This window comes from Macrotis lagotis, chromosome 6, assembly GCF_037893015.1.
Source record: "Macrotis lagotis isolate mMagLag1 chromosome 6, bilby.v1.9.chrom.fasta, whole genome shotgun sequence".
In the NCBI taxonomy this organism is placed as follows: domain Eukaryota; kingdom Metazoa; phylum Chordata; class Mammalia; order Peramelemorphia; family Peramelidae; genus Macrotis; species Macrotis lagotis.
In genome coordinates, this window is record NC_133663.1 from 88699717 (window position 1) to 88843895 (window position 144179).

Consider the following 144179-nt stretch of genomic DNA (forward strand, 5'->3'; position numbering starts at 1 on the left):
TTTCATCTCTGTAAAAATGGGGAGAAGATCAAATGAGATAACATTTATAATGTACATGGCAGACCTTCCCTTTAAATATTAGTTATTTTTATTATCACACAATTCTTACATGCAATGCATATATATAAATCTCTACATACATAATACACATAAGTGTATATTTTTAAAATATTTGCTTTCCTTGAAGTACACTTTGTTTCAGTGATGTTTACTTTGAGAAAGGAAAGCGTGATCTAGAGCAATTTTCTTCTATAATGTGCATTTCATCTCACTGGGTAGAGATTTTAAAAGAGTTATATATATATATATATACATATATATATATGTATATATATATAGTGACCTAGTGACACCAATGACAAAATTATATTTCTTTCATTTTGTTGCATATGTTTATTTGCTTCTTTTATCTCATTTCTGAATTTTTTAGTCTTAATTCTTCATATATTAAAAAAGAAGTCTAGTGTTTCTTCAAAAATCTGGTTGCTAGGAAAATTTCAGTCTCTTCTTAAATAAGTAAATATTTAAGATTCTATTAATATTTGCATTTATAACTGTTTTTTAGGTTTTTGCAAGGCAAATGGGGTTAAGTGGCTTGCCCAAGGCCACACAGCTAGGTAATTATTAAGTGTCTGAGACTGGGTTTGAACCCAGGTACTCCTTACTCCAGGGTCAGTGCTTTATCCATTGTGCCACCTAGCTGCCCCATTTATAACTTATAATTCAGCAATTCAGAGGGTTTTGATTTTGCTGATTTTTTAGGTATGTCTTTAAATTTCAGGCTTACTTGTCTCAAGACAGCACATAGTTGAGGAAATCAATAATACATTCAAAGCAATATGTTTAACTCATCATTGTCTTCTTATCTAAGGCATATGATCAGAAGCCCCATAATTTGAATGAATAACCAAGCAGCTTTTCATCAACTATAGCTAATTCCTCCAAACTGAAGAAATTGAGAAAACACTTTTAAAAACTCTAAAAGAACACCAAATTATAGAAATCTACAGCACAAGTCAGACACAGTCTACATTACCCATAGTATCACATTATGAATATTTACTTTTCAAACTGTTAACTACTATTTAAGGCAGCTAATATTAAGAGAACAGAAGTTCATCAAGAACAGGAATTTTGATGCTGTAAGCTGTGGCCAGCAGTGGCAGCTCGGGCTCTGGTTCCAGCTCTGGTTCCAGCTCTGGCTCCTGCTCCAGTCTCACAAAGGGGATGGAGCACTTAATCAATAGAGTGGGAAGGGAAAGACAAGAAAAAGGCCTTTGGGGATGTCTTTGACACTGGACTCCCACCTGGCCGTGGTGATGACCACTTCAACTACTGTGATCCACTCTCCATATCAGAGCAGTAAGCTGTACCCCCGGCTACCCTGGGCCCATGTACCAAGGCTATCAACCTATGCCTGTCCAACCAGGGATGCTAGTTGAGCCTTATCCAACTCAGTACTCACCACCTTATCCTGCCCAGCCATCTGGACCTCCTGCCTACCATGAGACTCAGTTTGATGCTGGATTGCCATACCCTGTCAACCAACCTCCATACAATCCTGAATACATGGAGCCTCCAAAGACTGCCTATTGAGCAGCTTCTATATCCTATCCCCTGAAGCCCCCCCACTTTTCCTCCTCTTCCTGACTATCAATATGTGTTCAAGTATGTAGGAATGTGTATATCTGTGTTGTGTTCTCCTCTCCCAAGTAAAAGCAAGCTGGATGATGTTCTTGTAAAAAAAAAACCCAGGAATTTCTTCTTCTATTTGGTCTTTGTACCTATTTCTAGCATGTATCACAGAATCTAGTGAATAGTCCTTAATAAATGCTAAGCATTGAATTAGATTGGATTGTAATTCATTTAAAACTCTAATTGTCCAAAACTTCAAAAAAAAAACCTTCCAGATTTTTGTATTGAGTGCTGATCAGAAAGCTGAATGACTCACGTTATCTTGTTGTGTGTGTGTGTGTGTGTGTGTGTGTATTCATGTGTGTTTTTATATGTTCACCTGTGATTTCAACAGAGGAGAGGAGAGATGCATATTGGTCTGTAATTTATAGTCCTAAAGAATTGTCTGGGGTTACCAACACCCCCACAAATCCCCAGTGTGAATATAGGTTGAGTGAATGAATGAGCCAACTAAGAAAGAGAAAAGGGATAGGGAAGAGGGGTTATATGCCACACCCATGCCACATTGATCTAAAGGTTTGAATATAGAGGTTTAGTCAATCAAATTCTGGTTCAGAACCCATCCCACAAGGAAAACCTGCCTATTCTCTTCCACTGTGCTCCATAATTACTCGGGCTTCATGCCAAATAAGAATAAATATTTAATTGAAGCAATAAAACACAGTAAAATAAGATAATAGATATAGAGCCAGAAGAGTTATATAATACAACCCTCTCATTTTATACACTAGGAAATTGAGTCTCAAAAAAGAGATATAGAGATCAAAAGAGTTTTTAAACCTAGAGCCACTAATGCCAAATCTTGACTTTAAAAAAAATTCATTTTATTACATTATCAAGGAAAAACTTTGATTTCCCAATTCTTAGTTGCCTCATTCCATCCTTATCTCCCTAAGCATGAAGTGAGTGATATTTCAGTTGGACCTGAGACAAACATTTTCCAATTTGCCACATAATCAGGGTTTGGGAGTCACTTTGCCTTGACTAGAAACTTCCACTATTTTAGATTAATGCTCCTGTTCTATTCATTTGTATTGTCCCTGACCTGGCTGACCTCCACTCTCATTGTAGCTACTCCTGGTCTGAATTTTTTTTCCAGATTTATTATGTTCATACAACTCCTCAGGTAAAAGTTTGAAGGTTCTTTGTTGGATCCATAGAGCTATTTTTGTTGTTGTGGCATTGTTTCAGTCATTTCCAACTCTTCATAACCCTGCTACCCACTCAAACTATCATTCTAGGGCTCTGCTCCCCATATTCTGTAAAAGTTCTAGAAAGAGTTATTCAAATTGCTGTTTCTACTTCCTAATCACTTACTGACCCCCTGAAATCTGCATTCAGAGATTGACCATATCTCTTAGCCTTTAAGAGTCCTGGTTCCTTATCTATAAAATGAAGGGGTTGGAATAGGCAATCTCCAAGTTTCCCTGACTCTACCTACATCAAATGCTCATAGAGACTCCCTTTTATACCTCTTGGGTAATGATATGATCTGGGGATTTTTAGCGGACTGCATGCTTAATATGAGTCAACAATATAGTAAGGCAGCCAAGAAAGTTAATGAGATCCTCAACTTTGTTAAGAGAGGCATAGTATCAAAGACTAGGGAGGGGATAATCTTTTGATATTTTGTCCTGGTCAAACTCCTTCCCAAGTACTGCTTTCAGTTTTGAAAGATACATTTTAGGAAGAATACTTGATTACTGTAGACCATTCAAAGATTTTGTAACATGCAATCTGAGCATCAAGAAAAGTGAATGGAGAAGAAAATATTTAGAAAACTTGATAGATAAGATGTCATGTGAAAGAGAAATTATTTCTGTTGTTTGATGCCAAAGAGAAGGACTGAGAACTGGGGGTAGAGACTGAGGGAAAAAAAAGACATATTTAGGCTTAATGCCAAGAAAGCAAAACTATCTAATTGTGGAATGGAATGATTCAAAAGATGTTGAGTTTCCCTTCACTGGAGATCTGTGAGCAAAAACTACGTGACCATTTGTTGGATAGGTTAGAGAGAAGATTCTAGTTCATGTATGGATTAGGTCAGATAGCCTCAGAGTCTCTTCTAATTCTGACATTTTGTGAAACTATTCTCTCCAAGGTCATTGATACTGCCAAATCACAAGACTGTAGATCCTATTTTGCAATGTACCTTGTATACATATCTCATTTGATGCTCACAAAAACCCTAGGAGGTGCTATTATGATTTCCATGTTACAGATCAATAAACTGAGACTAAGTGGCTTACCTCTATGTGACATAGTTACTTAAGTGTCTAGGGAAGGATTCGAACCCAGTATGTAAAGGACCCCTAGATTTTGTGGGGCTGTTTTGAGATGATAGCTTTTTTTCCTTCAGCTTATTAAAACAGAATTTATTCATCTCCCTTCCATCAACTCTAAGCTGACAGTTTTCCCTTGAACTGCCTGTGGAAATGGAGATGAAAGTATGTACAGAAGGCCAAGATGAAGGAAGAGGAGGAGGAGGAGGAATAATGGGGAGTAGAGATGGCGCCTTCATATGGCAAATAGAATAAAGATCACTTTCAGGCAAAAGAACCTCATGGCCTCAAGCAGAGTAAAACTCAGATCAGTTTAGAAGAGCTGCTTCTTCATGAAGAGGTTCCTGGAATAACCAGGACTTAGAAATACAGACCAGATCCCAAACTTCAGGGCCAACCACTCTCACAGAGGCAGTCCCAGGGTCAATGAGTTTGGTTTCTATGTAAATATCTCTTAAGATGATGCTGGTTTGGAAGCTTCATCTGGGGATCAGTGAGATCAACAGAACTAATGCTGTCAATGTAATGCGGTCTCATCTCTTTAAACCTTTGGTAGGTTTAACACTACTTCAGGTAACAGTAGACTCATCAGTTGAAATCTGCTCCTTTTAAGGACAGGGTAAAGATAAATGGTGCAGGCTCACAATTTCAGGGGGTGAGGGGCAGAACAAAGGAGCTGTTTGCAGAACAAAGAAGACAGGAAGGTTGAGTGGTGATAACTCTTCAAACTGAAGTAAGCTTGATTACTACATAGAAAAGTCACGTGTCCAAAAACATCAAAATTATTGGACATGAAATAACATACCCCACCCCCACCATACTTAGAGTAACATTATTGATGCCCATACCCAACAGGCAACAAACTTTCTACACTTTTAGGAAAGTTATAATTGAATTTCCCTTCCATCTTACTAATTTGAAAGAAACTTTGCACTCATGATCAGAGGGATGTATTTAACATGTGATATAGTCAGTTTCTTGGAATCTTTCCTAGGAGTCTCATGAACAGTTTAGAACATACTGGAAGCTCTTGCCTTATCACCATGACCCAGATGGAATGGCAAGCTTCAGGATTCCATGACTCCCACCTTATGTTAATGTTTTCTCTGTCTCTGACACTCAACCTCAGTTCCCTATGTCCACCTCAGTCTTTGCTTAGACCTCTTGCCTTATAGAGAACACTGCAGTCTCTATGGTTGTCACTGGAGATGTGCCTACACTTTAAACTCATGCACAATTCTCAATCAACTGGGAAATTGTTCCAGATAGATAGATAGATAGATAGATAGATAGATAGATAGATATAAATGTGAGGAAATCCAGAAACTAGATGGAGTAAGTGTGGAAGGAAACATTTGGATGAATAAAAATTAAACCTGATAAAAAATTATATTATCATCAAAGTTATAGACCATTTGGAAGAGAGACACAAAGCATTATTGAAGGGGATCTCAATCATCTGAACATCCACTGGAACACTTCTCAGTCAAAAATGACACAGCTAATAAATTCTTGGCATGTCTTACTGATAAATTTGTTTTCCTTCAAGAGGTAGAAGAATCAATAAAGGTTATCTGCTTCTCTGGAACTGATTCTGATCAACAAGAAAGAAATCGTTGTTGAAGCAGAAATAATGGTAACCTTAGGGGAAATTAGTTCTCCATCTTAGAATTTGTGGTGGGAGAGTGGAACGTTAAACTGATTTTTGGAGGCAGATTTCAAAGGGTTCTGAGAAAGGATGGATAGAACAACATGCAATAAAATTGTCTAGTTGAGAGTAATCTAGTAGAGATGGAAAGCTCTTAAGAATTAAACTCCAGGGCGGCTAGGTGGCATAGTGGATAAAGCACCAGCCTTGAAGTCAGTAATACCTGGATTCAAATCCAGTCTCAGACACTTAATAATTACCTAGCTGTGTGGCCTTGGGCAAGCCACTTAACCCCATTTGCCTTGCAAAAAAACCTAAAAAAAAAAGAATTAAACTCCAATGATACAAATAATTGTGATGAGGAGAAAAATGGAGACTTTTCCAAAGAAACCTATTGTGCATTCACAAAGAACTTATAAATTGGTATAGATTTTTAATTTTTATTCTTAACTAAATTTTTTTCAATTATCAAGCTTTTATTTTTCTTTCTGTTACCTCTCCTTCCCCCAAAACAAAACTCTTATAATAAACAAGAATAGTTAAGCAAAACAAATTCCCATATTTACCACTGTCAAAAAATGTATGCTTCATTCTGCAACCTGGGTCCATCTCTCTCTCAGGAGTAAGATGCATTCTTCATTACTAGTCTCTGGAATCACTCTATGTCATTAATGAACATCTAAAAGAGAAATATTGATCATAGAGTCTGAAAGACATCTTCATCAGAAACAGATTTTGCCAGATTAATCTAATTTCAATTTTGACAGAATTACTAGCCTGAAAGGGAGGTGTTGCTATTATCCCCTTTTTACAGTTGAGGAAACTTAGGCAAAGAGAGGCTAAGTGACTTGCCCAGGATCACAAAATTAGCAAGTATCTTAAGCTGAATTTGAACTTAGGTCTTTCCTGACTCCAGATCTAGGCCTCTATTCATTGTGCTACCTAGCTGTCTCCTAATTGTTTGAATGATCAAATTCAAGGAGTATGAATGAATTGATGTATGAGCAAAACATATTTATTAAGCATTATGCTAAGCTCTGGAGACACAAGGAATTTGTATTTGAATTGGGGGAAAATACATCCCTTAGTTATTAATGTCTCATCAACTTGGAAAAGAAGTCTCTAGAGGAAAGCTCCAGGGATCTGCTTTGTGCATAGCTTTGTGCTTTCTTTAATTTTTTATTAATGACTTGGATAAAAATATAAATGGCAAAGTTATCAAATTTGAAGATAAGTTATAGCTGGAAGAGATAGCTAATGTGTTGGATGACAGTATCAAGATAAAAACCCCCAATGGGATTGAACATTGGGTCAAATATAATAATATGAATTTAAATAAGGAAAATAAAAAGTTTTCCAATTAGTCTAAAAATTAATGGATATGTGATGGGTCAGATGTGACTGGTGTTAGTTTGTTTGGAAAAAACCTGGAGGTTTAATAGTCTTCATATTCAATATGAGTCCTCATATGATATTATACTTTAAAAAAGTTGATGCAATTAAGAGAGGTATGGATGGTATCCTGAGAAATACCCAAGTGTCCAGAGCTAAGAAGGAGATAATTCCATTGAACTCTGCCCATGTCAGGTCACAATTTGATCATTTTATTCAGTTCCAGGAGCCACAATTTAGGAAGGACATTAATTGGCTAGAGAACACCCAGACAGGGACCACTAGGCCAGTCAAATGCCTCCAGAGTATGCCAAGTGAAGCCTGATGGATGGAAATGGAGATATTTAGCTAAGAGAAAAGATGATTGAAGGGGAACATAATTGAAGAACTTTCGATTTGTAAGAGCAATTAGACTTGTTCTGCTTGGCCCCAGGGGGCAAGACTAGAAATCACAAAGAAGCAAATTTCAGCATGGTATAAGGAAAACATTCTTCCTCCAGCTAGACCAAAGGGCAGAAATGCTCAAAATTTGAGGCTCAGGATTTCTTTATACCCTTAAGAATTATTGAGGACCTCAAAGAGCTTTTTCCTTATGGGTTAGAGTTATTAGAATGGAAAATAAAACATAAATTTCAAAAGTAGGGAAAAAAGAAATTTGCATAATAATTTTGTTGTATATTTGAAAGGAATAAGTAAATTTTGCATAGTAGATCTGTTGTTTCACATATAACCATCTTTTTTTCCTTTGTATTATGCTATTGAAACACTTGCTTTATTTCATAAATTAAAGTATTTGATAATGCCTTTATCGCAATCAAAAATGTTTGTTTCAATCTGCAACCTGAGTCCATCTCTGTCAGGGGTAAGATGCAGTCTTCATTACTGTTCTCTGCAATCACTATAGGTCATTAGTGAACATCTAAAAGAGAAAAATCGATCATAAAGAGTCTCCTTGGCATTGAACAAGATCACACCAACCAACCAAATGATTGGAGGCATGAGTGGCACAATTATGTTTAATAAAGTGAGGAGGTATGCTGTGCAAGGACATCCTTCTCATATGAATGTAGTTGGAAAAGGAGTGTTTTAATAACAAGTACTTCTTAATATTATTATGAAAATAGCTTTGACCTTGCAGATACCCTAAAAGAGAGCTGCTGGTGTCCATGAATCATGCTATCAAAATAGAATGGGCCCTCTCAATGGGGTAGTGGGGATTTCTTCAAAGTTGGAGAGTAAGATTGAAGGGAGCCATTGCCAGTGATCATGTACTATGTTGTGACATTGCATTCCTATGACTGGAGGACAGAGTGAGACTGATGTCTGAAAAGCTTTACTTCCATTAAATTCAATTCATTTAAAATTAAGATATCACCCTTGTGATGACATTGGTTCTCTTGGAGAACAAAGGCCATGGAATCAGGAGGACCTGAGTCCAAATCTGGCCTTAGACACTTCATATTTACTAACTGTGTGACCTTGGGCAAGTCACTCAACCCCATTGCCCCACAAAGGATGAGCAACAACAGCAAAGTTTGGATAAATATTTGTTGGTTAGGTCATAAAGGGTATTCTTGTTCAGGCATGGTATGGACTACAGCAGATGATTTCTGTGGTCTTTTTCCCTTTTGAACTTCTGTGATTCTGCTAACATCTCCAGATATTAGGTAGGTCAGTCATCCTTCCTGAAGCAACAAGATACTCTGAAGGAGAAACAGGACACAATATAGACCAGGAAATTCAAACCAGTACCACCAACTTGACCACCATTTCCCCCAAACTCTGATGAAGACAATCCAGGACCCTAATCCCAAATCTTGGGAATACCAGTCTCTCTTACCACAAGCCACAGATTTGCATCACTGAGGGGAGTAATCATTATGGAAAGGGAACTTAACTTCCTCATCACTACCACAGTGACAACTGCTGATTAAAGAGTCAGATAGGAACAGAAGCCCTGGGAGTGGTAGGATCTTCCAGACTCTGGGTTCTGCTTTGAGTCTAACACTCACAGACATCATGCAAGGAAGCACCTCTACTTGCTAACCATGATCAACTGTCAATCAGCAGTTACACATAGGGGAGGGAAAATAGCCTAGTTGAAAACTGGCCAAGCAAGGCATCCTGAGGGGCAGGCAAATCAGACCACTATTACCCACCTTGACCAGCATTTCCAATCAAATGGTGATGGAGACAGCCTAGGATCCTGAACCTAACAGTGGGAATAGACATGTTTCCAACAAAGTCACCTTAGCCATCATCTTGTGAAGCATTCTCTGTAGAGATGCAGCTTAGCAATTGCTTCTACAGATGCTACTACCATAGCTACTGAAAGTTCTTGTCACTGAAGCTCTTGGTATTATCAAATTTTCCCATATCATATATATATATATATATATATATATATATATATATATATATATATATATAATTTTATTAATGGAATGACAACTTAGAGGCATTACTATCTGCTTTGCCAATGCATCCTAAAGACCATAGGATTTTTTCATTGGACTTGCAGCTGAAACCTTTCATACATATTGCTTCCCCCCATTAGAATATATTAGAATTTTCCCCTTTCAACATGTCTTATTTGGATCTTCAGCATTTAGCATAGTACTTTGCACCTAATAAGTTCTTAATAAATGATTCATTCATTCATTCATGCTGAGCTGCTTCTACAGCTGAGTTACTAACAAATTAGATGATTTTCATTTTAACTTTGGAGAAACAGAGACAAGAAGAGGGTAAATGATCTGCCCGAGGTCAGATAGGAAGGCGTAATCGCCAAGATCCCTCATTCTAACCACAGGATTCTTCCTCCTTGGTAAGTTTATAAAAATGGGACGGTAATCTCATATGTCAGTGTGAGTTTTCCGGAATATGTGCTTCTCATATTCCAGGAGAATATGAAGAATGTTTGTGAAGGGGATATGAGAAACCTTCCTCTCAAAGGTTCTGAGACTATTCCAGGCCTTGGAGAGGCCCCAACCTTTACATGGACCCCAGTTATTTAAATTTTCTTTTGAAGAGACTGGACTGGAAATCGGAGTTGTTTCAATCTGTCCTTTCACATGGCACCTTATGACAGGAATGGGAAAGAGCATCAGGGTAGAAGATGATTCATAACAGAATCAGCTGAGGTATGTGGGCAACAAGATTGGCTTGTGGCCATGGGGACACAAATTAGCAGGCATGGAAATATGTTTTTTCCTTGAGAAAAGGTGGGTGCTAGAGGTTAGTGTTTCTGCTTGGGAAAAATCTTCATCAATTTGATCTGTCTTAGCAGCTGGCTGACATTAGACAAGATTTTCCACTGCCAAAGATCATTCTCTTTAAATCTAGTCTTAGCCTTGCTTGACATGAGGTGCTGTTTTCAGAAATTCAGGGATCACTATGTGCATTTCCATTTGGGTTCCTGTTTCTAGAGATGCCCCTGAAACTACATTCACATGGTCTAATAAGGTAGATTTAGAACAGTAAAGAAAATGAAAGGAAGTTTTAGAAAATGTAGTTTTACTCTCATTATGAACCTTCAGAATCCACAGGTAACTTTTTTTTTAAGCAAAGGAACCCATTTATCCAAATCATAGCAAAAGAGAAATCAAAGGAAAATAGATATCATACAATGCAGAATGAAGGAGTTCTCTCTCACTCTCTAATTCAGGTTCTAAGATAAGTAGATGCTGAGTCATGTCCTGCTCTGTCTGATGCCTTATCATCTTTTGGAGATGATTCTCATTTCTTCAAATAGTCTCTAAGTTTTTACTGGTACTAACCTAGCAAAAAAAATTGAATCTGAGTTGGTAATGAATTATACCTGTCCAACCCAGGGCCAACTATACCCAGAGAGTTGAACACCAGTTGATGAACTATAGAATATGTATGGAGAAAGGAGTATTACCACTAATACATCAATAATCTCTAACTTCATTGGTTTACTATGGAAAAGAAGAAAAGAGATACCTTTCTCAAATTAATGACAATTAAATTTATTTTTCTTATCCTTTTCTTCCCATTTCACCTTTCCAGCCTACTTTGCTTGTTTGTTGGATGGGGTTATCCCTACACATGGAAGGAACATTTCCCAGCATCAGGATTCCCCAGCTAGTGACAACTTTAAAAAGCAAACAAAGAAACACAATCAATTGTGTTAGTGGCTGTAGGGATTTATGGACATTTCTGTGACTCTATGGACACAGGTCCAAGGCTCAAATTGAGTGGAGCCTGAAGGAAACACAGTCTCCCTTGTTAAACAGAAAGAATGAGTTTAATATATACAGAAGGGGAGGGGGGAAAACAGACAGAAAGGAAAGGGAGTTCTCCCTGTTAAATATTTACAATTCTAGTCCTGCCCTGGCTCCTATCTTTGTGTCTTTCTGAAGGTGATGGTAGCTGAGGCAGGAGGACATATTTTCTTAATGTATTCCTCCCTCCAAACCTACCTTGCATGAGAAACTATACCAGTCACAAAAAAACTCTCAAGACTGTCCCCTATTCATGAATATTAATCAGTGAACTCCCCCTGCCATTTTAAATCTGAGACTACTACTAAGATTCCTTTTTTTTAAAACCCTTACTCAAATAGCCCCTAAGGAAAACCCTGAAAGCCCTGGGTAAACCCTCTATAGAAGCCTCCAGTGACTAGAGGCCTTCTAAGCAATGACATCTGAGACTCTGGGGTCAGAGGGCATGGCCGGAGGAGGAATCAGCTTTGTTTCCCCTATGTGTTATTGAAAGCTAAACCTTTATGGAACTTTTCTGGCTGCATTTTGGGCTATTTAACCTCAAAAAACAAAAGTTTAATTTTTTCCCCTTTCTTCTTTGGGGTTTGTCCTTTGCTGACAGTGATGACACATGCAAGCTCTTCCTTGTTCAGGGTCTGGAAATTGTTAATGCCCATCAGTCTCTATCCCATCCTGAGGAGAAGAAAAGATATGATCTTAATTAAAGGAGAGCCCAGTGAACTCTAAAGCAACACAAACATTCATAACATTCATCCACAGTCTCTCAGCTCTTTTCAAATGAGAAACAGAAGATATTTCTCACTTCCTATCTCTTCCAGAAAAGCCAGTCTTGGGAGGATGACACAGTATTAGGGCCAGGAATCAAGCTGTTTCTATCACTAACACTTGGTGTTATCATAGCAAGTCCCTACCAAACTGGCTAACAGAGAAGAAGACAGCTCTCTTCCCCAAATCCCTACTTGCAGACATCACTTAGTATTATCCTGAGAGTTAAGCCTGAGTAGTTCTGTGACATTTCATGCTGGGATCATAGTTGGTGAGAAGGATCTCAGGATATCCAATTATATTGGATTTTTTTTTTCTCCAAACACAATTCTGTTCTTGCTATAAGAAGTATAGAATAAGAGATAGATTGGCAGACTTGGAGACAGGAAGTCTTGAGTTCTGATCCTACCTTAGACATTTACTGATAGTATGATCCTGGGCAAATAATTGAACCCCTCCAGAACTCAATTTGCTCATTGGTCAACTAAGAGGATCCTTCCTTAACTCTCCATTTATTATATGACATATTTATCAATGATGTTATATAATATCATACGAATGAATATTATATATTCTTTCAGTAATATATTCCTGGTCTCATGAAAGTTAGTTTTTGAAGAACCTTTGTTGAAGGGTCTTAGGAGATTATAGTGACTGGGATTCTGGATCTTACCTTTCTTAGTTGTGAATTGGAAGTTGGGCTCATTTTTCCATATTGGGCAAGCATTTGGGCTTCAAAAAAGGAATAGAAGGTCTTGATTTAGTTTCTTTCTGGGAAGGAATCAACATTCTTGAAGTCTTCAGTCTTAAGTCTAGGCTTAATAGAAAGGTTAAGCATTGACAAGCAGCTAACTAGCCAATTCCCTATCACCTTAAGGGAGCTGAGATGGAAGAATGAAAGAACAATGGTGACCTAAAATTGGAAGTAGTTAGAAGAAAAGCAGGCTAATGTGGTATGAATCAGAGTCCCAAAGATGTAAGGAATATATCCCTAAGGTCATCTCAATCTGTTCTATACATGAAACAAATCTTGTCTAAACCATATCTCACAAATGGTCATCTCTCTTTTGTTTGAAGACTCCCAGTGATGGATAACCCATTGCCCCTAAGTAACAGAGACACAGCAGTGGACTAGAGTTTGAATCTAACTTCAGACACTTAACTGTGTGATCCTGGGCACATTACTTAATCATTTTTTGCCTCAATTTTATTATTCCCATTTTATAGAAAAGAAAACTGAGGCAAATGCAAGTTGACTTATGCAGGATCACACAACTAGGAAGTACTTGAGGTCAGATTTGTGAAGTGGAGATAATAATAGGACTAACATCTCAGGGTTCTTGTGAGGACCAATTGAGATAACATACACAAAGTGGTTCACAAATTTTAAAGTAAAAAAAGTAATGAATGCTAGCTGTTATTATGAGGCATTTAAATGGCACAATGGGTAGATCACCTGGCTTAGGGCCAGGAAGACCTGAATTCAAATTTGACCTCAAGTACTACCTAGTTGGGTAATCTTAGGTAAGGCACTTAATTGCATTTGCCTCAGTTTTCTATTCTATAAAATGAGAATAATAAAAACAACTTCCTCACAGTTGTGAAGACTTCAAAAAATAGATAAGATTTGTAAAATATTTGTAAATCACATTGCAGGTATAAATAAATGCTAGTAATTAAAAATTGAATTGTAACCCACTTCTCCCTTCAGCTACTCAGGATAGTTGGGACAGCTCTATTTGCTGAGATTTGCCGGGCATCAAGTTCGAATTGCTCTTTGCAGCTTTCATCTAGTTTTGCCCAGTTCTGCCCTCTGGAGACAAGAGGAGCCAACCTAATCTCTTTACCTCCTGACACCCCTTCAAACCCTGGAAGGCAGCTATCCCATCCCCCACTTCTCCAAGCTTCACATTCCCCACATCCTTTAGCTGAGCCCAATACATCATGATCTCAAACCCCTCCTCTGGAAGGTCTCTAGCCAATCAAAGGTTCTTCCTAAACAAGGATCACAGGACCTAATGCTATACTCCAGATGTTGTTTGAGTAGGGAAAACTATGAAGGACTGTCATCTCTCTCCTCCCAGATACTAGACCTCTATCTATGCAACTCAGGATTGGGATCCTATGGTTAACTGCCCTATATTGATGACTCACATTGAAATTGTAGTGCATCTTTTTATCATTAGGGACAAAATTGGATTTCCAGGAAGCAGTTGATCCAAGCAGAGTTCTTTACCAGTGCTTCAAGTTGGATTATGGATTTAAACATGGAAGGGACCCAAGACACCAGGGAGTCCAACCCCTTCATTTTACAAATTAAGGCCCTGGGAGGTCAGTGACTGGCTTAAGGTCACAGAGGTTCTAAAGAGCAGAACTGATCTTTGAATGGTATTCTCTAACTTTGACTCTGGCCTTCATATGCCAACTCCTTCCATCTCTGATGTCTGAAATTCACAGACAGATATGGCAGCAAGGTCCATTGCTTTGTGTGTGTGTGTGTGTGTGTGTGTGTGTGTGTGTGTGTGTGTGTGTGGTGAGGATATTCATTGGGCAAACCATTCTCTGCATATTACTTCACAGCTTTTAATTTAGTTTAATCTGCTTGGTAGCTTGATATCATCTGAGGGAATGCCTGGTATGTGTGCTTGTGTGTGTTTGTATGTGTGTGGCATTCACATTGTAAATACCATTGACTGTAAGTACCTGATTGAGGAGAACCATGGCTGTGTTTCCTGCTTTCCATCCTGCTCTTCTTTAAGCCTCCTCTTTGTGGGACTTGATTTTAGGGTTGCCATCCCATTTGGCTTTTTCAGGGTCTGGAGTTCTCCCTTCTGTTGGTTGCAGTGATTGATACTTGTCTTGTTTTCCCCTCTTCTGGTGATATAGACACTAGGCACTTTGACAAATTGGATCTGAATGTTATGCAGACCTGGGAGGTCTGAGTCTCTGGGAAGTTTTTAACATCTCCTCTTTCCCCCATGCTGAAGGAGACTAGAAGGTTTGCTATATTCACAATCCACATCTTTCTTAGTTTGAATCCTTTAGACCCCAGAAACCAAGTACAGATGTGTTATAATAGGCTCTATGTCAGACCTGCTAATTCTTTTCTGTAGTTTGGCTCTGCGGGAACTCCTTCTAGCTTCAGAGAGGCTCAAAGCCAATGTACAGTGTCTGTGAGTGATATGTGTGGTATGTATGTATGTGTGGTGTTTGTATGGGTGTGGTATTTGTGATGGTGAAGATGGGGAAGTGGGGCGGCCTACTCTTTGGAAGAGATGTGGTTCTTAGATAGACTTAGAAATGCTATTGATAATATATGTATCAAGGAAAGGGTGGTATCCTTCAATCACTTATTATTAAGCACTTACCATGTGGCAAGCACTGTGCTATGTTCTGAGGATACAAAGAAAGGCAAAAGACAGTCCCTACCCTCAAGGGGCTCATACTGGAATGTAGGACATTATATATAAATAGGTACTTATAAAAATATATATATATACACACACACATGGATATGCACTTGATATAGATAGATTTGTTACCTGTACTTCAAATTGGGATCATAGATTTAGATGCAGTTCATTTAATTCATTCTTTAATTTCACAGTTAAGGAAACTGAGGCCCCTGGGAGGTGGGGATGAAGGGGATGGGATAAATGATATGCTCAAGGTCCCAGAGGCACCAAGTACTCTTCTGACTCCATCTACATTATCTCTCTTTCTCTGTCTCTTGTAAGCAACTCAAAGATCAAGGTTTTATCAGTTCTATTATTTAAAGTAGATAATAAATTTTTATTGAGTTCAAATGAATTCTATCTTTTCAGCAGAAAGGTCATTCATTTTGTTATCAAGATCTGTCAGCTGCCAATTCAGCCAGGGGAGATGAAAAAAGTCCTGGTAAATGTCTTCTATGGAAGTTTTAGATAACAATGTGGTTACTACATTAGATCCATACTCTCATAAACACAACTACTCCCAAACACTTGAATAAGTTACCAAGAGAGATGATATAAAAATAGATTCAACAGATTAGAAAGAAGCTCCTAACTTAATCTTGAAATTCATATGCAAGTAATGAATAATTTGCTAAAATTTTGGTACATTGAGGGGGAACAGGAGGAAATTAACCTTAGCCTTTAGAGGGTTCAAGTTCACTCCAGGGCAATACTAAGACCCATCAATCAATCAAGAAGCATTTATTGAGTTCCTTCTAACAGTTTAAACATCTTAGACCTCACTGAATTGGAGAAATGTTGATCCTCTCAGCAGCTACAACCTTGATGAGGTCTCTTCTATTTTACACATAAGGAGGAAAAATGATATATCTAAAGTTCTAGGAAATAGAGTTAAGATCTCATACCCTAACAAATCTACTTGATACTTATGTTTTATGGACTTTGTCACCTAGTGTTTGAGTCACAGCTCTGCCACTAACTATATACCTTTGACCAAAGTACCTCTCTCTCTCTCTCTCTCCCTCCCCCCCCTCACCATCTTTTCTCTCTCCTTCTGTTTTTCTTTTCCCCTCACTCTTTCTTTTTCCCTTCCCTCCCTCCCCCCTCCCACTCCATTTCTTCTCTCTCTCCCCCTTTCTTCCCCTCTCCCAACCTTCTCCCCTCCCTTCCTCTTTCTCCTCCTCCTCCTCCTCCCTCCTTCCTCCTCTCCTCCTCCTCCTCCTCCTCCTCCTCCTTCTTCTTCTTCTTCTTCTTCTTCTTCTTCTTCTTCTTCTTCTTCTTCTTCTTCTTCTTCTTCTTCTTCTCTCTCTCTCTCTCTCTCTCTCTCTCTCTCTCTCTCTCTCTCTCTCTCTCTCCACACACACATACACACACACACACACACACACACTTTCAGTATCAAGGTCTTTTTTTGGCATAGAGCCTCATTATATTCTATGGAGTAGCATGAGGAAATCAAGAAAATGGATCCTATCTGCAAAGCATCTATAGGGTGAGAGTACAAAGAAGGAAGAAGGTCTCCTTTAGGTGTGGTATTAGACCTGGACAAAGAGGGAGTGTATTTCAGTTTGGAGGAATAATCTGGGAGAAGAGAAGGAAGCTAGAATGTTGTTTCTAGGCAACAGCAAGCAGGGCAGGTTAGTGGACAGGGAGCAATATGTAATAACCTGGAGAGGCAGACAGGACCCTGAGCATTTTATCCTGGTGGTGACTGGCACCCATGGTGTTTTCTGAGCAGCAAAATGATATGGTTAGAGTCAGGTTTGAGGAATAAACATTTTGGCAACTGTGTGGAATAAGACTTGGAGGGAAAAAGAGATTTGAATTAGATATAATAGGTGACAAAAAAGTCCCAGAATGATCTTTCATAAATTTTGCAATAATAATAGCTAGTTAGCATACACACATATAAAACTTTAAGGTTTATATTGATCATCTCATTAAATGTAGCAGGTGCTGTTATTATTCCTGTTTTTACAGATGAAGACACTGAGGCAGAGAGAAGTTAAGTGACTTTCCCAGGGTCACATAAGTCGGGAGGAAGAAGGAAGCAAGTCTTTCTGAAGCACCACCTACTACTGCTGTGATCCTTAGAACAACTCTGTTACTATTATCCCTATTTTACAGCTGAGGAAATTGAGGCAGAAGAAGGGTAAGTGACTTGCTTAAGCAGTAGGAGTTGAATTCAGTCCTTTCTCTTTCCAGGTCTAGTACTTTTAATCCTTGGGTCACCTGAGCACTTTTACAATTAGTTGATCTTCCAGATCCCTTCTGATTCGAAGACTTGGTTAACTCCCAAAGAGTTTATCTTTGGTTTCTTATTTCTCACAAACTAGAGGCTCCATCCAGTTTCCGTGTCACTTTTGGTAAAGGATGAACATTTGGGCAGCCTGAAGCTGGGTCAGATCATTCACCTCCACCCAGAAGCCTTCGGGACCTGGTAAACAAGCAATCTGCCTTCTCTTCCAAAACAACTACACTGTTGGATTTGGGCCCTGGGCTAGGTTTCACTCACAGCTCAAGACTTTCCAAAGGGATGGCCCAGGGATCCCTGGAATTCCCAGGGAGAGGGCCCCAGGCAGCCCCTGAATACACTCCATGGGGTGGGGGCCGAGGGGGTCTCCCTCTCAGTGAGGTCTTGTTAAAAGGCCTCAGATTGGCCTTCATTGTGTCTGATCTTTAGCCCCATGTGCATGAGAATGGCCGGCTGGCAGGTGGCCTCGGGGCTGGATATGAATAGCTGTAATTGTCCCCATGTCAAAGGGATGAGCCAGGAAACAGGAACAGGAATTAAAAGAGGGGGTGGGGGTGGGCTGCAGCCCTCAGTGAATTAGCTCTTTTCTATTGAATCCATAAGGCGACATAATGAGAAGTGTTTGCCCACGTCCAGCACATAGCCCCACATGTCTGTATGGAGGGGGACGCACCATCCTTCTCTCTCCCCCAGGGCCAGACCAGAGATGCCTGAACTCCAGCACCTGCAGACCTGTTGCATTATGGGAATTATCCAGGTTTTGCTCAACAGATGCTTTTAGGATGCTGCTGCATCCATGAGATCCAGGGTGGGGGTGGGGAAGAGAGGGGAGGCAGGTCCGAAAGATGATGGGCTAGGAGCTCAGAAATCTGACTTCTTTGCATTAGTTGCTACTAACTAAAATTAAAACTCATGACTAACTGTGTGACCCCAGGCAAATCACTTCCTTCAGTTCTCCTAGTAAAATAGAGATAATAACACCTGTCCCTCCCTGCCTCTCAGGGATGCCAGCATTAATGATATAATGTGAAAGTCTGTGAGTTCCCTGTAAGGAAGGTTACTATGTAAATCCAAGGTGTAATTATTATCTTGTAAGCACATGAATGTTTATGTTGGGCCTACCCCTTGCGCTGAAGTAGGGATGTGCCTAACCATCTACCAACCGACCAAACCAACCAACCAACCAACCAACCAATCAACCTAGTGTTGACAGCTTAGAGATAAATACAAAGGTAGGGAGAGGGAGAATATCCTTTCTGCCTTAAATTCTGGAACCAAGCCTAGAAGAGACTTGCTGAATTGAGAGGAGCTTGCTGTAATGTTTTTATTATCTTAACCACTACCTTCTGAGGGCTCTAAAAATGTATTTGAATTTGAATGGAAATACATACAAGAGCCAAGTCATCTTATATTAGTCAAGTTTTCAGGGAACTCAAGGCTTTAACCAATTCAACTTGCTAGGATCCTAACACTTCATCCCAGTTTCACTCCATCCAATATCAGTGTCCATCCCACATCAAATTCATCCATTTATTAAATTCTCCAACATCTAGGTCATTCTGTTGGAAAAGGACTGGGACTTTGTTCTAGGAATTTAGGCTGAAATGCTAACGTGAGGAGTGGGTTGGGAGTACAGGAAATTCTTTTAATTTTATATTTGGAATATTATGATCTCTTGCTCTGAAATCTCTCACCTGTGTCCATTGATGATACCAATTATAGAGAAAAAATAAATAGGAATTGTTTGCTTCCTTTTCCCCCCAGGGAAACATATTTATTCACTTCTTGGCCCATCTTGGGAAATAGGGACAAAGGGGAAAGGAAGAAAAGGAAATTTCAGTAGGTCTGTGCCAATTCAGAAATGTGGGGAGCAGAGAGATTACCCCCAAGCTTTCTCAAGCAACTGCCTCTCTGAAATTTTCCAACTTCACAGCATTACATTTAGCCAGTCTTTAGTCTTGTGTCATTATTTCTCATTGATTTCAGAATTCAATTTAAAGTAAGCTTTTTATGTTTTGAATTCAGTTCAGCAAAAGAAGGGCCTACTAAATGCAAAGATGAAAAATCATATTCTTTTTAAAAATTTAAAAAATTTTATTTTTTCCAACTATATGCAAAGATAATTTTCAACAATCCCTCTTGTAAGGTTTTGAGTTTCACATTTTTCTCCCTTCTTGCCTCCTTCTCCCTTCCCTGATAGAAAGCAATCTAGTAAATGTTATACATGTATAACTATCTTAAACATATATCCATATTAATCATGCTGTGAAAGAAGAGTTAAATCAAATGGGGGGAAAAGCATTAGAGGGAAAAACATAATATATGAGACAACTTTTAAAAATTGAAGATAGTAAGCTTTGGTCTGCATTTAAACTCCATAATTCCTTCTCTGGAGATAGATGGTATTTTTCATTATAAGTCTTGTAGAATTATCTTTGATTATTGTACTGCTGAAATGAGTGAGCCCATCATAGTTTATCATCACCCAATGTTGTTGTTAATGTGTATAATATTCTTCTGGTTCTGCTTACTTCCCTCAGCACCAGTTCATAAAAATCGTTCCAGGTTTTTCTGAAGTTCTGTCCTTCATGATTTCTTAGAGAACAATCGAGAGAAGCTTTTATATTCATTGAGGGGAGCTAGGTAAAGGTGAAATACATGTACACGAAGAGATATAATACTAGATATGGATTTGTCCAAATTGGCTCATGATTTTCATTTTTTCTAGTCCTATTATTCCTTCCTTTATATAGAGAGGCTGACTTGTCTTTTTAAAAAATCTTTAAGATAAAATTTTAATTTTACCAACACTTGTCAAAATGGAAATTTCCATATACATAGCAGAAATGGGGAAAAAAGGACCATTATAGGCAGTTTTCTTTTCTTTTAAAACAGAATAAATTCAGAGCCTGGCTCACTTACCAGTCTTTTCTTTCAGAGTTGCAACTGTATGGAGGAGGGGGGTTTCTATAGAAACCCTTCCTTTTCTCTATCCTCCCACTCAAAGTCATGGCACATCCATGCATGAACATTATATTCCCTCATGATAATCACATATTGTTGTGGTAAGTGCTACATTAAAGTTTTTTATTCTTATTGTTTCTAGTCATAGACTCTCTGACATGGATCTAAAACTACACCCAGTATAAATTAAAACCTTCTGGTACAAACCTTTGGCATAAGGTGAGGATCCAGATATCTTGCTCCTAACTCCTAACTTTTGAAAGTTTAAAGCTGTAGGTATGATCAGCAGCATCTCTCTATTCTCTACCTTCTGACTGCATTTACCTTACTCCCCAAATGTTTGTACATGAATTCAAGGTGATGTAACAGAAAAAACACTGGATTTGGAAGCAAGGGACTTGGGTTAATCAGTCAATCAATAGATATTTATTAAGCACCTACTAAATGCCAGCTAGCCCTCTGTCCTCGGGGAGCTTAAAATTTAGTGAGGTAAAAAAACAAGCTAACGAATAAGTACAGGTTAGTTATATACAGAATAAATAGTGAATAAATGAGAGAGAGGACAACACTATAATTATAAAGGGGCTCAAATTCCAACTCCAATACCCACTAATTTTATGACCTTGGTCAAATTTTTGAGCCCCAACAAAATGAGAGGGTTGGACTAGGTGATCTCCCAAGTTTCTTCTGGCTCTAAAACTGTTGACCTCATGATCTATGACCTCATCCTCCAGAACTGACATTCATAATTATGTGAAAGGGGACACCATCCATGAGGCAAATAGGAATTCACTGCCTCAAAATGAGATTCAGCTCTAGGAAGCCTTCCAGCAGGCAGGAAGCTGCTGAAATGATAGGGGATAAAACAGGAGGTGAAAAATGTGAGGATGGAGTAAAGATGTCAATGGCAATGAGGTGGAAATGAAGAAATCAGAGGGTGGCACCATGGTGGAGATCCAGAAAGAGGGGATTGCATAGTGAGAGTTTCTCAATGTCTCTAAAGGAAATGAAGGTTTTGGTAACAGCTGGCAGATATATTCTGGGGCTATTCAAGACAACCCATAATGACTGAACATCTATTATGTGCACCCACTTAGGGGGTTCCAGAGGTAAACTGTGATCCCTGCACATTCTAGTGGCCTAGAGACATAGACAGATGACATTGAACTCAATTGAGTTTTAGACTCCGAGAATTACAGAGCTAGAAATCAGTCAGTTAGACAATAAACATTTAGTAAATGCCTACTGTGTACCAGACACTGTACTGAGACTAGGGTTACAAAGAAAGGCAAAAGACAGTCCCTGCTCTCAAGAGTTCACAATCAAATGGGATAGACAATAGGTAAACAACCCTGTACAAACGAACTAAAAACAAAATAAATTGGAAATAACTAATCCAAGCAAGGTACTAGGATTAATGGAGATCCAGACATCTGGTCCAACCCCCTCATTTTCTAGATGAGAAAACTGAAACACAGAGAGGTTAGCTAGCCCACATGGATAATAAATAATTGACTGAGCTAGTATTCAAATCCAGATCAAGAATTATGTATTGCAATTTAACCATAGGTATATTTTTTACAGGACACTGGATTTGAACTGTACTCTATTCTCCATGCTACCTATGTCCATGGAAATTATACACTGAAAAAATGTTCCAAATACATCAAAATATTTAAAGTAACATTCTTTGTGGTAGCAAAGAATTGGAAACAAAGATGTGATTGTTGAAGGAATGACTAAAAAGGTTGTGGTAGGGGTGGCTAGGTGGCATAGTGGATAAAGCACTGGCCCTGGAGTCAGGAGTACCTGGGTTCAAATGCGGTCTCAGACACTTAATAATTACCTAGCTGTGTGGCCTTGGGCAAGCCACTTAACCCCATTTGCCTTGCAAAAAAAAAACCTAAAAAAAAGGCTGTGGTACAAGAACATTATAGAATATTAAAGTGTTATTAAAAAAATCAATGAACATAAAAAATTCATAAAATCTCGGGGAAGACATTAAAACTTATAAAGAGTTAGAAAGTAAAGCCAGGGAAAGAAAATAAACAATGACTGCAACAATGTAAGTGAAAAGAACAACCACAAAAAAGCAAACACTTAATTCCAGTGTTGTGTTATTATAATGACTAAGATTTTCCCTGAAGAAAGGTATTGAGATTGCATCTACCTTTTTTCTCTGAAAAAGTAGAGAACTGTGGATGTGGAATGATACATATACTACTACCTTTGGTAAATTGCTTTTTTCCTTTCCCATCTTTTTTTTATTCTTTGTTAATAAACAGCAAATTTCAGAGGGAAGGAGGGGGAGAGAATAATGGAAAATGAATGTGAAAGAAAAGCAAAAAATCACAAGAAAATGTTTTTTAAACCATCTATATTTTTCCTATAATTTCACACATGACTAATAACTGATCTGGTTATTAATTAGGTTTCCAGGTACTTCAAAATCAGGAAACCAGGATAATACCATACCAGTTTGGGATCAAAGGATCAAAGATTCAGAACTTTAAAGAGATTTTAAAGTCAAAAAGTAAAGTCCAGAGAGAAATGATTTGACCAATGTACCCCTCAACTCTAGATGAACAAATTAAGACTGATATCAACAAATCAGTCCTGTAGGAGTTTGATTGGCATAAGCCAAGTATTTCAGTGCTTGGTCAACCCTGGCTATTTACTAATGAGATCCTAGACCTGCAATGTGTCTTAATGGATCCAGATGATAAGGATCTTCTGTCTTAACCTGCCTCTTTATTCTATACTGAACTATAATGAAAATAGTCTGTTACCCTAGGATAGTACCAGGTTTGGAATACTGCCTCATATGGGCAAGTATGTCCTAGAAGAAATCCTTTGGTGGGTTTGAAAGAGTGAGGGAATGAATAAGCATTTATTAAGTACAAAGCACTGTGCTAAGTTGCTGAGAAAATCAATAAAAAAGTAAGATAGCCCTTGCTCTTAAGTTATTCACATTCTGTTGGGAAGGATAACAAATTATATGAAAAGGTCCCACAGTCCTTAGAATACAATGACAAAACAGATTTTAATTCCTTTTCTTAGGAATGAGGAATTACCTTTTCTGAATTCCTGGCCAGGATCTGCAGATGCTGATCCTGCTTTCAAAAAGCTGGGACTCACACTACCCAAATAGTGGGAAAGGGACAGAGATCACTTTATTAACTCATTAGTATGAGTTAGTAGCTTAAAATTCAGAAGAGGGAAGTTCCAGTTCTGTCTTTGCCTCCAATTTAATTATAGGAACTCTCACAAGTTAGTCTTCCTGGGTCTTAATTTTCCTAACTTAAAGATGCAGATGATAGAATAAATGATCTTTAACATCCCTTTCAACTCTGACTTTCTATGCATCTATGAAATGGTGGGAGGAAATATTGGACAGAGGTTAGGAGTGTAGGCAGACCCAGAAGGGAAGAGGAAGAAAAGAAAATGTATTGGTTTTAAATGTTTAGAGTTGAAGAAGGCAGCTAAAAAATGTAATGGGGTGAAACAGTGAGTCAGATGACAGTAGAACTAAAAATCTGAATTGATGCTTTCCTCAAATTTGATCTCACTAAGGCAAAGATTCTTCATTCAGGGAGAAATGTCAGGGGGTCCATGACCATGAAAGGTAAAAAAAAATACATCTTTATTTAAATATAATTGGTTTCCTTGGTAATTCTCTATATTTTATGCATTAAAATTATTATGAGGAGTTCAAAGTTTTCATTAGACTTTCAATGGGAACTGGCACAGAAAAGTTTCTATTCTATTCTAAGGGGCCTTTAGGGGTGGCAATGCACTTTACCATCTCCTTTAGCAAGAGGAAGCTGAGGATAACATCTCTTGCATTAGTTTTCTCCTCTTTATTTCTACTGTTTGCCCCCTTAGTACAGATATCCTTGGCAGTAAAGTTGCATAGTGGATTACACATCTGCATTATTAGTCTATGAGTGAGGAGTGGACTGAAATGGAGACACCTGAGTTAGGGAGACCAATCAGAAAGTTACTGAAATAGATTAGCTGTAGGGTGAAGGGAGCCTATGCCAGAATGGTGACAATGATAGAAGAGGTTAGGGGATGAATATGGAAGATATATGGAAGAAGGTAGAAAAATTGGATATGGGGGGGAGAGAGAGTGAAAGTGAGTGAGTGTTTTTGTGTGTGTGTGTGTGTGTGTGTGTGAGAGAGAGAGAGAGAGAGAGAGAGAGAGAGAGAAGTGTAGGTATTAAACATAATTTCCTCCCCTCTCCCCATCTCACCCTATGATTTGGGAGATTGGTGTTGTCCTTGAGAGTAGCAGAAAAGTTAAAAAGTTAGTCAAAGGGAACGTTTGGGGGGGGAAAGAAAATGAATTCGGTTACAGACATATGAGTTTGAGGTGACTTTGGGATATCCATTTTTGAGATGTCCAATAGGTAGTCATATAATCAAGATTAGAGATCAGGGCTAGATGATTGGATCTGAGAATCAGCTGCAGAGAAATAATAATTGGATTCATGGGAGCTGATGAGTTCAACAAGGAAAGCAGAATATGAGGAAAAGAGAAGAGGTCTCAGAATAGAATCTTAGTGAATACCTAATGTTAGCAAATCTAACCTAGATGAAGATCCAATAAAAGAGGAAGACATTTCCTCATTTGGAGTTCTCTACTCCACTGAAATCAATCTCAATTATGCAAATGTAGCTTGAGCACCAGTGTATATTCTCTATTCACACACCATGGAGAAGCCACAAATGACATAGTAAAGTATTTTATTAAGACAGAATAACAAGTAAGTCACATAGAAAAATAAACAGGCAGTCTTGTTATTCGTTAGTCTTTTTCACTTGTTTTTGACTCTTTGTGACCCCATTTGGAATTTTCTTAGCAAATATATTAGAAAAGAAATGATTGAATTGTTTCAGATTTGTCCAGTTCATTATGATCCTTTTTGAGGTTTTCTTGGTGAAGATCCTGGGGTGGTTTACCATTTCCTTCTCCAGTTCTTTTTACAGAAAGGAAACAGGTAAATAGAGTGAAGCTACTTCCCCAAGGTCACACAGTAGTAAAAATCTAAGAAGATAAATTTGAACTTAAGAAGATGAATCTTCCTGATTTCAGTCCTGGCACATCTCCCTGTGTACCACCTAGCTGCCCCACCCAATAAACTAAATTAATATAATTTCCTATAGGTGCTGGCAAATAAATAACAATTGCTAGGGAAACATACGAAAGTATAGGAAAATATCTTGAATGAGGTTGATGGGGTGGGGAAAGAGGCAATCCTTCCTTACCTTTTAGTTTGCTAATAGTGGCCAGCATGGAACTCTATGAATGCTTTTCTTGGACACAGTCATTTGACTCAATGACAGCATGAAGTCATTAGGATTCTTCTGAGTTTCTTAGGTTCAGGATGCTATCATAGACCCATTATGTAGGCTCTCTTCCTTCTCTCTCCAATGCCCTAGCAATCAGTTGTCCCAGACATGTAGCATTTCTATATCTTTTAGTGTCTTCTCTTTCAGTGTAATTACTGACATTCAATTCTCTTCATCTGTTCTTTCCTCCTAGCAAATAGCTCCAACATCAGTCTTGTTGCAATGCATCCATGAACACTTCCTTCCTAGAGAACTTCTCCTTCCCCTGTTTCTGTCTCCTACTATAAAGAAATGTCCCCTTGCTTAAGCACAAGTCTCCTTGGGGCTAATAGTCCTGGGGTTACCCTCAATAAAGTTATTCTCTTACCTCAGCCACTAAAGTGGTGAGGTTGAATGAGAGTCAATCACTATGATCAATGACTAATGCCTTTATTATAATAGTTATCTTGTCTAATCTGATTCCCTTACTAGTCTGGAAATTTTATGAGGACAGGGACTGATCTACACATGGCAGGCTCTTAATAATAAAAAATGATTGTTGAAATGAAATAAATGAATCAATCAACACATTTAATTAGGACTTACTATGTGACAGGCAAGGATTATACTAGGTGCTGGAGAAATAACGACAAAAATGAAGTAGTGTCTGTTCTTGGTTATATGAGTGTACAGAGAATTTATTCAAGATAGTTTTGAGAGGGATCAAGCTACAGGGATAAAAAAAAAAAAGGTTTCACGTAGAAGACTAAGTTGTGTCTTGAAGGACAAAGGGATTCTACAAGGTAAGGGACAGCCAGTATCAAGGAACAGAAAGAGACAATAAAGTTTTGGGTGTGAGAAAGAGCAAACTGATTGATTTAATTGAACCAGAGAAGAAGGTCCAGGGTGTACACCTGTGTTTTAGTGTGTGTGTGTGTGTGTGTGTGTGTGTGTGTGTGTGTGTGTGTATGTATGTAGATATTATATGAATAAGCCAGGAAAGAGAACTAGATTAGAGTGAGAATCTAGGAGAGAATCTAGGATGAAGAGGTGGTTGATTGTCAAATGAGGTAGTGAGGTCAAGAAGCATGAGATTCAAGAAAACACCATCAGATCTGACAGGAGACTGCGGATAGTGTAATAAGTTTGGATTTTGAGGATTCTGAGTGAAATCTCAATAAGTTGGATGAAAACTTGGGTATTGGACCATATTTGTCCTTTATTGTCTTTTTTCCCCTCTGACCCTTTTCCTTTCCAGAAACATTATTTCTGTAATATTCCTTTTCAGAATACTTTATCATGTACATCTTAGTTAGGGTTATTTTAGTTCAGTAACACATTATACATATGACATAAGATTGATAGTGAATTCTCATTAAAGTGGATCTTGTGCCTTCCCCAAAGGAAAGATGGGATTATGGGAAGAATTTGTACAAAAGCGATGGGGTCAAGGCAGGGCTATTGACAGGACTGGGTAATAGAGACATGTCATATAGGGACCTGCCTCAGGAAGGAGTGTAGGACAGGGCTGTGGTTATATGTTCCTCAAAATGTCATACTGAGAAAAAAATGCTAAATTCATACAATGAATGCTACATACTCCTCACACTGTTCCCTTGAAGGACAGGAGTTTGGGTAAGTGCTAGAAGAGACAGAAGCTTGGGTCTACTTTAAGATAAGCATAGGGGTCACTTTCTTTGATGGACAGTCCTGGATCTAAGCTGGCCTTTGGATCTAAGCAACATAAGAAGACACTGTCACTTTGGAAGATTAGAACAGATCTGGTTTAGACCCAAGACATTCCCAGGGTTGGGCTGGGCTAGAACTGAGAGTTCCCCCCAGTTGATTGAATAACCAACTGATTTCTCTTTGAGACTTCCAAATTGGGTGGGGAATAGAACACCATGTTCTACCTCTCTAAACCTTTCTAGGATTCTAGAATGTCTTAACTTTTCTTCATATTCTTAACCCTCCTTAGAGAGAAGAAAGCTTAAAGGCAAACACTCAGAGAGACCTGTGATAAGGTTTCAGGGGCTCTAATTTAAGGGGGGAAAAGCATTCTCAAAATGCTCCCAATGTGACTTTGTACTAAGAGGAAGAGGTGATGTACTCAGAGTTAGGTTACTACAATGACAATCTCCATTTTCTTTTGGGAAAGAGTTACTGATTACCCATGAACATTAAAGAATTTATTTTTCATTATGATCAGAATTTTAGTTCTAAACAGAATGGTCCTAGTTTAGTGCTACCTGTCTCACATGGGCAAGAACAAGAAGGTCTCTAGCAGATTGAACAGATATTCTATGAACAAACTGACCCTTTGAGAGGACTTGGAGGAGTTAACTGCCAGTAAAATCATATATTTTTCAATTTTTAAAGAATTCCACAAGATGTAGATTGGAGGAGGATTCTTCCTCCCTTTCCCTATCCTCCTCAATCCCATACTATCACAATTCTGCTTGCAATGAGAAATTATACAGGGGAGTAGGCACACAGCTGTAAATGTGAGGTATGAAAGGTGTTCAGAGGGAGTAGCACCTCTAGTGTAAGAGCTCCTGAGCCCTTTTCAGGGATGCTCATCAGTTTTGGAATCTACCTTTCACCCAACTCTCACTTTTAACACCAAGAAACTGTAGATTTATAGCTGCCACTCTTCAGTAAAACTGTCTTGTCAGATGGGCTAAACCAGGTGGAAGCTAACTGTCAAACCTCAAACTCACCAATGAATTGTGTGTTGGGGGGGTATATCCCAAATATGTGAAGACTTCCCCTAAGCAGAATGAGCAGATGAGAACAATTGCTTCCAATGGTCATGAAGGTGACTGAAGCAAGGAATGGTGGAGATTAGAGCTTGTTTAGTCATCAAAGACACCAAGGTCATACATTGCATCTTGGATCATTGTCCTGACTTTTGTCATAAGACTATGAGACTTCAGTGACTCTGGAAGAGAGAGTGAGGCTGACGAATTTGCACAATTTTGTTTCACTTAAATCTAACTCGTGAAAGTCAAGACATCACCCTATGATGTCTTCAAAAATGAAGGATGCCCAACAACATGAGGAGCTCTGTAATATTCCATTTCAGAATGCTTTATCATGTACATCTTCAGGTTATTTTAGTTCAGTAAAACATCATGCATATGGCAAGATTAAATGTGAGGTATGAAGATTTGGAAAGATCTGAGATTCTGTGGCAAGGTGGGTCTTCTGGGTGAAGTACAGAGGAAGATGCTGAAAGGAGGATTGTGGATGAGTAGGGGCAAAGCAGAGGAATAGACATATCCCATGGAATAAATCAGAGGGCAAGGCTTATGTCATGGAACTGGAGATCAGTGGCAGAGTTGAATTAAAGTCAATCAAATAAATAAGCTATAAATATAAAAGACATACAGTATCCCTCCCCCTTAAGGAGCTTACATTCTACTATATGTATACAGAACAGTGGATATAATGCATGACAAGTGACCATTAAGTAATTTTTGTTAAAAATTCTTTAATACCAAATATACAAAGAATAAATACCAATTGCTTTTTGGAGTGGGCTAGGGCAGTACACTAGGAGCTGGGGTGATCTGAAAAAAACCTGTGTAAAAGGTTGAACCCGAACTGTTCTCTGAAGCAAAGAAGTGATTTTCTGAAGTGAAGGTGAGGAGGAAAAGGACCCCAGATATGGGAATGAAGCAGGTGGACCCTTGAGTTTTGGGCCATCCAATGGTACATCTAGTGGTGGACAGCAGCTATAGGCAGCAGCAGCCAGGAAGAAACTGAGATACCATTTAAATAGTGTTCCTTTACCTTTCAAACACATTTTCCAAGGTTTTTTTTTCCCCTTCCTGTTTTTATTAAGATTAGATTTAGGGCCAAGAAGGCCCACACCCATCAATAATTTCTCTTCCATTTCTTAAGGCAGCTGCTCTTTGACTGTTTGGAAATGACTCCATTCTATGGCAGTTTTGACATTGGATATATGTAAAACAGGTTCTATCATTTGTCTTCTTCAGAATTGGGGATGAGGAGTGGTCAGACATTTGGATACCACATTAGGCAGCCATATAGTTCTAAACATAGCTGGAGGCCCTGGAAAACAAGCAGGAAAGAGGATAAATGCAGAGTGGGATGTTTTAATTTCACTTTGGGCTAACCATGGGATGTGGGAAAGGCCAGGGTCTGTTGGCTCTGTTCAGGCTGAGCCTGAGTTTGAAGCCACAGTCGCTTGTAGCCCTATTAAAACAAATGATCATGATTAGGAAAAAAGTGGAAAGGAGCCTAAATGAACCCCCACCCACCACCCACGGGAAAACATGAGAGAAACAGAAACAGATGCTCTGGGCTGGCACTTAGATTTAATTGGCCAACTGCTGTCATGCTCTACTGGTTTGTCTGGTCAGCCAGAGGGTTTGCTCTCACCCCAGGAAAATAAAAGAGCGTCTCCACACACTGATTTGTGGAGAGGACAAAATGAGACTCCAGCCGTAGGCTTTAGTACCTGGGAAACTGGCTGGCAATGGGGGCCACGGATGGGGGAAAAGGATTGCTGAATACCTTTTCCCAGCCCAAAAAGAGGTTGGTTGCTGTTGAGAAAAAAAAAGTCTGGACCCGTCTTATAGTTTACCCTGGAGAACACATGGCAGCAAGCCCAGGGCTTTCCTGGCTTCCCCCATTCCTTCCTGAGGACTCTGTGGTTCTGTCCTTCCCATTTCATCCCTTTCATTTCCTCTACCCCCTATGTCCATCTGAATACCTGGCTGCTGTCCCCTATCAGTGGACTGAATATTCAGAAATTCTAAAAAAAAAAGAGTAATTATTTAGGTAACTTTGCCAGCAGTATCAAATGGGAGCAAGATGTAGTTTGTTGAAGTGCTTAAAGAAAGTAAATTAAAGATAGCAGTAAGAGACAAGACTCATCAATTAGTCCTTGGGTAAATATAGCAATACTTTCATTTTTCTCTTTCATGTCAGGTTAAGAAAATAATGCAACTTTGGATCATCATGGACCTGTTAAGTTTCTGAAAAACCAAACAAACCATGGAAACAGATCTAGGACTCAATTCAGGAGAGAGTGGTAAATTTGTGTACTATCTGATTTGTTAAGATCAATTTTCTTTTATATGCATTCATGCTTACCTTTAGCCTCCTTATATTATTTCTGAATTTATTTTATGTTTTCCCTCATAAATAATTATCTGTGCTTCAACAGATGGTTCCGATATGGCAAGGGAAGTAGATGGGATCTTGATTGTTAAAGGCATCCTTGGTGGCAGTACTATGATAAAAGGATCAACTCCCTACAGTGAGATTTTGAGTCTAAAAAATAGATGTATTTATTGTGCCAACCAGGTCTAAGAATTTAGCAACAAGTGTGAATTTCTTGCTGCTGGCAGGAGTAAGAATTTTCTTCATGCCTATGATAATTCCATGTTAAATTCATGTCTTTAGGGAAAAGAAGTACTTTATTGCTTCTGGAAATGTTTTTTTTTTTTTTTTTTGGAATGTGGACCCTGCCAATAACTGGAATTCTTTTTAAAAGTGTAAAATTTTCCAAGTTAGACAGATGAGTGGTCTGTGAGTAACTCTTATTTTATGCTTTATTGACTATGAAATTGAAATAGCCTTTTTTTTTTCAACCTACTCAGGCTAGGTAACTACAGTATATGGGGTAAGTGGCAAATGAATGCATTTATATTATTATTATTACCTTTGTTGCTCTTATAAATGAATCCTTTGGGATATTTGTTTGCTAGGATGTGATAACACAATTACTTCTGCCCATGGGGGATTGTGGTGATGTACATAGTTGAAATTAATAGATAATCCACAGATTTCATCTTAGCTACTAATTTCAAGCTCCACCTTAAAAAAAAAAGTCAACACCAGAGCTGGTTAGTAGGAAAAAACAGTACAAATTTCACCTCCTGTCCCAGTATCAATCTAATAGAATCATTTAAAAGGTGAATTTTCTAGTAGTAAAGAAAAAGGAGACACTTGAATGGTCAGTACCTAGAGTTACCTTCCTAAATAATTGAGAGTTGGTCCTATTATTGATCCTAGGGCTACTAATATTAGAATGGTTACTGTTGGGGTTTTCATTTTCCAGGGAGTGGCAAGAAGGCAGCTGCTCTTTGGGTGAAGACCCTCTGGCAGCTTCTATCATCTCTACTGAGGGACAGGAGGAGAATGGAACAGCCTCCTGTTCAAAGCTTCCTGCTAGGATCGAGCTAACTACGCCTCAAAAAGTGCTGACACACACAGCCCGGATGCGATCAGACACATTTCTCCCATTTTCTGCTGCTCTCAGTGAAAGCTACTGGTGTTTGATGAGCAATAACAAGCTGCCCTGCTGAGAATTCCTGCCACTGCCAAGTGTTTCTGCCAAGCAAGCTGAGCCACCGCCATGTTGAAGAGGCGCCTTCGCACAGCTTGGCTCAATGAGGAGATGAGATCCCTGGAGCTGAGGGGCCACGGGGTATTTCCTGACCTTTCCATTCAGTCTAAGAACCAATCCAGATTGTGGTACATATGGGATGGCTTGTTCTCCAGCTGGTGATGACATTTTAATCTTGGGGGACGTGTTTGTAACCTGCATAATGATTGAGGACACACAGACATCAATAACAGTACTCCGTGGCTCATCCTCCCACCCAGAGAATCTTTTCTTAGAGAACATCTGAATTTTTCACTCTCACTTAGGAGACAATTGGAGTTCCCTTGAAAGCATCACTGAGGTGTGGACTATAGATCAAGACTATTACACAGAGCCAAAAAAAGCAAAAGACTTATATCAAAGCCTAGCTTCAGCTAAAAGAATTTACCTTACTTTTCTGGTGGGCCTCTGCCTTTCTTAAGGATCCACAGAACCCTGTAGACTTCATAATGCTACCTTGGGTGTGGACCTCAAAGGGAAGGGTTCTCAACTCTCCTCATCCTTCTGGTGAACCTGCATTGATCACATGACTCATAATACTCATGAAGGGAAAGAAGGATGCTTGCTTCTCTTCATTGCTATTCAATACCATTGCTATTCTTTGATTTCAGTTCACTATATATCCTATATATCCTGGCTTGATCATGGTCATTGGTTGGTGCAGGAGTTTCACTCATTTCCTTCTTAGAATGATGAGCCAAAGAAATTTATAAGATAAGTCCCCAACATGAATCTGCTCCATCTGGCAGAGAATAAGAGACCAGGGTGGGGGGGATAGTCTGTCTATGAGGTACATACATGTATAAATATCAGTTATACTGAAAGATGATTGAAATGATTCCTTCCTTCTCATATCCCTCATGCCTATTTGTTCAAGTTTTCCATGCACTTATATCATTTTAAATTATATTATAATTATTTCATATGTTTCCACAGTTTAACAGATGGTGAAATTTTTTAAGTTAGAGATATTGGGTGCCATTTTCCATCTTTGTCCCTCAAATACCTAAAATGTAAAAGATGTTAAATACATTTTTGCATTCTTTATATGTTTATATGTGTATGTACTTGCTTTTCATTTATTCATTCATCAAAATCTGCCCCTACTAAATTAACTTGGAAATAGTTTAGCTCAAACCCATCTCTGAGGTCTCCTTTCCATTCCCTCCCTTCCTTTCTGTTTTGTCAAGGAAACCTCTAAGTACCTGAAGCTTAGGACAAGTTACACCTTGAGAGCATCTCAATAATCCACACTTCTCAGGATCTGTTTTATTTACTCTACATCAGTAAGATTCATATTCAGCTACATAGACTCTACCTACTTATTGCTCTGGGATGCTTACTACTTCAGTCAGTCTCCCACACAAGAAATCCAAAAGACTTCATTGAGGTGTGTCTGCCTTTAGAACTGGAAATCCTCATTTCTGCAGAGACCAACTATATGGAACATGGAACACGGGACACTAAAAAGTATTCGATTTTAGAAGCTATTCCAGCTGCAGGCTCTCATCTTCCAACTAAAGTGTGAGACACACCCTCTCTCTCTTCCCTCCCCCACTTTTAGTGTTATTAATAGCTAGGATAATTGGTCTAATAATGATCACAGCAACAGTAATTTCTGTCACACCCACTGAAAAAGCCTGTGAGCCCATTTATAAAATGGACAAACAATTAAAGCCCTTTGGGGTAACCCCAACCTAGTCTTGGCACCTTCCTCTGGGTCCTCCTACACTTATCAGAGAGAAAAGCTGACAGGACAGAACTTTGAAGCCTTTAGAGTAGGGGAAGACCACAGTTGCACCTCTCCTGCCAAGGACCACGTTGACTGTCTCTCTGCGAACTTCACTAAAGAAGCTATGATCATCTTCCCTTCTGACTGATCCATCATTGTTACAAATGATACCATGAACAACTTGAGTTCCCTCATCTATAAAAAAGAATGATAATTACATGGACTACCTACCTTACAGGACTGAGTGCTTTGTGAACTCATAAAGCCCTATATAAACATGAGTTACATGTTAGTATCTGTCAGAACCAGCACTTGAACTCAGGGATCCAGGTCCAATACAACACTCTTTCACACCCATGTACTGTCAGAGTTAACCCTAGGATGTCACAGGATTCTAAGGAGGGAGGAGAACAGAAGAGGATCTAGAAACACTACCCAAGAGGATTAACTCAGACACTTTTGTAGAGAGAAACTGGAGACAAAATTAGGGAAAGAGGAGTAGAACCATGGCTGTTCCAACTGATATGACTTCCCTCAGTTTTCCCTGGCTAGAGGATGTTTGCCCTTCATTCTCAAAGAAGACTATGCCATCAGGAAGGTAATGCCATGACAAGCACATGAACTAGATTTGAGAGAGGGCATGCTGTGCTAAGTCACCAGCCTCACTTTTCCCTCCAGAATAATCTGAATCCAGTGGCCAGATATGAATCAGGATGACTGGATGGGAGGCAATCAGGGTCAAGTGACTTGCTCAAGATCACACAGTTAGTAAGAGACAAGTGTCTGAGGTTGAATTCGATCTCTAGTCTTCCTGACTCCAAGGCCAATGTTCTATCCACTGCACCACTTAGCTACCCTTCCCTGGCTAGAAATTGAAATATCTACCCACTAATCTTTCTTTTCTTTTCTTCCTTTCTTCATTCTTCCCCCCCTTTCTTTTTCCTCCCTTATTCTTCCTTCTCCCTCCCTTCCTTACCTTTTCTTCCTTCTTTTCCATTCTTTGTCCTTCCTTCTCACTTGCTCTTTTCTTTTCTTTCCTTCCCCTCTTCCTCTACTCTAATCCCTTCTTTCCTTCCCTCCTTCCCTCCTTCCTTCCTTCCTTCTTTCCTTCTCTCTTTCTCTTTGTCTGTCTATTTGCCTGTCTCTCTCTCTCTCTCTCTCTCTCTCTCTCTCTCTCTCTCTCTCTGTCCCAAATGTCACTTTGAAACCAATAGACCTGGAAAGAAAACAAAATTCTGGGCCACAAGAGAAGATGAATTTTACCCTGGAACTGAAAACAAATGAACTGAGGCATAAATTGAAGGGAAAAACAGGGGGAAGGAATTCCTCAAACAATATGGACTATTGAACTGGAACTGAACTCAGAAACCCAGGTCATGCATGCGACTAGCTGAAGAGCCGCAGCACATGATAGCCCGATCAGTCAGCTAACATTTATTGTTGTTAACCAGAAAGTTAAGGCGTTTCTTCCCTCTCTCCTTGTGATCCAGGCTGACACCACATGGTCTTTGGATTTCAAGCAGGGTGATTGTAGAGACATCCTGAGGCAAAGGGAAGTGTGTTGGATTTGGATGTCAAGGATCTGGACTTGGATCTTGGTTCTGTCATCTGTGTGATCTTGTTTGAATTACATCAATTCTCTGAGATTCAGCATCCTTTCTGTAAAGGGAGGGAATTGACAAGACAACCTTTAAAATCCCTTAAAGTTTTGAATTGATTATACTATTTAATTCAGAAAGCTAAGTGGTATTTGAGGGAGAGAGAGACCCAGTTCTACCTATTATTACTGTCTTCTAACCCAGTTTAAATGGAAACATTTGCAAGAAGTGGATCTGGAGGACAGTGCCCTTCCTCTTCTGAATAGGGCTGGTATGGCCTTTACTTAGCAGCCAAAGGCCTGTGGCCAATTTAGTGAAAACATATGGACTCCAATGTAATTTCGCATCATTGTTCATGTACACCACTTACAATAAAAGACAACAATAGCTTTTCCTTTTTGTTTCTCTCGGGAGTAAGGCTGAATTTTTTATTTATATCTAGAATGCACGGATCACCTTGGCCTCTGGGCATAGTCACAACAAGTGATTATATGGAGACCTATGTTTATGGACACAGGAAAATAACGAATCACAATAGCCACCCATACCTTTCCCCTACTTTGTGGTTGTTATACTTTATTCTTACTGTTCCCATTTGAGGGTGATTCCTGAGAATAAGAAGCAGGAGCAGTCTTAGATAGGGAAGGGGGGTAGTGGTAAGATGAAGCCCTATGCCAGTTATTCAGCTTCCATCAAAAAGGCTCAGGATAGGTTACCCAAGACATAAAATCCCTCTTTTGTGATCTGGATAGAGTGAAGAAATTCCAATTCCTCCTGGAAGGGTGAGTGTGGTGATGGGGGACATATACTTTTTGAAAGACTTACCCAGGTTAATTTTGAAGCTCTTGGGAAACATAACTAACTTAAGGGCTTCATTCTTAAGTAGTCACCCAACTCTACACCCACAGAAAAACACAAATTCATCCTTGGTTTGTTCAATCAGAGATTCCCATGAACAGAATCAGTTTTAGATTTCAAAAAGAGTGAAGTTAATTTGCCAGTGTGGCCCAGTCAACCTCTGCCCTGCCCAGAAGGGTTCTCTCACTATGTGTTGAAAGACTTTCTTTCCATCCAGGGGTGGGGGTGGGAGAAGTTGGAGAATGTAATTTCTTTAATGGAAAGGAAGTTCCTCTCAGGGATAGAATAAGCCTTGCCCCCTTTGCCCTCCTCCAAACCCTAAAAGACTTTCTTTTTTAGTTAAATGGATGGTAGGGTCCTAAAAGGAAGATGAAGGGGCCCTGATCATGACTTCCTATGCCACCGGCTCTGCCCTTTCCTGACCAGAGTACAAGCCAGGGCTAGAAGGTTAGGAGGGAGAACCTTGGGGAAAGATTCCTGGAGGTCTGGGATGCCAGAGCCAGAGTTCCCTGGCTACATGACCCAGGCTGCCCTTTAACCCTGAGGCGCCTGGAGTGTTTCTCCCAGGTCTCTGGGAATCATGCTTCCACTCCCCCATCCCCCAACCTCCAACCTCCCCCTTCCCTTGTTCTTCCATATGGCATGCCATTGCCTAGGTCTCAGAGCTAATCTCAAGAGGTAACAGCTTTCTGTTCCTAACCTACCAGGTTGACTTTGGTTCAGCAGCCTTGTTACAAAAGCCCATACCCAATTATTAGGGCTATTTCCCCTCTTCTATTTATCGTATGCATTCTCCTTCCTTCCTCCCTCCTCTCAGTAGCTGGCAAGGATAATTTCCTTTTCCTCTTTATAGACTTAATGACTAGCATAGTACTTGGACTTAGGAGGAGTCTGATAATCTCCTAATAATTTGTTGTATTTGAATCCCTGACTCACCCAGTCCCCCACCACGCATACTTGTGAAATACAGAGTGGATGATTGACCCAGCTCGCAAAAGAGAACAAACAGAAGGTTTGAGAACAGATTGTTCATTTTGACTCTTCTATCTTGCTTTTCCTGCTTGTTCAGAGAACTAGAAACATTGAAGTTTGTAACCTCAGGGATAAGGGGGGATGAGAACCTATAGATGAAGGAGAAACAAGTAAAAACGAAAAAGTGGAGAGAAAGGCAGAAGAATGAGTGAGCTGAGGAAGAGTAGAAAACCTAAATAATATTAAGACAGCAAAGGTCAAGAGATAAGTGGGAGCTGTGCAGGCAAAGGAGGAAAAATGAGAAAATGAGAAAAGGGATGAATTAATTTCTTGTGACCCTACTTCAAATAAACCAATCCACCCTGGTAGTGAGTGCAAGGTTCTGCCAGAATGGGGACTGACATCTACAAAACAATATTAAGCTTTCCTCCCTGAAAACTTTGGATATGGATGTTATATCTATGCAATGAATCATAAGCAAGAAAACCTGAGCAAACTCTCTTCTACAACAATAGGGAGCTGGTCCTAGAGCCTTTCTCATTTTCTTGTTTGAGATGAATTGCTCAGTGTGTCTTGGTGAAGAGTTGAAAAGAGGTCAATGTGATGCCTACAAATTTCACATGTAACTGGGGCTATCCAATGCAAGCCTAGTTCTAAGTGAATGCGCAAAGGGTTCAAAGGGATAAAGATTTGACTTAGGAGTCAAGAAGACTTGGATTTAAGTGTTACTTTGATATTACTGACTATGGCTATCACTTTACCTGTCAGGGCCTCCAAAAACTCTTTGCAGAGCAGGGGATGATAGGTTTTTAAGAGAATTTTCTCTCTGGTATTTCCTTTGTTGTTCATCGTTTTTTCAGTGCCTGATACTCTATGACTTCATTTAGGGTTTTCTTGACTCAGGTAAATCTTTCCTGTTTGTTTTTCTGTTATTTATATCCTGTTATTGTTATTCAATCATTTCAGCTGGGTCTGACTTTTCATGACTACATTTGAAGTTTTTCTTGGCAGAGATTCTAGAATGGTTTGCCATTTCCTCCTCCAGCTCATTTTACAGTTGAGAAAATTGAGGCAAACAGGTAAAGTGACTTGCCTAGGATCACCCACATAGTAAGAATCTGAGGTCAGATTTGAAATCAGAAAGATGAATCTTACTAATTCCAGGCATGTCATATTACCACCACTACCAGTGGTAAAAATAAACAAAAACAACAAAAAAACACAACAAAATCTAAGTGCACATTTTCACTCCCTATGATCACAGTGTGTATATATATATATATATATATATGTTATCCTATGTATAAATATCATATGCATGTATATGTCCACATATATGTGAATTAGATCTTGAGATCTCTTTCTATTTGTGGAATGGTACAGTCTAAGATGAATTGTTGATATACTTAAACTCCATGCTGTGATCACAGGGAGTGATGATGGAATTTTTAAAGCTAGAAGGAATCTTAGAGAACAGTTAGTTCAATCTTTTTACAGACAAGGAAATGTGTGATTAGCCCCAAACACCCAGTTAGAAAGTAACGGAGATGAGAATTCAATCTAAAGTCTGCTATCTCTAAATCCAATGCTCTTCCTGACTAATCAGTTTTCCAGGCAGACATACAAATATGCACAAAATTCATATATGGATAAGCATTGCATACAAAAATAAAGATATGTGCATATTTATATGTATATTATATTGTATATCTATTTATATATACATATATATTTCTATGAGATGGTGCACAATTCATCACAAAGGATGACTTTTCTGTGATCTGAGCATGTTTCTGAAGTGACTAATAAAGTTAGTCTGGGTCTGGTAGCTTTTGTCAGAATTTAGATTTACTGTTTCAAAGCAGTTTTCCCATGTGGAATATAGGGCTTGTTCCCAATTTATTGATCTTCATTCTCTCTTCATTTTATTGTGTCAGTATTGTAATTCAACTATTACTTTTTTCTTCTGAAAATACCCTGAGTCCTAAGCCATGATTTCAAGAGATCTCATATTTCTTTAGATTGGCCTTTAGACTAATATCAGTAATTTTTTGGGGGGGGCCTATTCTTTTAGGTGTCTTTGTCTGGGTCTCTTATAATTAACCTGATCCCGGGATTCCAAAATGTGTCTAACTCAGAGAAGCTTGTATTTAATAGTTAAAGTCCTAATGATCAACCAGAATTAATCAAAGAACATTTATTAAATATTTATTGTGGACCAGACACTATTCTAATCTCTATGTACACACATCTTTAAAAAGAAAAGGAAAAAGACCTTTGTACCCAAAGAGCTTATGTTCTATTAGGAATTATATCCAAACAAGGATGTACTGTTAACATTTAACGACTGACTTTGGTGGAAGATATGTATATGGACAAGTTGAATTTTATGCAATATATGCAAATTTAATTTGCACTATTAACATAAAATGCATCCTGATTTATGACGAATTTTGAGAGGCAAATGATTAAGCTGAAAAATTCACAATTTGGTACAAATGAAGTGATATGAGAATACTGGGTAGTATTGCTTAAGAGATCATCAAGGTTTATATGTTTGTCTAGATGTATATAGAATAATCTGCAGGGACGCTTCTTCAGTTTTCCATTTTTCTGCTGTAGTTGGAGACTGGGAAGTGCTGAGATCTCATTCTTAGGCTTTGGGAAGGATTAAGACTGAGATCTTGAAGTGGGGCAGGGTTATATAATAGGAGCCAGGGTAGGACCTTGCCAGTGGGAGGCTGTTGAAACAATGAAAGTTCACTGGTGCTGGAGAGAATAAGGAAATGAGAGACCAAATCCATGGGGTTGTCAATATGGATACTGAAGTTACCAAGTATAACAATAGGAAGTAGAGTTGAAAAGGAAAAATGAAGTCATCCGATAAGGGAGAAGATGGTCCTGGATGAGATCTGGAGAAAATGATTCAATTCACTGTCATGGTCTTCATGTGAAGAGGAAGAACATGATCATGGTGGATCAATGGACTAGAGGTATTATGAGACAACCAAGAGCCAACTGACCCTTCCTCTGGCATTAAGATTAAGAATCACCCTCCCCCCCAAAAAAAAGCATCCCAGGTAGTAGAAGAAATGAGGCCTTAACTTGAGAGGACCATAGGAAACGTGATATCTTCATAACAGCTAAGTTAGATGCTCTAAAGTTTATAAAATGCTTTAGGAAGTAAAGAAGAATTTATTAAGCTCCTATCATATGGCAGGACTGTGCTTTACACTATTATCTCATTTGATCCTCACAATAGCCCTGGAAGTTAGATGTTATCATTATTATTATTATTATTCCCATTTTATAGTTGAAGAAACTGAGGTAGAGATTATACAGCTAGTGTCTTTAGTTTGAATTCAGATCTTCCAACTGCCAGGCTCAGTATGCTAGAGCAACCTTGCTACTACTTACTTTATATATGTTATCTTATTTTATCTTTATACTAACCCTATGAGGAAGATGCTATTTTTAATTCCATATTCACAGATGAAAAGGTTGAGATAGCTTAAGTAATTTGTTCAGGTTACATAGATAGTAAGTGTCAGAGGCAGTATTAGAACTCAGGTAGTCTTTATCTCATGGCCAGTACTTCATCTACTATGCCAATTTGCCTCTCTGAAGAAGGTTTCAGGTGAAAGGATGGAAAAAATGAGGCTAAATGGGAGCTTATCCATAAAGAATTGCTGCTTCCACAAGTGACTAGTTGAAGAAGCTACTGGAGAAGCAGGGGAAGGGTCAGGCAAGGCTAGCTAGCCATGAAGATTAAACAGAAAACAGAACTAATAATAGCAATAGCACTTTTATATAAGACTTCAAGGTTTTCAAATTGCATTACATCATTTGAGTCTTACAACAACCCTGTATATAAGTTCTATAGGTATTATTTGTTCCATTTCACAAATAAGGAAACTGAGGTTCTGAGAGGTTGTCACTGGTTAACTAGTAGAGACAGGATTCAAAACTGGGTCTTTCCAAATTTGAATCCAGTACTCCAGAAGAAATATTAATAAGCAGGACCTGAGGATGATGGGCAAAACTCAAGAAAATGCCTCATAGGCCATCTAATAAAACTGATCATTTAATAGATCAAGCAACCAAGGCCCAGAGAAGTTAAAGGAGGACCCAAAGTCAGAGAGGCAGTAAATGGCAGAGCTGGCATGCAAACCTGAGCATTGAGCTCTTTCCATGGTGGCAGTTCTTACTGAGGTGGTTGCCATTTTGCAGTCAGTATTAGGTAAGATTTTTTTTTTTTAGCCACATCTGTGACTTCATTGGTGAGAAACTTCCTCTCTCAAAGCAGAGAGACCTTCCTTCCAATTTTAGATTTAGAGGACTGCCTGGGAAGCAGAGTCAGAGGCTAACTGACTGTGGTAAATGACCAAGCCAATATACATCAGGAAGGATTTGAACTCGGGTTTACCTGACTCTGAGATTAACCCTCCATCCACTCTCCCACCCTATACCCCATAGCAGTCATGATTATCATGTTGTTATAAAACTCAGGCATGGATTTTCACTGGATATGCCCCTAAAAATAATATACATCAAGGTCACGTAGCTGCCTCCTTACTTCCCTTTAAAACTTTTTTCTTTTATCAGCACTCAACATGAAACTGCTTGTAAGTGACTAAACACTTAATAAACAAGTGATTTTATTATTTTTTAATATTCAAGGTGAGCTGAAGGACTAATTTAGCCTTGGCACCACTGAGGACCATGAGGTCATGATGTCTCCTTGGGAGGATGAATAAATAGGAACACAGAGAAGAGCTCAGAGGTTGAGCAAGACTCTGGCACCCTCTGCCATCACCTCACATCCTGGGAGCAACAAAAGTGTATCTATGGCACATAATACTTCCTGGAGACTCCTTCTTCCTCTCCTTGTCTATTTCTACAACTAAAATACCAATCTAGGGCTTAACCAGACCCCGTCTGGCCTGCAGAAATAGCCTCCAGCCTGCTTGTTCTGTCTCTGTCTCTCCCCTGCTTGCATATAGTGAAAAGTCTTTGAAGTCCAAAGAGAGCTAGACTTACATCTTGCCTTTGAGGCTAGCAAGTGTAATGGCTAAATCACTTAAAACTCTCTGAGGTTTTGTCTCCTTATCTGTAAAATGGGTATGATGATATTTACAGTCCCTTCCTTCCAGGGTTGTTCTGGTGTTTAAATGAAAAAAAAATGTGTCTGTAGTGCTCTGCAAACTTAAAAGTTATAGAAACATGGGACAAAACATCTCTTTTCAGAATCATTTTTATTCTTTCCCCTTCTCAGAGTTCTGTCTTTATGTGACTTCTCATAAAAAAATTAAGTTCCTCATAGGCAAGCCTCTTAACCATTCTGGGTCTCAGGTGCCTGATCTGTAAAATGAAGTGTCTGAATTCAATGACCACTGAAATCCTTGAAAATTCCAAGTCTATGGTGTTATCATCTTGAGCTCATAAATCCAACATCAGTTGCTCAGTATTGTCCTGGTATTTGTCTCTGCCCTAGCTAAACCTACTCATCCTCTGTATTTCTTTGCATTCCTCTCCTTTCCCCTTTAGACCTATTTTGGATAACTCACTGTCCTTTCCCCTTGGCCAAATGAACAGCCTTCTTTTCTCAAATTTCTGACTCTCACCTCTTCCCAGAAGCCTTTGCAAACTAGCCCCCTGACTCCAGCTTCTCCCATCCCCTTCCTTCAACCTTTTCAGATACTCGGCATGGATGTGTGCTTATCTTTAGAGCTATAGTAAGTGACATCTAAGCTTTTGTTGATGCATTTATTTGTGCCTGCTCCATCACCTCAAATCCACTGGAAGCTCCCACGGGGTGAGGTCTCCGTCTTGTGCATCCTTTTCCACTCCCCACAGTGCATAATATTGTGCTTGAACCCAGTAGGTGCTCAATACATTTTGTCAGCTAACCCGACAGGCTGCCTATGGAACTAATTTAGAAAGGAGGAGTCAGAACCCTGAGAGTGCCTCCCTCCCTGGGAGAATCTGGGTAATAAGGCATCTGCGTCTACCATGGGGTGGCAGTTGCTGTAAGTAATAAGGCAGGTGTGATGCCACCATGCCTCTGTGTCCTGGAGCAAGATTACTGATCCAAAAAGAACAATTGTTCTACCTGACAGAGCCATTACAGCAGTTGTGTGCTTTTATATATTGGTTATTTTAGTAAATTGGTTTAAAACTTTATGTGGTTTATGCTTTATATCCTAAGACATTTAGAGTATCCAGTCTTTAAATTTCCCCTAAGCCATCTCCACTCCACAAATTATCTAAAATACAGAATTGAAAAAGAATACTTTTTCTTAATAACTGGTTTGCCATGCCCCACTTGCAGACAGAAGGATCAATGATTTCAATGAGGACTTCTAGCATGGTACTGTGAAAAGTTGTACTGTACCTTCTCCGGGTTCACTTCTCAACTCCAGCATTGACACCAAAGGGTGCTTGACTACCACCCCTCTCAGAGTTCTGCAGGTAACCCTGAGGGGCTGGGGTTTTGAGTATTATCACTTGTAAACACATATTCAGTTTGATCCCTATTATCACTCAATAGAACTATTAGCTTCTAAGAAAGGATATTTCATGAGAAGGGAAAATAGAAAGGGCACCCATCAATATGAAATTAATGGCAGTGAGACACACGTGTATAGAGTATGTGTGGCTAAAGAGTAATTCCCAATTTCTTTTCTCCCTTAATAAAGCCCTCAGGAAGTTGCCCTTATGTGTGACTCCCCACTGGATTCGGAGAATAAGTGTCTTTCTCAAATCCACGGACAGGATTTCTCTCCATTACACAGAGTCATATTTCCTAAGTTGTTGCATGCCTCAGAGAACCTCTCTTTCCCTTTTTGTATACAAACACTTCTTGTCATTGACCATTACTGCTCTGGGAACTTTCCTTCAAAATTTGGTTGTCAGTAAGCCCTTGAATGGAACGTAGATACACCCCTTCCAGAATACTCACTCATTTAACTAAGATCAGGAAAAGACAAAGAAGAGGCATATGGTGTCTGGATGGGAGATAGAGCAGCCTCCCTTCCCCCATTCCCAAAAATTTGTAACAGTTTTATCTTACTCCCCACCAGGAAGGAAAAGAGACAAAAATGGACTGACAAGGAAGCAGATTGCTCTTAATTCTGGCACAGCAGAAACTTTCAGCTTCTCAGTCAACCAGAATCATCTTCTTTACCCCCATAGTACCATTCTCTCCCTCATTCAGAGTCAAAAGGAGGCTCACCAAGAGTCTTCGTGTTGGGTTGGAAGCAGGCAGGTAATATCTTTACATTTTCAATATAACCAAGGAAAGGCAAACCTGAACATGGTGTTGGGACTGTGTCCTCATTGGCCAGTCACCACATTATATAAGCATAACTTCCCTTGCCATTTCAAAAGTAGCCATCAATTTTCCCAAATAAACTAAAAGAAGGAAAAAAAGGAAACAAAATTTCTGCAGAGAAAAAGAATACAGGGGCGGCTAGGTGCCACAGTAGAGCACCAGCCTTGGAGTCAGGAGTACCTGGGTTCAAATCCGACCTCAGACACTTAATAATTACCTAGTCGTGTGGCCTTGGGCAAGCCGCTTAACCCCATTTGCCTTGTAAAAACCTAAAAAAAAAAAAGAATCAGGATAAAGACTTAGGAAATGATTAAGAAGTGAAAACTTCCTTATACAATGGCTAAATACTATGGAGAAAAAAAGTCATTTACAAACTCTATTAATACCAAAATAATAAGCATCACATTACTATGTCAATGAATTATTTTTTAAAAAAATGATTTGTGGGGAAAAAAATCATTTAAGTTAAAAACACCAAAAAATCATATGAGGAAAAAGAGCTTTTCTTTATATGATTAAAAGTATTTATAATCAAGAACTATTGTTATTTGTAACAATGAAAAACTAGTTTTCCCCCAATAAAATTAAAGCAGGATGCTCATTGTCTTCATTACAATTGGATATAGTGCCAAAAATGCTTGCTATAGTAATTCTTTTTTTGACTAGACATATGATTTTAGTATTATAGGGAACTCCTAGTGAGGAGATTATTGCCTTGGAACACCAATTCTTGAAGTGTGATGTAGAGATTTCTTGTGGTTCCTGAGAGCCTTCTGGGGGTTCTGGGAGATCAAATTTATTTGCATTTTAATACTAAAACATTTAATTATATTAAACAGTACTAGATATAACTCAAATTAAAAATTTCTTTGTAGTCTCCAATATTTTTAAGTGTAAAGGGGTCTCAAGACCAAAAAATTTGAGAACCACTGCTTTAGAAAGTTGTTTAGAACATTAAGATGCTAACTGACTTGTTTAGGATCACATAGCCAGTCTTTATCAGGGGCAATACTGCCTAATATGCTTATTCTCTATCTGCTGACATGTTGTCAATCATTGGAGCAATGAGAAGAAAATGAAACTGAGGTGATAAATATAGACAAAAAAGAGGCAAAAGAGTTTATCCTGAAGACAGTTGGATGCTTTACTTAAAACCTCAGTGAATCAACAACAAAAAAAGTGAATTGAAGTAGTTCTCAACAACTCAAAAATTTGGCAGTAGTGATAATTTTTTTTTAGTTTCAAGAATGTTGAATGGAAACACAGGCAAGTTTTTTTTTTTAAACATGTTCTTGTGAAACACAAAACCTGAACTTTTTGACTGAAGCTATGGTTAGTTTTTGTTCTTTGTGCTTGAAGAAGACCAAAATGACATCACTATGTTGGAATCAAGGTACAGTGTGTCTGACTATGGCAATCTATCACAGATTGGGCACAAATGGTCCACATGAACATTTGGAGAGGAGCAATTGTCACATCTCTTGTTTCTTTTGACCTGCTACAATTCTGCTTCACTTACAGAGTATGGTGCCTTCTTTGATATGGACCTGCCATTTTGGGCAGTCCTGTCTCCCATTTCATGCAATCAATTCCAAAATACTTCAGAGAGACTTTGAGAGTATCTTTGTATGGCTTCTTCTGACCTTTGAATGAAACTCTTGTGAGTTTTCTGTAAAATAGTCTTTAAGCAAATGTATGTTTGGCATTGGAACAACGTGACCAGCCCATTGGAGTTGTGTTCTCTTGGTAGAGTTTGAACATTTAGCAGTTCAGCTAGAGAAAGGACCTTGGTGTTTAGCACCTTATCTTGCCATGTGATCTTCAGAATCTCCCTAAGACAATTCAAATGGAAGCGATTCAGTTTTCTGGTTTGGTTCAAATTTCTTAGACATACAACAATGAGGACAGCACAATGACTCTGGAGACCTTTAATTTGGGAGGCATTTTAATACTTCTTCTCTTCCACACATTTTTTTCAGAGCCTTCCAAACACTGAATTAGCTCTGGCAATGTATGTATCAACTTTATCATTTATGTGTGCAAACCTGTGAAGTAAACTGCTGGATTTATCCACAGCATTCAAAATTTCTCCATTTAATGTAGTTGATGGTTCCATGTGTGGATGATACAGTGCTGGTTGGTGGAGAACTTCTATTTTGCTGTTGTTAATTGCTAAGCCAAAATTACACAGCAATAGAGATTGATTCATACTTTATTGCATCTCAGCTTCAGAGACTGCATAGAATGCACTATCAACTGAAGTTGAAAACTTCTTTGGGATGTCAGAGGAAATTTTTTTAATTGGAAGGCTGAGACTCAGAGGAGACGTGGTTTTTCAAATATGTGTGTGTGTGTGTGTGTGTGTGTGTGTGTGTGTGTGTGTGTGTGTTCTTGAAATATCTGGGTTCCAGTGGAAGGGAACTGCTAGCAGGAAATAGAGGAGATAACCTCTCAAATCCCCTGCATTCTAAATCAGAATTGCTTTGAAAAGGATAGCAGCAACCAAACTAAAATCTCAGTTACCTGGCAAGACAATCAATTGTTTTATTTAGTTTATGTTTGCTTAGAGCATTTGGTTTGTTTTTAAAATTGAGTCTCCCTATCTTGCCCAAGTTGGAAGTGTAGCAGCCCTTCATTGGTGATTGGTGAACCACTGCTGATCTCTTTCTGCCTCAGTCTCTTCAACTATTAAAATGAGGATAATAGTACTCACCTCACAGGGCTATGGTGTGGAACAAACAAGATAATTCTTGTAAGGTGCTTAGCTCAGAGCTTAGAACATAGTAGACACTTATAAATACTTATTCCCTTCACCTGATCAGTTTGGAAATTTTGATTTGCTCTGCTTCTGACCTGGGCTGGTTTGCTCCTCAAGTAGTCTGATGTCCCTTTTCCCCTCCCCACCATATTAATGTCAGCCTTGATGATCTTACAGCGCACTGTTCATGTGCCTTTCAGTTCCTACCATCATTTTCTAAGAAAGACTCCATGTTGCTTTTAACCATTTGTGGAAAAACTGTCTTCAAGTTTTACTTGTGAGAACATATTCATTCTTATAATTATATGATTGACCAATTTCACTAATGCAATTTGGCTATAAATTTAGAGCTTGGTAGTAGATGGAAGAAATGTTCTATTTTGGGGAAAAGACATGAGGATCCCTTAAGACTAACAAGTACTTCTGAACATGAAGCCAAAAATCCTTCAACAGTGAGCACTTTAAATCATGATCTAACTCCATATGTCTTCCTAGGAACACTGTCCTATGGGCAGTATTCATCTTTCCCGAATGCAAATGCAAAATATATAATCTGTTGTGGAGCCTATGTGCACAATTCTTTTTTTTTTTGTAAAGATGCAAGATTACCTAATCATTTACAGAAAGCTTGATATTCAAATTCAAGATAGTTCTGCAGTGATCTGTGGTGATTATTTTGTATCTGACTGCCTGGAAATTATTGATCAACTCTTTGGAATGCCAGACAGAATGCCTTCATTGATGGCTCTGCTATAATGATAAACTCTACAGCTGGTGAATCCATTGACTTTTTAAAAAGCAAACTGGGCCTCAATGAGCTGTTTTCATGGCACTATACTATATAGAAAGGCATTCATCACTGCCCCCAAAGAACCCATATGCTTCACAGGATGAAATAAAACTGTGGATTTAAAGAGGGTTACTAAGAGCAGAAATGTAGTAGCTTCTCATGGGAGTTACCAGAAAGATAGCAGGCTGATCACTTTTTCACAGAATTTCAGAGTTGGTTGAGATCTCAGTAGCCATCAACCTCCCTCCCCCAATAATTCCCATGGCAACAGACTTCAAAAATAACCATATAGCCTTTGCTAGAAGATACCTATGTCATCAAATGGAGAATATCTAAGCAAGTTATAGTATATTATAATGGAATATGATTGTGCTATAAGAAATGACAAGCAGGATGATTTCAGTAAAACCTGGAAAGGTTTACCTGAACTGATGCATAGTAAAGTGAATAGAACCAAAGAACATTATACTCAACAGCAGCATTGTTTGATGAAGAATTGTGAATGATTTAGCTATTCTCAGCAATACAATGCTGCAAGACAATCCTAAAAAAATAATAACAAAGCAAAGTGTCTTCCTCCAGAGAAAAAAACTGATATTGTTTGAATACAGACTGATGTATGTTATTATCACTTTCTTTCATTTTAGTCTTCATGAGCAAAATAACCAATATGGAAATGTGAAATGTTTTACATAATTGCACATATATAAACTATATCTGATTGCTTACCATCTCAAGGAAATGGAAGAAAAGGGAAGGAGGGAGATATAAAAATTGATTTAAAAGAGAGAGAGAGAGAGAGAGAGAGAGAGAGAGAGAGAGAGAGAGAGAGAGAGAGATAAACCCATTACCTTCCCACTATCTTGGGATACCTAAATAATAAATGTTAGGAAGTTTTCTCTTGTATCAAGCACAAATTTGCTTCTCTTCAGTCTCTACTACTGACCCAACACTGTATTGTGTCAGATATATAAATACAAAAATAAAGATAGTTTCTGTCCTCGAGAAGTTTGCATCCTAATAAGGAACAATAAATACATTAGAGAGTGGTATCCAGAGAGGGGTACTTTGAACCAAAAATTATAGGAATAGTGAGTAGGGATGGAGGGAGAGTAGCTGGCACATTTCTTATGAAACTAATGGCAAACTTGATTTGAACATGGTTCCAGCAGGTTCTCTACCTTAGGAGGAGATCTGATAGCTGGTTTGAAGATCATAGAGAAGTAGAGAATGAAGTGAAGTGTGACTGAGGACTATTTGAAATATTGACTGGAGATGAGACACTAAGGAAGATATAGACACACTAATCCCTCTTCCACATGGCAGCCCTTCAAGCAATTTAAGAAAGGTATCACATGGTCCCTGAGGTTTCTCTAAGTTAAACATCTCCAATTCCTTCTCCCCAGATCCTCATGAGGTCTGGATTCTGCTGGGGGCTTCCTTTTTAAAATGGGGTGCTCAGGTTAACATTTTGCTTCTCAATAGGTTTCCGATTCCAAGTCCATGGATTAAATGAGTATTTCAGTCAAAAATGAACTGGGGAATATATCTGAGCTTGGTTCCTTGGTTCCTCCTTTGCCACGATATCATTGGGTATACAGGATGGCAATGTGTTTTGGGAAGGCCACCAGTGGCACAAAGGAAAGCAATTAAAGAAATCCTATCTGACTAGGCTAGAACTTAAACCACTGCCAGAACCAATTCTGACATCATGAGTGGTTTCCGGAATGCAGACAGACTTAGGGGTGGGCCAAAATCAGGTGCCCAACATGAGAACAAAGCTAGGACATAGGTGTCTTGAGGAAAACAGGAATAAAGTACAAAGGAAGATCTATGAGACTGTTGAGACCCTGAGGGCAGGGACCATACATTACTGAACTGAAATTACAAAAATCCATATCACTCCACAAGAGAGGGAAGGAAGGGTGGGGTAGAACAACCAATCAATGAAGTCCAAATTGAATCCAAGATTGGGGAATAGGAAAAATTCTTTCTAAAAAGTAAAATGGTAAGCAAGGACAGAGCTCCAGAAAGATTTCAGGTTAAAGTTTGGGAAGTCTGGTGGCAGTGATGGGATCTCTGGATTTCTTGCCCCTGAATCCTAGTTCCATTAATGAAAGAGCAAGATTAAGATTCAAGGGCAGGAAAATTAGCCCATGGGGTATCTTGGTCACAGAAGAACAAGAATCCAGTTATTGGAGAACTGAGTATGTCCAGAGAGGGACCAACAGCAAGACTGCCCCAGAGATGAGCTGGAGAACAATTTAAGGATTTCTTCCTTTCCCTTTCTCTCTCCAACTGAACTGAAGGTATATCAATATGAGTGAGCTACGTATCATGATTTCTATTAGTTTTTCAAACTTTCTCTCAAACAGTTTGGTTGAAAGTAGTCAAGTTATTCTGGAATCATGGAAGTGAGTTTAGGAACAGACAGTGTGGCATATAATCAGGAGCAGACTCCAGTGAGCCTGTTGTTAAATTTTCAGTGTGAAAATTTACACCCTAGAAATCATGATACACTACAAATCAGTTCTGGGACTGATTACTTTATTTATTGCCTAGATTAAGAAAGAACAAGGAAAAATATTAATAATGCAGATTAAACTTGAGTGTGTCATAGTTATAATTCAGAGATAGTTGTTAAACATTTACCAGACTCTGAGTGAGTAGATAGCGTGCCATTAGGAAGACCTAGATGTAAATTTTGTCTTGGTCATTTGAAGTTGACTTGCTCCAGGAAATCACTTGACCTCTGTGAGTCTCAGTTTCTTTATCTGTAAAATGGAAAAATATTTTAGTACTTTGTTCACAGATTAATTTTAAGGACCAAATAAAGCATATGGAAAGACTATAAATCCTAAAGTATTTGATGTCTCCATTGTTACTATTATAATTCAGGCAACTTGTAACCTACTTAAAATTGGAAAGGATAGGACTATTTCTGTGAATGACTAGTCAACACAGGCTAATTCTTCTTGGAGCATGGTCCAGTAGCAGCATTGTTTGAATGATTGGACCTGTATTTGCCACAGCACCTTGACCTATGGCCCTGTATCATCAAGCAAGAGTGGGTGAAACCAGTGCATACTTGTGGGAACCAGAAATGATCCCTGCCTGCTCTCAATTTTAGGGGAAAGGGAAGTTCTGCATCATTAAATAATAAAGCGCCAAGGGGGGATCATGTGTTCATGTATTCTAGACTTGAATAATTCCGGAGTGGGGGGGTGGGGCGCCAGGATGGTGGGGCAGGAAAGGCAAACAGTCTCCCTACAATCTTTAGTGAGCACCAGGGAGTCCTTAACTCTATGCCTATAAGGTTTTGCTTTTGTTTTTGTTTTTTTACAAGCTCTGTTTGAATTTTACTTTGACCAACCTTAGAGCTTTTCAAACTGGGGCATTTCTAATAATTTTTCCATAGAAAGGGGCCTCCATTATTGCCTGTCAACTCTCTGATGTCAGTTTAGGGAGAATTCTGAGGAATCAGTGAATCCTTGGCAACTGGGCCATTTTCTCAACCTGGTCATTCCTAACATCAGTTTCCAAAATGCAGACAGAGTCAGTTTTCATTTGTTAACTGCTTCTGTCCCGAGTTTAGAAATGTGAATTTGATTTCTTGTTTCTTTTCTTCAGCACTGACTAGTTCATAGATGTCATATGACTAAGTGAATAGGAGATCCATTTTCCCATTTTCATTCAAGCCCTCAGCATTCTCCTGAGATAACTCCATGCCCAGGCCTGGAAATAACTATGCTGAAAAGCCAGAGAAGGTATTTTACTTAACTGTATCCTTCTAATTTTTCAGACCATGGTCTTCAATTATAATTACAAGGGAAAATCATCTCCATTTTCCCCATTTAAAAATGGAATTTTTTCTGGGCAATCTTGTATTAGCAAAGCTTTAGGGAACCTGGTACAATTAGAATGCGCTTTCTATATTTTTAGTGTTTCAGAGTTCTCCATTGGTGATTTCCCTCATAGTCATCTGGTGAATTAGATTTTACAAACAGAGAAGCCCCTATGGAATGTGAATGTACAGAATAAAGATATTTCTGGCCATCTGAAGCCATGGAGAACTAGACTAGGGCTTGGGTGTTCTGATGTCTAGAGTCAAATCCAACTGGGTAATCTTGGGTAAGTCATTGACAGTAATTTGTCACTCTAGATCTCAGTTTCCTCAACTGTAAAGGGAAAATGTTTTTCTAGGTGAGGTTATCTGGTCTCAGAATAAAACCTGGTAGATTTCAGGAATGGGAGGACAGATAGTGATGGTTGAGGACAGGGGCAATGAGATAAGATTTGACATAAGCTTGGAATCTTTGGGTCATAAACCTAGTAAGAACTCTAAAGCATCTTCTGGGTCAACCACTTTCCTTCTCAGCCTCACTCTCTTTCTTTTTACATTATAATCCTGAGATAATCAATAAATAGTTTTGCATCTTCTCAGGAGAAGAAATTAGACTTCTGCTCCAGTAGGAGACTTGAGTTTTAATTCATTCTCCAATTCCTGTGTGTCCTTGTGTGACCAGACACTGATGTGACCTTGTCTGTAAAATGAAGATAATACTCTTTGCACATTCTATGAGATTCACTGTTTGGAAAGAACTTTGGTAAAAACATGTAAATGTGAGTTATTATTTTGATCCTCTGAGAACTTGGGGAGGTTGGTGGTGGAGAAGAAAAAGAGTTTTGTGGGTGTTTTTAAATGACCCTTAGGGATGGGAAATTATGTAAGAGAGAATTCAGTCAGAGGTTTTCTGAAATCTCACCCAGAAACCACATTCCAAGACCTTTTCCTTTCAAACCCTTTACTCCCGGCCACAAATCATATAGCAGGATGGAAATGCTTTAACCCTAAAATAACTAAGAGAGAAATTGTTGATTCCCTTTTGAATTTCTGGTATTTTTTCTATCTTCTGATAATTAGCTGCTCTAAGCATGCAGGAGGTCTATGGAAGGGTTGAGTGGAATTGGGGTGGGGGTGTTCTGGAATGAGATTTAGCAGTGTAATTTAGGCTCCTTAATGCAATTGGTTAATCCCATAGCATTTCTGTTGGACTTTAGTAGTTTAATATTTTAAACCGGATATCTCATAACATCTTAAACTCAGCATGTACAAAACTGAATTCATTACTTATTCCTTTTCCTGTTCCTAACTTCTCTATTACTGTAGATGATACTATCATCCCAATCACCCAGGCTCACAATCTAGGGGTTCATCTTTGACCTCTTACTCTCTTACCCCTCCTTTTTCTCCACCCCATATCCAGTCAGATGACAAACAAAGCATGTTCAATTCATATTATCTTTTGTATATGCCTTCTGTTTTCTGACACTGCTTGGTACAGGACCTCATCACTTCACAATAGTCTGCTGGTTCTTTTTCCTGTCTCAAGTTTTTCCACTACAGTCTACCCTCCTCATCCTCCATCTTCCTAAAGTATATGTTTGACTATGTCACCATTTTGTTCAAAAATGATCAAAAGTAAATTTCTCTTTCTTTTAAAGCCCTACCTATGCAACCTAGCCCCTTCCTGCCTTTCCAGTGCTTTTATACTTGATTCCTATCTACTTACATTGTCCTCCTTGCAATATCCCACTCCATCTCCCATGTCTATCCAGTTTTACTGGCTCTTCCTCCATTTTGTCTCTGCCTCTTGCCTTCTCTTTGAGAGTCAGCTAAAGCCCCACATTCTTCAAGCCTTTACCAACCCCCTAACAATGCTAGTGTCCTCCCTCTCCTGATCATCTCCAATTTATCCATATGTATCTGGTTTGTACAGAGTGGTTTTCATGTCATCTCCTCCTGTTAGACTGATCTCCTTGAAAGCAGAGACTCTTTTTCCTTTTGCGCATAGTGAGAGCTCAGTAATGCTTGATGATTGACTGTTGAATATGTGAATAAGTGATCATGGTGTACAAAATATTTTGTTAGGCTTGGGGGAGATATATAATCAACATAAAATGTTGTCTTTGCCCTCACTGAGCTCATTGTAGAGGCATGTAATATAGGTTAAATTAACTATAACACACACACACACACACACACACACACACACACACAAACACACAGAGAATGTAATAAGAACAAAGCAGTGTGTGGAGTTTGGCTTTCCTTCATGGAGGAGGTGACATTTGAGTGAGTTTTGTAGGTAGAGATGAGGGAACTTCAGAGGTGAATTGTGAGTCTATATTGTGTTTCATCTCAATTCATTGCCATTCAGTATAGTGAAAAGAGTTGAATCACAATTCTACCATTTAATTAGTTGTGTGACCTTGTGCAAATCACTCTCTCAGGATCTCAGATTCCTTGGCTTTAAAATGAAGGAGTTAGACTAGTGACCTCCAATGCCCCTTCCAGTTCTAAATCAATGATCCTTTGCCCCAGAAACTTGTTCATCTTCATCTTTGACTCCTATGTCTGAGGAATGGTTTAAAAAAAAACACAACAGTATAGAAGATGACAGCATAATGACTTTTGTCTGGCCTTGGGAGAAAAGTCATCCATTCCCTAGATTTTCTTTTGGTGGCCAGTGTTGTAGCCTCAAGATGGACTAAAACCTCAAAGGGCCCCTGAGGATGCTACCTACAGATGCTGTCAGAGAAAAAAAAGAATAGTTCAACCAATGAGGGAGGGGGGTTACTACACTATAGAATTTCAAATGAAATGGAGAGCAGAAGGGAGATAAGGGAGGGAAGGTTAACTTTTCACCAGCAGCTTCCAGACTAAACTCTGACTCCTTAGGGAATTCCCACCAGCAAGAGATCTGCTGAAATTCCCTGCTGAAAAACCTGTTGTGGATACAATTTTTACTCAGTATTCTTACTCATTCCCCCAAACAAAACACACATACACACACAAACACATACACACATACTGAAGCAGATTTACCATTGGATTCCTTTCTTTCAACTTTAGTAAAATCTTAAAAGGTAAGGAAAGCCATTCAGAAGCCACGGATGCTTCTCTGATCTAGTGTTCAATTCAGCACCTAGTATATGGAAAGCATTATAGAGATATCTAGAAATAGAAATATATAACTAATAAAATAAATACATAAATATATTTTTATATTAAAATGGAGGGAGGGAGGGAGGGAGGGAGGGAGGGAGAGAGAGAGAGAGAGAGAGAGAGAGAGAGAGAGAGAGAGAGAGAGAGAGAGAGAGAGAGAGAGATTGGATAAAAAATTCCTACATACAAATGTTAGAGGGGTACAAACCAAATGTTATATGAGGTCCAAATTGGAAGAGGGGGACAATTTATTATTTTCTGAGGAATCAAGTTCAAGTTATTTGTCTTATGTTCTTGAAGAGGACCATGACATCAAAATTTAAGTGAGGAAGTTGTATAAAGTCACCAGTCTTACTCTTTCCTCCTGGAGCCTGTGGTCAGATATGGATAAGGATGACTAGAGATGTCCCCAGATGCAGTGGGAGGCCTTGGCCTTTTTTTTTTTTTTTGCAAGGCAAATGGGGTTAAGTGGCTTGCCCTAGGCCACACAGCTAGGTAATTGTTAAGTGCCTGTGACCAGATTTGAATTCAGGTACTCCTGACTCCAGGGCCAGTGCTCTATCCACTGCACCATCTAACTGCTCCCCCTCCCATCTTTTTAGAAAAACACTTCTATATCTGCAAAAATTTTAACTGGAGATAGCAAGTGACATTTATAAATCAGTAGGGTTTACAATGTTCTTTCTATAAGATTCCCATTCTGAAGATGAGAAAACTGACACTCAGAAAATTTAAAACCTGTAGTTACACAGCTAATAAGTTTCAAAGACCAAATTTGAGTTAGGGCTTTCTGACACCAGGTCTAGCATGCTAGTCATTGTCTCCGGGAAGCCCAAACTCAGATACTTCCTAGCTTCAATCTCTGTCTGCCTCAGTTTCCTCATCTGTAAAATGCAGATAATAAGAACACCCACCTCCTGGGGTTGTTGTGTGGATCAAATATTTGTAAAGTGTTTTGCAAACTTTAAATGACAGGCTATTATTATGATTATTCCTACCAAAGAGGTCCCTGATTTATAAAAGTTCCCAATTGCAACCCAATTGTAGGGGTATTTTTTTTAAATTTCCTGACCTGTGGTTCAACAACATTTACTCTATGCCTTGGCCAAGATCAGGTTTAATGTTCTCTGTGAAGGCTTTCCTTATCACCTCAGCTCCAAGTAACTTTTCTCCTCCAAACAATGTATGGTGCAAGTGACATTTTTTTTTTTTTGAGTGGCCAATAATGGTAGAGACCAAATGCTGTCTTTTCTTAGGTCCTCTCAGTTCCCAATCTGTGGTTCTCTCAAGGGATGCAACTAATTCATCTTTACATCTCCTACATTACCTGCTAACTAGCATATGAAGTTTAAGAAGAGGATGAATATCTGGAGAGCTCTGATAACTCCTTGCATCAACTTCTAAAGTGATTGAAATAGCCAACTAAAGAGTAAGAAATAATAGGCCAGTGATGCCTAGTTCCACTTGCCCCCAAACCATTTCAATATCAGCCTAGGGTAGTGGGTAGAAAAGGCAGCTAGGTGGTTAGGAAGAACCATCTTCCTGAGTTCAAATTCAGTCTCAGAAACTTACTTAGTAGAGTGACCCTGGGTAAGTCACTTAATCCGGTTTGCCTCAGTTTCCTTATCTGTATAATGAATTGGAGAAGGAAATGGCAAACCACTCCAGTATCTTTGCCAAGAAAACCCCCAAACAAGACTTAGGGTCTCCTCCAGTTCATTTTCAGATACTTATTAGCTGTGTGACCTTGGGTAAGTCACTTACCCTGTTTGCCTCAGTTTCCTCATCTGTCAGTTGAACTGGAGAAGAAAAGGACAAACCATTACAGTATCCTGAAGAGCCAGACAACTAAAAAGAACATAGTGGGTAGAATGTACCAAACTTGGAGTCAGAAAGATCTGGGTTCAAATTAAACATCAGACTGTTACCACCTTCACCTACTGGCTTCCCTGGCTTCCTTCAAGAGATAGCTCAAATTCCATAATGCAAGAAGTCTTCCCCTGATCATCCCTTCCCATCTTCTTCAACTGCTCCTCCCCGGCTCTTGCTAGAGCTTTACCTCTGATTTACCTTGTAGGTAGTCTCCTCCCTTAGAATACAAGTTCCTTGAAGGCAGGGACTATTTTTGCCTTTCTTTGTAGTACTTAGCATAAATACTTGTTGATTGAGGAAGTGAACTTAAACAGATCAATTAACCTCTCTGGTCTGACTTTCCTTTTCTTTAAAATATGCTAATAAAGGGTGTGCTGGGGATCAAGGAGATAACATATAAAGTGCTCTGAAAACCTTTTAGGGCTATATAAATGCTATTATAATCAAATAAATTATTCTTTTGCCCTCATCTACATTCATTATCTGGTCTGGACAATTAGGTTTTAACCTCCTGGAAGGAGATATTGGTGTATTCCACAGTGCCTAAGGTAGTGTTAGGCATCCATTGGGCGCCTAATAAGTGCTGGTTGACTTGCTCTGCTTTGTTCACATTTTGTCTTTCCATGGATTATGAATACTTAATCATTAATCTATTCCTGCAACTGATTCTTGATATGGGAGGTGGGGAGTTACAGTTTACAAATCCTTCCAAAATTTCCCTCGTGTGTTTGCCAATTTGGGATTGACAACCTTTACTAACCCCTTGCCTTTACCCACCTAACAACAGAATATAAACTTCTACTTTAGCAGACATCTAAATCATAGGGACAGACTACAGCCCCCCCAAGGAACCTTAGAAATCCTTAGATTTCCTAGAAATCCATTAATTTTTCAAATGAGAAAAACCAGGAGAGATGAAGTGTCTTGCCCTACATCAGATATAAATTAGTGAATGGCTCAATCTTTAGGTTTTGCCACAGGCATCTAGATCATTTTACACTCTATTAATTTCTATTTTAGCTCAACCTCCTTGTACAAGCCCAGTCCATTCTGTTCTGTTCAATTTTGCACCTACTAGGAGTAGAAGCTGGGAGTACAAACTGGGGTTCAAAATATTCAAGAGAAGCAAAAGAAAAAGCCTTTGCTAAAACTTGGAATTTGGTTCACCTAGTTTTGCTTGGTTGCCTTTAATGGACTGAGCCCAATTATTCTCCCTGTATCCATTTGAATGGTGGCTAATACTGGAAAGAATTTGGTTTCAAATGGCCCCCTTCCCTCCAGTCATTTTCAGATAAGAGATGATAATTGTTATGGAGTCGGTAGTCTTGGGGTGATGGAAACTGAGATAATTCTCTGCAGTTACAGTGGGGCTGAATTTATTCACCCACAAATTGAAAAAGGTGGGGGGGGGGGGGTGAAGGAAAAGCAGCAGGGGAGGGGAAAATGCTTAATCCTTTTATTTTCAGGAAAACAATCATTTTAAGGATTCTGCCTTTAATTTATAGGACAAACACAGCTGTTGTTTGAGGCTGAGTCATTGATTACAAAGGTGTTAACCTCCTAGGACAATACCCCAAGAAGGAGAGTCAGAAACCCACTGAGCTCCTATCTCTTCTGGCCAGAAATCTTGAACAGAAATCTAGGGGGAATCGGCCTGGCTCTGGAAATGGTCAGCTCCATTGTTAGTGACTCACAGGTCCTTCTCTGATTTGTGTTTCTATTTGAAAATGCTTTACTGCACTCTTACGTGGTTTGCAAAGAGAATGAGTGCTCAGAAACCGTGCTCTGAGCAAGACAAATAGGTTTGGCAGAGAAGGCTTTTTTTTGCTGATGGTATGTTTCAATGAAAACATCCCATATTTAGGCAATTTTTGAGAGATTCCCAGATTGTTCCCTGATCATTGTCTTGGTCTGAAAGTGTCATTAGCGTGTGTGTGTCTCTCCCCCACTCCTCCACATTTTGCATTAACAGTGGAGTGGAGAAAAATATTAATTGTCAATCAATCTACAGACTGAAGTCTTTCTATTGGCAAAGCATCATTGTTAAGCTTTGTATCTGTAACATACCTTTCAGTGAGTGGAGGGAGTGGGGGAAATGATAGAAATATCCAGTCTCACTTCCCAAAGAGCTTGTAAAGATGGGACAAAATCAGCTTTGTCTTGGGAAAGCTTCTATTAAAATGCACATTTGTGATTGAAAGGAAAGATCCTCTTACTTCCCATTAACGCATTAACACAAATTAGTTAATCTGATTAACCAAATGTTACCTTGGAAGATTCAGATGGAGCTTAATTCTTTCTTGGTAGATAGATCAGAAAATGTGGTAGATAACGTTAGGGAGTCAGTCAACATACATCTAGTGAATCTACTTTTTGCCAGGCCCTCTGATAAGCTCTGGATACTGTCAAACATTTTTTTTTTTTTTTTTGCAACCAGAACATATGGTCTCCCAAGCTGTGGATTGGAGGGAGAGCTGTGGACTAGGTAGATTGAGAAAATGAATGACTACCTAAAGAAAAACTTCAGCAATCAATCAATCAATTAGGATTTATTAAGTGCTAGACTTGGAGATGCAAACAACAAAAAAGAAAGTCTCTGCCCTCTAGGAGCTTTCCTTCTGTTGGGGAAGATAACACTGACACACATAGATTTATACAAAATAAATACAAAGTCATTGGGGAGGAGGAGGGGGGAGGGAAAAGGGTTGGAGTAGCTGCTAGAAAGATCAGTCCTCATGGAGCTCAAGTTAAGTTTTGAAAAAAACTGGGAATTTCTAAGAAGAGAAAATGCATATCAGACATAAGGCTCAGCTTCTGCAATGACTGAGAGATGGAATTGTTGTGTTTGAGAAACAACAAGACCAGTTTGGCTAAACCATAACATCTGTGATGGAAAGTATTAAACAAAACCAGGAAAATTAGACTGAAGCCAGGTTTGTTTTCTTCCCTTCCTTCCTTCCTTCCTTCCTTCCTTCCTTCCTTCCTTCCTTCCTTCCTTCCTTCCTTCCTCCTTTTTTCTCTTCTCTTCTCTTCTCTTCTCTTCTCTTCTCTTCTCTTCTCTTCTCTTCTCTTCTCTTCTCTTCTCTTCTCTTCTCTTCTCTTCTCTTCTCTTCTCTCTTTCTCTCTCTCTCTCTCTCTCTCTCTCTCTCTCTCTCTCTCTCTCTCTCTCTCTCTCCCCCCCCCCCCCCTCTCCCCATGGGGTTAAGTTATTTGCCCAAGATCATACCGCTAGATAATTGTCAGGTTGAATTTGAACTCAGGTCCTCCTGACTCCAGGGCCTGTGCTCTGTCCACTGCACCACCTAGCTGCCCCTCTTTCTCTCTCTTTTTTGTCTTTCTTCTCTTTCTCCTACCTTTTTTCTCTATTCCTTCCTCTATCTTTCTTCTTTCTTTCCATTTGTTTATTGTCTTTATACACTGTTTCCCTTGCAGAGAGTCTTATATGTTAAATTGCTTGTTGAACTGGATTAGACTAAAAGAGACAATATGCTAGTTATGCTATAATTTGCTTATGTTATACATTGTCAGAGATCTCAAGGAAAAAGGAACACAGAAGCCATTGTCCAACACCTCTTTATGAATGAGGAAACTGAGACCCATGGAGACTATATGACTTGCCCAAAGTCACAAAGGCAGTAACTGTCCAAGACAGGACTTGATTCACTTCCAAAACCTAGATTTTTTTCTAATGGACTATAATGCCTTATCATCTGTGTTTGTTTTGGACACAGTTTGAGCATTTTTAAATATAGCATTGTATTTGTTCCCTCTATAACATATTATGAAAATTTTAACATTTACGTTTACAAGATTTTGAGTTCCAATTTTTTTTCCTCCTCTCCCCTCCCCTCTTCTGAAAATGGTAGGCAGAGTAGTTCGCGCATTTTATGAACACAGACAAGCTGGAGTAAACACATTGAAAATTGGACAACCAGAATGATGAAAGGACTAAATATTCTCTCTTTCACATTCTTTTTTCAGAGAGTTTTCATTTCTAAAAATAAAATAAATTGAATAAAATTAAATTAAAATACAAATACAAATTAAAAATAATTTTAATAACCTTTTGGGGGTACTCAGATTTCTCCTATATTCCTTGTTTACCTCTTCTAGAGAGTCAACCTTTATAACAAAGAATAAAAGGGGAAGAAAAAAGTTAAGTAAAATAAGCATATCAGAACTGTGTCATCATCTGCAATGTTTCATATCTGTGGTCCCCATCTTTATGAAGGTGGGGTGAGGTACTTTCTAAAGTTTTCAACAAGTAGCCTGGAATAAATTATACAAAACAATCTAGCTGCTTTAAATGGGAGGTAGAAAAATAAGCAGAGTAGGGAAACCACTCCCAGAATCCTTTGGGATGTACTCAACTCCTACCTTGAACTTCCTTCCCTTCCTTGGAGATAAAAAGCTAAAATATTCACCTTGAATCAATTCAGAATAGGAATGAAAAATGATCTGAGTGGCCTAAAGATGATGATTCCCACATCTAAAGTATTCTAGAAGTAGATTATAAATAAAAAGCATTATTTTACCAGGTTTGAGATAGCCCATTTTCTGACCCACAACTCCGGGGGAAATTCCCTGAGTTTAAGCTGGAGGAAAAGCTGTGTTCTCTTTAGCAAGAGAGTTGATGGCTCTGTGTTCTACACAGTGACTGGTCAGTCACTGAGGGACAGAGAGGAGATGGCAAGGTGATGAAGTTTCTGTGAAGTTTCTGCATAGCTTTTATTTTTTATTAAAAAAACAGCAATTTAAAAAGTTATTGTCTTCAATTTTGACGCTATAGTCTTTCTCCTTTTAATCTCTATTCATTGAAACTTTCCTTTTAAGAAATCAACAAAAAAATTCCAGTAACTTTTAAGGAAAGCCAGTTGATACAACAGTGACAGAATATATCACACTTCATAGACTCTAATGAGGGGAAGAAGGTATTTTTGCTTCTGAGTTTTCCAGAATCCAAATTATTTATTACAACTAATCAGAACTCTATTGCTTGTAGTTATTGTTTCCATGATTCCAGTTATATGTATTGTTTGTTCTCTTCATTTCATTGAGCTCATTAGGTATTTTTTCTGATAGCTGATAATTAATGATTAATGACTATCTGTCTGACTGACTCCTAGGGATCAGGAGAAGGAATCAAAAATTCAAAATGGTTAATGATTTTTCTTTTGTAATTCTTCCTGGATATCCAGAATGTGTAGTTGAACCAATCCACAGTGCCACCAAACAATTCCTGTTTACCTACAGATGTTTTTTTGGAGAGCTTTTAGGAACACCCAGGAAAATGTTAATATGGACAGTCTTGACAGTACTTAATCACAGAATGAAGTGTATGTGTGACTCTTGAATCAACTAGAGAAAAAACACATATTTGGGGTTACTTGTCTGACCCTCAGGGGAGAATCATATTCTTATATTCCACATTGACTAGACCCTTTGTGTTTGCTCCCATTTATAAATGACCTGAGTCAATAGTCAATTCTAACTTTGGGTTTTTGGGAAAACAAAGAGCACATATATCAAATAATTCTAGTTTTCCTTCTTTCTTTCCTGCATTTTTACTATTCCCATACGGAGACCACCTACCTAATCAAAAAGCAGTCTTTTTTTCCTTCTTCCTTACTCAAGTGCATGTGGGAAGAATTCACCCTGATGGTTTGATCATATCCTTTGTCAACATCACATTCACCTTCCTAGAAGAGTTAAAATAAACACAAGACTTCTGTGCCTGGGCAGGATGTAAGCCAAAGATAGAAGGTTATAGTTTAACTGACTGCCCCCAGTCTCCATCTGTGGCAAACTAGTTCTTCAGAGGGGGTTGGAGTATATGTGTGTGGGGGGGAGGGTAGTATAGTGAAGGAGGGGGTGAAAAGAATTCTTGAGCTTGCTGCTACCTATTGAGAAGGAGGATATAAGGGAAAGGGTAAGTAATGTCTCTTCCCCCTGAACTATATGGCAAGAAGGGGTCATACTATAGTGACCCAGAGTTAGGAAAACCTAAATTTAGCTCTCACATTTTATACTTATTAACTAGAAAACTATAAACAAGTCGATTAATCAGTTTAAGTTCCAATTTTTTTTTTTTTTTTAGGTTTTTGCAAGGCAAATGGGGTTAAGTGGCTTGCCCAAGGCCACACAGCTAGGTAATTATTATGTGTCTGACACTGGGATTTGAACTCAGGTAGTCCTGACTCCAGGGCTGGTGCTCTATCCACTATGCCACCTAGCTTCCCCTATTAGTTTGATTTAGTAAAATGAGGATTGGCCTAGTGGCCAGTGCTTTATTCACTGCACCTAAGTTCCAATTTCTTCATCTGTAAGATGAGGAAAATTATACCTGGAGCATTTCACATGGTTATTCTGAGGCTCAAATGAAATGATGCATGTAAAGCACCGGTATAAATTTCAACGATTTTTATATAAATGCCCAAATTTAAGTCAATAGTGCTTAGAATGAGAATTTGCAAAGGATAAGGAAGACAATGGAAGATGGGGAAAAAAAGGAAAAGAGAGTAGACTTTCCATGTTTAATCCAGCTCAACAAATCAGTTTTTTCCCCCTAGGATATCTGGTCAGCACATTTTTTTTAACTTTATAATTCATTTATTTATTTTTCCAACTACATGCAAAGAAAGTTTTCAACATACGTTTTTCTGTAAGATATTGAGTTCCATATTTTTCTTGATCCCTCCCTTCCTTCCCTTCCCTTCCCCCTCCCCTTGACAGTACATAATTGGATATAGGTTAGACATGTACAACTATGTTAAGCATATTTTCACATTAGTCATGTTGTGAAAGAAGAATCAGGACAAAAAGGGAAAAAAACCATGGAAGAAAAAACATAAAGCATAAAACAAATTTTAAAAATTGAAAATAATGTCCTTTGGTCTGCATTCCTTGGTTTTAATCTCTGAATGTGGATGGCATTTTCTATCACAAGTCCTTTAGAATTATCTTTGATCATTTTACTGCTGAGAAGAGCTAAGTCCATCTTAGTTGATCAACACAATTCAGAGAATCATTTATTAAGCAGTTACCCTATGCCATAAACTACTTTCTCTACAGGTTCCCAAATACCATCTAAGGATAAATAAATAAGAATTCTAATATACTATTGGTGGGAACTAAATTGTAGAGGGCCTTGAATATCTAAGGAGTTTGTACTTTAATAAATAGGTAAGGGAGGGCCCCTGAAAGATTTTAAATAGATGTATTTACATTGCTTCTTTAGATGATTATGGAGGCAAGAGGCTGAAAAATGAACTGAAACAGAGACTAAAGGTAATCACATAATAATGGCTAGCATTTATATAGTTCTTTAAGTATTGCAAACTACATTATCATGTTATCTCATTTTGACCAGGTAGGAGCCTTTATGATAGCCTAGACCAATGATAAAAAGGTTGAACTAATGCTGAATGATGGGAAGGGTGGGAGGGAGGAGGGGAAAGAGATACTGTGGAGGTGAAGTTGATAACACTAAGTAACTAATTAATTCTTTAAGCTCCCTCAGCTCTTATATCCAGAGATGATTCTGAGGTTTTTGAACCCAAATGACAGGGAAATTAGAAAAAAAAAATCAGTTTCAGAGAAAGGATATCACATAATGCTGAATTTGAGAGAAATAATGTCCCACATAGAAGGAGATATTTACCAGGTTACTAGAAACACAGAACTGGAACTCTGGGGGGAAACTAGGATTTTGGAGCTTCTCATTTTTCTAACTTCAATTGCTACCTCTACAAAGATGAGCTTTTTATGGGAGAATGGGTAGAGATAAGAAGAAACAACTTTGGGAGATACACCCACATTTTAGGAAACTTAACAAAATATTAAAATAACAAGCTCATAGAACTTTAAAAAATCCTGAGGTTAGTGCCCATTGTTATTTTCAGGGTGATTCTTCTCTCCCATTTCTTTTTTTTGTTTTGTTTTGTTTTTTAGGTTTTTGCAAGGCAAACAGGGTTAAGTGACTTGCCCAAGGCCACACAGCTAGGAAATTATTAAGTGTCTGGGACCAGATTTGAACCCAGGTGCTCCTGACTCCAAGGCCGGTGCTTTATCCACTATGCAACCTAGCCTCCCCTCTCTCCCATTTCTTTGTAAATTTTTCTGTCATACAGTTCTAATTGAAATCCTTATATTACAAAGAATTAAAAGTCAGCCAATGGGCTAGATAAACAAATTCAAGGCTCTTTGGAGACCTCATTTCCTCTGTATTCCATTTGGGAGAAAGAGAATGTGGTGGGGAAACATGTGAATTAAGGATTGAGTTGGGACTGTAAGAAGGAGGAAAGAAAGAAGAGAGAGGGGAAGTGGAGAAATGAGCCCATATTCCAGATGTGCTGTTGGCTTAATTAATATGCTGGTTGGGTTAGGCTAAGTGCAGATAGAAAATTTTATGGTGCTCGAAATGACATTGATTTTAATTTAAGGCACATTTTTGATTGGCACAGATATCATAAAATGTATCAGATTAAGAGCTGGAAGGAACCTTGGAGATATTTTGTTTAATTCCCATAAGACCACCTAGTCAACCTTATATCAATATTTTCTTGGAAAGTATCAGTTTCCTTTAGAAAAAAAATATAGAACCAGCATGGTGTTAGCTTGATAAGTATTTTTGTTTGTCTGGGTTTTTGGCTTATTAAACCTAATTACTTGGAGGCCCAGACGATTAGTTTGATTTAGTTTTTTGTTGTTGTTGGGTTTTTTTTTTTAGTTTTTTAGGTTTTTTTTTTAGTTTTTTTTTTTTGCAAGGCAATGGGGTTAAGTGGCTTGCCCAAGGCCACACAGCTAGGTAATTATTATGTGTCTGACACTGGGATTTGAACTCAGGTAGTCCTGACTCCAGGGCTGGTGCTCTATCCACTATGCCACCTAGCTTCCCCTATTAGTTTGATTTAGTAAAATGAGGATTGGCCTAGAACCCTAGAGATCTGGGTTTTAGTTTAATTCTATTTCCAGTTGTGTGAACTTAGACCTGTTTACTCATTTACAAAATGAGATAAAAGGAACCATCATCCCTTTTGGCTTTAACAGTTTATGAATCTATCTTCGTGGCACATGACTTGTATTAAAGAAAAAATCCCATAGACCTTCCTGCTTTTAATTCTCAAAAAAACATTGTTTATGCCTCCCTTATAAACTTCCACAATCTACTTTGCATTACAGTTATTTCTGTACATATTTTCTCTCTCCCATATGAAGCTAATTTTCTCAAGGGCAAGGAAATATGTCTCCCTTCCTTCCTTCCTTCCTTCCTTCCTTCCTTCCTTCCTTCCTTCCTTCCTTCCTTCCTTCCTTCCTTCCTTCCCACCTTTCTTCTTTCTTTCTCTCTCTTTTAGTTCCCTTCCATGGGTGCTTTGTGAATTTTTTTTAAGGGGGGGTAAAACTGAAATGAATTGAGTCCAATATAGTGAAAAGGGTAGTAGACTTAAAGTCAGAAGTCATGGATTCTGTGATTTTGCACAAATCACTTGATCTCTTTTCTTTATACATAAAATAAAAGGATTTGACCAAAAAATCCCTAAGATTCCCTCCTGTTCTAAAATTCTCCATGAATATCTAAAAAATACTATCTATTCACTTCTTGTAGTATCAGAGAGCACAAGTTTTCTGCTCCTATAAGGACTGAGAAAAATACACAGGTACTTCCATCTGGTCAGTCTAGATTTGTCCATATAAAAATTCAGGTTTTTGGCTTATAGTCTCTATATATGTATATGGTCAGAAGCTACTAAGGAATTGAAGTATCTAAATAATTGCTGAGTTGGGGGAGGGGAGGCAGTGATAGAGGGAACCTATTAGCAGGAAGTGGGGAAAGAGCCTTAGATTTGGAATCAGTAGACCTGGGTTCAAATTCTAGTTCTATCACCTATTACTTTTGTGATTTTGGCAAACTACTTAATCAGGAGTCTTGGATTCTATTCATGGGTCTTCTATTAATTAGTTTTCCAATCTAAGGTATCTAGGTCTCAGTTTCCTTATCTGGAAAATGAAGAACTTGATGCTCTAAAATCTCCTCCAGACTTAACATTTTATGAATCTACATTCAAAACAAAAAACAAAAAACAAAAACCCCCAAACCCTCCACAGGTCTCATGAGCTTCCAGAGGATTAATTAAGAGTGTTAGGAATAAGACTTAGAGTTGGGATTCATTGATTTTAATTTAAGGCACATTTAATTTAAGGCACCAAAACAGGCCTTAGAGATCATCTAGTCTCATTTTTATGGATGAGGAAATTGAAGCCAGAGAAATTAAGTGGCCCAATTTGGGACTAAAGTTTCATCCCATGATTGTGGGAGATATGGCACACCCAGCAGAGAGTCCCTCCCAATCTCTAGAGGGAGTTGCTGGAAATCGAACTTCTATATTTCTGGTGCCCCAAGACTTGGAAGATCTAATGAATATGAGTTTTCCTCAGTGAACACCCTCCACAACTTCTGGCTCTCTTTGGTTTGGGGTCTTTTTTATGGTTTGGATAGCATAAAAATCAATGACATTATTTGGGTCCCTGGGGCTAGACTGAATTGATAGTACCAGCTCAGAACTCTAATTACAATCTGGTGGGTAATTCAGCTCATCAAGAAATTTTCATCTTCCAGGCTCTGAAGTCTCCCCAAGTACAATCTATTTAATATCTTTTTCCCTTTCAAGCTAGAAATCTTCAAATCACCAGTTATATAATACTAGACAGATTAGGATCTCTAGGAAGCTAGAGATCTGGTAAGAAATCTTAAAGGGGTCTTGGGGGGAATGTCATGATCCTTAGAAGAATTGCAGTGGTCCACTAAAGATGAGCTTTCAGAGTTTTTTTTTTTTGGTTTTTTTTTTGCCTATTGCTACCATCTCAGACCAGATGAGGAACTCAGTAGAAAAGAGATATGAAAGAAGTTGGAAAGAAACCTAAGTATAAGAAATCACATTTGTTATTTGGGAGAAACTTTTTGGATAGGATAAGGATAGAGGGAAAGCCTTTCTAATAGAGAGCAGATGGAGCAGAGGAATGCAACTTAGCACACGTTGACTTCTTGCCTATGACATCCCACCCTCTTATCCCCACAAAAGCCAATGTTCTCCAAAGGCCAAAATACTAAGTTCCCTGTGGTTGATGCTCTATTATTCCACTAAGCAAATATGTTGGAGAAGAGGGGATGGTTAATTATTGCAGTGTGTGTATCCAGATTGTGTATGTATAAGTGGATATATGTATGTGCGTTTGTGTTTTGTTTCAGGCATTCATTCAATAAACATTTGTTAAATGCCTACTATGAACCAGTCACTAAGCAAAAGATAGTTTCTGCCCTCAAGGAACTTACAATCTAAACTATACAAGGACCTCAAAAGCAAAAGCTCTTAGGACAATAAATTCATTCATTTAGACTATCTTATCCAATCCTCTCTTTTTTAGAGAAGATATGAAAGGTTAGAACAGGTGAGTGACTTGTCCAAGGTCCTAAAAATAGAAGAGTCAAGATATGACCCCTTTGACATCTTTCACTGAAGTATTCTTTAAATGTTCAGTACAGGATAAAGAAAGCACTTCCAAGCTAATATTTCTATATAGGTTAAGTGCTTTTAAAATGTTTTGTCTAATAATCAAGAATGCCTTCAACTTACTTCCAAAGTGATGTTAGGCAAGATATGTGGCCTCTCTGAGGCTCAGTTTCTTCATCTATGAAATAAAGGCATGGACTTCCATCTTGAATATTCCCTTCCCTATCTCAGTCCAATAATCTGCTTTGTGCAGTGCTTGCAAGGTGGAGCTTGGCACTGACGTCTGTGACCCACTCTGGGGAGACTTCTTTGTTTTTGAGAACCTAGGGGGGCCCCTGATTCCATTGACACTCCCAAGTTTTTGCCTCCCTTGATGGCTCCCAGACATCCCTATGCTGATGACCAGAGAAGCCACTGTACTGTGATTCCTGTTTGTGAGCCCAAATAAATTAGGAGCCCGGGTTGGCATTTCCCCCACAAACATGTCCCTCCCTGCCAACCCCCCTCCCTTTCCTATTCTTTCCCCATGCCCAGACTGGTGAGAAACTTCTGAGAAACAACTTACACAATTAAGTCCGAAGTCATGTTTAGTTCAGCGCCATTGGGTGCTTAATTGGTTGATTCTATTACTGTTCCCCTCATCTGCCAACACTGCTTCTAACAAGCCGCTTGCTGGGCAATTAATCCTGCCTGGGACTCAGGTTCCTGAAAGTAGGGCTGATTTAAGGACCTGCTCCCTAGTCCAGGAGTTTGTTACTCTAGTCACTTGTAAGGTGAAGTTACTCATCCAGAGATCCTGGAGGACTCTCGTGGGCAGGGCCAAAAAGACTGGAAGCTGAGCCTCTGGGATCTCTGGAAGGAAGATGGAATTTAAAAACAAATTTTGGTCAGGAAAATGCAGGCCTGACTTTCATTAACTTCCTACCTCTTCCACTTACAAAGAAAATCCCAACAAACAAAAACATCCTGTCCACAACCTGCCAAGTGAATCATAGACTCATAAGATTATAATTTAAAGCCAAAAGAGGTCTCAAGTGTCATCTAGCCCAATTTCCTTATTTTATAGATGAGGAAACTGAGGGGAGTTAAATAAAATTCCTAATAACCGCATAATAATAAGCTAATAATTTGCAGGGAATGGGATTTGAAACTGAATTGTCCAGGGCTGAAATTGTTTCCTTTATAATTCAGAGGGTCAAATAGCCACTTGTAAACAATTCTGAAATAGCCCCTCACCCTGACCCCATGCAAAGTAGAAATTAAGTAGAACAAACACCATCCACTGAGAAGGAAAAGGGGAATGAAATTATACTGTTTAAAAAATAAATGAGTAGAGGCAGTATAATTTAGTGAAAAGGAATCAGGGAACCTGTCTCTATGATTTACTACTTGTAGGAGCTCCTTAGGCAAATCACTTAACCTTTCTAGACCCCAGTTTGCTCACCTGGAAAATTAGGAGGGTAGAACTAGATGGACTCCAGGGACCCTCTCAGCTCTAGGTCTATGATCTTAGGAAGATGTTTGCATCAATCTTTAAGGGAAGGGCTGGCTTTAAAGTGTGGTCTACGGGGTAGACATTCAGCAGAAAGTGAACTGAATTGTAATAATATCCTGGTAGAGGTAAAGCTTGACTCTTAAGGGATTGACTTTAGCTGTCTTTTTGTCCTGGGGAGAAACCATCTGTGCTTACCTTCTGGGTCATTTCATCATTCTGATCTCTAGTCCAAAGATCTACTAGGAAACAAGATTTGGATTCAAATCCTACTTCTGACTCTTATGAGCTTTGTAGTCATAGATAAATAATTTTACTTTTCTTAGTAACTACTTCATGGAGTTGCAGTGAAGTTCCAATGAAATGTAATGAAGGTTTGGCAAAATGTAAGATACCTGGGTTGCTGTTTCTCTCCATGGGTGACCTTGGGAATATGGCTTTCTGGAGAATCATGATAACATATAAAGGAAGTACTTTGGATGGTGGAGTATGTATGAACATTCTGTCACTGGACCTGGTTTGTTAGTTTGTTAACCACATAGTTGGGTTTTTTCTATTGGTTATATAGCTAAATCTGACAGCTTCTTCAAAAAGGTTTTAGCTCCTATGCTCTCTTTGCTGCATTTCTGTATAAGAAGTGAGGTGACTTCTTCAATCACAATGACTAGTGATAGACTATGGAGCAAGAGAAAAGGCCTCAGGGCCACTTTCCCTTCTGAGGGGGGTATGCTTCCCCCCTCCCCCAGGGCCTTTTAATAGAAAGGAAAAGATTGGAAATTATACTGATGGTTGTTTTTTTTTCTGAGTCATTTGTGTATAGTTAAACCATCAATTTATTCAAGTAAAGATCAAAATCAGTAAGTGAGAAAAAAAGGATAAAGATGGAAAGATATTAAATGCAATTTTTACAACTCCATACTAACTTATTTATACCAGTTACTGACTGAAAAAATGGGTAGATAGCAGCTCAGATGACTACCATTTCCTATGGAAAGTTTAAACAATGTAAATCTATTACAACAGCACTGAGATCCTTCCAGTTGGCCCAGATTTGCACATTCCAAGTCATCTCTGGAGAAGCTAGGTGGCAGAATGGATAGAGTGCTGATCCTGGAGTCAAGAGGACCTGAGTTCAAATCCAGCCTTAGACACTTAATAATTACCTAGCTGTGTGGTCTTGGGCAAGCCACTTAACCCTATTGCCTTGTAAAAAACAAACAAAACCCCCCAAAAGCCCAAGTGATCTTTGCCTCTACTGTCTTAAAGAATCTCTCATAATCTCACTCATATTCACCCCTTTGTTCATTTACTCACACTGCTAAAACCTTAATATAGGACTTCATTGCCATTTGCCTGAAATATCACCCTCCTTATTGGCCCCCTAATAAATGGCCTTCTAATTGAACTTTCTGAATCCAGTCTGACTAATGTTACTTTCCTCCTCAATAAGGAGGGCTTCCTATTATGTCAAAGTTCAAATACAAAAATGGTCTGAAGTCTTAGGCCATTAACAGTCTCCTTTTACAGACATATCACTTCTCTTAATTTAGTCTACATTGTATTTGCTTTTGTGGTGCATCCTATTCCAATCTTCATCTTTTCTTAGGGTGTATTCACACACCTAGAATACACTCTCCTCACTTTCTCCTCTCAGGAATCCTTAGAATCCTCCTTTAGTGTTCAACCCCAGCTTCCTAGATAGGGCCTTTCCTAATTTCCCTCCTCAAACTCCCACTCTCTTTCCCCATATCAAAATTATTTTGTTAATTGTTTTTACTGGTTTGTGTACATTTTTTTTAGAGATGTGTGTGTGTCTTTCCTGACAGAATGTAAGTTCCTTGAGGAGCTTCATCATTATCCCCAGAGTCTGGAATATGGTAAGTTCTTAAACAATGCTTGTTGATTGACTTGTTGGAAAAGGAAACCAAAAGAAATCAGGACCCAGAAGGACTCAGAACCTAGAAACCACATTGGTAAATAAGCACTTGATTGGTCACTTTACTAAGTACAGAGATATGGAGGCCAAGGACAATTCTGATTTAGAACATAAACTTCTTTGTATTAGATATTGGTGCACGACAGTGGAAAATTATGTCAGTATTGATTCATTAAGCAATGAGAAGCAGCAGAGGAAAAAAAGGATCTTCTAACTCCAAGTTGATGATATATTGATCCTATAAGGCACATATTATATACATTATATATATGTATATTATATATATATATATGCTCACCCAATTGTTAGCTCAATACATTAATGGACCTGTGACTTCAGTAATATGGATCCTAATCTAATAGTGGTACTGAGCCTGGAGTCACAAAGATTCCAGTTCAAATTCAGTTTGTGGACAAATTATTTAATTTTGTTGCCTCAGTTTCTTCGCATCTATAAAATGAGCTGGAGAAGAAAATGGCAAAACATTCCAGCATCTTTGCCCCAAATGGGATCACAAAGAGTCAGCCCATCAGAGGGAAGGACATGCCAAGCAAAGTCACTAGCTCCTTGAAATTAGATTGGGTAGTAAGCACATCTTGTCTAGAGATGAGCTCTAAACAATGCTTTGCTTACCTTAAGGGCTTGAGCTACCTTGCTCTGGTCCTGTCTCCTTTCTTTCCCTTCATCTTGTTATTTTAACTTGTTCTCTATTTTTGAAAGCATGACACCTGGGGTCTCAGGATGGATGGTGGCATTGTGCTCTTGCCCTTTCTATCTATTCGAAGAAATAATTATCTGATTAGGAGACAAGATACCTTGGGATGGGGACAACAAAAAAATAAGATCATTTTGAACTGCTGGGTATCAAATTAGCTTGTTATTTTAGGGGGAGGAGAGAGAGGGTTAGCAGCATGCCAAACACAAATTTTTGCCATCATATCAATTAAAGACAGTAGGGAAGGGGACAACATGGAGAACTGAAATACACATATAATCCCAAACTCTCTTTTTCTTTCAACTTCCTCTTTTACCAAATTTATAGCCAGAGTTGCTAAGGAGCTAAGTTAACTGATAGGGAGTTTCATTTCCTTTCCCTGGTTAGGCAACCCCCTCCCACTACTTTTCCTCCCCACTTTACTTTTCAGCCAGGAGTGCTAATGAGCAATGAAATAGCTAAAAGGCTGACAGGATGTGGAGAGAAGGAGGAAAAGCCTTGATAATCCATGAACAAGATAATTGGCCCCTGAATAATCAAGGTTGGTCATGTTACCAAACCATTCCTTTTAAAGGACAGAGAAGGAGGCACTCAGAAGATCTGATGCATTTCTAGCTACTGCAATTTTAACAGTGAAGAAATTTGAAGAAGAGTTTTAATGAGAATATTTAAGGACTATGATATGTATATATCCAACTAAGGAAGCCCTTGGAAGACCATTTATCTCTGGAGAGAAATGAGAAGGGTAGGGATTGTATCAGTTTAAGAGTAAAAAAAACAACAACAAAATGTTCAAGCAAAACCCCCCAATAACTCTCACAAGTGAGTTACAAAGGAAGTGGTATGATATTGAGGAAGAAGGTTTTTGGTAGAGACAGGCAGACTATGAAGAGCTACTAGTCTAGGTAGGAAAGAAGGAAGGGACCTCTCCTTAGAGACCACCTTCCCCCCAATCCTTTAGACTTTGAGAGATTAGAAACTTTATCTAATAGTACATTTATTTTCTTTTCTTCACCCAATCTCACAATGTATCTTCTAAACATTCAATGACCCTCTGAGAGATTATAGAGTTTTATAACTGAGGAGAGAGATAGCACCCTTATTTTAAAGATGACGAAAATGAAGATTTCCTGAGGAATGAGTCAATGGGCAGAGTGCTAAAGCCCTAGATTCAGCTCTCTTCTAATGAAATCATGTGGTAATGAAGCCAGAAACAGATATTAAATCTCTGTCCAAGCTAGTCAGTTTGGCTCAGGGTAAAACCATTCCTTAGGCTTCAGATATATTTAGGTCACTGGGAACATTTGGGCTTTGGAGGCTGTGGCACTAAACTGAATGACTCAGTGAAAATCCATCAGCACCCCTAGAAAGTAACCAAAGCCTTTTGAATTATGACAGAAAAGGGAGATATCAAGGAGGATTATCCACCCTCCAAGCATCTCAGAGCAGAGGACTTGTCAAATGGCAGTTCTTATACTTATCTACTCAAGGACTAAGGGACATTTTATTTTATTTTTTATTTTTATTTTTTATGTTTTTGCAAGGCAAACGGGGTTAAGTGGCTTGCCCAAGGCCACACAGCTAGCTAACTATTAAGTGTCTGAGACTGGATTTGAACCCAGGTACTCCTGACTCCAGGGCAGGTGCTTTATCCACTGCCACCTAGCTGCCCCAGTAAGGGACATTTTAAAGCACCATCTTTTGTAAAAATCCTAACATACTGATATGAAATTTCCTAATCAAGACTGATGGTCACTAAGATGTATTCAAGTTGTGACATTCTGCAGTTCTGTGGACCCATGCTTTGGATACAGGTGACAACTCAGTTTCTATGCCTTCAATCTGTGTGATAGGGACCAAATGACTTGCTCTTTCTGAGCAATAGTTTCCTCTTCTGCATATTGCAGATAATCACATTTGCAGTTACTCATCTCTCAGGTTGTTTGTAAAATCTTAATGCATTTTATAAATATTCTTTATTATTATAATCCACTTAGTTTTATGCTTGAGATTCTCTCTTTGTAAAATGAAGTATTTCCCCAAGCTGACTTCACAGGACTCTGTCTGAATTAAACTTTGCCTGAAACAGGTCATGGAATCCTCAAGCAAAAAGTATAAACACAAGCCATAAGCATTCTAGTCAAACCTCCTTCATTAAATGGTATAATTTGCTGCTTGAAGGTGAGGTGAGGTCATGTTTATCTTTTCTTCCCCTCCAGGTGTCTGCCATGGTGTTTCACACACACAGTAGGCTCTTAATGAATGTTTGCTCTTTGAGCTATAAATTAAACGTGCCACTCAAGAATGGTTCTCATTTTCAGAGGGTCCTGAGAATTCTGGGAAAGGGTATCCCAGGGAAGAAAAGGGAGACATGGGCAGCAGCATGGTATAAAGGGGGAAATAGCCAAAAAATTAGCCATGGATTTTAGAAGACCTGAGTTCAAATTCTTTTTTTGGGGGGGGGGCGTTCCAAGACCACACAGTTAGGTAATTAAGTGTCTGAGGCCAGATTTGAACTCAGGTACTCCTGACTCCAGGGCCTGTGATCTATCAACACACCACCTAGCTACACCGGAGTCCAAAAAGTAACACTAACCGCTATTAGCTGATCATGTTGAGGTACTTGGAAGGGATTTCAATGGTTGCCTAGACTAATATGAACAAGAATCTCTTCTATTACATTCCCTAAGTGGTCATACAGAACTTAAATGAAGGGGGAAAGGGTATGCTAGTAAATATTTAATAAACAACTCTCTGAAAAAATAAAATGTTAGGACTGTTTACTTTTAATATACATTAATTTTCTCCATCACGATCAACAAAACAATAAATCAGGTCCTTATTTGTAGAATTTGCTGGTTTCTGAAGTGAAAATACTCACAATGAAAGTTTAACAATTAACTCTTGAGAACTGGTATGAGCTGGCTCTTGAAAATTACTACCTTCTAAGGTAGTCCATTCCACTTTGGGCTCTGACTTTTAGAAAGTTTCTCTTTATATAAAACTCAAGTATGCCTGTTTACAACTTCTACCTATTGCTCCCAACTTTTCCCTCTAGGGCTGAGCAGAAAAAGTCTATTACCTACATTATATCATGGCTCTGAAGGTCCTTACTCTTTCTGATGTTTTCCATCTTATCCATGTCCTTCCTAAAATTTGGCCCTATGATTTTCTAGATAAGGTCTGTCTATGGGATTACAGCAGAAGGAGTCCCTCCATCCTAAGAAATATTTCATATTTTTTAATGCTTTAACCCTGATTCTTGCATACATAAATGAGGTGATTTTTAGGGACACATATGCTATAGATTGTAGGATTGAACTGTGGCAAAGAAAAGAGATGTCAAGAAGAGTCATCTACCCCTCAAGTCTTCTTGGAACAGAGTACTTGGCAAATGTCATTAGTTGTCCTTTCCCTCAAGGACTGAGCTGAAAGTCTAATACAACATTTGCTCATTTCCTAACTTTCCTTCCCAGTGTATATCATTGGATATAATGATAAAATCTGACGCTTTGCTTGCCAAGCATTTCTAATAACCTGATTTTTGCTTAGTCACAAAGAAGCTTAGTCAAGTAGAGATAGATATAAATATAAATTAAGGTAGAGAATCAAAACCTTGCCTAAATATTAGGAATTTTCCTAACTGGGGGCTCAGAGCAATTGATTTTACTCCTCTTTGTCCAAAACAAACAAACCAACCCCGCCCCGCCCCATTCCCTAAAGTAGCAGAGGAAAGAACCATGATGTACTTTAAATGAGCTAATTATTATAATGGGTCAGTCACAAAAGTGTAGCATAGTCCTATAAGAATAGCATTAAAAGAGCTGAAGCTCCAACAAATCTAAGAATGGTGAGGAAGGTTAAGAACAATAAAGGGGTAGGATAGTTAGGCTACTGGACACACTAATGTCGAACCACAATTATTTGCAGGATATAGAATAGAGGCAAGAGTATTGATTTTTAGAGTTGGGAAAATACTAATTTCTAGTAATTTAGACCTAGCCAGGGTCTCAGTTTGTTGCAGCTGCTTTGGGATTTAGAGAATCAGGCCTTCACAAGAGAATCAGGCCCATTGGTGATGTTGAAAGCATTAAGTATTTATTGTGTATATATTAGATTCATACAAGGGAAGGCATAAGACCTGCCTGGAGACACTCAGGGTCTGGGATTGGGGGAAACCAAGGATTGCTTGATTGTCCAGCTCTTGTTTATTAAAGATTATCCTAGGACAAAAGCAGAGGTAATTATAGATACAACTAAAGCAGTTCCTGGATCTTGGGCAGTGCTATGGTTTGAGGCCACACCAAAAGGACAAAGGGGTGACACTTATCCCTGCAAAAGGTTACCTTTGAACTTGACACTGATAGATCAGATCAAACTGTTGTCTCTCCACACTGGGTGAAAAATCTGGTTCTTTCATACTCTACAGCAGTAGTGTCAAACTCAAATAGAAACAGGAACACAGAACCACATGAGAATCTCTGAAGACTGAATAGTGATGTAGAAAACTGTGTATTAGGTGAAGATGGTAGAGTACTGGCCAGGACACAACTGAACTCTCCCAACATATTTCCCTTCAAAAAACTTTAAAATAGTACCTCAAATCAAATTTTGGAGTGGCAGATTCAACAAAAAAGTTAGGAGGAGACATTTTTTCAAGCCAACACAATTTAGGAGGTCTGTAATATAGGGCCAGCTTAGGTGATTCAGTGAATAGAGCACCAATCCTAGAGGCAGAAGGACCTGAGTTCAAATGTGGCCTCAAACACTTAATACTTACCTAGCTGTATGACCTTGGACAAGTGGGCTGAGACCCGGAGTATGTCAGGAACACCAAGAAAGGACATTGGCAGTGTCTGCAACAGTAAGAGAATCAGACGACTGGTCAGAGATTACAGGAAAACCCTTGCTGGCACTGGGAGCCCCTACTGATGATTCACAACAATAAACCCATAAACAGTTCTGGGTCACAGTTCCAAGATGAAGAGAAGAGACTACGACAGTCACAAGGGTGCAGGAGCCCTGGCCAGAGTTCCAGAGACAAGAGGAATGCTAGCACTTGTGGTTTCAGGAGAGCAGTGTCCCTTCTTGGATAAAGTTCATAGTGTAGGTCAGAAGAGTCCCTGGATAACATCATCTTGGAAGCACTGAAAACTGTATTTCTGAAAACAGTAGCATGAGAAAACCTAAGCTTGGCACAATACTTCTGCTACCAAGTAAGCAGTGCCCAACTTTGACATAAAGTTCATGGTGAAGAAATAGGCTGGAAAAATTAGCAAACAACAACAAAAAAGAATTTAACTTTAAAAAAGTTTCTATAGTAGCAAGAAAAACCAATATAAATGCTCAGAAGAAAACAGAATGTGAAAACAGCCACAAATAAAACCTCCAAGAAAAATGCTAACTGGACCTTAGCCCAACAAAAATTCCTGGAAAAGGCATTGCTTGTTTGTTTGTTTTAAAGATAAGAGTGGGGTCTCACTCAGTGGGCAGTGCTGGTAGGCTACTCCTGATGGTCCGCTATCACCCCCTCCCTCCCCCCGCTCTCGATTCTCAGACTTGGAGGCTGCACAGTCTCAGATTAAACAAAAATGGAAGAAGAAATTGCTGCTCTTGTGATTGACAGTGGCTCTGGCATGTGCAAAGCTGGCTTTGCTGGGGATGATGGTCCTCGGGCTGTGTTCCCCTCCATTGTTGGATGCCCAAGACACCAGGGTGTCATGGTGGGAATGGGACAGAAGGACAGTTATGTTGGTGATGAGACCCAGAGAAAGAGAGGTATCCTGACTCTGAAATATCCCATTGAGCATGGCATTGTTACCAACTGGGATGACATGGAGAAAATCTGGCATCATACCTTCTACAATGAGCTTCATGTAGCCCCTGAAGAACACCCTGTTCTGCTTACAGAAGCTCCTTTAAATCCTAAGGCCAACAGAGAGATGACACAGATCATGTTTGAGACCTTCAGCACCCCAGCCATGTATGTTGCTATTCAGGCTGTGTTGTCTCTGTATGCCTCTGGTCGTGCCACTGGTATTGTCATGGACTCTGGTGATAGTGTCACCAACACTGGGCCCATCTATTAGGGTTATGCCCTTCCCCATGCCATCCTCCGTCTGGATTTGGCTGGCCATTATCTGACAGACTACCTCATGAAGATACTGACAGAAAGAGGGTACAGCTTCACCACCACAGCTGAGAGGGAAATTGTTCGTGATATCAAGGAGAAGCTGTGCTATGTTGTCCTGGACTTCGAGCAGGAGATGGCCACTGCTGCTTCATCCTCTTCCCTGGAGAAGAGCTATGAGCTTCCTGATGGCCAGGTGATGACCATTGGCAATGAGAGGTTCAGGTGTCCAGAGACCCTCTTCCAGCCATCCTTCCTGGGTATAGAATCCTGTGGCATTCATGAGACCACTTTTTTTTTTTAAGGTTTTTGCAAAGCAAACGGGGTTAAGTGGCTTGCCCAAGGTCACACAGCTAGGTAATTATTTAAGTGTCTGAGACCGGATTTGAACTCAGGTACTCCTGACTCCAGGGCCAGTGCTTTATCCACTGGGCCACCTAGCCGCCCCCATGACACCACTTTCAATTCTATCATGAAATGTGATGTTGATATCAGAAAGGATCTATATGCCAACACAGTATTGTCTGGTGGTACTACTTATATACCCTGGTATTGCTGACAGAATGCAGAAAGAAATCACTGCCCTGAAACCTAGCACAATGAAAATTAAGATCATTGCTCCCCCTGAGTGTAAGTATTCAGTCTGGATTGGTGGTTCTATTCTGGTTTCTCTCTCCACCTTCCAGTAGATGTGGATCAGTAAGCAAGAATATGATGAATCTGGCCCATCCATTGTCCATCACAAATGCTTCTAAATGGACTGCTAGCTGATGCATAGCATTTGTTGCATGAGTATTCACAAAGTGAAAATTTGCCCTGGCAAATATACACCTCATGTTAGCCTCATGAAACTGGAATAAAAGTCTTCTTTAAAAAGAAACTTGTCCTTGGGGAAGTTTGTATCTGATATTAGACAAAATCAGCACTTTTTAGATTGTTGAACCGTTACTTGATTTGACCTCATATTGAAGTCAACAGTTGTTCCCTTGGTGTACATTTTAGCATACCTTGTACATATCTTTGATCTAAACCCTGATACAGGTCACTTCATTTTGACAGGTAAGGCTAAGAGTTAACTTATATAGAGAATTGACCTGATAATACAGCAATATAGTATTTGGCTGGTTGACACTCAACAGCTGTACAGTTTAGTTCTATTAAGCATCAGATATGTAAAGGGTATCTAAAGGTCAGATTTCCAGCATCTAAAAGAGCTGACTTGCAGAATTTCTGTCCTAAGGCTGGCAAGAGTTATTAAATGTGTGTTATATCTTACCTTCATCCTAGCAGGAATACATATTGAATCCAAGCCTTAGGAACCAGTTTTTTTTCTTAACCCACTGTTTTCCACCCAATGTAATGGGGCTAAGTTACTCAACCTTGAGTTGCAAAAGTTTGCATTTACAACCTGTAAATTTGTACATCTAGTTAATTTATGTAAGATTTTTGTATGTTGCCTTAATGTTCTCACATGACAGTAGAATACCAAAATTTGTAAGTCATCCTAAGAGTTGAGAATTGTAATGCCCAACACGTTATTATGTAAGGAAAATAAAAGAGCTGCAAGTAAACTGAAAAAAAAAAAAGATAATAGTGGGAGAGAAAAATTTGGGAAAAGAAATGAGAATAATGCAAGACAATTATCAGAGAAAATTGCTAAACAATTTTATATTACTCAATTGTCTATCATACCTTTTAGTAAAATGCAGTTTCCATGATTATCTCTTTCAATTAGGTCCATTTTTGCTTTTTTTGCTTTGTCTGACATCATGATCACTTTTCTCACCCTCTTCATTTCAACTGAAGCATAATAGATTCTGCTTCGACCCCCATTTTTACTCTGCTAATTTCCCAAATATGTCTCTTGTAAATAACATATTGTTGAATTCTGGTTTCCAATCCATTTTTCTATCTACTTCTGTTCTATGGGTAAGCTCATGCCATTCACGTTTATAATTATGATCACTGTGTATTTTTCCTTTCATGCCATTTTCCTCTGTATATCCCTCTCTCTCTTTTTGGTAATCATGTCTCTTCTCAAAAATCTGTCCCTTCTGACCACTCCCTCTCCCAATCCATCTTCCTCCTTGTCATCTCTCTGCCATATGTCTTATTTCCCTATTAAGTAAGATAGGTTTCTATACCCAATTGTTTGTGTGTCTTTTCGCCTCTTAGAACCAATTCCAATGAGAGTGAGGTTCAAGCAACACCTACCATGGTCATATTTACCCCTCCACTATATAGCAATTTTCTCTGATAATAATTTATAACAATAATTTTCTGATAAGACCTGATTCCTTAAATATATAGGGAACTGAATAAAAGTTATAAAAATAAGAGCCATATCCCAATTGGTAAATGGTCAAAGAATATGTGCAGTCATTTTTCAGAAGAAGAAATCAAATCTATCTATAGTCGTATGAAAAAATGCTCTAAATTACTATTTGTTAGAGAAAGCCAAAGTAAAATAACTCTGGGATACCACCCTATATCTATTAGAAAAGAAATTCTGGAGGGAATGAAGGAAATTAGATACATTAATGAAGTGTTGGTAGAGTAAGGAACTGATCTAATCATTCTGGAGAACAATTTAGAACTATACCCAAAGGACTATAAAATTGTGCATTCCCTTTGACCCAGCAATATGGCTACCCCAAAGAATAAAAGAAATGGGAAAAGTTATGTACAAAAATATTTATAGCAGTTTTTTGTAGTGGTCAAGAATTAAAAATTAAGGGGATGCCCATCAATTGGGAAATGATTGAACAAGTTGTATGTGATGGAATAACTATTATGCTATAAAAATGATGGGAGGCGGGGTTTCAGATAAAACAAAAGAGAACATAGTGAGACTTAAATGAACTGATGCAAAATGAACTAAGAAGAACTGGGAGATCATTATGCATAGTAATAACAATTTCATAATGATGAACAACTATGAAAGATTTGGCTCTCTGATCAATATAGTGATCCCAGACCATTCCAAAAGTCTCATAATGAAAAAATGCTATCCACATCCAGAGAGAGAACTGATAAACTTCTAGTTGCAAATTGAAGTATAATTTCTTCACTTTCTCATGTTTTATTTTTTGAGCTATGACAAATATAGAAATATATTTTGCATGATTTTACATGTATAATTTTTTGCCTTCTTAGCACATGGAAAAGCATATGAGAAAGAGGGAGAAAGTCTAGTACTCAAAATTTAAAAAGAAAAGAATGTTGAAAATGAATTTCAAAAGAAAGGAAAATAGAAAAAAAAATCTATGTTTTACTGTACTTCATTTTTGTTAAATATTTCCCAGTTGCATTTTAATGTGATTCATCTACACGTGTAGTATTGTAGATTGTGTATTTGACATATCTGCTTTACATTAGGGTAGGTTCAGCATGCAAAGTAAGAGCCAAAGGTATTTTAGTAGGCATTCTTATTCTAGGGTCTATGTACTCACAAAGATAAATTTCATAAACTTAGATGGGAAAAACAAAAAAATAAACTACATCTTTATTGTTACTAATCTTTGGTTGAAAATATCCTTTGTAACCTTTGTATTTTATGCATTTAAAAACTTAATGTTGAAAAGGGGTGCCTTGGCTTCATTCAATTGCCAAAAGGGTCCATGACAAAATTATTAAAACCCCCTATTTTATAGAGAATGTCTAGTTGTTCCTCAGGCTTCTCATCCTTGCGGCCACAGGTAAGGGGATCCCAGTGACTAGACAGTTACACTGTCCCACCTTCTCCCAAAAATTTTCAGCCTAGGAAGAATCAAACATAAAACATTCCAGAAAAGTAAGGATACTTCTAGACAGAGGGAACTGGGGCAGAACTCAAGAAGCCTGTCTTGAGGAAGGTTAAGTCTAAAAAAGCCAGAGAGGTTTTCCCAACTATCACAGTGAATTACTTAATGAATCAGGATGATCATAGGATTTAAAGCTGTAATCCCCAATTTTGTTCAATTCAATACTTGTTGACCATTTGCTGTATACAAGGACCTGGGTTAGGCACCAGCAATATATCTATATATATCTATATATATCTACATATATCTATATATATATATCTATATATACTATATATACTATATATAGATATATACATATAGTGTATATATATATATATATGATATGCAAAAATGAGATATCATTCTTGGCTTTAAGGAATTCATATTTTATTGGAACAACACTTACAGACTAATGGAATAGTTAAATTTCATTATTTTATAGATATACATTAAATATCATTATTTTATAGATGAGAAAACTGAGAGCTAGTGATCTATAAGGAGTCTCCCATTCTAAGACCTTTAGCAAAAAAGCTTTCTCCTCTCCACTCTCCACCCCTTTCCTCTAATTTAGAAATGGCAATGAAGACAAAATGCCTTTCTCTTCTAAGAGTAGCTCCATATTTCTGTTTTCTTTGCTGGTGAGCTCATTCTACCAACCACCTTCTCCATTTATCAAGTGCAGCAGGCAATAAATATGGCTGCATTCATCTCCTCCTCCCCAACCCTCAGAAAATACACATAAATTTATATACACCTAGATTTGGCAAGGGAAGCTACTGACTCCCAGGAGCCTTTGACACACCATACGTGTGGCCTTTGAGGACTCACAGTTGCCTGGCTCTGGCCCTACTCCCATTTGGCAGTCCATCAATTCCAAGGGAAGCATGTCAGACCTATACAAGGCCTCAAAAATATGGGCCTCCTAGTTAGATGGGAGAGAGCTGTCATTTGAACCTCCCTGGGGTTTTCCAGGCCTCAGGAATATCCTTTCCACATAGGCCCAGGCATGTGTCAGTGAAAAACACAACTGGGATGTGGTTCTATGTGTGACATGGATTTTGCCAGATTTTTTTTAGGCCACACAGGATCTTCTTTCCTTTGCCCCCTCCCCATGCCAAGACATTCTTCTCTGACTCTTTTCTGAACCTTTTTCTAACTTCTTTGCCTCTTGAGAAGAAGGTGGGGGGAAAGCTTCTCTTTAGATTGAGAAAGTGAGAAATTTTTCTTGTTGGGAGCAGAACTAAATTGAGATATTGTTCTATTATTTTAACCAATACTGAACTAACAAATATTAATTTTTAATGACAAGAAGGATGTTGATATAATCAACTCTGCAATCAGAACCCACATCTCACCTTGAGATTGTGTGAAATTGAAATTGTAATGTTTTTCTCCAGCAGGTGATAGTTGTGGGTACTTTTACTATATCTACATATAAGTACAGATGAACACAACCCACTTAGACTAATGGCAGCAAAAGCCTATTGGTGAAATGTCGGAATTATTTGGATAGTTCAAAAGAAATGCAAACTTGTTACTTTCAAGGTTCTAGAATAGCTTACGAGGTTATTTAATGATAGGCGTTAAATTTAGGGATTTTGCCCTTGAAATTCATAGAATCAGAAGATATAACCCTGAAAGGGACATCGTCTAATCCAACTCCTTTACCTTAAAATGAGGAAACTGAGGATGCTAAGTTACATTTAGGATTCATTTAAAAAGAAGGTACCACTATGAACTCAAAAGTGTATTTACTCCTTAAGGTGTGTGTGTGTGTGTGTGTGTGTGTGTGTGTGTGTGTGTGTGTGTGTGTGTGTGATTGGTGCTTTGGTATATGTTGAGAATTAGAGAACTCTTTATTATTTCTACATCAATAATTGAACAGAAGCATTATCCAAACTTCCCACCTGTTGCAAAGGTCTAGCCTACATAGAGACTTCTCCCTCTTCTGGTTCATTACCCTCATTCATATAACCCATGAGTTTGTGTGTCTAATAAGCAATCCACTTCCTCCAATTGCATTCCTTTGCAAGAACTTGGATTCATAAAACTCAAAGCAAGAAAGTGATTTGTTAAAGAAGAGAACCTGTATCAGAGTCCATGGAATATAGTATAACATCCCCACAATTAGCTTGTATACTCTTTATTCTTAAACACATGTATATTGTCTTCATCAAAGATAAAAGTTCCTTAAGGCTGGAACTATGTTGTTCTTTTGGTAAATGCTTGTTAATGGGTTGACCAATCAATGATATTAAATTCAAGCAAAGGGAAGATGAGCCCTTGTTGAGTGTCAGTCAACAGGGTGATAGACCCTGTGATAAGTACTGAGTACACTAAGAAAGGCAAACAGTCCTTGGTCTCAAGGAGTTCACATTCACACAAGGAGACACCTTGCAAATAGCCATATATAAACAGGATATGTACAGGTTGTGTTGGAGGGAATTACAGAGGGAAGGTCTAAGCATTAAGGGGAGCCAGGAAAGACTTCTTGCAGAAGACAGAATTTCAGCTGAGATTTAAAGGGAGTCAGGAAAGCCAAGAGGTAGACACCAGAAATGAGAACATTTTGGGCATGGGAACAGCCAGTGAAAATGCATAGTAGAACTGGGAAATGGAAAAAGGAACAGTGAGGGGACCAGTATCGGTAGATTTTAGAGTAATTTAAAGGGAGTATGGCAAGAAATTTGGAAAAGTAGGAAGGGACTAGTTTGTGAAGGGCTGGAAAAGCCCAACAGAGGAATTATATGTTATATTGCATGTTAGTTATATTGATCCTGGAGATAAACCTGAAGTTTAATGAGTATAGAGACGATATGGTCAGGCTTGGACTCTAGGAAGACCACTTTAATAGCTAGATGGACTGTAGTGGGGAGAGACTTGAGGCAGGGAGATCCACCATCAGATTATTGCAAGTGATAAGGACCACTAGGATGGTGGACGTGTCAGAGGAAAGCAGGAAATATATAGGAATGATGTTGCAAAAGTAGAATTGATGGGAGGGAAGAGATGAGAGAGAGCAAGTAGTCAAGGAAGACACCTAAATTGCAAGCCAGGGTGGCTGAGAAGATAGTGATGTCTTCTATAGTAACAGAGAAATTAGGAAGAGAGGAGAATTATCTCAACATTTTTTCCCTCTGGGTCTAGGCAGTGTGTCTCCTCCACCTATCAGTATTTCCCATGTGTTAAGGATCCCACTCTCTCCCCATCCATCTCTTACCACATCATTATTCTTTTAATTTGCTAACTCCCTGGGGGGAGTTAAGTAGGGTGACTCAAATTATATAGGGTTGCATCCCACAGCATGAAGAGCTAAAGCAATGACTACTCTAACCATATTTCCTAATGGAAATTTATAAGGTTTATAAACCTCCTTGATTGGAAGGAGGTCTTGGCTTTCTATTGATAATAGAGAATTGATTGCATAGTAAATTTCCATATTGCTTCTGTTGCCTGGTAAATCAGTTGGTTAACCTCATTAACATGGTTGCTGTAAGGTTTTATCCCTGTGTGGTCCCATTATAGCTTCATGGGTTCTGTGAACACAGATTTTATTCCTTACCCTGGCCAGCAGTCTTGTAAACACTTGGCTGTGACCACAAGTGAGATGGGTAAAAGAATGTTGGATGGAAATTTATTCTTACTATTAAGGGGAAAAACTACCTTGAGTAAATGTGACAAGAGGATAGAAGAAATGATCTCTTTGTATGTGCAAGGATCCAATATGATTAAATAATTTTAATTAAATAATTCCAATATGGAGGAAGAACATAATAAGGAAGAAGAGGGTTAATAAGGGTTCCATATCTAAACACAACCTTTACTCTGTAAGTGTCATTTTGGGGCTTTGTTACAACTCTGCTGGTCAGAAAAGACTTAAATTCAATAGCAACACTTCAGTAGCATGTCCCTTGAAAGAAGACGAGATTGTAGGCCAATAGGTTTAGAGCCAGAAGGGGCATGAGAGATCATCTAGTTCAACCTCATTTTACAGATGAGGAAACTTTTGCATATGGAGGTAAAGAGATATATCCTAGGTCATATAGGTGCTAAGTTGGCAAAACTGAGTTGGAAATTCAGGTCTTCTGATTTAAAATTTAATATTTCTTTCACTGTACTATGTCCCTTCTATTTCCAGGACTTTTGTGTTTTGGAGATGTAATTACTCCTGGGTCCAAATCATAGTTTTCAAGTAAGAAGTGAACATAGAGATCGTCTAATTCAATCTGTTCATTTTATAAAGAGTTAACAAAGATCAAGAAGGTTAAAAAAGGGAGGTAATCAAAGAACTAGGATTTGAACTCATGTCTTTTTCATAAAAGACTGTGAGATGTAGTAAGAAGAGCACTACTTTGGGAGTTAGAGGATCTGTGTTGTAATCTCTGCTCTGCAGCTTTGTTACCTGTGTGACCACATAGTAGGCACTTGAATTTTTAAAAATTGAATTGAAAATTTCCCCTGTATGGTTCTCAGTTTTCCCATCTATAGAATGAGAGAGATGGTTTGGGTGATCTCCAAGGTCCCTTCCATTTCTACATCCTAAGATGAGATGAGAAATTATGCCATAGAAATGTGGTGGGGTTTTTTTTTTAAAAGATCCAGAATAAGTAAGTTTCTGTATAAACTTACTACTTCTGGAAAACAATGATAGTCTCAAGTTTCAAATTTCTCCTGGAAAGTTGAAATAGAATTTCAAGAAATAGCATTGCTGGAATCACTCAGAGTGGGAAATGATGATTATTCAATTTAAATTAGCATAATGACAGTTTTTGTTTATATTGTACTGTCTAACCAAAGAACTCACTTGGACTTGTACATGTAATCATAGGGCTAGATAGAAGGGAAAGCATCATTTTAACTTATTCCCCTACCAACATGCAGGACTGTGCCCACCCTGTCTACAGTTCTTGATGGTTTTCTTGAAGATCTTCAGAAAAAGAGACTTGCAGTTCATTTTCTCTTGAGATCATCTTCAGGTTTCTTTACTGTGAAAATGTTCTTTTGCTATAGTGGAAAGGAATAGTGTGATTATTGTTCAGGTATCTGAAACTCTGTCTTATGGATGGAGGGGAGGGTTAGATTTACTCTGCTTAGCTCTAGAAGATGGAACAGAAAAATGGGCAAAAGGACAACTTCTTATTTTAACAGAAAAGCAAAAAACTTCTGACAGTATTGTCCCAAAGTAGAAGAGGCAATATCAGAAGGGAGCAGGGTCTTCTAGCCTACCTACAAGAATTCAAGTGAAGACTGTATGATGACTTGTCAACTAGGTGAGAGAATAGATTTTCATTCACTTAGGGATTGGACTTTACTTTCAATTCTAGAATTCTGTGACTACCAGGACATTCCACTGAACTTCCTATCTGATGGCTTATGGAGTTGGAACTGAAGCAGCTAAGTGGTGTAGGGAGAGAGAGAGGTAGGGTTAAGAAGATCAGTTCAAATCCCACATCAAATACTTCCTAGTGGTATGACCCTGGGCAAGTCACTTAACTTCTTTCTGCCTCAGTTTCCCCCTCTATAAAAATGGGGATGAGTAGGTAGGTGGCTCAGTGATGAAGTGATACAGTGGATAGGGTATAGGACCTGAAGTCAGCAAGACTCATCTTTCTGAATTCAAATCTGACCTTAGACACTTGCTAGTTGTGTGATCCTGGGCAAATCATTTAACCCTGTTTGTCTAAATTCCTTATCTGTAAAATGAGTTGGAGAAGAGAATGGCAAATCACTCTGGTATCTTTGCCAAGAAAATCCTAAATGGGAGTGACAAAGAATCAGATACTACTGAAATACCTGAACAACAATAAGGAAAAAGTGGGAATAATGATGACATCTGCCTCATGGCATTATTAGAATCAAATGAGATAATTATAAAGTATTTTTATAAACTTTAAAGTTCCATATAAATTTAGTTATGATATTATTATTATGATCACTAACACATAAACTCCTATATCTATTATACTATTTTCCAAACCAGATTTTTTTTAGATATTAATCTAGTAAATTATTGAAATTATCTATTTCAGAATACCCCATGCCTCCTGTAGCCTCAGAGCTAAGTTCTTATGCAGCTCAGGGTTAGGGATCACAAGCCAAGGTACAGAGAGTTGGCCCATGGAGGTTCGTCACACAGAAAAGAATAGGAGTATAAGTCCATTTTAAAATTTGTGTGTTTTACAAAGAAAACATCTTTGACAATTAACATTTTATGGATTGGTACTAGCCATTGGACTGGTAATTAAGAACCACTGTATTAGATCATACTCCCTTGTTGGATAGAAGACCTCAAATTGTTTTCATGCCATGGCTTTGTGGTCCAGACATGCATGATTGGCTCTGTGTTCAGACAGAAAAGACAACCACATACTGGGTGTGGTGTGAAAGTAGAGAGGTATTGGAAATTCCCATCAATTGACTCTCTCCTTTGACTTATGGCATGGTTTATGGAAGATCCTGATTGAAATATCAATCTATCTTACCTGTAAGAGAAAGCCCATTCCCAGCTATTAATATATTAACCAAGATTAGTTTATTTCTCTAGCAGGGAATTGTGCTCAGAAAATTGAAAGAACACAGATAGTAGATATTTGGTTGAGAGTCAAGTACTGGCAGAATAAGAGGCACTAATGGTCAGGATGTCAAAGTGGGTAGCTCTCAGGATAACACTAAATACCTTTGGGAGTGGAGGAGAGATTTCTTTGGATGGGGAAAAAGATGACTCAGAAATATAGAAGGAATTTAGAGACAGAGAATATGGTTTCTAATGTGCATTGTGCTACTTGCTAACAGTATGACTCTAGGAAAGTCATTTAATCTTACCTCATCTGTAAAATAGGGGTCATAGTGAACTAAAGCTCCTTGGAATTCTAAATTCTATGAGAAGTCAAAGGTCATAGGATCATTGATTGACACCTAGAAGGTACTTTAAGGTGTTTTGTTTTTTTTTTTGCAAGGCAGATAGGGTTAAGTGGCTTGCCCAAGGCCACACAGCTAGGTAATTATTAAGTGTCTGAGACCAGATTTGAACCCAGGTACTCCTGACTCCAGGGCCGGTGCTTTATCCACTGTGCCACCTAGCCGCCCCCTAGAAGGTACTTTAAAGACCATCAAATCCAACCCTACCATTTTTAGATGAGGCACCTGAAATCAAATAGGATCTAAATTCAGGTTTTCCTTACTCCAAATCCAGGGTCTTATTGACTATACCTTGCTGTTTGCTGGCACAATAACACTGACTTCCCTTTCACTGACCACATCTCTAATAGTTGACCCACAGTAACTCCAGAAACAACAATTAACAATAGGCTTCTGTCTTTTAAGAACCTGAACTCAGAGATGGTCAGGTCATTAGGTGAAAAATGTGAACTGGGATTGTGATTGGTAGAAATTTGCACACTTGGCCAGGAGACCAAGTGAATTTGATACAAAGTAAAATGAAAAGAATCAGGGTCATAACTTATAATCTAATATCAATATTACAAAAATTAACAATTTTGAGGACTTTCAATAAATGATGAAGAATGAAATGAGCAAAACCTAGTGAAAACCAATGCAATAATAGCAGCCATAAAAAAAACAAACAGCTTTGAAAGTGATAAAAATTCTGATCAACAAAAGAAACATCCATGATTCCAGAGGATGAATGATGAAGCATCTATCCAACCATTGGCAGAGAAGTGATGGATTCAGGGTGCAAAATGGAATATATATTTTTTGGACAAATTAAATAAAGGAATTTGTTTTACTTAACTGGGCATAATTGTTACAAGGATTTTTTTTTTGTTTGTTTTCCTTCTCCCTGCCAAAAAAAAAAAAATGGAGAGGGGGTAGAAAGTAGAGAAGAAAATATATTTCTATAAATTAAAATTATAAAATTTAATTTTAAAATTTTGGAAGGAATTGGAAAGCTCAGTTAGTATAATCTATACTAAGGCCATTACCAGTTTAATGATTCTAATTACCAAATGAGAGAATTCAGAGATAGTACCTCATTGTCCTAGAACCAGCTCAGTACAATGTTGGGGCCTTTCCACAAGATTCCTTCTCAAGGCTCTCTTCCTGGGTCAGTCCCAAGAACATGGGGAGCTGATAACAGTGAGTCCTGTTGATTTCATAGGATCATATAGTTAGAAGGGACCTCAGAAGTTATCTCAGCCAATCCATTCATTTTTACATTAGAAGAAAATAAGGTCCATTGAGATGAAATGACTTGCCTAAGATTCAGTGCTTGGATTAGAACTCATGCTCTTTAAATTTTTCCACAGATCTACTTAAAGAAATAATTCATCAGCCTCAACTGGTATTTAAACCTAAATTCTCTGATTCTTCTGTCAACCTTAAAGCACTATTTATGTAGTATGATTCACATATGCTATTCGTGCCAGTGATTTTGTCCAACTGGACCCTCAGAAGGTGTTTGGGGGGGGATGGGGGGGAGGTAACATATTGCTCCCTTAGCTCCAATCAGAAGCCCCAGGGCTACTCTCCCCCAAATAAAACAAAGAGCTCTGAAATAAGAAGTGACCATTTCATGTTTGATGTTATCCCAAGGGCCTGGTCCTCATTTAGGCCATTAAAGGTTGTAACAGAAGCCGGTAATAGTTGGACAACAGTAGTGATTAAGAACATAAGGGGGCAAAGTAGCAGCTAATCTCCATCTAAAAAGAGCTCCCTGGCTCTTCCCTGTGCCCCCACTGCACTGTCACATTTAAATACCATGAATATTCACTGCTTGGCACTCAACTGGCAGCTGAACTGTTTTGACATCACAAAAAAAAAACAACAACCCTTCAAATTCAAAGAGTTTTTAATCAGCCTGCAAGAGAGAAGAAAGTGAAAGAAAGAGCTAGGAACAGAGCAGAGAATGAATCAGGGGCCACAATCAGAGGAGGGCCAGGATGGAATTAACCCTTTCTCTGAGCATGAGACATAGTCTTGGATAACTACTTTCTGAACTAGAAAAAATGAATAGGGAAAGCCCCAGGGATGGGGGTGGGGAAGAAGGAGGAAACAAAAAAAATACTGGCTTTTAAATGATTATTTTTAAAGACTTCTTTTATCCCCATTCCCCAATCTCGATGCTTGTATTTCCAAACTTCTGCCATACAAGGATGAAGAGAGGAGGAAAAAATAAGGGAATGATTTATTTCCATCACAGTCCGCTTCATCCAAGAAGATGTGGCAAGATTGTTGACTTCCATTCATCACCCTCTTAACCAGAAGGAAAACTTGGTAGGTGCTCAGTTTCACACTCTGAGCATCTACGATAAGGGGATCATCTAAGAGGAGACTGGAGCAAAACATCACAAAGCTTTTTGCTTCTCCTGGAGTTACCTTTCCTCTGGAGTCTCTGTTATACTCTGTGGGAGAGTTTGGGGAGGCTGCTTCTTATGGCAGAGGCCTTGATCTGAGGAGAGAAGAGGAATGTTATTGTATAGTAGAAGCCAAGAACAAATGTGGGTGAAGTTAGTTTGGTTTTATTTAGCAAGGGAAGTGTCATAACTGGCTATTTGGTAACCACAAAGTATAAACTCTAGGGGTGGGGGCGGGAGCAACATCTCCCTTACATGAGAGACCACATGGTGTCATGGAATGAAACCATGCTTTGGGGTATGAGGTCTGGGCTGCACATCTCAATTCCATTTCTACTTATATGACTTAGATTAGTCAACTAATCTTTCAAGGATGTAGTTTCATCTGCTGTGAAAAGGAGGAGTTAGATTGCAAGTTTTTTTTTTTCCCCAAAGTTCAACTCAACTCAAGAAACATTTATTAAGTAGTTACTAGGTACAAGGAACTGGAGAAAAGAAAGACAAAAATAATGATTTTCATCTCTAAGGAATGAATATTCTATTGAATATAAGCTGATCTCTCTTTCCAGGGTGTCTGAAAGAAGACAGTGCCAGGAGACCATACCAAAGAGCAAAGAATGGAAAGATCTATGTAGCAATGATGATGTTTTCCTTGAAGATGAAAGTAGATTGAAAGTACTTAAAAAGATGAAGAGAAAACCAGGAGTATATGAAGCAGTACCTTTCAATTTGTGTCAGATCTGGAATTTGATGGTCATGGGACTAGTGAGGAACTTCCTCTATCTACATAAATCTGCATCTTTCTTAAGGGTAGGAGGCATTGAGAAATTAAGTGGATTGCATCAGGGTCATATGTTCAGTTAAGCATCAGGGAGAGGTCTTCCTGTTTTCAGGTCTTCCTGACTATAAGGTCAGTTCTCTATTACACAAGTTTACAATTCATACTTCATTTTCAAAGAGGACCAATGACATCATGGGATGATGTCTTGACTTGCACATGAATTGGATTTAAGTGAGGCAGAGCTGTACAAAGTCATCAGCCTTACTCTCCTATCCAGAATCAACAAAGTCCAGTGGCAAGACAAAAGTCAAACAATTGGCCCAGGATTCAGTGGATGGATGACCTTGGTGTCTTCAATGTCTGACCAAGTTCTATGAGCTCCACAGCTGCCTCCAAGATGGTTGGAACAAATTGTTCTGATCTGCCCATTCAGCCAGGGGAAGTCTTCACATGCTTAGGGGTAGATACCTCTCTAATTCACTGACAGGTTTGAGGCTTGTCATTTATTCTTAAACTGGTTTAGTCTGTATGCTGAGAAAGTTTTACAAATCTGACTGGTGCACATGCTATAGCTTCTTGGAGCCACAGGTGAGATTTGGGTGACAGGTGGACACCTAGATGAGCAGCACTGAAAATGACTTGGCAAGCCTTCATCCCAGAGGTGCTAATCCAAATGCCCCTTATGCAAGATAACCTATGCCAATTGCCAAGTCAAAGACTCAAACAGTTAAGTCCTATAGCAATTCAGAGAGAGTAATCACTTCTAATGGAGTGATCAGAAATAGCCTCCTTCTGCCACTTGTTAGATATTAGATGTTAAACAAATCACATCCTCGAACCTTAGTCTTCCCATAGATTTTATTTTATTTTTAGCATGTGTACATGGTAAGAGGATTTGAATATTTGACTTTTCAACTGTGGGTAATTCTCAGTGTGGAAATTTTCTCCTTTGATGGAGCTCAGCAACTCCTCTGAAGTTTCTAGTCTCAGAGAGCTGAAGATGACCCTTGAGAAGTTAGTGATTTACCCATGGTCAAAAAAGCAAATGTATATTGTAGACCCAAGGCTTCTTAACTTCAAGGCTGGTCCTCCATGCTACTTTTCTTTCCTATCTATAAAATGGGGGTGAAAGCACTTAGCTCTTCCAACTTCACAGGACTGTTGTGTTGAAAGCATTTTGTGAATTGTTAATCAAAAGATGAAGGTGAGTTATTCTTATTTGAGCTGGACCTTGAAAGACAGACAATTTATTGCCATAGGACCATTAAAAAAAAGAATATTACTCTTAAAACTACTAGATTGGTGAAGGGGGGACGGGGTGGGGGAGATGATCCCATGGGGACTTCGTTTTTTGAATTTTTAAAAAGAATAGGATTTTCTAATAGATTATTTCAAATTCCACTTCCACTCCCTCTCACCAGCTACATTTTAAAGAAGATATAGGTAAGCAGGAAGTGCAATTGAGACATTTGAGATCACCCAATGAAGAAGGTGAAGTGTCATATGCCATAAACAAAAAGAAATCCAGTCTGGTTGGATCATAGAGTATGGAAAGGAGAGGACTTGTTATTGAAAGACAGGTCAGGGCTAAACAAAGTTAAGCAAAGGGGTTTTCATTCTGTTCAATGAGCAATAGGAAGCCATCAGAGTTGAGGTAGGGGAGTCATGCAGTTCGATCTCAATGTAATGAATGAAAATTGCTTTAAAATCACAAATAAAACAAATTTAAAAATTAGGGAGGAAGGGGTTGGGAGGAGGGTGTCTCTAGGACTTTGAGGGATGAGAAAAGGTATTATGAAAGCAAAAATGATCCCCACAAGCAAATTCATTCCCTTTGCTCCAAAGCAATGATTTCTACCCATGCCAGTCCGAGACCCGCTTCTACCTCTAGCTTCCAGTCCGATCTCCCCAATTAAAATGTGGATAGCCTCTGATGCAAAAGGGAGCAATCTTCTCTTTTACTGAAGGCTTTCTCTTTCCTGCTGTGCCTTTCCCCTGAGGGAAAAGAAAAAGGAAAGTCCATGGGAAACAGGACTATTTTCTCCTGCTGTGGGACTTGAGGGAATCTAGGGATTCTTAGAGGCAGAGATGAATTCATTCTAGTTATGGAAAACAGCTTATTATATAAAGGCATAGGGACAGGCGATGAAACTTCATGTTGTAGGAACTGCAAGTAGACCTGTTTAACTGAAACAGAGAGCATTGGAAGAAGAATATACAGGAAGCACAGAAAAATAGACTGGGCTTTCAATACCATATCTCATTCTTCAGGTCATAATATTCCTTTGTCCCACAGCATCTCTTCCTTAACAGTCTGTACAGTACTTGAAGGCAGAAAGTTTTGCCAATACACTGACTTTTGTCAAACTAAAAAGTACTGATGATATTAATCCCAGACCTAACTCTTCTCTCAGGTCTCATTTCTCCTTGAGAACAAAAGGAAAGTCCAAGGGGAACAGGACTTCCTTCTCCTGCTGTATATGCCTTCCATCTTTTATTGTGTCCTTTCCTGCCTAATCTCTAGCATTTGGGAAAAAAGATAAGGGGCTTCTCATCTGACCATCTTCTTTTCCTTCTGTACATGCCTTCCAATTCCATTTGTGCCCCTTCCTGCCTAATCTCTAGCCTTTGGAAAGAAGATATGGGGCTTCCCATCTGACCATTTGACTGTGCATTACCCTTGTCTCCAGCCTGATCTAACCTCCTTTGGGTAGAGGAATAGCAACTTCTACTTGGTGATGGATATTTTTACATCTGGTTACAACCTACACATTAAAGTGATTTTTTAATGTTTTTTCAAGGCAAATTGGGTTCAGTGGCTTGCCCAAGGCCACACAGCTAGGTAATTATTAAGTGTCTGAGACCAGATTTGAACCCAGGTACTCCTGAGTCCAGGGCCAGTGCTTTATCCACTGTGCCACCTAGCTGCCCCTAAAGTGATTTTTGAAACTGGAATTTATTATCCAAATATCATTTCCCACCAATAGATTCCTTATTTCCATTCTCTTCAACCCTTCCATCCCAAAGTTCCCAACCAATTACAATTTACACCATTGGAATGCCTCTTCCATTGGCAAAAAACTTCCTTTCATTCTGTATCTTTTCTTCTTTCCCATGAGTTACTTCTCTATCCCACATTAGGCACAGAAAAAGATCCTGCCATCATCTACAAATGTACCACCTCCACATTCATGAATTCTGAAATCCCCCTATCCTTTGCTTTCTGTCTTCCCTTACCAAACCTATTTTCCTATCCATACTGTGACCTCTAATCCCTTGACCCCTCAATTCTTTCTTAGGTTATCTCCCTTGTACTAGGTACTCCTCTTCTCTCTCTCTCTCTCTTCAGCCCTTAGTGAACAAATTCAACCCTACACTGTCCTGCTCTTTTATATCCCTATATATCATTTTGCTAATTGTTTCTGGCTAAGCCTTACTCTTGAACAACCTTTGTTCCTTCATACATGCTACTGAACAAAGGTGGAGAAAATCTCAACCATTCTAACTGGGTTCAATCCATTTTTCTATTACAAAACCTTTACTGGGTCCTCACTTTTGCTAGGCAATCCAACTATACTCCCTTTACCAAATCACTATGTCACTCACTACAGTAGCTTTTCCAAACCTTTTAATTCCCTCTCAAATCTCCCATGGTTCCCCCTACCCCACCCTCTCAGATGAAAATCCTGACTCATATGTTATCAAAAAAAAAAACCCTTTTCTATTCAATGAGCTATGAGGGAATGCTATTCCCCTCTTCTCCCCACTTCCTCATATCATGTCATTCATGCCTTCTGCCACTATATATTCTTTCACGTTTGTGTCTTGTGATGAGGTAGCACTATAACCTTCCACTTGTTCAAGTGATCCCATTCCATCCCATCTCTTACAAAAGATTACCCCCACTGTCATTCTCCCCATCACTAATTTTCTTTTATGTTCTATTTAATTTTTTAAATATTTATTTATTCTCACTCTGCACAATGTTCTTCCATACATTAACAAAATATTCCTGTTTTAGAATAAACAAAGTAATCCCCCCAAAAAAAACACAGACTCACCTGAGCGATAAAGTAAAGGGGAGAGAAAAAAATTAAAATTAAAATAAAAAATAATAGTAGTAATTGTAGGTATGGCCAGATGGCACAATGGACGGAGCACCAGCCCTGGAGCCAGGAGCACCCTTGTCCAAATCCGGCCCTGTACACCCAATAATCATCCAGCTGTGTGACTTGCAAGCCACCCCAACCCCACTGCCCTGTAAAAAACAAAAAAAGAAAAAAAAGACCCCAAATAAAATAAAACAGCAATAATAGTAGGGGTGACCAGGTGGCAGACAGAACACTGGCCCTTGAGCCAAGAACACCCGGGTCCAAATCTGACCTCAGACACCCAACAATCACCCTGCTATGCAGCCTCAGGTAGGCCACCCAGCCCCATCTACCCTGCACCCCACCAAAATAATAATAATAAAAAATGTGCTTCAGTCTGTGTTCCAACACCACCAACTCTGTCGCGGGTGGATCACATTCTTTACAATAAGTCCATCACAAAAGTTACTTCCATATTTTTCCACCATTGTCATTGTTGATTGCAACTCCCTCCTTTTGTACTTCTCTACTACCATGTACTATATTTTCTCTCTCCTTTCACTCTGACTCTGCTGCAGGGCAGCTGAGTGGCACACAGCAGATTCCTGGCCCTGGGGCCAAGAGTTCCCCGAGCCCCCATACCACCCCTGAGGCCCAGCATCCACACCACTCCATGGTCCCGGACAGGCCATCCAATCCCAGCCCCTTGCAAGAAGAAAAAAAGAAAATGCGTTATATCTGACCACTCCCCCCCCCCACCATGGTCCATCCTCTCCTCCATCACTCACATTCCCCGCTTTCCCCCTGTCCCCCCCCTTACTCCAGATGCTTATACCCCATTGAGTATATATGCTGTTTCCTCTCCTAGCCACCTCTGATGAAAGTGAAGACTCCCTCATTCCCTCTCACCCTCCCCCCCCATATCACTGCAACAAAGAAAAATCTCATTATATGAAATATCTTGGCCTATTCCCCCTCTCCTTTTTCTTTCTCCCATTACATTTCCCTTTTTTCTATTGACTCCATTTTTACACCATATTTTATCTTCAAATTCAGCTTTCTCCTGTGCTTCATCTATAAAAGCTCCTTCTACCTGCTCTGTTAATTGGGAAGGTTCATATGAGTATTATCAATGTCATTTTTCTATACAGGAATACATGCAGTTCATCATCATCTCATATTTTCCCCTTCTCCTCCAATCTCTATGCTTCACCTGAAGCATATTTGAAGATCAAACCTTCTGTTCAGCTCTGGCCATTCTAACAGGAACATTTGAAATTCCCCTGGTTCATCGAAAGTCCATCTTTTTCCCTGGAAGAGGACATTCATTTTTGCTGGGTAGTTGATTCTTGGTTGCATTCTAAGCTCTTTTGCCTTCCGGAATATTATATTCCAAGCCCTAAGAGCTTTTAATGTAGTTGCGGCTAAGTCCTGTGAGATCCTGATTGCAGCTCCATGGTATTTGAATTGCGTCCTTCTGGCTGCTTGTAATATTTTCTCTTTGACTTGGGAGTTCTGGAACTTGGCTATAATATTTCTGGGGGTTATTTTTTTGAATCTCTTTCTGGGAGAGATCAATGGATTCTCTCAATTTCTATTTTTGCCTTCTGCTTCTATGATATCAGGGCAATTTTCCTGTAGTAATTCTTTGAATGATGAAAGGGATGATTTTCCAGCTAGATGGAGCAGTGGATAAAGCACCGGCCCTGGAGTCAGGAGTACCTGGGTTCAAATTTGAATTGTGTCCTTCTGGCTGCTTGTAATATTTTCTCTTTGACTTGGGAGTTCTGGAACTTGGCTATAATATTTCTATTTTTGCCTTCTGCTTCTATGATATCAGGGCAATTTTCCTGTAGTAATTCTTTGAATGATGAAAGTGATGATTAGGGTTAGGGTTAGTTTATAAGTTTTTTGAGAGAGCACCTAAGAGATGATCCTCTCTTGTTGTCATCTTGGCTCCGCCCCCTAATTTTCTTTTCTAAAATATTATTGACTTTTTGTTTCTATATCAACATAGTATCCCAATTCCCATCCCCTTCTCTGAGTCATCCCATAAGACAAATTATATTTTTAAGAGAGGAATAAACAAATCAACAAAATTGACATGTGTAATACCTGTGAACCTCCCACTTCCAAAGGGACAGATTGGTATTTTCTCTTATATATTCATTCAAATCCCTCTTGGTCTTCATAATTTTGTTAATTTGCTTTTTATTTTTTGAGATATCATTGTTCTTTCCATTTAAATTACTGTAGTTACTATGTATATTTTTCTTGGTTCTATTTACTTCACTCTGCTTCAGTCCATATAGATCTTTCCATGCTTCTCTTTACAAATCTTCTTATAATGCTTCTCATCATACACATCATTTCTTATAGCACAGTAATATTCCATTGCATTCATGAACCTCAATTTGTTTAGCCTTTCCCTTTTTTTTGATGGGTATCTTCTTTGTTGCCAATTCTTAGCTATCACAAAAAATGCTTCTATAAATATTCTGGAATATATAAGACCTTTTATTTTCTTATTTATGGTATCCTTGGGGCATAAAACATGTATTAGTGTGTCTATCTTTTCACGATTCTTCCAACACTGACTGTTGCCATTTTTTAAATCACTTTTTGTCAGTGTGCAGGGTATGAAGTAAAACTTCAGGGTTGTTTTAATTTTCATTTCTCTGTGGTTGTGAATACTTTGCAGGTCTTATTTTTAAAAACTATTTGTTCATATCCTTTGATTATTATCTTCATTGGGAATAGTTAGTAGTGAAATGTATATTTATTAATTGTTTATATCTTAGATATCAAACCCTTCTTAGAGAAATTTTCCCATTTCCTTTATTATCCTAGAGGTATTAAAGTCTATACAGAAGATTTTACATTTCAAATAATCATAGTTTTCTATTTTATCTTCTGTAATTGATTCTATCTTTTTTAGTTAAAAATATATCTCTTACTTATATCTGCAAGAGGTTCATTATCTGTTTCTCTTCTAATTTTTTTTTTAATAGTATGAGTTTTACCAGGGCAGGTGGGTATTGCAGTGGATAGAGTACTGGGTTTGGAATCAGGAAGATTCATCTTCAGGAATTTAAATCCAGCCTTAGATATTCCTGTTAGTGGAAGAGTCACAACCCTATTTGCCTGCAAAATGACTGGGGCAGGAAATGGAAAATCAACTCCCAAATGGGACCATAAAGAGAAGGACATGACTGAATGACTGAACCACTGATCTTTATTAGAAAGATCCTGTTTCCATTTAGAATGTATAGTGTAGTGTGATAGTCTATCACTTTTTTTCAATATCTTATATACTGGTTCATTCCTACTGTCTACAAACATGTCCTTGCCTTCTCTATACTGTGAAAACTCTCCCTTGATTCTTCTGTTCCTGCTATCATTCCATCTCTCTTCTACCTCTTGTGCCATTCTACAATAGCTGTTTCCACTTTCTTTCCTCTCACACTCTTCTTAATCCCTTATGATTTAACTCCTTATTTCTCCTTCAGGTCTTTTTTCTTATTCAGATCATACCTTCTATTCAAAGATATTCTCTTCTAGTCCAGCTTCTCTCTCTCTCTCTCTCTCTCTCTCTCTCTCTCTCTCTCTCTCTCTCTCAGTAGAACTTCACTTAGTGATCTTATCAGCTCCCATATATTTAATTACCATTTCTGTATTGATAGTCCTCATTTCTACCTATTCTGACCAGAAACTCTGAGGGTCTTCAGATGGATTTTTTTTTGACTAGATAAAAGAACCTTTTTTTTTTGCTTCATCTCTTGACTCAGTCACACCAAGACCCATTATAGACTTTAGTTTATAAAAGCTAAGTTTCTTACTGCATTCAGGGCTATCTCTAGGTAGCCTGATCCATAGCTGTCCATTGGACCTAGATGGTTCTGGAGGAGAGAGAGTGAGGTTGGTGACTTAGTACACGTCCCTCACATACCCCCTCTCTTCACTTAAATCCAATTCACTTGCATGTCATGGTATCACCTCTCAGATAGCACGGTCCTCTATGAAAATGAAGAACAATCAATTGTAATCTTGCATCTCCAATCATCTTTCATACATCTCAAATTGGATGTCTAGCAGATATCTTAAACTTTTGTCCAAAACAGATCTTATTATCTTTCCCCCCCAAACTACTTCCTACTCATTTCTAACTTTATTACTGTAAAGGGCAAGATCATCCTTCCAGTACCTCAGGTTAGCAATCTAGGTTCATCCTGGATTTCTTGGTATCACGTTCCCCATTCAGTGTTCAAAATCATCACTAAAGTCTATTGATTTTACCTTTGGAACATCTCTGGAATGTGTCCACTTCTCTCTCTGACCACTGCCACCACTCTGGTGCAGGTCCTCATTTCCTCATGCCTGGACTATTGAAATAGTCTGCTAGTGGATCTGCCTGTCTCAAGTCTTTCTCCACTCCACTCCATCCTCCATTTAATCATTACCATGATTCTCCTAAAGTGCAGATTTAGTCATGTTACTCCCTACTCACTAAATGGCAGTGGCTTCCTATCACCTCCAGAATAAAATACAAAATCATCTGGTTGACTTTCAATGTGCTTCGAATCCCACTCCTTTCTTTCCAGTCTTCTTAGACCTTACTACCCTTCAACACTGGCCTTCTTGTTCCACAAATAAGAAACAAACCCCATTTCAGCTGGGGCCATTTTCTCTGACTATTCTATTCCTCATGTCTGGAATGAATTTCCTCTTCCTTTCTGCCAATGACCTTCCCTGACTTCCTTTTAGTCTCAACTAAAGTTCCATCTTCTGCAGGAAGCTTTTCTCAACTTCTCAATTCTAATGCCTTCTCCTAATTTATTTTGATCAATCCTGCATAGAGTGTGTTTGCTTGTACATACTGCTTGTTTGTTGTCTTCTCTACTAGACTGTCAATGCCTTGGGGGCAGGGACTGCTTTTTGCACCTTTTTTATATCCCTAGGGATTATCATAGTGCCTGTCACAATGTAGTCAGCTTAATGTATTTTTATAGACTAATTGATTTCCTTACTAGCAAATGTGATCCTGGGAAAATGACTGAACAACTTCAAGACTCAGTTTCCTCTTCTGTAAAAATGTGGATAAAAAAGTACCCATCTCCCAAGTTTGTTTTGAGAACCAAATGAGATAATATACATAAAATGACATTATTATTATTATTATTATCATCATCATCATCATTATTAAATTAGTGCCCAGGATACCTGGAAAGCCACATTTTCTTGTTCCATACCCTGCTCTGTGATAAGAATGAATTTGAAAATTATCAGATCACATTGTTTTTAACAGGGACTTTTGGAACTTATAGGTAGGATTTAAAGCTTCTTAGAAGAATGCAAGACTTGAGCATATCTTTTTTATAAGATATTTTATTTTTTCCAATTACACATAAGGACAATTTTTAACATTTATTTTATAAGATTTTGAGCTCCAAATTTTTCTCCCTTGTCTTTTTTCCTTCCTTCCAAAGAGAGCAAAATATTTTATATGGGTTCCATAAGTATAAAACAAATTTCCATATTAATTATGTTGTGAAAGAAGAAACAAAACAAAAGAAAAAAGTCTTATAAAAAATGAAAATAGTATGCTTCAATCAATATTCATTTCTTTCTCTGGATAGCATTTTTCATTGTGAGTCTTTTGGAATTGCCTTACTGAGAACAGCTAAGTCAATCATAGTTGCTCTTTGTACAATATTGCTGTTTATAATTATGTTCTCCTACTTCTGCTCACTTCACTCAGCATCAGTTCATTTAAGTCTTTGAAGGTTTCCTGAAATGCATCCGCTCATCATTTCTTATAGCAAAATAATATTCCATTACATTAACATAACATAACTTGTCCAACTATTCCCCATTTGAAGACATGCCCTCCATTTCCAAATCCTTACCATCACAAAAAAGAGTGAGCATATCTTTCTTATATCTGTTCTAACCTGAGTCTGTCCTTTCTGTAAACTCTGACTGGCAAGTGTTCAATCAGTCTGAGTGGCTACTGTCACAGTAAATGTCTCAGTCCAAGATTCTACAACAGTTTGTCAAAGTTGGAGTCTACTTCAGAAGTCCCTCTCTGGCTTTGGTGTGAGACCACTATGTCCAAATGGTTTTGCAAAGGTGCATTGCCATCAAAAGCAACTGTCTCTTGCATTTTCAGCTCCTCTGGGTTTAAGCTGTGTTTTTTTTTTTTGGCGGGGGCAGGCAATGGGGTTAAGTGACTTGCCCAAGGTCTCACAGCTAGGTACTTATTAAGTGTCTGAGGCTGGATTTGAACTCAGGTCTTTCTGACTCCAGAGTCAGTGCTCTCTCCACTACCCCACCTAGCTGCCCCCTTGCAGAGTTGTTTTTAATTTTCTTTTTCCTTCATCAGTGGCATGTATAGCAGGAAGAGAACTGGTTCTGGAAGCAGAAGTCCTAGGTTCAAATCCTCGCTTAGTCACTTACTCCCTATCTGACTTAAGGAAAGTTACTTCATCTGTCTTTTAGATTAGAGAGTCTCTAAAGGCCCTTCCAGCTCTGATTTATGACCTTTTCCTCACAAGGTTTTCCTGATAAAAGTTCCATTCTCTGAGATCATCTTCCTTTCCTGGTAACCCAAACTTGACTTCTTTAGGGGATTATTTCCTTCTAATCTTCTCATTCCATTATTGTACTTCTTTCCACTTCTCAGAATTTATTTGTGATCTATGTGAAATATTATGCCATAGTCTGAATGTGCTCTTCCCATTCTTTAACTAGGATTTGACTTTCTCTGCTTCAAAGAGACTTTGTGGTATAATAGCAATAATATAAGATTTGGAACCAGAACAGAATTTAAATTCTGTTTCATACTTTTTGAGAGTATTTATATAGTGTCAATTTTATGTACTCTACATAGTACATATGAATACTGTGCTAAGCACTTTTAAAAAAATAAATGTTGTTTCATTTAAATCCTCACATCAACTCCATTTTGCAAATGAGAAAACTGAGGCAAACAGAGGTTAAGCAACTTGCCCAAGGTTACACAGTTAATGAGTGTGTGAGACTACATTTGAACTCAGGTCTTTCTGACTCCAATCAAGACTCTCACTTCAGTGTTCTCTCTCCACTGCCTCCAACTACTAGTATTTGTATGACCTTGGAGAAGTTACTTAGTTTTAGGTCTCAGTTTTCTTGTATTTCTTATTTCTCTATAAAATGGAAAATGACAATACTGCTTACAATCCCTACCTCACAGTTTGTGGTGAAGCTCAACTGAAAACCATAGAGTTCTAAGTTAAAAGTCAGAGCATCTAGGGTGCATAGTGGATAGACTGCCAGGCCTGGAGTTAGGAAGCTGTTGTTTCAATCATGTCAGATTCTTTGTGACCCCATGGAGATTTTCTTGGCAAAGATACTGGAGTGCTTTGCTATTTTCCTTCTCTAGCTCATTTTATAGATGGGGAAACTGAGGTAAACAGGGAGAAGTGACTTGTCCAGCAAATGTCTGAAGCAGAATTTGAACTCAGGAAGACTCTATCCAGTGCATCACTCAACTGCCCCTTCTCCCTTCTAAAACCTGAGTAAATTTGGCCTTAGACACCTATTAGCTTTGTGACTGGAGAAGTCATTTAACTGTGTTTCCTCATCAGTAAAATAAGCTGGAAAAGGAAATGGCAAACCACCCCAGTATCTTCACCAAGAAAACTTCAAATGGGGTCATGATGAGTTGGACAAATCTGAAATAACTGAACCACCACAACAAATGTGATATATACTTGCTATGTGAGCCTGGGCACTCTCTCCCCCTCCCGTCCTTTTTTCCTTCCCTCCCCCATACCCAGGAAATCCCAGGTCTGTTCCCTATCCCTATCCCTATTCCCATTATCACGATTACCAGGGTAATAATGTAACCTTGGGGATAACTTTGGGGAAGCCTATTGGTTTTCTAATACCTATTATCACATCCATTCCTTATCTTTCTTGCTTCACCTTTTGTCCTGATAGGGTTAACACTAGAAAACTGATGCAAATAGGAAGATCACCAAAAAGACTCAAAACAAACAAAAAAAAACCCCTCATTATCAAGGTGACCAAATTTTCCAACAATCTCTTCCTCCCTCCTCTACCCTTAGAAAATGACCCATTTAAACCAGATTTTTTTTTTTATTAACAAGCTTCATCTAAATAGTTTCTGCTGTGTTTGTTGATTCATAGGGCTCAGAGTGTGAGGTTTTGCCTTGGACAGCTCTATGTGGCTGAGTGAAGCAGCTATCCCAGTGTCTTCTCAATAGGCATCTTAGCAATAAAGACTGAACAAACCAACCACTACACAATACAGAAAACATTTCCATGAAAAGGAGCCGGGTGATAGCAAAGATTCTGTTATCGAAAGAGATACCCTATTGGAGGAGGATTTGACCTGTGGGGTGTCTGCTAAATCCTATCAAGTAGGTAACTGATCTTATGTCCCTAAGTAGTGTTAGACTAGTTAAAATAGGGGACTAATAGATTATACAATCTTTATTTTATTTTTTTTTTGGTGAGGGCTGTGGCAAAACAAAGAAAAATAAATTTATTGATTTGTACAATGAACGTTACAAATCTACAACTTTTAAAAAACTGAATTTTCAAAATGTCCTCCTTTTGTTAAAGTCACTCATTTTGCATGCTTTGACCACCAGTCCATAAGATTTGACACATGCTTTAATTCATCACAAAACTACATTTTTTATTGGATATTAAGTATATCATGTTTTTTCCCCAAGTCTTAGCCTTGACTATAGACCACAGGTTTTTTTTTTTAACCTAATTCAAAATTTCAATTAACAATCACTTTTTTTGGTTCTTTTTAAAATTTTTGTTCTTTTCCACCCTTTTAATAGCATCTTATTTTTTCCAATTACATGTAAAGATGGTTTTCTTTTTTTTTAGTTTTTTTTTTCAAGGCAAATGGGGTTAAAGTGGCTTGCCCATGCAGCTAGGTAATTATTAAGTGTCTAAGGTGGGATTTGAACTCAGGTACTCCTGTCTCCAGGGCCGGTGCACTATCCACTGAGCCACCTAGCCACCCCTAGAGATAATTTTCAACTTTTACTTTGATAAGATTTGAGCTACAAATTTTTCTTCCTCCCCGCTCCCTCCCCAAGAGAGCAAGCAATCTGATATGTTATATAACTACAATCATATTAATCCTATTTTCACATTGGTCATATTGTGAAGGAAGAATCATAAATAAAGTTGAAAAATCATGAGAGAAAAAAACAAAAGCAAAACCATGAAAATTGTATGTTTTGATTTACATTCAGACTCTGCATGTGGATAGTATTTTCCATTCTGAGTGTTTAAATTATCGGGATCATTGTATTGCTGAGAAGAACTGAGCCCACCTCAGTACAATGATTGTTGTACAATGTTGTGATTACTGTATACAATGTTCTCCTAGTTCACTTCACTCAGCATCAGTTAATGTAAGTCTTTCCAGGCTTTTCTGAAATCTGCCTGCTAATCATTTCTTATAGCATAATAGTTTTCCATTACATTCATATATCACTTGTTCAGCCTTCCTCAATTGAAGGGCATTCCCTTAATTTCCAAATCTTTGCCACCATAAAAAAATATCAAAATAACACTTAACAAAATAAAAAATAACAGTTTTCTTATCTCCTTCTATCCCTCCTTAAAAGAAAAGAAAGAAAAACAAGACCTCACAAATTTGCATGGAATATTCAGACTTCTGCTCCTTCACCCTAAACTAGATGATTTCAACTTTTTCAAAGATTCCTGACCTAATTACTAGTTTATTCTACTTCTCTCACTCCTTGCTACTTAGTTTTCTACTACAATATTTACCTGTTTATTGGAACCTAGGCTTGGGTGGGGGTGATGAAAAATCTTGTGTTTTGGGTAGGGCTAGGCATGGTATAATATTGAGAGGGATGACTACAGAGGAAGAGGAACTAAGTTTTTATTTGAATCCTGGTTCTGAAATATGTATCTATCGAGCCATGCATAACAGATGCATATACCTGTGTTTATACATCCACACATATTTGAAGGTATGTGTGGCAACATTTGTGACTAATCAATTCACGTCTGTATATATAAAAATGCTTGTATATAGGGATATGTATATAGACTACATATATGGGCAGGTGTATTCAGACACCCCTGGGAAGAGATGTGAGCACATATGCAAATATATATGTATATATATACATTTGTATATTATCTGTATGATGTAAGGTCCCTACAAGCTCTCCATCTTTCTTTCTGTGACCCTGTGTTAGCCATACTTTGTAGGAGGCTAAACTAATTACTAAAAGGGGAGTTTCGGATAATCTCTGATTTGGGTTTTATCACTGCTCTACTTGCTCTCTAATTTGATGAATATTCTAAAGCTGAGAGGCAGTTGGAGGATAGTGAGAGGCATCCAGGGTAGCAGGTCTGGTCTTGACAGGAAAGCTGGGATTCAAGGTCAGTTTCTGGTGCATATGGACTATGTGACCTTGGGAAAGACACTTAAGCTTTTAATGCCCTAGCAACTACGATAAATTACTGATAAGTCAGCAACCTGATTGTTTGGAGGGTATTTATACTTGGGAATTTCCTCCTCTTTTTCCTCCTCCTTTTCTTCCTCCTTTTCCTCCTCTTCCTCATCTTCATCCAGGACTCTAAGTTATATAAAGCAGTCTGCAAACATGATTTAATTTGATCTTAACCCCATTGGGTAAGTGCCACAGATTCTACTATCCTCTTTTTAACAGATGAGGAAACTGAGGCAGAGAGAAATGAAGTAACTTGCCTAGAGTCCTACAGCTAGTATGTGCCTGTGGAAGGACATGAACTCAGATCTTCCTAACTTGAAGTCCATTATACCATTAAAATAAATTAAAAGGAGAGATGGAAGTGTAAAATCCAACACTGGCAGCTCATGACTTTCTCTGGTCCACCCCAAACCACCATCAGCCCACACAAATAGCTCATCCATGTAGACTCTCAGAGCCATATAAACATACCATGCCCAGACATAATTCTTAGTCCTAAGTATGCATGCCAACATACGCCCACACTCATACCCACTCCTGTTCCTGGATAAACATAGACACCTTTTTTGGGTTTTGTTTTCCAGATGACCACAAGAACAAAAAGGCAGCTTAAATTCAGATGGAATCCTTATTCCATTTTTTAAAAAAAAAGTTGGTTTTTTAAAAATTTGTCTTCCTAAATCCTGGAAAAGGCAAAAGGTTCTGACTGTTTCATTCTTCTCCAGACCAAGGAATATGGATGAAGTGATCTGTTGGTGTGTGAAACTAGGGTGGGAGACTGAGGAGAGGGGGGGGGTGTAAACTGGGGTGGAGTAGAGACACCACTGTTTAAATAGGGTTGAGCCTTATTTTCCCTGCTGGGGCCTCTCATCTGTGGGTTCTATCAGATAGAAAAACACCAACTGCTAGAAAGATAATCCAATTTCCTTTCTCTCTCTCTCACTCTAAAGAGAACTCCTTTGGCCCTCCTGCCCCAGCTTCATGCTGAGTCTCAGTCAGGATAGAACTTCTTCCCCCTCCAGCAGAATTCATATCAAAGGCTCCACCCCCTAGGGTTCATTACAAGTCATTTATTTCTGCATATTCTGGGAGGCCCAGAGGATAACATGATTGGAATGTAAATTAGTTGACCATAATTTCAACTCTTTCCCCTTTTTCTGCTCCCCTTCCTCCTACCCACCCTCCAACTTTTGAATCTTTTTTTTTGTTATCCCCCCAAATCACCACTACTGAGTACTGATGGCCTGAATACTCAAGAAGGTGTCTGCCTGGGCGGATAGCCAAGGAATGTATAAATACCCTGGAAATAGGGCTGACCTAGGCCTTAAAGATGCACTTCTGTCTACACCAGGCTCTCTGCCTCAATTTATTAGTTTGACTTAGTTCGAGACCCTTCCTGGTCTAGAGGAATAGATTCTTGAGAGGTTTTGAAACCAACCTGGAAGACGGAAGATAGACTCTGGGCTGTTGAAGACAGAAATTGGCATCTCTAAGGTCTGCTTTAAACTAGATTTTCCAATAGAGGATATATATGTACAGTAGCTTGTATTTTATGATCCCCTTTTCCCCAGTGCCTTCTCCTGAACTCCACTTGAAGTCATCAAGCTGAAATTTTAAAGAAGGAAATGGAAGGAGAAGACAGAGCATATATTTAGCTCCTACTAAGCTAGGAACTGTCCTGAACATTTTATCAATATTATATCATCTAATCCTTACAATAATCCTGCAAGGCAGGTGCTATTATTAGCTTCATTTTTTTTTTTTTTTTGGCAAGGCAATTGGGGTTAAGTGATTTGACCAGGATCAGACCACTAGTGTCAAATATCTTAGGTCAAATTTGAACTCAAGTCCCCCTGAATCCAGGGCCAGTGCTCTCTTCACTGCACCAACTAAATGCTCCTATTTAATCTCCATTTCCTAGTTGAGGAAGAGACAAACAGAAGTTAAGTGTCTTGTTGAGGATGGCACAGCTAGTAAGTATCTGAATTCAGATCTTTTTGATTCCAGGTCCAATGTACTGTATCCACTGTACCAACTAGCTACCAATTGGTGCAATGGATACAGTGCATTGTATATATATTTGTGTGTGTGTGTGTGTGTGTGTGTGTGTGTGTGTGTGTGTGTGTGTGTGTTTATATATCTGCAGAAGGAAATGTCAAGTCACTGCAGCATCCTTGCAAAAAACAATCTCAAATGAAGTCATGAAGAATCAGCCACAACAGGGGCGGCTAGGTGGCGCAGTGGATAAAGCACTGGCCCTGCAGTCAGGAATACCTGGGTTCAAATCCGGTCTCAGACACTTACTAATGACCTAGCTGTGTAGCCTTGGGCAAGCCACTTAACCCCATTTGCCTTGCAAAAAACAGAAAACAAACAAACAAACAAAAACCAAACCTCAAAAAGAATCAGCCACAACTGAAATGACTAAACAACAATCTAAGTTTATGTAGGAAGTGTAAATCTCAGTTTAGTTTGGAGACAGCCTCAAATTTCTCAAATTGTGAATTGTGCTTTCCAACTCAACCAATTTATGTCCCAGAAATCCTAATCACTGAAAATTAGCCAGGAATTATCTTTTGCCCTTCAAATACAGTCCTAGTGGGTTTACTTAGAAAGCTCATCCTGTTAGTTTATTGAATTGACTGGTGAATTCCTCTGATCATCTCTTTATAGGCTCCTTTGTGCCATAGAAGAGATTCCCAAGTTGGGGCTTATAAAAATCTATAGTCACACTTTATTTTCTGTAACTCTTTCCTGACTTAACTATTTGCACCCCCAGTGTAATCATACCAGTGTTTCCCCTTCCCCAAAATCTGATTGTACAAGTAAAGTCCATAGGACTCTTGTATCACATGGCATAGGAGGGAAATAACTTGAGAAATCTGGAGCTAGAAGACCTGGATTCAGATTCTAGATCTGCTATTTACTACTTCAAGACCTTGGTCAAACTCTGTGGACTCTAATTTTCTCATTTTTAAAATGTATGGGTTAAATGAAATGATTTTGTAGTTCCCTCCCTGCTCTAAATTCTACATGTCTCTATGACATTTGACTCATTTCAATTTACCAACCCTTTAATTAAGCACTTTGATATCTTTTGTTCAATCATGTCTACCTCTTTGTGATCCAATTTAGGGGTTAGGGTTTTCTTAGTGAAGATACTGAAGTGATTTGCTATTTCCTTCAACTCATTTTACGGGGAGGAAACTGAGGCAAACAGGGTTAAGTGTCTTGCCCAGGGTTATGTATCTAGTGAGTGTCTGAAGTCATATTTGGGCACAGGAAGCTCAATCTTTCCTTCAGGGCCAAGCAAGCTATCCACTGTGTCATCTAGTTTCATGAATTAAAGAGTTACATCTCCATCCTTGGTCTTTCTTCTGAGCTCCAGGCCTGCAGCTTCAATGATCTAATCGAATATTTTTTTTTTTTTTAGATTTTTCAAGGCAATGGGGTTAAGTGGTTTGCCCAAGGCTACACGGCTAGGTAATTATTAAGTGTCTGAGGCTGGATTTGAACTCAGGTACTCCTGACTCCAGGGCCGGTGCTCTATCCACTGTGCCACCTAGCCACCCCCATCTATTGAATATTTTGACAGGATAGCTTATAGGCATCTCAAGCTCAGTATATACAAAGCAAGAATCATCATCTTCCCTTTCCCAAGTCTATCACTCTTCCTAACTATCCTATTTCTTTCAAGGGCACTACTTTCTACATTTGCAAAGTCTGCATCATTCTTAATACTATGCTTCTCCTCTTGCTACATATCCAAGGATTTGCCAGCCTTTCTCATAACATCTCTCACATCTATCCCCTTTAAGCTACGTGCAGAGTTATCTTTTCTCACCTGAACAATTTCTTTTTTTAATTGTATTTTGAATTTTACAATCCCCCCATCTCCCTTCCCTCCTCTACCCCCCCACAGAAGGCAGTCTGATAGCCTTTACTTTGTTTCCATGCTATACAGTGATCAAAATTGAATGTGTTAAGAGAGAAATCATATCCTTAAGGAAAAAAATAAAATATAAGAGATAGTAGAATTACATAATAATTTTTTTTTAATTAAAGGTAATAAATAGTCTTTGGTCTTTGTTCAAACTCCACAATTCTCTCTTTGGATACAGATGGTATTCTCCATCACAGATACCCCCAAATTATCCCTGATTTTTTGCACTGATGAAATGAGCAACTCCATCAAGATTGATCATCAACCCCATGTTGCTGTTAAGGTGTATGTTGTTCTTCTGGTTCTGCTCATCTCACTCAACATCAATTCATGCAAATCCTTCCAGGCTTCTCTGAATCCCCATCCCTCCTGCTTTCTAATAGAACAATAGTGTTCCTTGATATACATATACCACAATTTGTTCAGCCATTTCCCCAATTGATGGACATTCACTCAATTTCCAATTCTTTGCCACCACAAACAGGGCTGCTATGAATATTTTTGTTCAAGTGATGTTTTTACCCTTTTTCATGATCTCTTCAGAGTATAGACCCAGTAGTTCACCTGAACAACTTCAATAGTCTCCTAATTGGTTTTCCTGCCTGAAGCCTCTACCCAATCCAATCCATTTTCCACATAGCTGCCAATCTTAAAACCCAATTATGTCATTCCTAAAGGCTATGTTACTCTCTTGCTCATGAAACTCCAGTGACTCTCTATTGGCTACCGGATTAAATGCCTACATCAGTCATTTAAATCTATTCATAACTCGGCTCTAAGTCTACCTTCCAAATTTTATAACACATTATATCCTTTTAGATACTTTATCTACCAAACTTTTTTATTTTTTTCTTATTTCATACATTTTTGCTGCATTCCATTTCCCAGCTCTTTGCCTTTGTCCAAGCTGTGACTCATGCCTAAATGTGCTCCTCCTCTTCACTTTTATGAATCCCTATTCCTTAAAAGCTCAAATGTTACTTCTTATGTAAGGTCTTTCCCGATCTCCTCCTCAGCCCACCAGCTAGCCCTCTCTCAGTCGCTGTTCTGTGACTCTGGGTAAAACCACTTTGCCTCTGTGCCTCAGTTTCTTCATCTGCAATATGGGGATAATAGCATCTATCTCACAGGATTGTTAAAGATCAAATGAAATAACATGTAAAGTGCTTTGCAAATCTTAAGGCATTTTTTGTTACTATTATTGTTATTGTTAATGCTTCCCTTCTGGAATCACCTAGTATTTCTCTTGTAATATTTTATATATTTATCTGTTTGTATGTTTTCCCCAATAATATGTCATCTCCTGGAGACAGATACTTTGTGTTTCTTTGTATTTTTAATATCCCGCATTGTCCCTGTTGGAACATTAATGGACACTAAAAAAAAAAAACCTTGATAATTGATGGGTACTTTTGTTGTTATTTTATCTTTTGTTCTAGAAGAAGATCATAATATCAGGGAGGTGATGCTATGACATGCATGTGAATTGTATTTGAGTGAGGGGGTGCTGTGCTAAGTCACCAGTCTTACTTTCTCCTCCAGAATCATCTGGGTCCAGTGACCAAATGTGGATCAGGACGACTGGAGACGGCTCTGGATAATACATATAAACTAGAAGTAGCTAGGTGGCACAGTGGATAGAGTGCTGAGCCTGGAGTCAAGAAGGCTCATTTTCCTTAGTTCAAATCTGGCCTAGGATATTTACTAGCTGTGTTACTTTGGGCAAATCACTTAATCCTATCCTCACCTGTAACATGAGCTGGAGAAGGAAACAGCAAACTGCTTCAGTATCTTTGCCAAAAAAAATCCCAAATGGGTCATGAGAGTTGGACTGATAAAATGACTGAATAAACAAATGTGCAAACTACTGTGATTGTTCCTGGGGATGCAAAGTAAAAATAAAAAAGGAAAAAGTCACTGTCATCAAAGAGCTTACATTATATAGAAAAATAGAGTATAAAAACAGATAAGTAAAATGAGATATCAAGGAGGGTGAGAGTTCTCAACTAAGCGAAACAGGAAGGGCTTCAAAAGAAAGACAAAGAAACAAGAAAACAAAGCTCTCCTTCTTTGCAGATAACACTTAGAGAATCCACTAAAAAAAAATGCTTAGCAAAGTTGCAGGATATAAAATAAGCCCACATAAATCATCAGCATTTCTATATATTACCAACAAAGCCTAGCAGGAAGACATAGAAAGAGAAATTCCATTCGACACAACCCTAGACAACATAAAAGTCAATGAGCCTTAATTAGGAGCTGCTCTGTGTGAGCACAATGCTAAGCTCAGGAATTCAACAAGAAGGTACGCTTTATCTGGTCGGCCAAGAGAGAAGTCTGGAGAGGAATGAAGATGATGCTACTATGGAGATTTTTCTTAAAATAGATAAAGTATTGAAAGTTTTTTCTTTTAATTAAATATTTTATTTGAGTTTTATAATTTTCCCCCAATCTTACTTCCCTCCCCCACCCCCATCCCCCCATGGAAAGCAATCTGTCAGTCTTTACTTTGTTTTCATGTTGTACATTGATCCAAACTGAGTTTGATGAGAGAGAGAAATCATATCCTTTAGGAAGAAACAAAAAATATAAGAGATAACAAGATCAGACAATAAGATATCTGTTGTTTCTTTTTTTTTTTCTAAATTAAAGGGAATAGTCCTTGAACTTTGTTCAAACTCCACGGCTCTTTATCTGGATACAGATGGTATGAATTTTTCTTTTGACAGGAGGAATAAATCCATGAATGGAAGCGACTACAGGAATAGAATGAGCTTTGAGAATGAGAAGGTGGCAAGTAGAGTGAATTTCCAGGATTGGAAGCTGCTGTAAAATGGCAGAGAAAATGCAGAATTCGGATTTAAGATAACCTGGAGAGGAAGTCAGGGCTGGTCTCTGCACTTTCCTTAAAATGGGGGTCCTGGGAGAAATTGACTAGCAAAAGGGAATGAATGAACTTTTTTTAGGATGAAAAGACCAGGGGCAGAGAAATTATTAGTTGTCACCTATTGAATTCTGCTAAATTTAGATAATATCAAATTATTATTGTCAATGAGTTAAAGCTAGATAGAAGGATGCTAAGAGGTCTAGGGAAGGAAGACCTCTCTGTCTTCTGTTACTGTTCTGGGAGATGGCCAAACATGAATAAAATAAAAGATTGAGGAGTTCTTTTTTTTTTCTTTTTAAAGATTTTATTTATTTTGAGTTTTACAGTTTTCCCCCTTAATCTTATTTCCCTCCCCCCCACCTACAGAAGGCAATTTGCCAGTCTTTACATTGTTTCCATGGTATACATTGATCCAAATTGAATGTGATGAGAAAGAAATCATATCCTTAAGGAAGAAAAATAAAGTAAAAGAGATAGCAAGATCAGACAATAAGATATGTTTTTTTTTTCTTAATTAAAGGTAATAGTCCTTGGTCTTTGTTCAAACTCCACAGTTCACAGATGGTATTCTCCATCGAAGACAGCCCAAGACTGGGGAATTCTTGATCTCTAAAACAACTCAGATTTTTTTAAGTAACTTAAGTTAAAATCAGCATCACCAAGTCATTGGTCAAGAGCAAGGCTTGGTGGTAGGGAGGAACAGGGAGAAAAAGCCAAGAGTTTTGAGAAATGGCCAGATTCTAGGCCAAAACAAAATAGTAAAGAAATGGATCTCTTCATGATTCTGAAACATTATTCTTGGATTCCCCAACAGAAATAGAGACTTTTGAAGTTCGTCATAGTCCAGGGGAAGCTGCTATTAGTCAAGTAAATCCCAGACTTGAGCCACAGGAATAAGACTCCCCATTGGTGCAAAAATATTCATATCTGAAAGAGTAAATGTCATCTAAAAGATTAGAAGGAAATCATACAATTTTCAAATGAAAAGTTGCCCTTTAATTCTGATGGAAAATATATGTTGGCTTTGTGATTTTTGTTTGTTTTTAAGACCACCACAAATTTCTACATTGTGAATATCTATCTGGTTATTCTAAAGGGAATTTAATTCTTTTCCATTCTTATCAATCCTTGATTCCCAATGTATCAGATAGGAAGTACCTCCTAAATTTCAAATGAGGACCAAATACAAGAAGGATTACTTTTGAAAATGTGAAGTCAACTTAGAGAGTTCCTTTCCTACTAAAAAAAAAGCTGGTGTAAGCTGGAAATATGAAATTTCACAAATATTATCCACTAAGTGTTAGATGAATCCTATGGGAATAGAAAAGTTCTAGACAGTTACCTAACACATAAAGATTTAGTGACATGCCCAGGGCCACACAGTATCAGATGCTGATTTAAACCCAAATTTTTCTGACTCCCACTGGACCAAAGTGTGTGTGTGTGTGTGTGTGTGTGTGTGTAAACGAAAGAAGGATGTTGGGTTCAGATCTGTCACTTCATTGTAGTACAGAACTCTCAGTCTCTAAATTCTTTCCACTAATGACAATGGGTAACTTAGAGGCCGTTAGGTAGCTCAGGGATAGGACACTGGTCTTGGAGTCAGGTGGACAGGAGCTCATATTCAGCCTCAGAAACTGGACTCTTACTATTAGTGTGACCTTGAACGAGTCATTTAACCTTGATTCCCGCCTCCGAGATATCTCCAATCATTCTGATTCATATCTAGCCACTGGATCCAGTTGGCACTGGAGGAGAAAGTGGTGTTGGTAACTTACTCAAAATTTAACTCATATGCTTTTAATGGAATTACCTTCCTGATGTCATGAACTTCAGAAACCAAGGACAAACATCATCAATGGGTAAATTGTCTATAACTTGTGATATTAAAAGGGTTAGCAGGGTGCACTGAAGGGCCAAATGACATATCTATAATTATCCAGTCAGTATGTGTGAAACGTAAAACATTCAGGTCTATCCCACTATACCATGCATGGAAGATACATCATCACAAAATAAACAGTCTTGGACCAAAAAGAAAAAAAACCTTATAGTCTTTTGGAGCTTTTCAGCCCTTCTTGAATCTTAAAGTTCTATCATGAGGAGTTAATGACATCAGGGCCATGTCTTTCATAATTGGAATGTGTTCACTATGTCCTTATAGCAGAGATGGAATAGTACTCAGGATGAGCCACAAGTTCAGATCCATATATTGTTTGTTATATGTGACACAGAGATTTGGGGCAAAAGGTATATGCAATTTGGAATTGACAAAGAAGAGGTGACCTCAGTTTCCTCACCTGTAATTTCTTCACCTATAAATAGCACCATCTTGCTATGTTCAAAGTATCTTCTGTGAGGATAGCTGAGCTTAATTCCCATTTAATAGATGAGGAAACTGAAGTTCATGGAGATTAAATGGCTTACCCACAGTCATAAGAAACAAGTGTCAGAGGTGGAATTCAAATATAGGCCTCCTAACTCACAGTACCATGTTCTTTTTATACCAAGGTTAGATGGTAATCTTTCACGTTCATGGTTCCACAAAATTAAAAAGTTCCTTTATTAACTCCAAGCTTCTAAAACCAAAGGATCCATTTTTTTTATCATACATATATATTTTATTTCCTTCTAGAAACTCTAGTCATCTACCCTGGCTTGCTCATTGTTCCTCACTAACAACATTATATCTCTTAATTATCTCTCATACTTGAAATTTCTTTCTCCTTACCTCTCTCTCCCAGCTGTCCTGGCTTCTTTCAGAACTGAACTTAAACTTCAACTTTTATGAGAATCTTTTTCCTGGTCCATCCTTACCCTGCCTTCCTTTCCATATCTTTTCTCTACAGTTACCTTTCATTTATACTATATATCTCTTATAGGTACATATTTATTTGCATGTTGTCTCTCTCATTAGAATATCAATTCCTGGAGAGCAGGGACAATGTTTTTGATTTTCTTTGTATTCCCAGGGCTGAGGAAACACTTCATAAATACTTGTTTTCTGTTGTTTATCCTGCATTTTGGAAGGGACCAATGATATCAGAAAGATGGTGATACAATTTGCAAGTGATGTACACACTTCATTCTCAAATAGGACCATGACATCTGGGAGGTGATGACAAGACAAACACATGAATAAGATTTGAGTTGGGGGCAGCTATGCTAGGTCACCAATCTCACTTTCTTCTCCAGAGCCGTCTGGATCCTGTGACCAGTTATGGATCGGGATGACTGGAGATGGCCCTGGATGTGAGGCAATCAGAGTTACACATAGCTACTAAGTGTCAAACGTCTGAGGCTGGATTCGAACTCCTGTCCTCCTGACTCCAAGGCCAGTGCTCTATCCACTTTATCCACTTCACCACCCAGCTACCAAGTGGCTTGCAAGTGAATTGAATTTTCATGAGGGGAAGAGGGTGATGCAAAGTCACCAACCTCCTTCTCTCCTCTGGAGTCATTTGAGTCTAGTGGCAAAACATAGATCAGGAAACTGAGATGGTCCTGGATGTAGTTGGAGAACGACCTTTTTGAGCTAGGGCTTTTCCAGGTCTCGGTTTATCTGTGACAACAACTCATCAGTGATTAAGGATAGGTAAGAAATGAGACAAAAAAATGGCTTTTACTTACTCAAAAAAATAAATCAATCTGGGAAGAGAAGACCCTGGAATTTCTGACCAAAACAGAAATAATTGCTATTTCTACGTGGAGCTAGACCTGTGTCCTAGTGTTGGTTAATCAATGAGAGCCAGAGTGATTTGGCTTTAAGGTATGGTCCTGTTGTTGCTGTTGTTTGTGCTTCCCTCTAGAAGAGCACCTTCAGAAAGGTGATATCCAGACCTGCAAGTAAATTGGATTTAAATGAGACAGGGCTGTGCAATGTCATCAGCCTTACTCTCTCCTGCTGAACCATCTGGGCCCAGTGCTAAGATATAGATCAGGGTGACTGGAGGTGGGCCCCACTTGTTAACTGACTGACTATTTAGCTGCAAGATATGGAAACGTAAGAATCTCTGAAAAACTAAAAGAAACTACTATACCAGAGGCAATGGAGAGGTGCAAGGTAGGTTGGGCCCCCATTTTCATTTTTTTTCTTTCCAAAGGCTTAATAAATGCTTGTTGATTGTTGAGTAAATTGCAACAAAACAACTAATAAAAGGAGAATGGGAAAAAAGGTCATCAAGGAATTGTATGCTGAAGTGAGATGGATTGGTCATCACATGGTGAGGGGAAGGAATGATAAAGGGTTAGCTCCTGGAAATGTCAGTAGAAAGTGAAAAAGGTCCTAGACATGTTGGGTGGACCTCCCTGTGGCAAATTTATAGATGAGACAAGAGTCATATAGGCTTGGTTATATCTTTGGAGAGAATTTTGGAATTGATGAGATCCATCCATTGTGGTATGAAATAGAACAAGGAATATGGGAATAAGAATTTAGGTGGTATTTAATATGTACCAGGCTACAACTATGCTAAGAGCTTTACAAATATTATCTGGCTAGATCCTCAACCCTGGCACCAAGGAGACCAAGGGTTTTATCCTTAGCTCTGTCATTAACTATTAGAGACTTGGGTTGGTCATTCAACCTGTCCTGGTAATCACAGAAAGGAGGAGAAAAAAAAAGGAAAAGCCAGAAAAGAAAAAAAGGAGGACAAAAGAAGGAATAAGGGAAGAGGAATCTACTTTTTTGTCAGTCTCATTCAGTGAAATTCCATTTCATATTTGTTTAGTCATTTCCAATTCTTTGCCACCCCCATTTGGGGTCTCTTGTCAGAAAAAGTTTGCCATTTCTTTTCCCAGATCATTTTTCAGATGAGGAAATGGAGGCAAAGAAGACTGACTTGCCCAGAGTCACACAGCTAGTAAGTGTTTGAGGTCATATCTGAACTCAGGTCTTCCTATTACCAGGTCCAGCACTGGTAAAAGGGAGTAGTTGAAAAATTTGACATTTTATTTTCCTAATAGAGTTCAAGAAATCATGTGCTTCATGATATCTTCCTTAATTTCTTTACCATCTCCCTACTAAAAGGTGATTGAAATAGTGCTTCTATATGAGCTTTTAATGTCATTCATAATATTACTGGGTAGCCTAATAATTAATATGGAAAAGGGAGTTTTTTCATCCATTGTCATTTAAATTCAGGAGAATATTTTTTCTCAAAAATCTTTTTGGGGAATTGTTAATACTCATGACCTTTCTTATTTCCCTTCCCCCTAAAAGAAAATTTGTTTTTAATAAAATGATTTTAGTTCTGGGAAAATAGGATTTGATAGCATTAAGGACTGGGGCCTACCTCCCTCATTGTTCCAAAACCTCTTCCCCTTTATATTTAGAAAGGGCTTAACTTCTGTCCCTTTTTGGTCTCAACCCCTTCCCCCTATATCATCCTTGTGTACAAATGCATCTGGGCCTGTTAACTTCAAAGGAAGTTCCACTTGAGCAGTAGAGATATGGGGGTACAGATGGGTGGGAAGGGGCCCCTCTTTATTAGGATTAACAAAGCCCTTATAATCATTAACTAGTTATCCTTAAGGACCAGTTCCCATTGAGTTTGATGAGAGTTGTCAGAGTAGAACAAAACTGAGTGATCCTATCCCCCAAACTTTCCTTGTAACTACTTGTTAGAGTAACGACAATAACAATAGCAATAACTGACATTAATATATTTTAAAGACTGCCAAGAGCTTTGCATACTTCTAATTAGATATGCAATTACTGGCATTGTCATTTTGTAGATGAGACTTGGGAAAGTTAAGCAAATTGTCCAATGCCCCAGTTCCAGCATAAGTATTAGAGTATGATTCGAAACCAAGTCTTCCTGACTTCCCATTCAGTACTTTTTATTCTTCAGTACTTCTAACACAGAGGTGCTTCTTTAAATAGTATGAAGGCTACTGGAAGCTGTCCTGATGGAATGAATAATAATAAAACTTTCCAAATAGTAACATTTGAGCTAATATAGTCTCTTTCTACCAAATGATCTCAAGACATTTTTTTCAGGTGAAAAATATCCCTTTAAAATAGGGAGATTGGAAATATATTCCAGCACTCTCCCCACATCACTCCAGGATGGGAGATTTCAGAGATAAAAGTTGAGTATGTAAAGCTAATGGTAACAACCTGCCACTGTAATCAATTCACAGTCCTTCCCTTAAAAGTTTATGTCCAAGAATCAATCCATCTCTCAATAGGAAAATTCCCCTAGATGCTGGTGAGGTTCATACACATAAAAAATGTGTGAGCCCTAGAGCTGAAGAAATGTTCAGTCTAAAATGAAGAGCATTTGGATGTCACCAGCGGTAATTCTTTAAAGCACTCTCTACCCACTTGATATTTAATAAAGTTACTAAGCTTTTATTAAACACCTACCACTTCCTCAATATTGTGCCAAGTCCTATGGGTACAAAGAAAGGCCAATAACTGTCTAGGTAGAAGCTAAGTCTAATGGGGAAGATAACATGCAAACCACTGTACCAACAAGATATATATATATATATATATATATATATATATATACATATATATATATACAGGATACAATAGAGATAGAGAAAAGGATTAGAGGAAGAAGCTAACATAATTCGGTTTGAAAAAAAGGCAATTTGAGGCCAGTGGGACCTTAAGAAGCCAGAAGGCAGAGACAAGGAGGAAGAAAATGACTTGGAGACAGTCAATGAAAATGCCACAGTGAAGTAGGATTCTTTGAGGGTACTAGTTTCTGCTTTTTTAATCTTTGCAGGAAAGAAAAAGAGTTGATGGGAAAGCAAGATAGGAACAGGAAGAACTTCAAAGTCTTTTTAAAGCAAACTTAATTATTTGAAATGGAGACACACTATCTAGCAGAACCTTAGCTATAGAGGAGACCTTGGACCTGGGTGGGGAAGAGAGACCTTGGACTGTAGGAGACCAGCCCCCCCCCCCCAGGTCAGCATATTGCTGGAGGAATTGGCAGGGAATGCCTAAGATGGAGAGAAGCTCAAAAGGAAGTCACTGTGCCGTAGTTTTTACATTGACTAATTGACTTACATTAACAAGTTAACTAATAACAAAACCAATTATTCTTACTAACTAGGTACTTAGCTCATTTGTTTCTACCTGCAAGAGGAGTCTATGTAGTGTCAATACTCTCCAAATGGTGGTACCTTGGGAGAAAGCCTCAGTCACCCTGCCCTTGTTATTGCTGCTATCCCTTGCACCTCTTTGGCCAGGACTGCATGTGATTGTGACCCTGGTACCCAGGTGGTGAGACTACCTGAACTACATGTCTCCTTTCAAATTACTTTTCCTAGAAACAGCCTAAATCCATCCCACTGATTGAAGACTCATCGGTGCTTAAAATACCACTTTCCCTTATGCCACATGTTATATCTCTCCACTCCAAGTGCTTTAAATAGCAAGTAATCCTAGCCTCTTGTCCTTAGAGATGAAGAAATTAAGATGGATTTCCCTGCCCAAAGTCACCAGCAAACCTTGGCTCTTGCTGCCAGCTCTAGGCCTCTGTCAGAACAGCTTTCTTCTGCAATGATTCTCTGGCCACCTTTTAGCTAGAAGTCAGAGGTAGTGACTGATATATGAACTAGCTTCACTTGGGAGAAAAAGAGAATAGGAGGCCGAAGTCATGCTCCTCCTACAAGCGTTTGTTCAAAATTCAAATCAAAGACTAGGTTTCATGATTTCTAGTTCTAAGGGGCTAGAATGCTGGGCCTGGAGTCAGGAGAACCAGAGTTCATTCCAGCCCTGTGACCCTGGATAAGTTTCTGTTTACCACTGTTTCCTCATCTGTATAATGGGAATAATACATAGCAGTACCTACCTACCAGGGATGTAAAGAAATGAAATGATATTTGTAAAGTGCTTAGCCCAGGGTCTAGAAAATAGTAAATTATTACCTCCTCACTCCCTTCCTCAAGGAACCTATAGTCTTATGGGAGAAGACAGCACACATAAAATGGATGGGGATGTGGGAGATGGAGGAGAAGGTACCTAGCAAAGGGGAGAGAAATGAATAAATGATTGCCCTGAGCTCTGCCCTCCAATCAGAGGGGTTTCCAAGCAGAGAATACTTCATCCTTAGCACCAGTTTCCTATATTAGCAACAATAACAGAAACTGTTTTAGACCTTCTGTTTTTGCCCAAAGTACATCCTAGTTAGCAGGCTCCTGAAACATATGCTGAATGGATGTACTGTAGCATATGATTTGAGCCTTAAATACTAATAACTAGTATTTATAGCCCTTTTAAAGGTTCCAAAGTCCAAAACTCACATTATCTCACTCAATCCTGCTAACAAATCTCATCACCTGGGTTCTATAGATCTTAAAGCCTTTTTCCAGATGGAGAAACTAAGTCTCAAAGAAATTTAGCTTGCCCATGGTCATAGCTAATAAGCTTCAGAGGTGTTGAATTAACTTTCCTTTTCCTATCTTTCTGAGGAGAGGAGGCAGAGGGGGAGCTGAGGAGAAAGGAAAAGACGGGGGGAGAGAAGAAGGGAGGGCAGAGGAGAGGACAACAGAGAAGAGTAGAATGAAAGAGGGAGGGGAGGGAAAAGAAGAGGGGGAGAAGAGAAGAAGGGAGGGAAGAAGAGAGGAAAACAGTAGAGTAAAAGAGGGGAGGGGAGGGGAGAGGAGAGGAAAAGGTGGACAGGAGGGGAAATGAGAAGAAGGGAGAAGAGGAGAAGGAAGGGGAGAGGAGAGAAAAACAGGGGAAAGTGGAGTAAAAGAGGGGAGGAGAGGGGCAAGGCTAGCTTAGGTAGCATACTTAAGAAAACTCTAGGGAGTGTGTGTGTGTGTGTGTGTGTGTGTGTGTGTGTGTGTGTGTGTGTGTGTGTGTGGTTTTCCTCATGGCATCTCTGGATATCTCTGACTACAGATGTAAGCAGTATGTTCTTAATCTCTTGATAGGCCAGTGTACTAAGAAATATAACAGACTGAGGTGTCAAAGGTTGTGTAGGAGGGACCACTGAACATTTCTATATCAGCAAAAAAAGTTTTGAATCCCTGAGAGAGTTAAATCACTTAGGATCAAATGGGAAACCTGCCCTCATCCCTATTTAAAAATATTATAACATACTGAGAATAAGTGTTTTAGTAAATCACGTCTGCTTAACACAATTCCTGTGGCTGAAACCTTATATACTGAGTGTTACAATTTGATAGAAAACCAGCCTTCTGTGTATATACAGAATAACTGATGGCCCCATAAAGCAGTGATTTCTTTAATCTACTGAGGGAGCATGGCTGACATTTTACCACCAGAGCACAGCTGTGTTTACTCCAGGGTCACCGAGTGTTATTTATAATAAATGCTTTTGCTTTTACACTTTGGTGACCAGTTTTTCTCTACCAAGATATGAAGTACGTGAGCACCGGATCAGGCCCAAGTTAATGGGTTGGCCTGCTGGACTCCTGGGTCCACCAGGCAGCCAATGGTTTTCTCACCTCCCTCCTGGCACATATCGCTGCTTATTCAGAGGACTCTGTGACAGTTTCCCAAATAAACCTATGGAGAATACTGCAGTGGCTAATATTGATTCATAAACCCTCAGGTAGAGTTTGAAAGCACATGCTATGGAAGAAAATCATCAAATAGTATTTATTAAGTGATTGGGGGGTGGGGAGTAATGGCCAAGTTACTGGGTCCTGGTCTTTAGTTTCTTTTTCTTGGGAGATTATATTCTGAAAGGGAACATAAATGTCTATGAACAAATAATGGTTTCATTAAGCATGGGTAATGACCTCCATTTATCAGAAATCCCTTTCCTTTATACCGTTAGTTAATTTATTATTATTATTATTATTTAATATTATTACTTATTCCATTTTTTAGCCAATTGGTTTTGGTTTTCAGCCTTCATTAAATGTCTTACTCATATATTACTCATAGGATGCCCAGAGGGTAGAGCATTGGATCTGGAGTTAGGAAGATTTGAATTTTAATCCCACCTTAGGACTTACTAGCTGTATGACCTTAGGAAAGTCATGTGAACCACTGCATGCCTCAGTTTCCTCTTTTGTTTTGTGGGAATAATAACAGTACCTATCTTCTCCCAGCATCGTTGTGAGGCTCAAATGAAACAATGTTTATAAAGTGCTTTGCAAATCTTAAAACACTATATAAATACTAGCTATTATTATTGCTTTTTAATTTAATGGAATTAATAACTATATAATTATTCCCTAGTCCATATGTTACCTATATAGTATTTATATTCCTGTATACTACTAATATATGTGTATATATTCAACTTATATATTGCTTAGTAGTATATAGGTAGTATAATATAGAATAATAGTTAAGATAAGTAGTATATACTACTACCCAATAAACTTCCTATTTACTGCTATTATATGACATGAACAGTCAATATATATTATGCACAATATATGCACATTTGATGTTATATACTTCATATATGTATATGTAATAATCCATATAAATTGTCTAGTCCATACTCACTTTACCCTACTAATCTGCATTTTATACACACTACAACATATATTATATCATATATTATATACTAATACATTATATATGTTCTGTGTGTGTCTGTGTGTGTGTGTGTGTGAGATGAGGTAATATAATGCCATTTTTGTCTTTCATTCTTGAAATGGGGGTCACATAGATCAGGATCCCTGTGGGCAACCTATTGACTTAGAATGCCATATATTAACATTACTGTATTGTATTTTAATTTATTTTATAAAATAATTCCCAATTAGAATTTTAATCTGGTACCTCAGGCTCTGGGGTGTGTTGCAGGTCCCAATCTGGCCAGCTAGCCTGAGTTTGACACTACTTGTGTAGGCAATTTCTAGGTTACTACACCACTTGTGAAGGAAACTCCTTTCACCAATATATATAGTGATACCTGCTTAAGAGTCTTAGAGAATTGCCTTGGGCAAAGAAATGTTAAATGACTTGTCCGGAGACACACAACCAGTCAGTAGCATGATGGGAGTCAATTCTTCACACTGCCTCTCTAAACTATGGCAAATTGGGGGTGGGGTGGGGGAGGGAAGTAAGATTGGGGGAAAAATTGTAAAATTCAAATAAAATCTTTAATAAACTATGGCAAATTGAATATAATTGAATTTTATTTGATGATTTAAGATTGTCCTCATTATGGGGAAAGAAATGGTGACCTCTCATATCTATATATCATGAATAATTTACTATTTCCCAGACCCTGGGCTAAGCACTTTATATGGTGACCTTTGATCAGAATGCAAGCTCTAATACATTCTGAATCTGCCATTTATTAATATTTTTTCCTTAAGATTTATTTTTCTGATTTTTTTCAGTCATCTTACATATTTTTCTTTTTCTTTTTTGCATCTCTTAGCTACCTTTAATCTAATAATTAAATGGGTATTGTCTCAGTGAAACTAAGATCTGGAAAAGACTTTACCTTTAAAAAGGTCAAGGTCTTCTACTGCATCCAGGATCATCTTCAGTCATCTTGATCTATATCTTACCACTGGACCTAGATGGCTCTGGAGGAAAAAGTGAGCCTAGTGACTTTGCACAGTCCTGCCTCATTTCAATCCAATTCACATGTCATGGCATCATCTTCCTGATGGCCCACCCCATCATGTATTTTATTTCATGTATCTAAGAATATTATTCAGAACGTGTCATAGGCTTCATTAGATTGCCAAAGGATTCCATGACATACACAAAGAAGGCTAAGAATCCAACTTTATAGAAGGGTTTACTGTGCTAAACTTTTTTTTAAAAAAACAAGCTGAGATTTGGAAATGGATTATAGTTACTTTCTGACAATCCAGCATGCTCCAATACAAAGAAATCCCATCATTTCTAGGCTTAGCTGTTTGGCAATGCATTATTTAATGATGGCAATGCATAAAATACATACTGCCTTCCACTTCCTCAATGCCAGAAGGAACAGAGGATATTAAGAATAGCATATTTCTTAGACCTTCTATAAACATTAACTTGTTTTTACTCTGAATGCAAAATCTTTGTCCAGTAATTAATAAAGAAAATATTACCAGAACAACCCAGGCCAAACAATCCTGGAATTCTTATTGAGGATGAATCCTGAAGACAAAGGAAAGTTGCAATCCAAAGAAAGGGTGACTCAAGTTGTTGTTCATCCTTCATTCTCCTTCTTGAAGAGGAATGATGCTATCATGGGGTTTCACAAAGTCATGAGTCTCCAGAATCACAGAAGTTCAGTGGCAGGACATAGGATGGTTGGTGATGGCTGGAGATGCAGTGAATGTCTGACCAAGTTGAAAGAGCTCCAACAGCCCCCAATTCAAGTACCTTCACAGCAATTGGAATAAATCATTCCAGTTGGGGAAAGTTCTCACATAATTGGGGTAGATATCCCCCTATCTCACTGGGGTTTGAGGCTCACCAGTTACCCTCAACCAGGTTTAGCCTGTCTTCTGAAACAGTTTTACAGGGTATGGGGTGTGGCCACTATATATACAGCAGCTCTGTGTAGCCACAGGTGATTTTGGGTGAATTTGGTAAATTTGGGTAGACCCCAAAGGTGGATGAACAGTCCTGGAAAGGACTTGGTAAGTCCTCCTTGAAAAGGCAAATAAAGGAGTTTGTTTCAAGGTAAATCCAAAGATAAAAATTTCTTCGGTCATCTCATTTGTACTGCTCAGGCTGAATATTTGCAAAAAAGAAAAACTGGCCATGAAAATAACCCCAGCTTTCAAATCCAGTCTCAGACACTAATTAGTTGGGGGAACTTGAGCAAGTCATTTAACCTTTGTTTGTCTCAGTTTCCTCAATTGTAAAATGAGGATAACAGTAGTACCTTCCTTCCAAGGTTTATATATATATTAGGTTTTTGCAAGGCAAATGGGGTTAAGTGGCTTGCCCAAGGCCACACAGCTAGGCAATTATTAAGAGTCTGAGACCAGATTTGAACCCAGGTACTCCTGACTCCAGGACAGGTGCTTTATCTACCCACCCCCAGCAAGGTTTATATTAAAGATCAAATCCATCATATGTTTGAGAAGAGGAGAAACTTGGCTGGAGAAGCTTGATTTTTATTGTTCTAGGGACCCCTTTAGCTTTCTAGTGAAGCTTGTGGACCCCTTCTCATAATAATATGTTTATAATGTATAAAATGAGATACATAGAATTGCAAAGGAAATAATTATATTGAAATAAAAATGTATTTTTTTCCTATCCAGGTTCACAATCCCCTTGAGAATACCTAGCAGAGAAAATCAATGAAGAACTCATTAAGAATCTACAAATTAAATAAACATATGCTTTAATATACTTACTGACTTCAGTTATCCATGAAATATTCATTAAACCTCTACAATGAGCTGAATACTAGGACTACAAAGATGAAAACAAACAAGTCTCTTCCTATATACTTTGTGTATATTTTGCAATATAGGGATGAAAGGGCCTTAAAAACTGGGGGAATCAGAGAATGCTTTGTGCGTATATGAGATGGTGTTTGAGATGAGCCTTGAAGGATGCTAAGAATTATTTGCAGTGGAGGTGAGGAAGGAATACATTCCAGGCATAGCTGGGACAATCTGTCCAAAGATATGGAAATGGAAGGTGAAGTGTAGGGAATGGGACATAGACCAGTCTTCCCAGACCTTAAAAATTCCTGAAGACTGAGAATGTCAGTGAGCCTGAGAAGAGATGGAGCCAGAATGTTAACAGCTTCAAATATGGATCTCTAGCTGTCCCCTTCCTCTTGCCATATATTAAGGGACTAGTGATTTGATGTGCTTAAGTCCTTAGTCTCATCTGAGTCTTTCTGACCGTATATGGAGCTTACTTAGCAAAGATACTAGAAAAGTTTGCCATTTCCTTCCTCAATGGATTAAGGAAAATAGAGATTGAGTGACTTGCTAATGAGTGTCTGTGGTCAGATTGAAATTTGGGTCTTTCTGATTTTAAGCCCAACTTCAATTCAATGAACTACCAAGATGCCGCTAGGGAGTGATCACAGGAGGGGATTATGATGATGCTGCTGCTGATGTTTGGTCTTACTTTTTGAAGAAGTGTTGCCGTAACATGCACATGAACCAGATTTGAACCTGATATGAATCAGGATGACTAGGGACAGCCCTGGATGTGAGGTAATGAGGGTTAAGAGACTTGCCTAAGGTCACACAGCTAGTAAGTGTCTGAGGTTATATTTGAACTCAGGCTCTCCACTGCACCACTTAGCTTATAGCAGGTGATAAGATACTTCAGAAGAATTCCCCCACTCAAAAAAGACTGGGCAGGATGCCACAGCTAGCAGAGGTGACATTTTTGTTTATGAGAGACACACATCCTCCCTGACTAAAGTTGTGGCAAGATGAGAGAAGTCCCAGCTGAAACAAGTCAAACAAAATCTAGAATATTCCTTTCTTAACTGTCTAGGATCTTTAATTTTTCTCCCAAGTCCTTCCATCCCTGGGGCAAGAATCCTCAGGTCCATAGTTCTTTCCTCTTTATTCTAAAGAGTTTTCCATCTGGAAGTGATCCTTTTTTCCTCTACCTCCTTCCCCCACCTTTTTTTTTTCCTGGTAGTGCAGCTGTGAGGAACTAAACATTTTCAAATTCTTTCTTTCTTGGAATTCCTGAGTTCAAGGCAGTGCCTCTGTGACCTGGTGGGTTTTCGAGGGTCTAGTAAAATGATGAGCTCACAGGCCCTGGAGAGATGTTTAATTATTGTGAATTGCTTCCCTTATTATATACTGCCCATTTGCTTAGCAAGTCTACCCTGACTATTTAAAGACTGCTTTTAGTATCCACCTTCTGTGGATAGCCAGATCCATTATACTTGGATAAGGTGAGTAAGGTTTGCTGAGGTACAGTAATATCAAAGACTGAGAAGGAATTTGACCCGGAGATAGTTTGCTCAGAATTAATATCTAATTCCTGATTGGATAAACCTAAACACAAGATATCTAGGAGGCATAGTGGATGGAGTGCTAGGCCTGGAGTTAGGAAAACCTGATTTCAAATCCAACCTTAAATATTAACAAGTTTGATGACCCTGGGCAAGTCCCTTAACCTCTGTTTGCCTCAGTTTCCTCATCTGTAAAATGGGAATAATAAAAGTACAAAACTCCTTGAATTGTTGTAAAGATAAAATGAGATATTTGTAAAGTGCTTATCACATAGTAGGTACAATATAAATGCTAATTCCCTTCCCCCTTCCTTTTCCCTCTTCCTTCTCTTTTTCCTCCATCCTAATACTGATCCTCATTCTTATCAACATCATCATCATCATCATCATCATTATCATCCTGTGACAATCAGTTAGCAGTATACCAGAGAGAGAAAGGCAGAGCTGAGGGGTAGAAAGTTGTTGAGAACTAGAGGAAATAATACTTGGCACTTCTACCACCAAATGACTTTTGTCAGGGGCAAGGAACCTCCAGTCTATGGGCCATATGGGTCTGGCATTACCAAGGCAACCACAGGTGGGACTTGAAATTCAATAAATCTAGGAGCTTTTTAGAGGTAAATTAATTAAATATTTGACCAAATAGAGGCTGCAAATGATGTTATAAATATCCAAATGGCCATTGGCAGAAAAAAAAGTTTCCCGCTCCTAGCTATGCAGACCACTAGATGAATGCATGGGATTCTCCAGATCATCAGAACTGACCTATATTAATATAAATATCAACCATATTAATATAATATATATAACATAATATCAATACCTTTTGACCTTGTGGCTAAATTAAACAGTTGAATGTGTATTTTATCCTGTGAGTAATAGGGACCCATTGAAGCTTCTTCAGCAGAAGGATGATTCAGTTAGACTTGTGATTTTTAGAATGTCAGTTTGGCATAGAGTGGGGTGGGTGAGAATGGATTGTAGAGAGAGGAAACTGGAAGCAGAGATATCACTTAGAAAACTATTTCCTTACCACATGCAAGAGGGGTTGAGGCCCTGAATTAGAATGGTTTAGGGATTGGATATAAGAGATGATGTGGAGGTTGATTTGGTAAGACTTGACAACTGATTATATATGGGAGTTTAGAGAGAATTAAGTGTTGAGGGTTACACTGAGATTGTGAATATAGGTGACTGGAAGTATAGTAGTGCCTTTGACAGAAATAGGAAAGTTAGGAAAAGGATTGGCTTTGGGGAAGAGATAATGAGTTCTGTTACAGATATATTGAGTTTCAAATGCCTTCAGGACATCCAGGTGGGAAATGTCTAATAGGCAGTTGTGATTCGATACTAGAACTCAGGGGAAAGACTAGGGAGAAATATATAGGGATATATAAGTTTAGAAATCATCTGCATAGAGATAATTGAACCCATGAGAACTGATGAGATCACTCTGAGAGAGAGGATATAGAGAGAGGGAAAAGAAGAGAGCCTACAGGTGGTCTCAGGGGAGGAGGAGAGAAAAACTATACCAGGAATTATGGACTTAGGAGTAAGAAATGAGAAGAGGTCCAAAGTTTGTAGATTACACAGAAATCTCATATCTATATATCATGAATAATTTCTTTGAGAATAAAATTCATTGGCACTAAACATGACTAATAATCACTTCACCAAAAAAAATACCTGAATATATTTTCATAATTAATGACTAGAGGAAACCGAGGCAAACAGAAGTGAAGTGACTTTTCCAGGGTCACACAGGGCTGGATTTGAGTTCAAGTCTTCCTGCATCCAAACCAAAACTCTACCCACTGTGTCATTTCTAGACCGCTTGTGTAGAGTCAAGTGGTTAGATGACACAGTGGGTAGAGTTTTGGTTTGGATGCAGGAAGACTTGAGCTCAAATCCAGCCCTGTGTGACCCTGGAAAAGTCACTTCACTTCTGTTTGCCTCGGTTTCCTCATCTGTTAAATGATGCTAATAATAGCATCTACTTTACAGAGTTGTTGTAAGGATCAAAGGAGATTAAAAATTGCTAAGAGTTTACTTAATATAGTTCTGATCACATAATAAGCACTATTCAAATGCTTATTTCCCTCCCCATATTCAGTAGTACATACATCAAAGGTTCTTTTCCATCTTGTTTCTCATATTTATGTTAAAAGTCATATTAAATTCCTTAAAAGGTCTAACAATAGAGTTAAGAGATCAATGACTTGTTAGAGTAAAGATAAGAATTGATATTAAATTAGAAGAGTTAAAATGAGAAGCAATAGTGTGCAACTGGGGCAACTTTTATCTGACCTAATTAAATAAATAGCTGATGTCAAGAAATAGGAAATGGGTAAGAGAATGGATAACAACACAGACCACCCTTAAGAAACCAAAAGTCAAGAAACCTCAACCAGCAAACTCTAGATCTCCTTGCCAAGTAAAGAGATGTAGAAACTAAGAGTAACCCTGGTTTAGAATGTAAAAATTTTTGTAATCTTACAAAGGAGGATAGTGAAGATTGCCTCCCAAAACAGTTTAAGGAAACCAAGTTTATAGTAAGATTAGGGAGAAATATAACTAAGTACAATTATCCTAAGAGCACTTGAAACAATAAACTGGAAAGACAATGTACAAATGAAGAGTGGGAAAAAAAGGAATTTTAAAATTATTTTCACTTATAACAAATGTTTTAACTGTGGCAATGCTACATTTAGATTCTAGCAGAAATGCTACATGATAATTGTGAAAGATCCCAAAGGGGTGGGGGGGAAGATAGAAAAGGCAGATTGATTAGACCAAAGTTAAGGGGAGTTCTGTCCTAGAGGTGATGTAATTTTGAAGGAGGTGAGTAATTGCTTCTTAAGTGTTGTGTGAGTGTGTGTGTGTGTGTGTGTGTGTGTGTGTGTGTGTGTGTAATCTTAATTACTCTATTAACAAGACAATTGAGAGAATATCAGTAAGACCTAATATATGTTTACTTTCCCTATGTCTAAAAAGTTGTGGAATATTCTATATAGATTTAAAGGGCATACTTCAAAATGGGATTTTTTCAAAATACTTTTTCACAATAGGTATCCTATAGCAGAACATCCCTTTGTAACAATTTGGCAGAAAGTTATAGAGAATAAAGATTTCAGCGTGCTTATAATTCATTGATTATGAATTAAATGGTGCTTTTGGTTTTTTAACTAGAAGAAAATACTTCTTTGAAGGCTCTCTTCCACCACAGTATCTTCTAGGCAGATGTCAAAATCATGCAAGATTTCTTGAAAAATATAGCAACAATGTTGAACTGCTTTCTGTCAGGGGGGAGGGGGGAGAGAAGAAACTCAAAATCTTGAAAAAAAAGATTATTGAAACTAAAAAGAAAGAAAAATAAGCAACAGGGGTAATTTTGATGGTCATCTATCTCTTTATAATAAAATAATAATAATAATGCTTGCTAAAAGGGTTTGTCACTGTCTCAACGGATAGCTAATATAGATTCCAGATAAAAGAGTGATTCTTTAAAGATGCTGAGATCTTTCATTTGTTCCTTTTGCAGAATACATTATGCTGTTAAAGTTTTACATTGCAGAGCCTCCTAGAGGAGATCCAGGCAAAGGAGTTCAATTTAATTATACCTATAGGAAGATCACTTGGAAGAAGAGTATCCATTTATCCATCCAGTTATGCTCTGCAGTTGGATAGACAACTCAGAACTGATGCCAGTTCATACATCTTGGATAGATTCTGCAAGTGGAAAAGAAGAGGACTCTGAGTTTAACATTAGAAGAAACCATGTTTAAGAATACTTTGTAGGATCAAGTAAAATTTTGCATCAATTGATGCATCTGATCCCAGAAGAGGAAGGGATTGAATTGCCTTTCAGAATCACAGTACTTTTAAGAAGTTTTTTTCCTTAAATTTAGGCCCATCTTTTATATTTTTTAACTTCTTTAAAAAAATCTTTGCATCACAGTAATTTCCTGATATTTTTCCTATCTCATTCTATCCCTAATTGAACCCTTGTTTGAAACAAATAAAAAAAACTTAAGCAAAACCAACCACTGTAAGACATTTATTATGAAATTTAGCCTTTGAAAAAAAGTGCAAAAGAAGGTGGCTTAGCCCTACCAGATCTAAAATTATATTATAAAGCATCAGTCATCAAAACTGTCTGGTATTGGCTAAGAAATAGAGTGGTGGATCAATGGAATAGACTAGATGCAAAAGAGATAGCAGGAAATGATTATAGTAATCTGCTGTTTGATAAACCTAAAGAGTCCAGCTATTGGGCTAAAAACTCTCTCTTTGATAAAAACTGTTGGGGAAAATTGGAAGTTAGTATGGAAGACACTTAGATTAGACCAACAGCTCACACCCTATACTAAGATAAGATCAATATAGATACAGGACCTAGACATAAAAAACAATTTTACAAGCAAACTAGAAGATCAAGGAATAGTTTACCTGTCAGATCTATGGAAAGGGAAGTGATTTATGACCAAGGAAGAGATGGAGAACACCATCAAAAATAAGCTAGATAATTTTGATTACATTAAATTAAAAAGCTTTTGCACAGACAAAGCCACTGTAACCAAGATCAAAAGAAATGTAGTAAATTGGAAAACAATTTTTATGGCTAGTTTTTCTGACAAAGGACTCATCCCTAAAATATATACAGAACTGAGTCAAATTAAAAAAAAAGACAAGCCATTCCCCAATTGACCAATGGTCAAAGGATATGTAAAGGCAATTTACAGATGAGGAAATCAAAGCAATCCATGGTCATATGAAAAATTGCTCTAAATCACTAATTATTAGAGAAATGCAAATTAAAACATCTCTGAGGTACCACCTCATATCTCTCATACTGGTCAATATGACCGGAAAGGGCAATGATCAATGTTGGAAGGATTGTGAGAAATCTGGGACACTATTACATTGTTGGTGGAGCTGTGAACTCATCCAACCTTTCTGGAGAGAAATTTGGAACTATGCCCAAAGGGCAACAAAAATGTGCATAGCCTTTGATCCAGCAATACCACTACTGGGTCTGTACTCTGAAGAAATGATGAAAAAGGGTAAAAACATCACCTGTACATAAATGTTCATAGCAGCTCTGCTTGTGGTGACAAAGAAATGGAAACTGAGGGAATGTCCATCAATTGGAGAATGGCTTAGCAAACTGTGGTATATGTATATGATGGAACACTATTGTTCTATTAGGAACCAGGAGGGATGGGAATTCAGGGAAGCCTGGAGGAATTTGCACAAACTGATGCTGAACAAGATGAGCAGAACCAGAAGAATATTGCACATCCTAACAGCAGTATGAGAGTGATGATCAACCTTAATGGACTTGGTCATACCAACAGGGCAACAATCAGGCACAATTTTGGGATATATGTGATGGAGAATGCCATCTGTATCCTGAGAAAGGATTGTGGAGTTTGAACAAAGACCAAAGACTTTCTATGTACCTTTAATTTTTTTAAATGTCTTATTATGTAATTCTGCTATATCTCATACTATATGTTTCTTCCTTATGGATATGATTTCTCTCTCATCACATTCAACTTAGATCAATGCATACTATGGGAATGATATAAAGACTAACAAACTGCCCTCTTTAGGGGGTGGGGGGAGAGAAGCAAGATTGGGGGAAAATTGTAAAACTCAAAATAAATAAAACCTTTCTTAAAAAAGATAAACAAACAAACAAACAAACAAATAAATGAAAGTTAGCCTTCCATTCAGAGGAGGAGGAAGGGGCAGATCAAGATAGTTCCAGTGACTGACATTTATTTCTAGTGTAGTCTCTGACTCAAAAGGAATTTTATTTACCCTTGTGTTTAAGATTAGTTTATTTCTAAAAGCCACTCTGTCTATTTGTCTACCTCTGTGTAAAATATCATCCTTTCCAAGTATCTATGGGCCATTCAGAACAAATTTTTTCATGAGATTCAGTTATCTCAACATGTGACTTCATCACAAGCAGACTCCTAGAGATAATAGGTAAAAAGCAAATACAGCTTAATATCTTTATGTATGAGCAAGAATATCCACTAAGTTTACGTGTGTCATTAATGAATCCTGTCATCCAGTAATGAATGAATTAGATTTTCTAAGAGAGAGACTTTTGCCTTTTTTTCCTGGAAATCCCCAAACTTGAACAGCTTGCCAACCAATACTGCTACTGTAGCTCCTTTTTTATTATTTTATTTTTAATTTATGGAATAAAACAAGCATTTTTATAGCCTAGTACAATTAAAAAGAAACTGCAAATTTAATTTGTACAACTTGCTATTCCTTTCAAATATACAATAAAATTATCATGTAAATTTCTTTCTTTTCTTCCTTCCCTGCCTAGAGATGGTTACTATTGTGTGTTTGTGTGTGTGTGTGTGTGTGTGTGTGTGTGTGTGTGTGTGTATGAAATTATTCTGGACATACTTCTATTAATCTGTTCTTTCTGTAGATACAGATAGTATCGTTCTTCATATGTCCTTTATTTGGGTATTTATAATAGTCAAAATAACTTATTTGCTCAAAGTTGTTCTTAAAACAATATTGCTGTTACTGTATACAATACTCTCTTGGTTCTACTCAATGTTCTATCTTTCATTACATATCCATAATCTTCCTATTTCATGGTCATCTCTTCTCTAGGACTGAGGCAATCATTACAATTAGTAAACATTTAACTACCTTTTAGGATTGCTTTGGTTTACTTGACTGTATTTCCTGTGTAGACTATTCACCTGGTTCTGATTGCTTCATTGTATCAAGTTAGGAAAGCCTTCCCATGCTTTTCTGAATTCCTTTTATTTGTTATATTTTCATGTAGAAATATGTTATCATATTTATGTCTTAATTTGTTTAGCCATTCCTCTGTTAAAACATTTTGTTCTAGAGTTTTTTGCTACTTCAAAACTAAAATGTCATTATAGGTTTGTTGGTATAGATGTGATTTTTTTTTGTCTTTGATCTCCTTACGACATATGCCCAATAGCAGAACTGCTGGATCAAAAGGTAAAAATATTTTAAGATCCATCTTTTAAAGAATGATATTCTTCTGGGGATGATATATGGCTATAAGGGATGAAATCTCTGAAGAACTAAAGCTATGTCACCCAAAGGGCAAAGAAGAGATAAATAGAAATGAATAGTTTATAATAAGAGCAACAATCAGCAAAGAAAATCAATCAGTGGAGAAATTAATGTAAAGGAAATATGACTGAGGGAGGGGAAAAGGAAATGAGTTTTCATGTAGCAAGAGTAAGGGATAATTGATGGATAATTCATATGGCCAAGGGCAAAGAATTTTTTAAGTCTTTAGATTTCCAGTGTCTTGCATATAATAGACCCTTAATAAAAGCTTATTGGATTGAATTGAATCACTGAACCTTTAAAATATCAGTGTTGAACATGACGATGATGAATGATTTTGAATCTCAATTTTCTTTTTTTTCGTTTAATTTCAATTTTCATTGTACTAAAATGGGACTCTAGAAGTAGATGGTGTAGGAAATTAGATTAGATGCATGCTGACCACAGGACCTTTTCCTTCTTTCTCTCAAAAGGGAATGGAGGAAAAAATTCCAAATTAATTGAGCATTTTGATTCTTTTTCTTGGTTACTCAATGTTTATTCAGTCAAAAAGGAAAATATAGAGAAGACTAAAATAAATAAAAGTATTTGGATCCTGGGCCTTAAAAGGCTGAAACATTTAGGAACTGAAGGCAAGGTAGCTAAGAATTTTTGACCCCTGCTCATTATAGACTCTTTGTATCTTCTTAGGTCCATTCCTGATAATCTGTCCATTTGTTCTGACCCATCTTTGATGTTTTCTTACTTTCATTCTGGGCATCATTCACACTTAATGTTCTTTTCCAAGTCTCATGATTTTTTTCCTGACTTGATGTTCATCATTTTCCCTCTCCATCTTCTACTCTGGAGCGAACAGATATTGACTGACATTCAGTGCTGTTCATGAACACTTAATTTCCTGCCACTTGGAGCTGAGATATGACTAGTGACTTGCTATATTTATAGCATGTACAAACTTTGCCTCACATGTCATACATATCTTGGTGTGCATAGTCAGGTACTACTTCATAGGGACAATAAATTTGGGTTCAGATGAATGAATCAAATATGCAGCTCTGGGGATGAAAGGAAAAAGATCTTACTTAGACCCCCTTTTCACCATTTCTGGATTGGAGTCTCCAGACAGAATCATGAACCCACATAGATAACCAGGGAATGAACACACCCACGCACACATATCTCAATGGGCTCTGAAAAGAGATTTTTGAGTAGGTACAATACAACAAAGGCACAAGAAAAGAAAGTGTAGAAGGCCCAAACCACTTCAATTAGATCAGTTCACCATTCCTTCAAATCTATATTCATGAGTGTGTCACAAGTCTTTCTCTTTTTTTTAAAATAATATTTTTAACTTAACTATTTCCCAGTGTCACATAAAATAATTTATATATATATGTGTATATATATATATATATATATTATATATATATATATATATATATATATGTATATATATACTGCAAGGCAGTGGGGTTAAGTGACTTGCCCAGGATCACACAGCTAGGCAATTATTAAGTGTCTGAGGTTGGATTTGAACTCAGACCTCCTTACTCCAGGGCTGGTGCTCTATCTGTTGCACCACTTTAGCATACATTAAAGTTCTAAGTTCTAAATTCTCTCCTTCCTACCCCTTGAGAGGGCAAGCAATATGATACCAATTACATATGTGATGCCATGCAAATTATATTTCCACATTTGCCATGTTGCAAAAGAAAACATACAAAAAAATGTTCAAAGTTCCTCTTTTTTTTTTTTTTAGGTTTTTGCAAGGCAATGGTGTTAAGTGGCTTGCCCAAGGTCACACAGCCAGGTAACTATTATGCATCCGAGGTCAGATTTGAACTCAGGTACTCCTGACTCCAAGGCTGCTTCTCTATCCACTGCACAACCTAGCCACCTCCAAAGTTTCTTTTTTGGGGTGGCTAGGTGGCTTAGTGGATAAAGCACCAGCCCCTGGAGTCAGGAGTAGCTAGGTTCAAATCCGGTCTCAGACACTTAATAATTACCTAGCTGTGTGGCCTTGGGCAAACCACTTAATCCCATTTGCCTTGCTAAAACCTAAACAAAACAAAACAAAAAAAAAATCATTCTTTTTTTTTTTTAAAAAGTATGCTTCAATCCATACTCAAAGTTCATCAGTTCTCTGGAGGTAGATAGAATTTTTCATCTTGGGCTTATTGGAATTATCTTGGATCATTATCTTGAACAGAGTAGTCATTCACAGCTAATTATTCTTACGTTATTGCTGCTACTATATACAATGCTCTTCTTATTCTACTTACTTTACTTTGCATCAGTTCATGTAAAGTCTCCTTAGGTTGTTCTGAAACTATCCTACTCATCATTTCTTTTAGTACAGTAATATTCCATCACAAACATATACCACAACTTGTTCAGTCATTCCCCAATTGATAAGCATCCCTTCAGTTTCCAATTCTTTGTCACCACAAAAAGAGCTGCCATATTTTTCTATATAAAGGCACTTTCCCCCCTTTTTAAAATCTTTTTGGAATACAAACCTCATAGTGGTATTATTGAGTCAGTGGTATGCCCTTTGGACATAGTTACAAATTGTTCTCTAAAATGGTTAGGTCAATTCATAACTTCACCAAAAATTCACTAGTGTCCCAAATATTTCTAGCATTGTCATTTTCTTTTTTCTGTCATGTTAGCCAATCATTTTAGAGCATCTTCTCATGTAAATATTGATAGCTTTGATTTCTTTTTCTGAAAATTGCTTGTTTATATCCTTTGACCATTAGCAGATAGAGAATAACTCTTAATTTTATAAATTTGACTCAGCTCTATAAATCTTTGAGAAACCTTTGAGACCTTTATCAGAGAAAATTGCTGTAAATAATTTTCCTCAACCTTTTCTTTCCAATTTTGACTGCACTGATTTTGTTTGTACAAAGCCTTTTTAATTTCATGTGATCAGAACTATCCATTTTACTTCCTGTGATCATTTCTATGTCTTACTTAGTCATGAACTCTTTCCTTATCCATAGATCTGACAAGTAAATTTTTCTTTGCTTCCCTAATTTATTTGCTTTCTGGTTTTTACAACAATTTTTGTCAAATGTTGAGTTCTTAACTAAAAAGCTTTGGATTTAACAAACACTAAATTATTTTGGTCATTTACTACTGTGTATTGTGTACCTAATCTATTCTACTGATTCATCATTTTATTTCTTAGCCAACTGTTATTGTTCATTCATTTTAGTCATGATCAGTTCTTCAAGACTCCATTTGGAGTTTTCTTGGCAAAGATATGAGAGTAATTTGCTATTTCCTCTTCCAATTCATTTAAATTTTTAAAATTTACATTTTTATTTATTTACACATTACTAAAATGCTCTTGTAAGCATAAGTATAATGCCCCCTCCCCCACAAAAATAAAAAAAACCTCATGAGAGATAAAGAGAAAGAAAGAGAAAAAAAATGCTCCTCAATCTGTGTTCCGAAATCATCAGCTCTGTCTCTGGGGTGGATGGCATTCTTTTTTTTTTTTTTTTTTTTAGGTTTTTTTGCAAGGCAAATGAGGTTAAGTGGCTTGCCCAAGGCCACACAGCTAGGTAATTATTAAGTGTCTGAGACTGGATTTGAACCCAGGTACTTCTGACTCCAGGGCCGGTGCTTTATCCACTGCACCACCTAGCTGCCCCCTGATCGAATTCTTTATCATAAGTCCATCAGAGAAGTTACTTCAATATTTTTTCACAGTTGCTGTTGCTACTTGTGATTCCCTCCATCCATTTCTCCCTACTACCAATTATTATATTTTCTCTCTCTCCTTTCACTCTATTCCTCTTCAAAAGTGTGCTCTGAGGCAGCCAAGTGGCGCAGAGGACAGCGCACTAACCCTGGGGTCAGGAGGCCCCAAGCCCACATTCCATCCCAGAGATCCAGCAACTGCCCAGCCCCTTGGTCCCGGACATGCCACCCAATCCTACCACCTTGACTACCCTCTCCCATGATGTACCCTCTCCTTTATCCCCTAACTCCCCCTCCCCTTTCTCCCATCTCCTTTCTTTCCTTTTTCTTCTAGATTTCTATGCCCCATTAAGTATATATATATATGTTTTTTCCTTTCTGTACCATTTCCAATGAGAATGAAGGCTCTCTCAATCCCCCTCACCTTCTTCCCTTCCATACCATTTCAAAAGCTAATTCTTGACTCTTTTATATGAAATATCTTAGTCTATTCTATCTCTCCTTTCCTTTCTCCCAGTTTATTTCCTTTTCACCCATTGACTCTATTTAAAAAATATATTATACCTTCAAATTAGGCTCTCTCTCCTATGTCTTGACTATAAAAGCTCCTTCTAACTGCTCTAATAAATGAGAAGGTTTATATGAGTATTATCTCTATTATCTGTATCATCTTCCCATGCAGGAATATATGCATCATTAAATCCCTCAAAATTTACCCTTCTCATCCATCCTCTCTACGCTTTACCTGAGTTCTGTACTTGGGGATCAAACTTTCTGTTCAACTCTGGTCATTTTAACAGGAACATTTGAAACCCTCCAGTTTCATTGAAAGTCCATCTTTCCCCTTGGAAGATGTTCAGTTTTGCTGGGTAGTTGATTCTTGGTTGCATTCCAAGCTGTTTTGCCTTCCAGAATATTATATTCCAAGCCCTATGAGCCCTTAATGTGGATGCTGTCAAGTCCTGTGTGTCCCTGACTGAAGCTCCACAATATTTGAATTGTTTTGCTCTGACGGCTTGTAAAATTTTCTCTTTGACTTGGTGGTTCTAGAACTTGGCTATAATATTCCTGGGGGTTATTTTTTTTTTGGATCTCTTCAGTAGGAGATTGATGGATACTCTCAATTTCTATTTTGTCCTCTGCTTCTAGGATATCAGGACAATCCTTTAAAAATGAAGTCAAGGCTCTTTTCCTGATCATGACCTTCAGGTAGCCCAATATTTTTTAAATTTTCTCTTCTGGATCTGTTTTTTCAGATCTGTTGTTTTTTTAATGAGGTATTTCATGTTTTCTTCTAATTTTTCATTCTTTTGGTATTGTTTTATTGTGTTTTGATTCCTTGCAAAGTCATCAGCTTCCTTTAGTTCCATTCTACATTTGAAGGAGTTGTTTTCCTCAGAGAGCTTTCTAATTTCCTTTTCCATCTGGTCAGTTCTGCTTTTTAAAGTATTCTTCTCTTCATTAACTTTTTGAACTGTTTTTTCCATTTGACCTAAACTAGTTTTTAGTTAGTTATTTTCTTCAGCATATTTTTTCGATTTCCTTGACTAAGCTATTGATTTGGCTTTCATGGTTTCCCTGCATCTCTCTCATTTCTCTTCCCAATTTTTCCTCTACCTCCCTTACTTGATTTTCAATCAAAATCTTTTATGAGCTCTGAAATAGTCTGAGACCAACATCTATATTTCTTGGAACATTTAGATGCAGAAGCTTGGACTTTCTCATCTTCTGAGTATGTATATTGGTCCTCCATGGGACCAAACTAATTGTTTATGGTCAGGTTCTTTTTTTTTTCTGTTTACTCCTTTCCTCAGCGTGTATCTGGTTTGGGGTGCTTCCTGAGCTTTTGAATATTATTGGGAGACCCCCACAAGTACCTCAGTTTCTTAGAGGTCTATGACTACTCTCTTGGTTTGTGCTCTTGTCTGTGGATGACCACAAGCATGCCCCTCTGCCCTAGAGGTGGGTATCTGCTCTTGGGCAATAGGGGGCCCCCAGACTGTGACCAGGGTCTGAATATGGACAAAGACCCAAAGTCCTGTCCCAGAGCCAGAGGAGAGACTGTGGCAGTCTCTTCACCCACCCACTTACCTTCTGTGGGCTGAGCACTCTGGGAGCAGCTGCCAGGTGGCTCTGTGTGCCTGCTTCCATTTCCTGGGATCTGGGCTGTGCTGAGGGTAGCAGCTATGCTGATGGTTGGGGTTGTGCTAAGGGCCATGCTGGCTCCCACCCATTCTGGCAGAGGTTTTCCCTGCTGATCTTCCAAGTTGTACTTGGTGTTTCTTGGGTTGCCTGATCAGGAAACTGCTTGGGCTGCCAGGAGCTGGTGCTCCCAGGGACCCAAGTACCTAGGTGCCCAGTGCACTGTTCCCAGAAGACTGGAACTCCTTCACTCTGGCATGATAGTCCTGGCTGTGCTACTGCCTCCTCTACCCCATGGAACAGAGCTTTCCCACATTTTTCCAGGCTACCTTGGGCTGGAGAGTTGCCTCACTGGATCTTTCTGAGGGTTCTGTCTCTTGAAAATTTAGTTAGACCAATAATTTTAAGATTTTTTGAGAGAGCTCCTAGGAAAGGTTGTTCTCATGCCACCATCTTGGCTCCATCCCTCAATTCCTTTTAAAGATAAGAAAACTGAGGCAAACAGGGTCACAGAGGTAGTAACTATTTGAGAAGGATTTGAACTCAGGAAGGTGAGTCTTCCTGACTCCAGGCCCAGCACACTATCCACTGTGCTGCCTATTTCTTAGCTCAACATCATACAGCTAAGTATTAAGGATCTGAGGCTGGATTTGAACTCAGGTCCTCCTGAATCCAGGGCCAGTTCTCTTATCCACTGTGCCACCTAGTGGCCCCTTAAACTATAGTCTTAGGTTTCTTAACCTGGGGGTCCATGAACTTTTAACAGAAATATCTTGGTTACTACATTTTAATATAATTGATTTCTTTTGCAATCTTATTCTATCTTATACATATAAAAATGCATTCACAAGAGGGGCCCCTGGCATTTATGTTTTTTTTCCAGGAATGAATAAGCTCAGCAGTTGTTTTGTTTTTATCCTGATACAATATTGGGTTGCAGCAGTTGAAAAAATGTTTGAGTAAAGATCTAAAGAACAATTGCATAGTGCAATGATTTTTCTTCCTATCAAAAGAGAGATATTCCCTTGTTTTTCTTTTCATAATCCATAATTCTCTGTATTATCAGTAATAATTGCAGTTTTCAATACACTTTGGAAATTACAATTTGATATTACACAAAGGGTGGGTGACAGAGAGTGGGAGATGATGGTCCAATCAGAGTTTTCATACATCAATGAAGCATTTTGTTTATATTATGCACCAAACCAAAGTAAGAAACCTCCTGAATAGCACAATCAAATAGCACAGATGATAACTTGGTAATTTGAGCACCAGCTACTCAAGTGGCCTCAGTATTTTAGGCTAGTGGAGGGGTGTGTGTTTGTATGTTGTGAACAAGGTCTCTCACCAATCTGTTTAAACTTTTCTATGCTTTCCACATGGGTCCTATATCCCCACTCTTCACGCACACAAATGTTCTTTTCAGATGGTCTTGTGAACATCGCTTTGTTGGCCATCTCCGATAGATGCTTTTTACCCTGGATTTGCTTATCTAGAGGTCATAGAAATTTATTTCCTCCCTCCATCCACTAGTGCATCCCACTGATAACATACCTATCCTTTGACTTTTTGTGTGTTTCAAAAAGGCACACATTCATTCCCATATGCCCTTTCTGCAGGGCAACTGTGCTGAGTAATGCCAAGGGATGCAAGAGAAGCCTAGGATGATTTTTTTTTAAAAAGATCTTTGAAAGAGAGTAGAGGAAAAATAGATCTACTGGCTTTCAGTCAAGTTGCCCAGTAAAGGTGCTATGTCTATGATTGCTCTCAATCAAGTCAGGTAAGATTTGGGAATGTGAATATGTAGCCTATTAGTATGTTATTTTCTTCAGCATTTTTTAGATCTCTTTGACTAAGCTGTTGACTTGGTTTTCATGTTTTTCCTGCATCTCC

General features: G+C 38.3%; 1 protein-coding gene and 2 long non-coding RNA genes across 3 annotated transcripts; 1 reads left to right on the forward strand and 2 right to left on the reverse strand.

The window, feature by feature from the left end:
* Positions 1-29584: 29584 nt before the first annotated feature.
* LOC141491737 (uncharacterized) lies at positions 29585-33216 on the reverse strand. The gene is made up of 3 exons (XR_012469736.1): positions 32846-33216; positions 32512-32613; positions 29585-30113 (listed from the first exon to the last, which is right to left on the reverse strand). It is a non-coding gene; the product is annotated as an uncharacterized LOC141491737 (long non-coding RNA).
* A 2133-nt stretch (positions 33217-35349) lies between these two features.
* LOC141491738 (uncharacterized) lies at positions 35350-61501 on the reverse strand. The gene is made up of 4 exons (XR_012469737.1): positions 61443-61501; positions 51151-51272; positions 45168-45219; positions 35350-35848 (listed from the first exon to the last, which is right to left on the reverse strand). It is a non-coding gene; the product is annotated as an uncharacterized LOC141491738 (long non-coding RNA).
* A 17107-nt stretch (positions 61502-78608) lies between these two features.
* LOC141492153 (actin, cytoplasmic 2-like) lies at positions 78609-79463 on the forward strand. Its single transcript, XM_074192745.1, is given in 1 exon segment — positions 78609-79463. A coding segment is annotated over 1 exon segment (843 nt). The 5' UTR covers positions 78609-78620.
* Positions 79464-144179: the final 64716 nt, after the last annotated feature.